The sequence below is a fragment of the Gymnoscopelus braueri genome (genome assembly GCF_963280865.1).
Source record: "Gymnoscopelus braueri genome assembly, chromosome: 4".
NCBI classification, from domain to species: domain Eukaryota; kingdom Metazoa; phylum Chordata; class Actinopteri; order Myctophiformes; family Myctophidae; genus Gymnoscopelus; species Gymnoscopelus braueri.
The window spans coordinates 55,080,691-55,224,869 of record NC_137605.1 but is presented as its reverse complement, the minus strand read 5'-3'; the positions used below and the strand labels follow the sequence as shown (position 1 = coordinate 55,224,869).

At 42.0% G+C, this 144,179-nt stretch overlaps 7 protein-coding genes across 7 annotated transcripts; 4 read left to right on the top strand and 3 right to left on the bottom strand.

The window, feature by feature from the left end:
* Nucleotides 1–45,717: 45,717 nt before the first annotated feature.
* On the bottom strand, nt 45,718–59,898 carry LOC308083677 (extracellular calcium-sensing receptor-like; the record flags this gene model as incomplete). Its single annotated transcript, XM_080425992.1, has 10 exons — nt 59,804–59,898; nt 55,342–55,478; nt 54,845–55,001; nt 53,725–53,811; nt 53,037–53,306; nt 50,660–50,866; nt 50,184–50,459; nt 46,950–47,177; nt 46,722–46,845; nt 45,718–46,631 (listed from the first exon to the last, which is right to left on the bottom strand). The coding sequence occupies exons 1-10, from the start codon at nt 59,810–59,812 to the stop codon at nt 45,718–45,720; spliced, it is 2,409 nt and encodes an 802-aa protein (XP_080282118.1). The 5' UTR covers nt 59,813–59,898.
* Nucleotides 59,899–71,971: 12,073 nt separating this feature from the next.
* Nucleotides 71,972–74,093, bottom strand: LOC308083351 (methanethiol oxidase-like). The gene is made up of 2 exons (XM_080425645.1): nt 73,953–74,093; nt 71,972–72,230 (listed from the first exon to the last, which is right to left on the bottom strand). Exons 1-2 carry the CDS (start codon nt 74,042–74,044, stop codon nt 72,068–72,070), a joined length of 255 nt encoding a protein of 84 aa, XP_080281771.1. The 5' UTR covers nt 74,045–74,093; the 3' UTR covers nt 71,972–72,067.
* Nucleotides 74,094–79,449: 5,356 nt separating this feature from the next.
* On the bottom strand, nt 79,450–107,317 carry LOC308083348 (methanethiol oxidase-like). Its single transcript, XM_080425643.1, has 12 exons — nt 107,264–107,317; nt 102,932–102,985; nt 101,234–101,346; nt 98,564–98,749; nt 94,686–94,806; nt 94,383–94,565; nt 91,079–91,260; nt 90,257–90,335; nt 88,945–89,066; nt 88,043–88,135; nt 81,732–81,850; nt 79,450–79,998 (listed from the first exon to the last, which is right to left on the bottom strand). The coding sequence occupies exons 1-12, from the start codon at nt 107,265–107,267 to the stop codon at nt 79,836–79,838; spliced, it is 1,419 nt and encodes a 472-aa protein (XP_080281769.1). The 5' UTR covers nt 107,268–107,317; the 3' UTR covers nt 79,450–79,835.
* A 9,119-nt stretch (nt 107,318–116,436) lies between these two features.
* Nucleotides 116,437–118,729, top strand: LOC308083676 (nuclear factor 7, ovary-like; the record flags this gene model as incomplete). Its single annotated transcript, XM_080425991.1, has 2 exons — nt 116,437–116,443; nt 117,639–118,729. 2 exons carry the CDS (start codon nt 116,437–116,439, stop codon nt 118,727–118,729), a joined length of 1,098 nt encoding a protein of 365 aa, XP_080282117.1.
* A 3,384-nt stretch (nt 118,730–122,113) lies between these two features.
* Nucleotides 122,114–123,070, top strand: LOC308083675 (E3 ubiquitin-protein ligase TRIM35-like; the record flags this gene model as incomplete). The annotated part of the gene is made up of 2 exons (XM_080425990.1): nt 122,114–122,223; nt 122,335–123,070. 2 exons carry the CDS (start codon nt 122,114–122,116, stop codon nt 123,068–123,070), a joined length of 846 nt encoding a protein of 281 aa, XP_080282116.1.
* A 2,445-nt stretch (nt 123,071–125,515) lies between these two features.
* Nucleotides 125,516–128,287, top strand: LOC308083674 (E3 ubiquitin-protein ligase TRIM35-like; the record flags this gene model as incomplete). The annotated part of the gene is made up of 2 exons (XM_080425989.1): nt 125,516–125,843; nt 126,834–128,287. The coding sequence occupies 2 exons, from the start codon at nt 125,516–125,518 to the stop codon at nt 128,285–128,287; spliced, it is 1,782 nt and encodes a 593-aa protein (XP_080282115.1).
* Nucleotides 128,288–132,168: 3,881 nt separating this feature from the next.
* Nucleotides 132,169–139,710, top strand: LOC308083673 (zinc-binding protein A33-like; the record flags this gene model as incomplete). Its single annotated transcript, XM_080425988.1, has 4 exons — nt 132,169–133,587; nt 135,740–136,077; nt 138,625–138,770; nt 139,013–139,710. 4 exons carry the CDS (start codon nt 132,169–132,171, stop codon nt 139,708–139,710), a joined length of 2,601 nt encoding a protein of 866 aa, XP_080282114.1.
* Nucleotides 139,711–144,179: the final 4,469 nt, after the last annotated feature.

The window sequence follows — 144,179 nt, the reverse complement described above, 5'->3', positions numbered from 1 at the left end:
CGCCGATCTGCTGTGTGGCTGGTCTTGTCTGGTCGTCATGCTGCTGGTTCTCCTGGGTGGTTCCAACTGCCTGGACGTCCTCCAGACCTGCCCCACCCTTTGGTTCTACCGGGTGCCACATGCACTGTCCCAGTCCAGCCACCAGGCCTTCCGCCTGCGGTCCTTGTCCCCAGACCCCTTTTCTCTGGTCCTTTGCCCCAGTCTCCCTCCTCTAGACTCCCCCCACCCACCCCGCTCAGCGTTCCAGGTCTAAGTGGTGGGACGTCTGGAATCCGTCCCTTGATGGGGAGGTACTGTCACGGTCCGCTCCTCAGCCCTTGGACTTTGTCTGTGTTTATCACTTTTGGACTTTTACTTTGTATTCCTGTTCTGTTTTGGTCTTTTAGTTCTGTGTAGGTTGTTGCCTTGGTGTTCTGTGTTTTATTGTGTAGTATTGTTCCTAGTGTTTCCTGTCTGCTTGGTTATCCGTACCTGTCTTGTCTAACCAGTCCTGTGATTCCCAGTGTTTCCACCTGCGTCCCCTTAGTCCCCTAGCCTATCCCAATGTTGATTGTCTGTTGTGTTCATCTGTGTCTAGTTAGTCCTTGTCTATATGTATGCCCCTGTGTGTTTGGTCCCTTGTCAGTTCGTCGTCGTATTTGATGTGGTTACTTCTGTCCCAGTGTGTTTTCCAAGTCTTTTTTAATTCTAGTTTATACTAAGTCCTAGTATTCTAGTGTAAGTCCATGAGTCCTGTTGTTTTCCCACTGTGGAGTTTTTGTTAACCTGTATCTGTCGTTCTGCATTTGAGTCCTACACCTCCTGAACCTCATCGTGACAGTTGTTGCAAATATCAAGTGTTTATTAATGATTAATAATGAAATTGTGCCTATCTGAGGGGGAGGGGTTTCAGGAGAAGCAGCATTGATTGATTTACGATAGCTCTCTTGTTCCATTCGGGTTGAGGTTGAAATTATTCTTATAATAACCCCATTGTGGCACATGCAGGGCCGTATTAATATAGTTCCCAGGGCTAGGTCACATCACAGGTTACAGGTGGCAATGGTCACATACTCAATCAAAGCCATGCCCATGGTAAGAAATAATGATATTCCCTGCCCGGACCACATCGGCGACTGCTTACATACACAGGCCATCTGAGTGATTGATTGAATATTTTATTGAGACATTTGTTAAAGTACAAAAGACACCAAATGGATAAGACGCAAATATGCCAACGGCTTGTTTCCATTGTGGTCCATTACACATTCAACACTCAAAAACTGGACAATACAAAAGACAACGATACAAAATAAAAATGTCAAAATATACATTTAGATCTGAATGTTCTGCAGGTTAGACTTGCATGACATTCAATGAATGGTAGGTTCTATTTGTCATATTTCTATTAGAGCAGCAAAGTACGGCTAGGAGTTTCAAACAGGTGTTGTGAAAGGGTACGTTTGACAATTTTAACCCTATATATAATTGCCCATTATTCCAAAGCCCCAATAGTCAAACAAATGTTAGGTTAGTGTGAGTTTAGGTTCAGGGTTGATTTAAGTACACTGTCAGATCAACTGTGCTTCGAAATAAAGAGCCATCGGACCAATGCCATGGCACCGTATCATTTTCCTCTTACATACCTGTAGTACTTTGGTGCTATTTTTTAGATCTATGTATATGTCTGAAATCACCAAACTTAAGGGAGTATGATCCACTTTTCCACCAACTTTTTTTTATGATAGATAATACATGTTTGTGTCTCTGACTGTATTATACATTTTCAGTTTAATCTGGTAGACATAAGATTATACTATTTATAAACAATCAAATATATGTTTATAAACAAATATATGTTTATAAAATACACACAGATTTGTGATTGAATTTCTCCTTCTATGTCTTGTTGGTGCCTCGACCCATGATAGACTTCTTATTGTTTCTCTCAGGTTTCAAAAGCATTGTATAACACTTTGGTCCAAACAATGCCACCAACACACCAGAACTAGATGCTAAAATAGCAAATACCTCCACTACATCTGCATATTTGCCTGGAGAGCTGATATATGCTGGGATGAAGGCTATCCACACGGCACAGAAGATCAACATGCTGAAAGTGATTAACTTGGCTTCATTGAAGTTGTCTGGAAGATTCCTTGCCATGAATGCTAGGAGGAAGCTGAGAAGTGCCAGTAAACCAATATAACCTAACAACACTCCAAAACCAACTGTTGATCCCACAGCACACTCATAGACTATCTTATCAATGTGGTATTGTGTGTTTTTATAAGGAGCAGGTGAGGCAGACACAAGCCAGGCTGTGCAGATAGATGCCTGGATTAAAGTAAGAACCAGAACTGTTCCTCTCTGCTGCATGGCACCGAACCACTTCATAATGTCTGCACCCCCAGGCTTGGAGGCCTTGAACACAGCCAACACCACCATAGTCTTTACCAGGATACATGAGACACACAGCACAAAGCTGATCCCAAATGCTGCATGCCTCATTTGGCAAGTCCAGAGCCTGGGACGGCCAATGAACAGAAGTGAGCACAAGAAACAGAGTTTGAGAGACAGCAAAAGTTGGTAGCTGAGTTCTGAGTTGTTGGCTCGTACCATGGGTGTGTTTCGGTAATAGATGAAGACCCCCAGGACAGTGGCACAGGTAAGTGTGCCTAGCAGTGAGATAGTTGTTAAAGCAATACCCAGGGCCTCATTGTAGGAGAGGAACTCCACGCTCTTAGGGATACAGTGGTCACGCTGGGGACTGGACCAGAAGTCCTCTGGACAACTGGTGCACTCTGTAGAGTCTAACAAAGAGGGCAAGATTAAAGGGACAGATAAGTAGCGGATCATTCTAAAGATAATCTACTGTACATTGCTACATAATGTAAACCCACCAGTCTCATTGCTGATCTCCCCCTCAGAGCAAGCAATGCAGTCAAAGCAGCAGACAGGTTCCCCTTTCCTTCTGGCCACACGGGTTCCAGGGGAACAGCTCTCACTGCACACTGACCGAGGCGCCTACAGAGGAAAGTAACAATGAATGATCAATTTCAGTCCAAACTAAATTACATTCATAATTATCATTAACTCGACATTAATTATTTTAGAAAGCCAAAGTGACCTTTGTGAATTCAAAGTTCCAGAAGATTCTCTCTTCATCAAGGATGAGTTCTTCACCTGCGGAGGTAGATTTCTTGACCACACCCACATTGTGAACCTTTGTGCTTCCATCAGGGAGCCACACCCAGTTCATGATATCCCAGATTGGTAAAACATCCCCATTCTCATCAAATGATACATCATCACCAAATGATGTGGTGAAGTTGACCTTTTCCAAGTAATACAAAAGCTAGAAATGGTGAGTACAATTATGAAGATGAAGATACTTGAGGGGAAAAAAACTACTTCATGCAATATGCACAATAGTCACATTGAGATGGACTGCTGTTGTATTAACTACATCCTTGCATTATTTATAACACAATCCCAGCCATCTGTTCCTGAGGGAAGGGGGTGGGGGGTACTTGAGCTCAATTTAGATTGAGCTCAAGGATGGGTCTTAGCAGCGTCATCCCAAAACCTATACCACTTGTGCAATGATGCGCTGTGATTGCCCAATACGCTTGTGCAAGGATGCACTGTGATTGGCCAGTAGCCACTTTGAGTGGCAGTTGGGGCAAACGCTCTCACCAAAACATGATTTACTATTCTGTCCCTAACTCGAACGGTGCTGAGTCGGCCTGAAAAACTTAGAGGTCAAGAGGAGTGCCCGAAGGGATAAGAGAGCCTTTGTGGAGAACCTGGCAAGCAAAGCAGAGACGGCTGCAGCTAAAGTACAACTCAGTATAGTGTATAGGATCACCAAACAGCTAAGCGGTCCAAGGAACACCTACAATAAACTAGTTAAAGGGATTTTTCACTTTCAAATAAAATAAACATTAAAAAAAAAAAATTAAAAAAAATGAAAGAAGTTATGGCAAAATCACGGCCCCCTCACACATTAGTAGGACACTCTAATGCGTGAGGGGGCCGTGATTTTTCCATTACTTTTTTCATTTATTTTTTATATATTTTTTAAATGTTTATTTTATTTGAAAGTGGAGTATCCCTTTAAGGATAAACGAGGTAAACTGATAACAACTGAAAGGGAACAAGCTGAAAGATGGGCTCAACACTTTGAAGAAGTGCTCAATGGACCAGAACCTGAAGAGCCTGCAGATCCAGAACCTTTGGATGACGTTACTATTAACACCGATCGTCCCTCCCAAGCTGAAGTACAAACGGCAATCAAGGATATGAAGCGGGGAAAAGCCCCTGGAATCGACCAACTGCAGAAATGTTGATGGCAGATATCACCACAGCCTCCAGGGTGCTGACCGACCTCTTCGCCGAGATATGGGAGCACAATGCCATACCAAGGGAATGGAGCAAGGGCCTCATATGCAAGCTTCCTAAGAAAGGTGACCTGAAAAACTGTGACAACTGGCGAGGCATAACACTTCTGTCCGTCCCTAGTAAAGTCTTTTGCAGAATCCTTCTTAAGAGATTTGATAGTGCCATAGATGTCAAGCTTAGAGAGGAACAGGCAGGATTTCGCAAAGGTTGAGGTTGTATCGATCAGATCTTTACCTTACGCAACATCATCGAACAGTGTATTGAGTGGAACTCAATATATATATATATATTTATATATATTTATATATATATTTATTAACTTTATTGATTTTAAGAAGGCATTTGACAGTATTCATCGTGAGAGCCTATGGAAGACCCTAAGGGCATATGGAATACCATCCAAAATGGTCAACATCATTGGAAAATTCTATGAACACTTTGAATGCAATGTCATCCTTGATAACACCTTGACAGAGTCATTTCCCATTAAATCTGGAGTAAGACAAGGCTGCATCCTCTCCCCTATTCTGTTCCTGATTACCATCGACTGGGTTATGCGTCAAACTACATCAGACCGCCCCCGTGGAATCCAATGGACCCTGTTCTCCTTTATGGAAGACCTTGACTTTGCAGACGATCTGGCAGTCATGTCATCCACTCGTAGCCACCTCCAAGAGAAGTCTGACCGGCTAAGCAATTATGCAAAGCGAACTGGTCTGTACATCAACCAGAAAAAGACCCAGGTGATGTGCATCAATGCCCCAACAGCACCTCCAATCACCATCGATGGAGAGGCGTTGGAATGTGTAGAAGACTTTACATACCTCGGAAGCCTCATAAGCAGTGAAAGTGGAACTCAAAAAGACATCAAGATGCGTCTCAACAAAGCAAGAGGTGCTTTCAGCCAACTTCGCAACATCTGGAAGTCTAAACAATATAGCCTTAAAACCAAACTCAGGCTCTACAACAGCAATGTTAAGTCTGTCCTGCTATATGGCTCTGAGTGCTGGAGAGTAACAAAACAGGATATGAGAAAGGTTGAAGTCTTCCACAATAGCTGCTTACGTAGGATCTGCAACATCTTTTGGCCAAATAGAATCTCAAATGAGGAACTTTATAAAAAGACAGGCAGCTTGCATATGTCCCTTGAGATAAGGAGACGGAGTTGGGAAGAGAAAGAGGGGTAGACCAAAGATCACCTGGCGAAGGACAGTGATGATGGAGCTGAAGGACATGGGTCTTTCCTGGGACGAAGCGCAGGCCAAAGCACGAGACAGGATTCAGTGGCAGTGTATGATTGCGGCCTTATGCCCCAACCGGGATGAAGAGGATAAGTAAGTAAGTAAGTAAGCTGAGTCGGCCCAAGCGAACTTCGCAACGTTCGACACGGCAACTCGCCAAACGTTGCGAAGTTTAGCTCGCTTGCTTTAGCTCGCTTTAGCTTCGCAACGTTCGGCACGGCAACTCGCTTGCTTTAGCTTGCTTGCTTTAGCTCGCTTTAGCTTCGCAACGTTCGGCACGGCAACTCGCTTGCTTTAGCTCACTCGGTGGTGCCTCGCATGGCTCAAGTTCGCTTGAGACGGCGTGTCTCTGTCGCGGTCAAAAACTATATGTGCAAAAAAAGAAAACAATGCCACCAACACACCAGAACTAGATGCTAAAATAGCAAATACCTCCATTACATCTGCATATTTCCCTGGAGAACTGATATATGCTGGGATGAAGGCTATCCATGAAGGCTATCCATTCATTGGGGAAAAAAATGCCCGCAGTTGTTGTAGGCAGAGGCACTTCCGCGTTGGCCACAGAAGGGGGGCGTGGTTATAGCACAAGTTGTATAGGCTTTAGTAGGTCGCGTCTTCTTGGCATGATTTATTTTCTTTTTACAGTCAATGAACAGGGGCTGCAACTACTCCTCACTTTCTCTCTAGTCCTCACTTAAGTGTTTCCCCCCAAGGACTTCTTTGTAACTGTGTTTTTGCTCCAAACACTGATAAAAATGTACTAACACTATTAAAAAAAAGCGTATTCTTTTCATCCTACCTTGTTCATTTTCATGTAATGTAAAAAATGTACCAGTCACGTTTAAATATTTATTATTATTCTAAATTAGAATACAACTAGATACGTTAAGAGACTAAACTGAATATTCATATCACACCTGCCATGGCTGTATTGTCTGCAAAGTGGCACAGCTGTGCCCATTGAAAGGCCCTCTTCCTGGCACACACTGCAACATGTCATGGAGGGCATGGGCCAGAGCATACACAGCCTTGTAAATATTATACTCTGGCCTGAGTTCAGACACATCCAAAAGGGTAGTTTCTGATGTCCCTAGGTCCTCTTGTCCAGTACACACCTCTCCACCAGCATCCACCCACTCTGACGGAACGGGTGCAAATTTACACTGAAATGTGTGCTCCCAAAACTGCCTCACCTGAAGAAACACAATGAAGACTTAAAGGGCTATTCTCTTTCAAACACTTCTGCAGTCAGGGGTGCACACAAAAGCCACTGTAGACGATAACATTTGAATTACCCCATAAAAGTGTGTTTGTTTTATGCCTTTCAGCATAAATAAAACAACTCGTGAATATTTATGAACAAATGTAATTTAGAAATTGCAGTTTAAATACTAAATTAAACAAAAGACTCACTATGGAGTGTTCATGTGTGTTGTCAGGATCATTGTGAGGATGTATTTTTAACATGAAGTCCTTGAATCCTGGTATCTCTCCACGATGGATGGCAACCCCTAGGGTGCTTAACAGGTACGGCATGTAGCGAGGAGTGTGGAAATGAGTATATGTCGTCCAACCCGCAGCCGATAACCACTGCAGACCTGTCACTTTCTGTCTTACCACCTGTTGATTGTGTGGAAATACACACTCTCACTCACACACACACACACACACACACACACACACACACACACACACACACACACACACATACACACACACACACACACACACACACACACACACACACACACACACACACACACACACACACACACACACACACACACACACACTCGCGCGTATTATATCGTCTCTGTTGGGCAGAAACCATGCAGATATCTACATTTTCCAACTTAAAAAAATATATTTTAAATAAATCATTGCTATTGAACACCCTCTACGTCTGTGTGTGAGTTTTACAAATATTGAACCAATGAAAAGTATTAAAAAAACACCTCCTAACTCCTAAAAACTGTCGGTCAAACCACCTAACTCCAAGTCAGACGGGAAAAAATCTCCACATTAATGGTCAAAAACCTCCTAACTCCACTTGAGCTGTATCTGGGTAAAGTGATGATAATATAAGGACACATTCAAGTATCTGACAATGTATAAAGTCACCGTACTGACTTTGATGAGGCAGTATTATGTTTTTTTTATAACATGTTTTTTTAAAGTATGATATATGAGGGGATGTATTTCCTTCAATGTAACTTATTTCAGATTCTATTTCAGATTGAACTATTTCATATATAATAATTATTAGCATAAGAGGTGACTCTCGTAAAGGTTACATACATTTCAAATCCCATATAAAACAAACCTCCTCCATGATGTTAATCATATAGGTTCCATATGCAAATGCAATGACCACACAGGCTGTGGATTGCTTCATCACAGTGACGATCCTGTCCAGTTTGTCCAGGTCATTGTCCCCGGGCAGGGCCTCTGAATAAGCCACACAACCCAAACCAGACCGGGCCAGGTCGGACAGGAAGGTTCGGCCAGCATTGCGGCCATAAGCATCGTCACTAAACAGCAATCCTACCCAGGTCCATCCAAACCGCATCATAAGCTGCAGCATAGCTCGCACCTAAAGAACCACAATCTGATCAGAAAATAATCTTACTCTATCTATATGTTCCCTATTCTCACAACAAAATGGAGCGTGCCCCCCGAAAAATGAAAGAAATCGCCCACTTCTATACATGTAAACCTGTTATGAGACAATAAAAGTGCTTCTGATTCAGATATTATTTTTTTGTTTTTGTTCGGTGGAAAGTAACTAAATACACTTGCTAAATACATTTCAGTACATTTTGAAGTACTGTTACTTTTTTTCCTCCATCATTTATACAAGTTACTGTGCAGATTCATATCATTATTACACACCACACATTACTCTCTTAACCCTCGTGGGGTCTTCGTGTTTTAGTCCCTGTTTTATACTAGAGCTGCAATTTTTTTAAACGTTTGACAAAATATAAAACATAAAACAGTGAGCCATTCATAATGAGTGTGGAACATGTACGACTGTTTACCTGAAAGTCATTATTTGGGATTGTTCTAAAGAAGGACGGGAACTGATTCAGGTCACTCAGAGTGGAGGAAGCAGCAAAGTGACTTATCTGAAGAAAAAAGGCACAAAACATTCTGTTCTGGGATATACTATTAGTATTTTTGATCATTTCACCTGCAAGCAGCGCATTGAGCTGAGGGGGAGGAAGAAAAAAAGAAAAGTAAAGAATAATGATGCTGCATTGTCTTTTGTTAAACCAATTGTTTTTTTATAAACCAATTGGAGCACAATCCCTACCCATAATCACAATAGAATCCTAAGCATCCTTAAGCACCATGGACAGAGACACTGTCAAGGATTCCTACTCTCAGGTCTGGACAAAGAGTCAGATTCATTGTGATCCGACCTTTTGAAAGCCTACTTCACACTCCATTCAAAATCTACCCTCTCTGCTCACATGCTCTCCCTGCAAGTAAATACGTTCTGTGTCTTTCAAGCTGTAAAAAAAACCCAATACATTATTTATCACATTTTACATTTGTAAATAACAAAATAATCAAAATTAAGCATAATATTAACCCATTAAGAGCGAGGACGCATCTGTGTAACCACTTTAACCATTATTTTATACTTTGGCAATTTTTTTTGTAATCGTCAAAATACGAGCAAATCTTTGAATATATATATATTTTAAAGTGATTTTCTTTTTTACTCAAATCTTTGCTTCTGGGGGATCCCTGGAACAACGTATTTTGAGATGGGGGTCCGCGGCCAAATACATATCATTTTGGGTGGTCCTTGACATGAAAAAAATTGAGCACCACTGATTATAGCAACAAAAGACTGTTAGGCTTTAGAAGACATTTGTAGAATCTGCAAAAGTAAAGATTTGAGTTCCAAATGTTTGCTTATAAAATACATAAATATTCAAAGATTTGCATACATTTTGCATAATGTTTTTTAAAAATAGCAGATATCTGATATTTTTGAATAGGTGGTTTTAGGTCATGGTAAAAGGGCATTCAAGTAGGAAACTTACCATGGGTACTCTGTATAAACCTAATATTCTAGAGAGAGCAATAGCACTTGATGAGGTACCAGGGCCCACAATTCCCAGCACTGGAGGAGACCCAACACAGCCCTCATCCAATTGAAAGTGCTCCTCTCTCCCACTGACCAATGACATGGCTCCGCGGAATTCAAGTTCAGCCGTCATACAGTTATCATAGGCATCATAACCCAGAGTCACATCGGGCAGTAAGCTGGGGTTTCTGTTGATTTCAGTTATGGCATAAGCCATGGCCTGGGCATGCCTGAACCCTCGAATGAAAATGCTATACACACACAAAATCACACTGTAACCTTGCATATATACTTTGTAGAAATATACAACATTAACTAATCCTTTGTTATTATCTATTAATCTATCAGTTTAACAAACTTTAATCCTATTCTTAATCAGCTATTCAAAAATTGCCGATCTACAACTTGTAAATCAGACCCAAAAATTGAATATCTAGATAGATTGGGGGGATATTTTTTTTTTTTTGAAACAAAATGACAAAAATTGTCTCTCATGGTGGTCCCTGGCACAAAATCTTTTCAGATGGGATTCCACGGCCAAACGCAATTTGAGAATCACTGTGACTGGGCTATTGTATTTGTGCTACTCACCTAGAGCAAGTGAACTCGTGTGGCTTGGAGGTGAAAGACAGCTCAGGGAAGACAGAGGAGAAATGGATCCCAAACAAACCACCCAGAATGACGTCCCCAGCCTTGTACATTCTGTTCAGCTTAAACTGTGCCTGTATCTGACATGAAGAGGAAGGTGAGGAAGACAAAGGAGAGAATAAAGAGAACAACATCAAGTACATGAAAAGCAGGTGTGTGTCTAGACAAGCCCTCATGACTGTCCTTCCCGTCTAACCCCCTCTCCCAAATCCTTTGTCCAATTGCTACATTTTATACACAGTGCTATGCCATCCATTCTGCTACCTTATGCCATTACGTAATCTGTCACAACGCCCATCTGGGCAGAGGCACAAGGGGCAGGGCTTTTGAACCTTTTGAATTTCAAAAGCCCCCTAACCCTGACCCTGATGCATTAGGCCACAGACCCCCATTTGATACAATTTTTCATCAATCTACAATGGATAACCTGCTTTTCTTTTAGTTTCTAGTTTTTTGTACTGTTGCTACCAAAAAAAGTACCCCCCCCCAGACATTATCAAAAATAGTGATAATAGCAGGCTCACAATGCATCAATTTAGTATTAGTCTCTCAAGCCAAACAACTCTTCTATAATCTATGAATGCTACAGAGTCTGTAACTACGCCTCCTGAAAACTGCAAACAGTTATTTTTCAAATGTAATCTTGAATGTCCATTTCTGATAAGCAGCAAGCTTGATAGGCTTCAACTAATTAGTTTTACAGTAAGAATTAGTTATGCCACTACAGACGAAACAGAAGTGGGGGGAGGCCAGACATTGCATTCATAGCAAACTAGAAGTTCGGGCCGCGAACGTCTAGCGTGACGCGCCGTCCACTTTGCATCGCAGATCCACCTTACAGCCACCTCACAGTGTGAGAGAGAGTATTGTGTGAAAGTAGGGCAAAGTCGCTTAGGATTTTCAGACATGGCAACGCTGTGGTGAAAAGTAAGGCAAATGCGCGTATAATCAGAGGACATGGCAACGCTGAGTGTCCTGTGCTCCCCTCTTTCCGTGGACCCCTTGGAGTCTTGGGACACCTGCAAAACATTGTGGAGCCCTTCGGACCCCCGCGAAACATAGCGGAGCCCGCGAGACCCTTGGGGGTTCCCTGGAGACCCTTGGGGGTCCCTGGAGACCTAAAGACACGGCGAAGGGAAATGGAAAACTGTAAAGCCACAGCCACGCATGCAAGAGGTTGCACATGAACTCTTCAGCCGCACTGAGGCGCTCCGACACAAACACTCTGACGCTCCCCTAAATCCACAGCAGGGTTTGAAAATACCCACTTAACGAACGGGTGACGTGCATCACCGTTCCAATGACCAAAACTCCACTTCGGGATTTCGCAAAGACCCACAAAAGCGTTCAGTAGTCGTGTGTGTGTGTGTGTGTGTGTGTGTGTGTGTGTGTGTGTGTGTGTGTGTGTGTGTGTGTGTGTGTGTGTGTGTGTGAGAATGGAGCACAGCGTTGGCTCGCGGTGTTTCGGTTTCGCTCGGCGGTGGTCGGTGCTGACGCTAGGGAACAACATGGTCGACCCGTAATGTTGTGAGTTTGTGCTGGCCGCGATTAATTATGCTCCGAGGAGGCAAATGTGTGGTGAGCAATGAAAAGTAGCCTACGCCACCCTTAAATTAATTGCGCGCGTTGTGGCTTGAGTTGTTAGTGACATGTGATATGTTGTTGTTGTGTTTAGTGCGAAACAATGAGATGGGAAAATGATGACGGGACTTCTCTCCAATGTAATATAGGATGGCAGAAGCATTTGAAAATAATCTGAGCCAAAAGTCTGTCTCTCTCGACTAATTCAGGATAAGGCCCATCTATCCAGGAAAATTGAGGTGCACCCAATAGAGGTAGCAGAGAGAGTCTACATGAAAGCTATGGCCAGGGGCCTCCTCACCCATTAATCCACCCCTGTGTACAAGACTGTGTACGCATATGATCTGGTCCATGACCTGCATGACATGTTGCAACGTGTGCCAGGAAGAGGGCCTTTCATTGGGCACAGCTGTGTCAGTTTGCAGACAATGCAGCCATGGTAGGTGGCATATGAATTTATTGTTTAAGTAACCAAACACTAATTTATGAAGCGCTTTTCTAAGTACACAAAGAACCTTTGCATGGGGGGGAGGAGAAAACAACAAAGAAAAACTACTTTATTAGGGATAGAAACATTAAGAAAAGGCTTAGACTAAGGAATAAAATCAATCAAAACAGTGGAGTGATGAGAAAGGGGGGTGTGGAGTTAGCAGGGGAAAGCCATATTGAAGAGGTGGGTTTTGAGGGTGGGGGTTTCTCTGAGAGTATTGGGGAGTGCATTCCACAGGGTTTGGGGCAGCAAAAGCAAAAGCTCTATCGCCGCAGGTACGGTACGTGGTCCCATGGGGACCTAAAGGAGGTTTGTGTCACCAGACCTGACGTCTGTGTTGCCTCCATAAGTCCCCCTGATCGATGACATCGTTTTCTCATGGATAAAACATGGATAAGCAGTGCTTATCCATGTTGACCATTGACCATGACCATTATGGACTCAGCAGAACGACAGCTTTTTCAGCAGAAGGTACAGGAGTTCGACTCTGCTGTGAATAGCCTCATCTCTTCACTTCCCAGCCAGCATGCTGAGCTGCTGGGGAGGATTTCAATCCTGCAGCAATGGTTCGGTGAGAGGCCATGGGTGAGCCACTTCATTCCTCACCTCGATGTGGTCCGGAAGAGGCTGGATGGCTTTCGGCTGTCCAGTTCTAGTCCCACTGCTTCCCAGCCTGCCAGTGACCAGCCCATGCCCCAGTCGGTTAGACTCGGGTTTGTGGGCCTCCAGCCTTCATCTGCCTGCTCTGATCCCGACCAGCTGAAGCCCCCGATGGTGAGCCTGATGGCCTACTTCTGTAGCAGGGCCCAAATCCCGGTCTATGCTCCTGAGCCAGCCCTAGATCCTTACCTGGGCACCCGCTTGGCTCGGGGAGGACCTCGTAGTGCCACCAGACGGGGAAACCTCTCCGTGGGTCACCAGGTTACCATACCCATCCGGTCCAGGCCTACAACCAACTCCAGTCCGCCACCTGTGCCTGCTCCACGGTTCCCAGCGCAGCCCAGCACGCCGCAGCCCAGCTCGCCGCAGTCCTGCTCGCCGCTGCCCTGCTCGCCGCTGCCCTGCTCGCCGCTGCCCGGCTCTCCGCCGCCCGGCACCCTGCTGCCCGGCTCTCTGCCGCCCGGCACCCTGCCGCCCGGCTCTCTGCTGCCCGGCACCCTGCTGCCCGGCCGTCCGCCGCCCGGCACCCTGCTGCCCGGCCCTCCGCCGCCCAGCACCTTGCCGCCCGGCACCCTGCTGCCCGGCACCCTGCTGCCCGGCACCCTGCTGCCCGGCCCTCCGCCGCCCGGCCCCCCGCCGGCCGGCACCCTGCTGCCCGGCACCCCACTGATCGGCACTTTGCTGCTCAGCACCCTGCTGACCGTCATCCAGGTCCCCTCGCTGTCTTGCGACCCCGGGACACCAGATGACCTGCCTTCTCCTGTGGTTTTACCCCCTGTGTGGCCCAGCCAGTGTTGTCCTCCAGAGGGGTTCCACCTGCACGGCTGTCCTCCAGACCCTCCTAAGCGGCCGTGCCGACTTCACCGTTTGCCTGGGTGGCTCCGCCCATCTGGTCGTCCTCCAGACCCTCCTCCCAAGCAGTGGTACCGACCTCGCCGATCTGCTGTGTGGCTGGTCTTGTCTGGTCGTCATGCTGCTGGTTCTCCTGGGTGGTTCCAACTGCCTGGACGTCCTCCAGACCTGCCCCACCCTTTGGTTCTACCGGGTGCCACATGCACTGTCCCAGTCCAGCCACCAGGCCTTCCGCCTGCGGTCCTTGTCCCCAGACCCCTTTTCTCTGGTCCTTTGCCCCAGTCTCCCTCCTCTAGACTCCCCCCACCCACCCCGCTCAGCGTTCCAGGTCTAAGTGGTGGGACGTCTGGAATCCGTCCCTTGATGGGGAGGTACTGTCACGGTCCGCTCCTCAGCCCTTGGACTTTGTCTGTGTTTATCACTTTTGGACTTTTACTTTGTATTCCTGTTCTGTTTTGGTCTTTTAGTTCTGTGTAGGTTGTTGCCTTGGTGTTCTGTGTTTTATTGTGTAGTATTGTTCCTAGTGTTTCCTGTCTGCTTGGTTATCCGTACCTGTCTTGTCTAACCAGTCCTGTGATTCCCAGTGTTTCCACCTGCGTCCCCTTAGTCCCCTAGCCTATCCCAATGTTGATTGTCTGTTGTGTTCATCTGTGTCTAGTTAGTCCTTGTCTATATGTATGCCCCTGTGTGTTTGGTCCCTTGTCAGTTCGTCGTCGTATTTGATGTGGTTACTTCTGTCCCAGTGTGTTTTCCAAGTCTTTTTTAATTCTAGTTTATACTAAGTCCTAGTATTCTAGTGTAAGTCCATGAGTCCTGTTGTTTTCCCACTGTGGAGTTTTTGTTAACCTGTATCTGTCGTTCTGCATTTGAGTCCTACACCTCCTGAACCTCATCGTGACAGTTGTTGCAAATATCAAGTGTTTATTAATGATTAATAATGAAATTGTGCCTATCTGAGGGGGAGGGGTTTCAGGAGAAGCAGCATTGATTGATTTACGATAGCTCTCTTGTTCCATTCGGGTTGAGGTTGAAATTATTCTTATAATAACCCCATTGTGGCACATGCAGGGCCGTATTAATATAGTTCCCAGGGCTAGGTCACATCACAGGTTACAGGTGGCAATGGTCACATACTCAATCAAAGCCATGCCCATGGTAAGAAATAATGATATTCCCTGCCCGGACCACATCGGCGACTGCTTACATACACAGGCCATCTGAGTGATTGATTGAATATTTTATTGAGACATTTGTTAAAGTACAAAAGACACCAAATGGATAAGACGCAAATATGCCAACGGCTTGTTTCCATTGTGGTCCATTACACATTCAACACTCAAAAACTGGACAATACAAAAGACAACGATACAAAATAAAAATGTCAAAATATACATTTAGATCTGAATGTTCTGCAGGTTAGACTTGCATGACATTCAATGAATGGTAGGTTCTATTTGTCATATTTCTATTAGAGCAGCAAAGTACGGCTAGGAGTTTCAAACAGGTGTTGTGAAAGGGTACGTTTGACAATTTTAACCCTATATATAATTGCCCATTATTCCAAAGCCCCAATAGTCAAACAAATGTTAGGTTAGTGTGAGTTTAGGTTCAGGGTTGATTTAAGTACACTGTCAGATCAACTGTGCTTCGAAATAAAGAGCCATCGGACCAATGCCATGGCACCGTATCATTTTCCTCTTACATACCTGTAGTACTTTGGTGCTATTTTTTAGATCTATGTATATGTCTGAAATCACCAAACTTAAGGGAGTATGATCCACTTTTCCACCAACTTTTTTTTATGATAGATAATACATGTTTGTGTCTCTGACTGTATTATACATTTTCAGTTTAATCTGGTAGACATAAGATTATACTATTTATAAACAATCAAATATATGTTTATAAACAAATATATGTTTATAAAATACACACAGATTTGTGATTGAATTTCTCCTTCTATGTCTTGTTGGTGCCTCGACCCATGATAGACTTCTTAGTGTTTCTCTCAGGTTTCAAAAGCATTGTATAACACTTTGGTCCAAACAATGCCACCAACACACCAGAACTAGATGCTAAAATAGCAAATACCTCCACTACATCTGCATATTTGCCTGGAGAGCTGATATATGTTGGGATGAAGGCTATCCACACGGCACAGAAGATCAACATGCTGAAAGTGATTAACTTGGCTTCATTGAAGTTGTCTGGAAGATTCCTTGCCATGAATGCTAGGAGGAAGCTGAGAAGTGCCAGTAAACCAATATAACCTAACAACACTCCAAAACCAACTGTTGATCCCACAGCACACTCATAGACTATCTTATCAATGTGGTATTGTGTGTTTTTATAAGGAGCAGGTGAGGCAGACACAAGCCAGGCTGTGCAGATAGATGCCTGGATTAAAGTAAGAACCAGAACTGTTCCTCTCTGCTGCATGGCACCGAACCACTTCATAATGTCTGCACCCCCAGGCTTGGAGGCCTTGAACACAGCCAACACCACCATAGTCTTTACCAGGATACATGAGACACACAGCACAAAGCTGATCCCAAATGCTGCATGCCTCATTTGGCAAGTCCAGAGCCTGGGACGGCCAATGAACAGAAGTGAGCACAAGAAACAGAGTTTGAGAGACAGCAAAAGTTGGTAGCTGAGTTCTGAGTTGTTGGCTCGTACCATGGGTGTGTTTCGGTAATAGATGAAGACCCCCAGGACAGTGGCACAGGTAAGTGTGCCTAGCAGTGAGATAGTTGTTAAAGCAATACCCAGGGCCTCATTGTAGGAGAGGAACTCCACGCTCTTAGGGATACAGTGGTCACGCTGGGGACTGGACCAGAAGTCCTCTGGACAACTGGTGCACTCTGTAGAGTCTAACAAAGAGGGCAAGATTAAAGGGACAGATAAGTAGCGGATCATTCTAAAGATAATCTACTGTACATTGCTACATAATGTAAACCCACCAGTCTCATTGCTGATCTCCCCCTCAGAGCAAGCAATGCAGTCAAAGCAGCAGACAGGTTCCCCTTTCCTTCTGGCCACACGGGTTCCAGGGGAACAGCTCTCACTGCACACTGACCGAGGCGCCTACAGAGGAAAGTAACAATGAATGATCAATTTCAGTCCAAACTAAATTACATTCATAATTATCATTAACTCGACATTAATTATTTTAGAAAGCCAAAGTGACCTTTGTGAATTCAAAGTTCCAGAAGATTCTCTCTTCATCAAGGATGAGTTCTTCACCTGCGGAGGTAGATTTCTTGACCACACCCACATTGTGAACCTTTGTGCTTCCATCAGGGAGCCACACCCAGTTCATGATATCCCAGATTGGTAAAACATCCCCATTCTCATCAAATGATACATCATCACCAAATGATGTGGTGAAGTTGACCTTTTCCAAGTAATACAAAAGCTAGAAATGGTGAGTACAATTATGAAGATGAAGATACTTGAGGGGAAAAAAACTACTTCATGCAATATGCACAATAGTCACATTGAGATGGACTGCTGTTGTATTAACTACATCCTTGCATTATTTATAACACAATCCCAGCCATCTGTTCCTGAGGGAAGGGGGTGGGGGGTACTTGAGCTCAATTTAGATTGAGCTCAAGGATGGGTCTTAGCAGCGTCATCCCAAAACCTATACCACTTGTGCAATGATGCGCTGTGATTGCCCAATACGCTTGTGCAAGGATGCACTGTGATTGGCCAGTAGCCACTTTGAGTGGCAGTTGGGGCAAACGCTCTCACCAAAACATGATTTACTATTCTGTCCCTAACTCGAACGGTGCTGAGTCGGCCTGAAAAACTTAGAGGTCAAGAGGAGTGCCCGAAGGGATAAGAGAGCCTTTGTGGAGAACCTGGCAAGCAAAGCAGAGACGGCTGCAGCTAAAGTACAACTCAGTATAGTGTATAGGATCACCAAACAGCTAAGCGGTCCAAGGAACACCTACAATAAACTAGTTAAAGGGATATTTCACTTTCAAATAAAATAAACATTAAAAAAAAATATTTAAAAAAAATGAAAGAAGTTATGGCAAAATCACGGCCCCCTCACACATTAGTAGGACACTCTAATGCGTGAGGGGGCCGTGATTTTTCCATTACTTTTTTCATTTATTTTTTATATATTTTTTAAATGTTTATTTTATTTGAAAGTGGAGTATCCCTTTAAGGATAAACGAGGTAAACTGATAACAACTGAAAGGGAACAAGCTGAAAGATGGGCTCAACACTTTGAAGAAGTGCTCAATGGACCAGAACCTGAAGAGCCTGCAGATCCAGAACCTTTGGATGACGTTACTATTAACACCGATCGTCCCTCCCAAGCTGAAGTACAAACGGCAATCAAGGATATGAAGCGGGGAAAAGCCCCTGGAATCGACCAACTGCAGAAATGTTGATGGCAGATATCACCACAGCCTCCAGGGTGCTGACCGACCTCTTCGCCAAGATATGGGAGCACAATGCCATACCAAGGGAATGGAGCAAGGGCCTCATATGCAAGCTTCCTAAGAAAGGTGACCTGAAAAACTGTGACAACTGGCGAGGCATAACACTTCTGTCCGTCCCTAGTAAAGTCTTTTGCAGAATCCTTCTTAAGAGATTTGATAGTGCCATAGATGTCAAGCTTAGAGAGGAACAGGCAGGATTTCGCAAAGGTTGAGGTTGTATCGATCAGATCTTTACCTTACGCAACATCATCGAACAGTGTATTGAGTGGAACTCAATATATATATATATATTTATATATATTTATATATATATTTATTAACTTTATTGATTTTAAGAAGGCATTTGACAGTATTCATCGTGAGAGCCTATGGAAGACCCTAAGGGCATATGGAATACCATCCAAAATGGTCAACATCATTGGAAAATTCTATGAACACTTTGAATGCAATGTCATCCTTGATAACACCTTGACAGAGTCATTTCCCATTAAATCTGGAGTAAGACAAGGCTGCATCCTCTCCCCTATTCTGTTCCTGATTACCATCGACTGGGTTACGCGTCAAACTACATCAGACCGCCCCCGTGGAATCCAATGGACCCTGTTCTCCTTTATGGAAGACCTTGACTTTGCAGACGATCTGGCAGTCATGTCATCCACTCGTAGCCACCTCCAAGAGAAGTCTGACCGGCTAAGCAATTATGCAAAGCGAACTGGTCTGTACATCAACCAGAAAAAGACCCAGGTGATGTGCATCAATGCCCCAACAGCACCTCCAATCACCATTGATGGAGAGGCGTTGGAATGTGTAGAAGACTTTACATACCTCGGAAGCCTCATAAGCAGTGAAAGTGGAACTCAAAAAGACATCAAGATGCGTCTCAACAAAGCAAGAGGTGCTTTCAGCCAACTTCGCAACATCTGGAAGTCTAAACAATATAGCCTTAAAACCAAACTCAGGCTCTACAACAGCAATGTTAAGTCTGTCCTTCTATATGGCTCTGAGTGCTGGAGAGTAACAAAACAGGATATGAGAAAGGTTGAAGTCTTCCACAATAGCTGCTTACGTAGGATCTGCAACATCTTTTGGCCAAATAGAATCTCAAATGAGGAACTTTATAAAAAGACAGGCAGCTTGCATATGTCCCTTGAGATAAGGAGACGGATTTGGGAAGAGAAAGAGGGGTAGACCAAAGATCACCTGGCGAAGGACAGTGATGATGGAGCTGAAGGACATGGGTCTTTCCTGGGACGAAGCGCAGGCCAAAGCACGAGACAGGATTCAGTGGCAGTGTATGATTGCGGCCTTATGCCCCAACCGGGATGAAGAGGATAAGTAAGTAAGTAAGTAAGCTGAGTCGGCCCAAGCGAACTTCGCAACGTTCGACACGGCAACTCGCCAAACGTTGCGAAGTTTAGCTCGCTTGCTTTAGCTCGCTTTAGCTTCGCAACGTTCGGCACGGCAACTCGCTTGCTTTAGCTTGCTTGCTTTAGCTCGCTTTAGCTTCGCAACGTTCGGCACGGCAACTCGCTTGCTTTAGCTCACTCGGTGGTGCCTCGCATGGCTCAAGTTCGCTTGAGACGGCGTGTCTCTGTCGCGGTCAAAAACTATATGTGCAAAAAAAGAAAACAATGCCACCAACACACCAGAACTAGATGCTAAAATAGCAAATACCTCCATTACATCTGCATATTTCCCTGGAGAACTGATATATGCTGGGATGAAGGCTATCCATGAAGGCTATCCATTCATTGGGGAAAAAAATGCCCGCAGTTGTTGTAGGCAGAGGCACTTCCGCGTTGGCCACAGAAGGGGGGCGTGGTTATAGCACAAGTTGTATAGGCTTTAGTAGGTCGCGTCTTCTTGGCATGATTTATTTTCTTTTTACAGTCAATGAACAGGGGCTGCAACTACTCCTCACTTTCTCTCTAGTCCTCACTTAAGTGTTTCCCCCCAAGGACTTCTTTGTAACTGTGTTTTTGCTCCAAACACTGATAAAAATGTACTAACACTATTAAAAAAAAGCGTATTCTTTTCATCCTACCTTGTTCATTTTCATGTAATGTAAAAAATGTACCAGTCACGTTTAAATATTTATTATTATTCTAAATTAGAATACAACTAGATACGTTAAGAGACTAAACTGAATATTCATATCACACCTGCCATGGCTGTATTGTCTGCAAAGTGGCACAGCTGTGCCCATTGAAAGGCCCTCTTCCTGGCACACACTGCAACATGTCATGGAGGGCATGGGCCAGAGCATACACAGCCTTGTAAATATTATACTCTGGCCTGAGTTCAGACACATCCAAAAGGGTAGTTTCTGATGTCCCTAGGTCCTCTTGTCCAGTACACACCTCTCCACCAGCATCCACCCACTCTGACGGAACGGGTGCAAATTTACACTGAAATGTGTGCTCCCAAAACTGCCTCACCTGAAGAAACACAATGAAGACTTAAAGGGCTATTCTCTTTCAAACACTTCTGCAGTCAGGGGTGCACACAAAAGCCACTGTAGACGATAACATTTGAATTACCCCATAAAAGTGTGTTTGTTTTATGCCTTTCAGCATAAATAAAACAACTCGTGAATATTTATGAACAAATGTAATTTAGAAATTGCAGTTTAAATACTAAATTAAACAAAAGACTCACTATGGAGTGTTCATGTGTGTTGTCAGGATCATTGTGAGGATGTATTTTTAACATGAAGTCCTTGAATCCTGGTATCTCTCCACGATGGATGGCAACCCCTAGGGTGCTTAACAGGTACGGCATGTAGCGAGGAGTGTGGAAATGAGTATATGTCGTCCAACCCGCAGCCGATAACCACTGCAGACCTGTCACTTTCTGTCTTACCACCTGTTGATTGTGTGGAAATACACACTCTCACTCACACACACACACACACACACACACACACACACACACACACACACACTCGCGCGTATTATATCGTCTCTGTTGGGCAGAAACCATGCAGATATCTACATTTTCCAACTTAAAAAAATATATTTTAAATAAATCATTGCTATTGAACACCCTCTACGTCTGTGTGTGAGTTTTACAAATATTGAACCAATGAAAAGTATTAAAAAAACACCTCCTAACTCCTAAAAACTGTCGGTCAAACCACCTAACTCCAAGTCAGACGGGAAAAAATCTCCACATTAATGGTCAAAAACCTCCTAACTCCACTTGAGCTGTATCTGGGTAAAGTGATGATAATATAAGGACACATTCAAGTATCTGACAATGTATAAAGTCACCGTACTGACTTTGATGAGGCAGTATTATGTTTTTTTTATAACATGTTTTTTTAAAGTATGATATATGAGGGGATGTATTTCCTTCAATGTAACTTATTTCAGATTCTATTTCAGATTGAACTATTTCATATATAATAATTATTAGCATAAGAGGTGACTCTCGTAAAGGTTACATACATTTCAAATCCCATATAAAACAAACCTCCTCCATGATGTTAATCATATAGGTTCCATATGCAAATGCAATGACCACACAGGCTGTGGATTGCTTCATCACAGTGACGATCCTGTCCAGTTTGTCCAGGTCATTGTCCCCGGGCAGGGCCTCTGAATAAGCCACACAACCCAAACCAGACCGGGCCAGGTCGGACAGGAAGGTTCGGCCAGCATTGCGGCCATAAGCATCGTCACTAAACAGCAATCCTACCCAGGTCCATCCAAACCGCATCATAAGCTGCAGCATAGCTCGCACCTAAAGAACCACAATCTGATCAGAAAATAATCTTACTCTATCTATATGTTCCCTATTCTCACAACAAAATGGAGCGTGCCCCCCGAAAAATGAAAGAAATCGCCCACTTCTATACATGTAAACCTGTTATGAGACAATAAAAGTGCTTCTGATTCAGATATTATTTTTTTGTTTTTGTTCGGTGGAAAGTAACTAAATACACTTGCTAAATACATTTCAGTACATTTTGAAGTACTGTTACTTTTTTTCCTCCATCATTTATACAAGTTACTGTGCAGATTCATATCATTATTACACACCACACATTACTCTCTTAACCCTCGTGGGGTCTTCGTGTTTTAGTCCCTGTTTTATACTAGAGCTGCAATTTTTTTAAACGTTTGACAAAATATAAAACATAAAACAGTGAGCCATTCATAATGAGTGTGGAACATGTACGACTGTTTACCTGAAAGTCATTATTTGGGATTGTTCTAAATAATAATAATAATAATAATAATAAACTTTATTTGTATAGCACCTTTCATGACATGAAATGCAGCTCAAAGTGCTTTACAGAGCAATAATACAATTACAGTTAGAACCAATTTAACAATAAAGCAAACAAAGATAAAATAAAATAAAATAAAAGCAAGCAAAAGCAAAGGCATAAAACAACATTAAAATAGGGAATACAGTGAGGAATTAAAAATCAACCAAAGAATCAGCTAAAAGCAAGAGTGAAGTAATAGGTCTTCCACACTGTCGGTCCGTAAAAGCAGAATGCTGCTTCACCGTATTTTTTATATGTCATTGTAGGCACCTCGAGCAGGTCAGCACTTGAAGACCTGAGGGCCCGGTTTGGAACATATCTCTCTAGGCAGTCAGAGAGGTAGGTAGGTGCCAGACCATTTAGAGCTTTATAAACTATTAAAAGAATTTTAAAATCAATCCTAAAAACAACCGGGAGCCAGTGTAGTGAAGCAAGAACTGGAGTGATATGTTCTCTCATCCTGGTTTTAGTTAAAATTCTGGCTGCCGCATTTTGAACAAGTTGTAATCTGTCAGTTGTTTTCTTTGGCAGGCCAGAGTAGAGTGCGTTGCAGTAATCAAGCCGAGAGAAAACAAAAGCGTGGATCAGCGTCTTTGCATCGTCTAACGACAGATAGTCTCTAATTCGCGCAATATTTCTAAGATGAAAGAAAGCAATCTTGGTGACATGATTAATGTGTGTATTGAAATTCAATTCAGAATCGATAATCACCCCCAGGTTCTTTACTGTGGTGTTACTTTCTACAGCCAGGTTACCAAGTCTACTTGTTATTGATTCTCTCTGCTCACTGGAGCCAATTATGAGAACTTCTGTTTTATCCTCATTTAGCTTAAGAAAGTTCTCACTCATCCAGCATTTTATACTGGACAGACAGGTCAACAATGGGTCTAGAGCGCAGGGGTCGTCTGGAGCTACTGAAAGATACAGCTGGGTATCATCAGCATAGAAATGGAAGTTCACTCCGTGATCGGCGATGAGTTCTCCCAGCGGTAGTATATACAGGGAGAACAATAAGGGACCCAGAATTGAGCCCTGTGGAATACCAGAACAGATGTTGTGTTTGTCTGAGTCAAAGTTAGCTAGACTGACAAAATAGCTTCTGCCTGTTAGGTAAGAGTGAAACCAAGACAAGGCTGTGCCTGACAAACCAATCCAGTACTCCAAACGTTGTAGTAGAATTGTGTGATCAATCGTATCAAAAGCAGCAACTTCTTAAAGATCTCTAGGTGGACAGTGAGTTTGTTTTTTCTCCAAATTCGCTCAGCTTTACGACATTCTTTCTTGAGTGAGCGCATGTGCGTGTCGATCCAGGGTGTTACTCTAGAGTTAAGTTTCTTTTTAGTTTTCATAGGAGCCACTATGTCGAGAGCTGACTCTAATTTGAGATTAAAATGTTGAACCATATCATTCACTGAGGGAGCATCAAGTAGGGGGGGCACCTGCACACACGCCAGATGACGAGGAAACTCGTTTGCTGCAGATGAGCTAAAAAAACGTTTTTTTATAGTATATTCTGTATTGTTTTTCCCTAGATCAGAGACAGTCATATTAAAACACAATAAATAGTGGTCTGTTAGTTCGGGCTTATCAATAATACTGTCAACAGTGATATTCAAACCTTTAGTGATCACCAAGTCCAGGGTATGGCCATGTTTATGTGTTGGCCCAACAACATGTTGAATAAAGTCAAAGTTGTGCAGTAACTGTAGGAAACCCATAGCCACAACATCCGAAACAATGTCAACATGTAGATTAGCATCTCCAGTAATCAGAGTTCTGTCATAATTAGTGGAACAGATAGATAAAAGTTCTGATATTTCTGTTAGAAATAAGGCTTTGCTGCACTTTGGAGGTCGATACATACTAATCATAAGCACAGAGGATTGACTCTCCAATATGGTGGCCTGGTATTCAAATGATTTAAAACTGCCGAGGTTTGGCAGAGGTTTGAATTTTAAAGTGTCAGAAAAGATATTCGCCAGACCACCTCCTCTTTTTCCCTCACGTCCTGAGTGAATGAAACTGTACTTTGGTGGGCATGCTGCAGCTAGGGGCACCGCTCCATCAGATCCAAGCCAAGTTTCTGTTAAAAAGATAATATCTAGTTTCTCTTTACAGATGATATCATTTACAGAGGAAGACTTGTCATTAAGTGACCTGATGTTAAATAGGGCCAGGTTTAGCTTCAGGCATTCAACTATCTGGCTGTTGCCTCTACAGGGAATGCGTGTTAAATTTGCTATATTTGCAGAGAAGGACGGGAACTGATTCAGGTCACTCAGAGTGGAGGAAGCAGCAAAGTGACTTATCTGAAGAAAAAAGGCACAAAACATTCTGTTCTGGGATATACTATTAGTATTTTTGATCATTTCACCTGCAAGCAGCGCATTGAGCTGAGGGGGAGGAAGAAAAAAAGAAAAGTAAAGAATAATGATGCTGCATTGTCTTTTGTTAAACCAATTGTTTTTTTATAAACCAATTGGAGCACAATCCCTACCCATAATCACAATAGAATCCTAAGCATCCTTAAGCACCATGGACAGAGACACTGTCAAGGATTCCTACTCTCAGGTCTGGACAAAGAGTCAGATTCATTGTGATCCGACCTTTTGAAAGCCTACTTCACACTCCATTCAAAATCTACCCTCTCTGCTCACATGCTCTCCCTGCAAGTAAATACGTTCTGTGTCTTTCAAGCTGTAAAAAAAAACCAATACATTATTTATCACATTTTACATTTGTAAATAACAAAATAATCAAAATTAAGCATAATATTAACCCATTAAGAGCGAGGACGCATCTGTGTAACCACTTTAACCATTATTTTATACTTTGGCAATTTTTTTTGTAATCGTCAAAATACGAGCAAATCTTTGAATATATATATATTTTAAAGTGATTTTCTTTTTTACTCAAATCTTTGCTTCTGGGGGATCCCTGGAACAACGTATTTTGAGATGGGGGTCCGCGGCCAAATACATATCATTTTGGGTGGTCCTTGACATGAAAAAATTTGAGCACCACTGATTATAGCAACAAAAGACTGTTAGGCTTTAGAAGACATTTGTAGAATCTGCAAAAGTAAAGATTTGAGTTCCAAATGTTTGCTTATAAAATACATAAATATTCAAAGATTTGCATACATTTTGCATAATGTTTTTTAAAAATAGCAGATATCTGATATTTTTTAATAGGTGGTTTTAGGTCATGGTAAAAGGGCATTCAAGTAGGAAACTTACCATGGGTACTCTGTATAAACCTAATATTCTAGAGAGAGCAATAGCACTTGATGAGGTACCAGGGCCCACAATTCCCAGCACTGGAGGAGACCCAACACAGCCCTCATCCAATTGAAAGTGCTCCTCTCTCCCACTGACCAATGACATGGCTCCGCGGAATTCAAGTTCAGCCGTCATACAGTTATCATAGGCATCATAACCCAGAGTCACATCGGGCAGTAAGCTGGGGTTTCTGTTGATTTCAGTTATGGCATAAGCCATGGCCTGGGCATGCCTGAACCCTCGAATGAAAATGCTATACACACACAAAATCACACTGTAACCTTGCATATATACTTTGTAGAAATATACAACATTAACTAATCCTTTGTTATTATCTATTAATCTATCAGTTTAACAAACTTTAATCCTATTCTTAATCAGCTATTCAAAAATTGCCGATCTACAACTTGTAAATCAGACCCAAAAATTGAATATCTAGATAGATTGGGGGGATATTTTTTTTTTTTTGAAACAAAATGACAAAAATTGTCTCTCATGGTGGTCCCTGGCACAAAATCTTTTCAGATGGGATTCCACGGCCAAACGCAATTTGAGAATCACTGTGACTGGGCTATTGTATTTGTGCTACTCACCTAGAGCAAGTGAACTCGTGTGGCTTGGAGGTGAAAGACAGCTCAGGGAAGACAGAGGAGAAATGGATCCCAAACAAACCACCCAGAATGACGTCCCCAGCCTTGTACATTCTGTTCAGCTTAAACTGTGCCTGTATCTGACATGAAGAGGAAGGTGAGGAAGACAAAGGAGAGAATAAAGAGAACAACATCAAGTACATGAAAAGCAGGTGTGTGTCTAGACAAGCCCTCATGACTGTCCTTCCCGTCTAACCCCCTCTCCCAAATCCTTTGTCCAATTGCTACATTTTATACACAGTGCTATGCCATCCATTCTGCTACCTTATGCCATTACGTAATCTGTCACAACGCCCATCTGGGCAGAGGCACAAGGGGCAGGGCTTTTGAACCTTTTGAATTTCAAAAGCCCCCTAACCCTGACCCTGATGCATTAGGCCACAGACCCCCATTTGATACAATTTTTCATCAATCTACAATGGATAACCTGCTTTTCTTTTAGTTTCTAGTTTTTTGTACTGTTGCTACCAAAAAAAGTACCCCCCCCCAGACATTATCAAAAATAGTGATAATAGCAGGCTCACAATGCATCAATTTAGTATTAGTCTCTCAAGCCAAACAACTCTTCTATAATCTATGAATGCTACAGAGTCTGTAACTACGCCTCCTGAAAACTGCAAACAGTTATTTTTCAAATGTAATCTTGAATGTCCATTTCTGATAAGCAGCAAGCTTGATAGGCTTCAACTAATTAGTTTTACAGTAAGAATTAGTTATGCCACTACAGACGAAACAGAAGTGGGGGGAGGCCAGACATTGCATTCATAGCAAACTAGAAGTTCGGGCCGCGAACGTCTAGCGTGACGCGCCGTCCACTTTGCATCGCAGATCCACCTTACAGCCACCTCACAGTGTGAGAGAGAGTATTGTGTGAAAGTAGGGCAAAGTCGCTTAGGATTTTCAGACATGGCAACGCTGTGGTGAAAAGTAAGGCAAATGCGCGTATAATCAGAGGACATGGCAACGCTGAGTGTCCTGTGCTCCCCTCTTTCCGTGGACCCCTTGGAGTCTTGGGACACCTGCAAAACATTGTGGAGCCCTTCGGACCCCCGCGAAACATAGCGGAGCCCGCGAGACCCTTGGGGGTTCCCTGGAGACCCTTGGGGGTCCCTGGAGACCTAAAGACACGGCGAAGGGAAATGGAAAACTGTAAAGCCACAGCCACGCATGCAAGAGGTTGCACATGAACTCTTCAGCCGCACTGAGGCGCTCCGACACAAACACTCTGACGCTCCCCTAAATCCACAGCAGGGTTTGAAAATACCCACTTAACGAACGGGTGACGTGCATCACCGTTCCAATGACCAAAACTCCACTTCGGGATTTCGCAAAGACCCACAAAAGCGTTCAGTAGTCGTGTGTGTGTGTGTGTGTGTGTGTGTGTGTGTGTGTGTGTGTGTGTGTGTGTGTGTGTGTGAGAATGGAGCACAGCGTTGGCTCGCGGTGTTTCGGTTTCGCTCGGCGGTGGTCGGTGCTGACGCTAGGGAACAACATGGTCGACCCGTAATGTTGTGAGTTTGTGCTGGCCGCGATTAATTATGCTCCGAGGAGGCAAATGTGTGGTGAGCAATGAAAAGTAGCCTACGCCACCCTTAAATTAATTGCGCGCGTTGTGGCTTGAGTTGTTAGTGACATGTGATATGTTGTTGTTGTGTTTAGTGCGAAACAATGAGATGGGAAAATGATGACGGGACTTCTCTCCAATGTAATATAGGATGGCAGAAGCATTTGAAAATAATCTGAGCCAAAAGTCTGTCTCTCTCGACTAATTCAGGATAAGGCCCATCTATCCAGGAAAATTGAGGTGCACCCAATAGAGGTAGCAGAGAGAGTCTACATGAAAGCTATGGCCAGGGGCCTCCTCACCCATTAATCCACCCCTGTGTACAAGACTGTGTACGCATATGATCTGGTCCATGACCTGCATGACATGTTGCAACGTGTGCCAGGAAGAGGGCCTTTCATTGGGCACAGCTGTGTCAGTTTGCAGACAATGCAGCCATGGTAGGTGGCATATGAATTTATTGTTTAAGTAACCAAACACTAATTTATGAAGCGCTTTTCTAAGTACACAAAGAACCTTTGCATGGGGGGGAGGAGAAAACAACAAAGAAAAACTACTTTATTAGGGATAGAAACATTAAGAAAAGGCTTAGACTAAGGAATAAAATCAATCAAAACAGTGGAGTGATGAGAAAGGGGGGTGTGGAGTTAGCAGGGGAAAGCCATATTGAAGAGGTGGGTTTTGAGGGTGGGGGTTTCTCTGAGAGTATTGGGGAGTGCATTCCACAGGGTTTGGGGCAGCAAAAGCAAAAGCTCTATCGCCGCAGGTACGGTACGTGGTCCCATGGGGACCTAAAGGAGGTTTGTGTCACCAGACCTGACGTCTGTGTTGCCTCCATAAGTCCCCCTGATCGATGACATCGTTTTCTCATGGATAAAACATGGATAAGCAGTGCTTATCCATGTTGACCATTGACCATGACCATTATGGACTCAGCAGAACGACAGCTTTTTCAGCAGAAGGTACAGGAGTTCGACTCTGCTGTGAATAGCCTCATCTCTTCACTTCCCAGCCAGCATGCTGAGCTGCTGGGGAGGATTTCAATCCTGCAGCAATGGTTCGGTGAGAGGCCATGGGTGAGCCACTTCATTCCTCACCTCGATGTGGTCCGGAAGAGGCTGGATGGCTTTCGGCTGTCCAGTTCTAGTCCCACTGCTTCCCAGCCTGCCAGTGACCAGCCCATGCCCCAGTCGGTTAGACTCGGGTTTGTGGGCCTCCAGCCTTCATCTGCCTGCTCTGATCCCGACCAGCTGAAGCCCCCGATGGTGAGCCTGATGGCCTACTTCTGTAGCAGGGCCCAAATCCCGGTCTATGCTCCTGAGCCAGCCCTAGATCCTTACCTGGGCACCCGCTTGGCTCGGGGAGGACCTCGTAGTGCCACCAGACGGGGAAACCTCTCCGTGGGTCACCAGGTTACCATACCCATCCGGTCCAGGCCTACAACCAACTCCAGTCCGCCACCTGTGCCTGCTCCACGGTTCCCAGCGCAGCCCAGCACGCCGCAGCCCAGCTCGCCGCAGTCCTGCTCGCCGCTGCCCTGCTCGCCGCTGCCCTGCTCGCCGCTGCCCTGCTCGCCGCTGCCCGGCTCTCCGCCGCCCGGCACCCTGCTGCCCGGCTCTCTGCCGCCCGGCTCTCTGCTGCCCGGCACCCTGCTGCCCGGCCGTCCGCCGCCCGGCACCCTGCTGCCCGGCCCTCCGCCGCCCAGCACCTTGCCGCCCGGCACCCTGCTGCCCGGCACCCTGCTGCCCGGCACCCTGCTGCCCGGCCCTCCGCCGCCCGGCCCCCCGCCGGCCGGCACCCTGCTGCCCGGCACCCCACTGATCGGCACTTTGCTGCTCAGCACCCTGCTGACCGTCATCCAGGTCCCCTCGCTGTCTTGCGACCCCGGGACACCAGATGACCTGCCTTCTCCTGTGGTTTTACCCCCTGTGTGGCCCAGCCAGTGTTGTCCTCCAGAGGGGTTCCACCTGCACGGCTGTCCTCCAGACCCTCCTAAGCGGCCGTGCCGACTTCACCGTTTGCCTGGGTGGCTCCGCCCATCTGGTCGTCCTCCAGACCCTCCTCCCAAGCAGTGGTACCGACCTCGCCGATCTGCTGTGTGGCTGGTCTTGTCTGGTCGTCATGCTGCTGGTTCTCCTGGGTGGTTCCAACTGCCTGGACGTCCTCCAGACCTGCCCCACCCTTTGGTTCTACCGGGTGCCACATGCACTGTCCCAGTCCAGCCACCAGGCCTTCCGCCTGCGGTCCTTGTCCCCAGACCCCTTTTCTCTGGTCCTTTGCCCCAGTCTCCCTCCTCTAGACTCCCCCCACCCACCCCGCTCAGCGTTCCAGGTCTAAGTGGTGGGACGTCTGGAATCCGTCCCTTGATGGGGAGGTACTGTCACGGTCCGCTCCTCAGCCCTTGGACTTTGTCTGTGTTTATCACTTTTGGACTTTTACTTTGTATTCCTGTTCTGTTTTGGTCTTTTAGTTCTGTGTAGGTTGTTGCCTTGGTGTTCTGTGTTTTATTGTGTAGTATTGTTCCTAGTGTTTCCTGTCTGCTTGGTTATCCGTACCTGTCTTGTCTAACCAGTCCTGTGATTCCCAGTGTTTCCACCTGCGTCCCCTTAGTCCCCTAGCCTATCCCAATGTTGATTGTCTGTTGTGTTCATCTGTGTCTAGTTAGTCCTTGTCTATATGTATGCCCCTGTGTGTTTGGTCCCTTGTCAGTTCGTCGTCGTATTTGATGTGGTTACTTCTGTCCCAGTGTGTTTTCCAAGTCTTTTTTAATTCTAGTTTATACTAAGTCCTAGTATTCTAGTGTAAGTCCATGAGTCCTGTTGTTTTCCCACTGTGGAGTTTTTGTTAACCTGTATCTGTCGTTCTGCATTTGAGTCCTACACCTCCTGAACCTCATCGTGACAGTTGTTGCAAATATCAAGTGTTTATTAATGATTAATAATGAAATTGTGCCTATCTGAGGGGGAGGGGTTTCAGGAGAAGCAGCATTGATTGATTTACGATAGCTCTCTTGTTCCATTCGGGTTGAGGTTGAAATTATTCTTATAATAACCCCATTGTGGCACATGCAGGGCCGTATTAATATAGTTCCCAGGGCTAGGTCACATCACAGGTTACAGGTGGCAATGGTCACATACTCAATCAAAGCCATGCCCATGGTAAGAAATAATGATATTCCCTGCCCGGACCACATCGGCGACTGCTTACATACACAGGCCATCTGAGTGATTGATTGAATATTTTATTGAGACATTTGTTAAAGTACAAAAGACACCAAATGGATAAGACGCAAATATGCCAACGGCTTGTTTCCATTGTGGTCCATTACACATTCAACACTCAAAAACTGGACAATACAAAAGACAACGATACAAAATAAAAATGTCAAAATATACATTTAGATCTGAATGTTCTGCAGGTTAGACTTGCATGACATTCAATGAATGGTAGGTTCTATTTGTCATATTTCTATTAGAGCAGCAAAGTACGGCTAGGAGTTTCAAACAGGTGTTGTGAAAGGGTACGTTTGACAATTTTAACCCTATATATAATTGCCCATTATTCCAAAGCCCCAATAGTCAAACAAATGTTAGGTTAGTGTGAGTTTAGGTTCAGGGTTGATTTAAGTACACTGTCAGATCAACTGTGCTTCGAAATAAAGAGCCATCGGACCAATGCCATGGCACCGTATCATTTTCCTCTTACATACCTGTAGTACTTTGGTGCTATTTTTTAGATCTATGTATATGTCTGAAATCACCAAACTTAAGGGAGTATGATCCACTTTTCCACCAACTTTTTTTTATGATAGATAATACATGTTTGTGTCTCTGACTGTATTATACATTTTCAGTTTAATCTGGTAGACATAAGATTATACTATTTATAAACAATCAAATATATGTTTATAAACAAATATATGTTTATAAAATACACACAGATTTGTGATTGAATTTCTCCTTCTATGTCTTGTTGGTGCCTCGACCCATGATAGACTTCTTAGTGTTTCTCTCAGGTTTCAAAAGCATTGTATAACACTTTGGTCCAAACAATGCCACCAACACACCAGAACTAGATGCTAAAATAGCAAATACCTCCACTACATCTGCATATTTGCCTGGAGAGCTGATATATGCTGGGATGAAGGCTATCCACACGGCACAGAAGATCAACATGCTGAAAGTGATTAACTTGGCTTCATTGAAGTTGTCTGGAAGATTCCTTGCCATGAATGCTAGGAGGAAGCTGAGAAGTGCCAGTAAACCAATATAACCTAACAACACTCCAAAACCAACTGTTGATCCCACAGCACACTCATAGACTATCTTATCAATGTGGTATTGTGTGTTTTTATAAGGAGCAGGTGAGGCAGACACAAGCCAGGCTGTGCAGATAGATGCCTGGATTAAAGTAAGAACCAGAACTGTTCCTCTCTGCTGCATGGCACCGAACCACTTCATAATGTCTGCACCCCCAGGCTTGGAGGCCTTGAACACAGCCAACACCACCATAGTCTTTACCAGGATACATGAGACACACAGCACAAAGCTGATCCCAAATGCTGCATGCCTCATTTGGCAAGTCCAGAGCCTGGGACGGCCAATGAACAGAAGTGAGCACAAGAAACAGAGTTTGAGAGACAGCAAAAGTTGGTAGCTGAGTTCTGAGTTGTTGGCTCGTACCATGGGTGTGTTTCGGTAATAGATGAAGACCCCCAGGACAGTGGCACAGGTAAGTGTGCCTAGCAGTGAGATAGTTGTTAAAGCAATACCCAGGGCCTCATTGTAGGAGAGGAACTCCACGCTCTTAGGGATACAGTGGTCACGCTGGGGACTGGACCAGAAGTCCTCTGGACAACTGGTGCACTCTGTAGAGTCTAACAAAGAGGGCAAGATTAAAGGGACAGATAAGTAGCGGATCATTCTAAAGATAATCTACTGTACATTGCTACATAATGTAAACCCACCAGTCTCATTGCTGATCTCCCCCTCAGAGCAAGCAATGCAGTCAAAGCAGCAGACAGGTTCCCCTTTCCTTCTGGCCACACGGGTTCCAGGGGAACAGCTCTCACTGCACACTGACCGAGGCGCCTACAGAGGAAAGTAACAATGAATGATCAATTTCAGTCCAAACTAAATTACATTCATAATTATCATTAACTCGACATTAATTATTTTAGAAAGCCAAAGTGACCTTTGTGAATTCAAAGTTCCAGAAGATTCTCTCTTCATCAAGGATGAGTTCTTCACCTGCGGAGGTAGATTTCTTGACCACACCCACATTGTGAACCTTTGTGCTTCCATCAGGGAGCCACACCCAGTTCATGATATCCCAGATTGGTAAAACATCCCCATTCTCATCAAATGATACATCATCACCAAATGATGTGGTGAAGTTGACCTTTTCCAAGTAATACAAAAGCTAGAAATGGTGAGTACAATTATGAAGATGAAGATACTTGAGGGGAAAAAAACTACTTCATGCAATATGCACAATAGTCACATTGAGATGGACTGCTGTTGTATTAACTACATCCTTGCATTATTTATAACACAATCCCAGCCATCTGTTCCTGAGGGAAGGGGGTGGGGGGTACTTGAGCTCAATTTAGATTGAGCTCAAGGATGGGTCTTAGCAGCGTCATCCCAAAACCTATACCACTTGTGCAATGATGCGCTGTGATTGCCCAATACGCTTGTGCAAGGATGCACTGTGATTGGCCAGTAGCCACTTTGAGTGGCAGTTGGGGCAAACGCTCTCACATGATTTACTATTCTGTCCCTAACTCGAACGGTGCTGAGTCGGCCTGAAAGACTTAGAGGTCAAGAGGAGTGCCCGAAGGGATAAGAGAGCCTTTGTGGAGAACCTGCGGCAAGCAAAGCAGAGACGGCTGCAGCTAAAGTACAACTCAGTATAGTGTATAGGATCACCAAACAGCTAAGCGGTCCAAGGAACACCTACACTAAACTAGTTAAGGATAAACAAGGTAAACTGATAACAACTGAAAGGGAACAAGCTGAAAGATGGGCTCAACACTTTGAAGAAGTGCTCAATGGACCAGAACCTGAAGAGCCTGCAGATCCAGAACCTTTGGATGACATTACTTTTAACACCGATCGTCCCTCCCAAGCTGAAGTACAAACGGCAATCAAGGATATGAAGCGGGGAAAAGCCCCTGGAATCGACCAACTGCAGAAATGTTGATGGCAGATATCACCACAGCCTCCAGGGTGCTGACCGACCTCTTCGCCAAGATATAGGAGCACAATGCCATACCAAGGGAATGGAGCAAGGGCCTCATATGCAAGCTTCCTAAGAAAGGTGACCTGAAAAACTGTGACAACTGGCGAGGCATAACACTTCTGTCCGTCCCTAGTAAAGTCTTTGGCAGAATCCTTCTTAAGAGATTTCATAGTGCCATAGATGTCAAGCTTAGAGAGGAACAGGCAGGATTTCGCAAAGGTTGAGGTTGTATCGATCAGATCTTTACCTTACGCAACATCATCGAACAGTGTATTGAGTGGAACTCAATATATATATATATTTATCTATATTTATATATATATTTATTAACTTTATTGATTTTAAGAAGGCAATTGACAGTATTCATCGCGAGAACCATCCAAAATGGTCAACATCATTGGAAAATTCTATGAACACTTTGAATGCAATGTCATCCTTGATAACACCTTGACAGAGTCATTTCCCATTAAATCTGGAGTAAGACAAGGCTGCATCCTCTCCCCTATTCTGTTCCTGATTACCATCGACTGGGTTATGCGTCAAACTACATCAGACCATCCCCGTGGAATCCAATGGACCTTGTTCTCCTTTATGGAAGACCTTGACTTTGCAGACGATCTGGCAGTCATGTCATCCACTCGTAGCCACCTCCAAGAGAAGTCTGACCGGCTAAGCAATTATGCAAAGCGAACTGGTCTGTACATCAACCAGAAAAAGACCCAGGTGATGTGCATCAATGCCCCAACAGCACCTCCAATCACCATCGATGGAGAGGCGTTGGAATGTGTAGAAGACTTTACATACCTCGGAAGCCTCATAAGCAGTGAAAGTGGAACTCAAAAAGACATCAAGATGCGTCTCAACAAAGCAAGAGGTGCTTTCAGCCAACTTCGCAACATCTGGAAGTCTAAACAATATAGCCTTAAAACCAAACTCAGGCTCTACAACAGCAATGTTAAGTCTGTCCTGCTATATGGCTCTGAGTGCTGGAGAGTAACAAAACAGGATATGAGAAAGGTTGAAGTCTTCCACAATAGCTGCTTACGTAGGATCTGCAACATCTTTTGGCCAAATAGAATCTCAAATGAGGAACTTTATAAAAAGACAGGCAGCTTGCATATGTCCCTTGAGATAAGGAGACGGAGTTGGGAAGAGAAAGAGGGGTAGACCAAAGATCACCTGGCGAAGGACAGTGATGATGGAGCTGAAGGAGATGGGTCTTTCCTGGGACGAAGCGCAGGCCAAAGCACGAGACAGGATTCAGTGGCAGTGTATGATTGCGACCTTATGCCCCAACCGGGATGAAGAGGATAAGTAAGTAAGTAAGCTGAGTCGGCCCAAGCGAACTTCGCAACGTTCGACACGGCAACTCGCCAAACGTTGCGAAGTTTAGCTCGCTTGCTTTAGCTCGCTTTAGCTTCGCAACGTTCGGCACGGCAACTCGCTTGCTTTAGCTCGCTTGCTTTAGCTCGCTTTAGCTTCGCAACGTTCGGCACGGCAACTCGCTTGCTTTAGCTCACTCGGTGGTGCCTCGCATGGCTCAAGTTCGCTTGAGACGGCGTGTCTCCGTCGCGGTCAAAAACTATATGTGCAAAAAAAGAAAACAATGCCACCAACACACCAGAACTAGATGCTAAAATAGCAAATACCTCCATCACATCTGCATATTTCCCTGGAGAACTGATATATGCTGGGATGAAGGCTATCCATGAAGGCTATCCATTCATTGGAAAAAAAAAATGCCCGCAGTTGTTGTAGGCAGAGGCACTTCCGCGTTGGCCACAGAAAGGGGGCGTGGTTATAGCACAAGTTGTATAGGCTTTAGTATGTCGCGTCTTCTTGGCATGATTTATTTTCTTTTTACAGTCAATGAACAGGGGCTGCAACTACTCCTCACTTTCTCTCTAGTCCTCACTTAAGTGTTTCCCCCCAAGGACTTCTTTGTAACTGTGTTTTTGCTCCAAACACTGATAAAAATGTACTAACACTATTAAAAAAAAGCGTATTCTTTTCATCCTACCTTGTTCATTTTCATGTAATGTAAAAAATGTACCAGTCACGTTTAAATATTTATTATTATTCTAAATTAGAATACAACTAGATACGTTAAGAGACTAAACTGAATATTCATATCACACCTGCCATGGCTGTATTGTCTGCAAAGTGGCACAGCTGTGCCCAATGAAAGGCCCTCTTCCTGGCACACACTGCAACATGTCATGGAGGGCATGGGCCAGAGCATACACAGCCTTGTAAATATTATACTCTGGCCTGAGTTCAGACACATCCAAAAGGGTAGTTTCTGATGTCCCTAGGTCCTCTTGTCCAGTACACACCTCTCCACCAACATCCACCCACTCTGACGGAACGGGTACAAATTTACACTGAAATGTGTGCTCCCAAAACTGCCTCACCTGAAGAAACACAATGAAGACTTAAAGGGCTATTCTCTTTCAAACACTTCTGCAGTCAGGGGTGCACACAAAAGCCACTGTAGATGATAACATTTGAATTACCCCATAAAAGTGTGTTTGTTTTATGCCTTTCAGCATAAATAAAACAACTCGTGAATATTTATGAACAAATGTAATTTAGAAATTGCAGTTTAAATACTAAATTAAACAAAAGACTCACTATGGAGTGTTCATGTGTGTTGTCAGGATCATTGTGAGGATGTATTTTTAACATGAAGTCCTTGAATCCTGGTATCTCTCCACGATGGATGGCAACCCCTAGGGTGCTTAACAGGTACGGCATATAGCGAGGAGTGTGGAAATGAGTATATGTCGTCCAACCCGCAGCCGCTAACCACTGCAGACCTATCACTTTCTGTCTTACCACCTGTTGATTGTGTGGAAATACACACTCTCACTCACACACACACACACACACACACGCACACACACACACACACACACACACACACACACACACACACACACACACACACACACACACACACACACACACACTCGCGCGTATTATATCGTCACTGTCGGGCAGAAACCATGCAGATATCTACATTTTCCAACTTAAAAAATATATTTTAAATAAATCATTGCTATTGAACACCCTCTACGTCTGTGTGTGAGTTTTACAAATATTGAACCAATGAAAAGTATTAAAAAAACACCTCCTAACTCCTAAACTCCTAAACTTTTTTTTTTTTTTTTAGTTTTTTATTATCTCAGGTACTTTGTAAATATGTAGATAACTTGTCTGGCCTTCTGTTGCTCTCTTGTTTTGATCTCCTTCCCACTTGCCCCCCACCCCCTCTTCTTCTCCCCCCCTCTTCTTTCTATGGAAACTAACGTTGCGATGGGAACGATGTACAAAAACGAATTTCACCCACTTTTTTACCTTGTAAACCTGTGATGTGACAATAAAACTGATTCTGATTCTGATTCTAAAAACTGTCGGTCAAACCACCTAACTCCAAGTCAGACGGGAAAAAAATCTCCACATTAATGGTCAAAAACCTCCTAACTCCACTTGAGCTGTATCTGGGTAAAGTGATGATAATATAAGGACACATTCAAGTATCTGACAATGTATAAAGTCACCGTACTGACTTTGATGAGGCAGTATTATGTTTTTTTATAACATGTTTTTTTAAAGTATATGTATGATATATGAGGGGATGTATTTCCTTCAATGTAACTTATTTCAGATTCTATTTCAGATTGAACTATTTCATATATAATAATTATTAGCATAAGAGGTGACTCTCATAAAGGTTACATACATTTCAAATCCCATATAAAACAAACCTCCTCCATGATGTTAATCATATAGGTTCCATATGCAAATGCAATGACCACACAGGCTGTGGATTGCTTCATCACAGTGACAATCCTGTCCAGTTTGTCCAGGTCATTGTCCCCGGGCAGGGCCTCTGAATAAGCCACACAACCCAAACCAGACCGGGCCAGGTCGGACAGGAAGGTTCGGCCAGCATTGCGGCCATAAGCATCGTCACTAAACAGCAATCCTACCCAGGTCCATCCAAACCGCATCATAAGCTGCAGCATAGCTCGCACCTAAAGAACCACAATCTGATCAGAAAATAATCTTACTCTATCTATATGTTCCCTATTCTCACAACAAAATGGAGCGTGCCCCCCGAAAAAATGTTTTTGTTCACATACAGTGGTGGAAAGTAACTAAATACAGTTGCTAAATACATTTCAGTACATTTTGAAGTACTGTTACTTTTTTTCCTCCATCATTTATACAAGTTACTGTGCAGATTCATATCATTATTACACACCACACATTACTCACTTAACCCTCGTGGGGTCTTCGTGTTTTAGTCACACCCAGGGCCTTCGGGTCACTTTGACCCGAAGGCCCTGGGTGAAAATTTTCATTTTCATGAAAATGAAAATTTTCATTTTCATATCACATGTTTAGTACAGTAAATAAGGCAAATATAAGAAGTTTCATAGAGAACAATTTTTTTTTTACATACTTTTAATTCATGTTGAAAATGTTAAACCGGGTTAAAAGGACCCGAGGACCCTACGAGGATTAAGCCCCGTTTTATACTAGAGCTGCAATTTTTGAAAACGTTTGACTAAATGTAAAACATAAAACAGTGAGCCATTCATAATGAGTGTGGAACATGTACGACTGTTTACCTGAAAGTCATTATTTGGGATTGTTCTAAAGAAGGACGGGAACTGATTCAGGTCACTCAGAGTGGAGGAAGCAGCAAAGTGACTTATCTGAAGAAAAAAAGGCACAAAACATTCTGTTCTGGGATATACTATTAGTATTTTTGATCATTTCCCCTGCAAGCAGCGCATTGAGCTGAGGGGGAGGAAGAAAAAAAGAAAAGTAAAGAATAATGATGCTGCATTGTCTTTTGTTAAACCAATTGGTTTTTTATAAACCAATTGGAGCACAATCCCTACCCATAATCACAATAGAATCCTAAGCATCCTTCAGCACCATGGACAGAGACACTGTCAAGGATTCCTACTCTCAGGTCTGGACAAAGAGTCAGATTCATTGTGATCCGACCTTTTGAAAGCTTACTTCACACTCCATTCAAAATCTACCCTCTCTGCTCACATGCTCTCCCTGCAAGTAAATACGTTCTGTGTCTTTCAAGCTGTAAAAAATAAACCAATACATTATTTATCACATTTTACATTTGTAAATAACAAAATAATCAAAATTAAGCATAATATTAACCCATTAAGAGCGGGGACGCATCTGTGTAACCACTTTAACCATTATTTTATACTTTGGCAATTTTTTGTAATCGTCAAAATACGAGCAAATCTTTGAATATATATATATTTTAAAGTGATTTTATTTTTTACTCAAATCTTTGCTTCTGGGGGATCCCTGGAACAACGTATTTTGAGATGGGGGTCCGCGGCCAAATACATATCATTTTGGGTGGTCCTTGACATGAAAAAGTTTGAGCACCACTGATTATAGCAACAAAAGACTGTTAGGCTTTAGAAGACATTAAGTAGAATCTGCAAAAGTAAAGATTTGAGTTACAAATGTTTGCTTATAAAATACATAAATATTCAAAGATTTGCATACATTTTGCATAATGTTTTTAAAAATAGCAGATATCTGATATTTTTTAATAGGTGGTTTTAGGTCATGGTAAAAGGGCATTCAAGTAGGAAACTTACCATGGGTACTCTGTATAAACCTAATATTCTAGAGAGAGCAATAGCACTTGATGAGGTACCAGGACCCACAATTCCCAGCACTGGAGGAGACCCAACACAGCCCTCATCCAATTGAAAGTGCTCCTCTCTCCCACTGACCAATGACATGGCTCCGCGGAATTCAAGTTCAGCCGTCATACAGTTATCATAGGCATCATAACCCAGAGTCACATCGGGCAGTAAGCTGGGGTTTCTGTTGATTTCAGTTATGGCATAAGCCATGGCCTGGGCATGCCTGAACCCTCGAATGGAAATGCTATACACACACAAAATCACACTGTAACCTTGCATATATACTTTGTAGAAATATACAACATTAACTAATCCTTTGTTATTATCTATTAATCTATCAGTTTGACAAACTTTAATCCTATTCTTGATCAGCTATTCAAAAATAGCCGATCTACAACTTGTAAATCGGACACAAAAATTGAATATCTAGATAGATTGGAGGGATTTTTTTTAAATTTTGAAACAAAATGACAAAAATGGTCTCTCATGGTGGTCCCTGGCACAAAATCTTTTCAGATGGGATTCCACGGCCAAACGCAATTTGAGGATCACTGTGACTGGGCTATTGTATTTGTGCTACTCACCTAGAGCAAGTGAACTCGTGTGGCTTGGAGGTGAAAGACAGCTCAGGGAAGACAGAGGAGAAATGGATCCCAAACAAACCACCCAGAATGACGTCCCCAGCCTTGTACATTCTGTTCAGCTTAAACTGTGCCTGTATCTGACATGAAGAGGAAGGTGAGGAAGACAAAGGAGAGAATAAAGAGAACAACATCAAGTACATGAAAAGCAGGTGTGTGTCTAGACAAGCCCTCATGACTGTCCTCCCCGTCTAACCCCCTCTCCCAAATCCTTTGTCCAATTGCTACATTTTATACACAGTGCTATGCCATCCATTCTGCCACCTTATGCCATTACGTAATCTGTCACACCGCCCATCTGGGCAGAGGCACAAGGGGCAGGGCTTTTGAACCTTTTGAATTTCAAAAGCCCCCTAACCCTGACCCTGATGCATTAGGCCACAGACCCCCACTTGATACCATTGTTCATCAATCTACAATGGATAACCTGCTTTTCTTTTAGTTTCTAGTTTTTTTTACTGTTGCTACCAAAAAAAGTACCCCCCCCAGACATTATCAAAAATAGTGATAATAGCAGGCTCACAATGCATCAATTTAGTATTAGTCTCTCAAGCCAAACAACTCTTCTATAATCTATGAATGCTACAGAGTCTGTAACTACGCCTCCTGAAAACTGCAAACAGTTATTTTTCAAATGTAATCTTGAATGTCCATTTCTGATAAGCAGCAAGCTTGATAGGCTTCAACTAATTAGTTTTACAGTAAGAATTTGTTATGCCACTACAGACGAAACAGAAGTGGGGGGAGGCCAGACATTGCATTCATAGCAAACTAGAAGTTCGGGCCGCGAACGTCTAGCGTGATGCGTCGTCCACTTCGCCTCGCAGATCCACCTTACAGCCACCTCACAGTGTGAGAGAGAGTATTGTGTGAAAGTAGGGCAAAGTCGCTTAGGATTTTCAGACATGGCAACGCTGTGGTGAAAAGTAAGGCAAATGCGCGTATAATCAGAGGACATGGCAACGCTGAGTGTCCTGTGCTCCCCTCTTTCCGTGGACCCCTTGGAGTCTTGGGACACCTGCAAAACATCGTGGAGCCCTTCGGACCCTCGCGAAACATAGCGGAGCCCTTGGGGGTCCCGCGAGACCCTTGGGGGTTCCCTGGAGACCCTTGGGGGTCCCTGGAGACCTAAAGACACGGCGAAGGGAAATGGAAAACTGTAAAGCCACAGCCACGCATGCAAGAGGTTGCACATGAACTCTTCAGCCACACTGAGGCGCTCCGACACAAACACTCTGACGCTCCCCTAAATCCACAGCAGGGTTTGAAAATACCCACTTAACGAACGGGTGACGTGCATCACCGTTCCAATGACCAAAACTCCACTTCGGGATTTCGCAAAGACCCACAAAAGCGTTCAGTAGTCGCGTGTGTGTGTGTGTGTGTGTGTATGTGTGTGTGTGTGTGTGTGTGTGTGTGTGTGTGTGTGTGTGTGTGTGTGTGTGTGTGTGTGTGTGTGTGTGTGTGTGTGTTTGTGTTTGTGTGTGTGTGTGAGCGTGTGTGTGTGTGTGTGTGTGTGTGTGTGTGTGTGTGTGTGTGTGTGTGTGTGTGTGTGTGTGTGTGTGTGTGTGAGAATGGAGCACAGCGTTGGCTCGCGGTGTTTCGGTTTCAGTTTCGCTCGCCGGTGGTCGGTGCTGACGCTAGGGAACAACATGGTCGACCCGTAATGTTGTGAGTTTGTGCTGGCCGCAATTAATTATGCTCCGAGGAGGCAAATGTGTGGTGAGCAATGAAAAGTAGCCTACGCCACCCGTGAATTAATTGCGCGCGTTGTGGCTTGAGTTGTTAGTGACATGTGATATGTTGTTGTTGTGTTTAGTGCGAAACAATGAGATGGGAAAATGATGACGGGACTTCTCTCCAATGTATATAGGATGGCAGAAGCATTTGAAAATAATCTGAGCCAAAAGTCTTTCTCTCTCGACTAATTCAGGATAAGGCCCATCTATCCAGGAAAATTGAGGTGCACCCAATAGAGGTAGCAGAGAGGTCTACATGAAAGCTATGGCCAGGGGCCTCCTCACCCATTAATCCACCCCTGTGTACAAGACTGTGTACGCATATGATCTGGTCCATGACCTGCATGACATGTTGCAACGTGTGCCAGGAAGAGGGCCTTTCATTGGGCACAGCTGTGTCAGTTTGCAGACAATGCAGCCATGGTAGGTGGCATATGAATTTATTGTTTAAGTAACCAAACACTAATTTATAAAGCGCTTTTCTAAGTACACAAAGAACCTTTGCATGGGGGGGAGGAGAAAACAACAAAGAAAAACTACTTTATTAGGGATAGAAACATTAAGAAAAGGCTTAGACTAAGGAATAAAATCAATCAAAACAGTGGAGTGATGAGAAAGGGGGGTGTGGAGTTAGCAGGGGAAAGCCATATTGATGTGGGTTTTGAGGGTGGGGGTTTCTCTGAGAGTATTGAGGAGTGCATTCCACAGGGTTTGGGGCAGCAAAAGCAAAAGCTCTATCGCCCCAGGTACGGTACGTGGTCCCATGGGGACCTAAAGGAGGTTTGTGTCACCAGACCTGACGTCTGATGATGAAGAACTTGAACTTCAACATGAATACATGTTGCCTCCATAAGTCCCCCTGATCGATGACATCGTCATTCTCTGCATCATGGGTACAACATGGATAAGCAGTGCTTATCCATGTTGACCATTGACCATGACCATTATGGACTCAGCAGAACGACAGCTTTTTCAGCAGAAGGTACAGGAGTTCGAATCTGCTGTGAATAGCCTCATCTCTTCACTTCCCAGCCAGCATGCTGAGCTGCTGGGGAGGATTTCAATCCTGCAGCAATGGTTCGGTGAGAGGCCATGGGTGAGCCACTTCATTCCTCACCTCGATGTGGTCCGGAAGAGGCTGGATGGCTTTCGGCTGTCGAGTTCTAGTCCCACTGCTTCCCAGCCTGCCAGTGACCAGCCCAAGCCCCAGACGGTTAGACTCGGGTTTGTGGGCCTCCAGCCTGCATCTGCCGACTTCACCGTTTGCCTGGGTGGCTCCGCCCATCTGGTCGTCCTCCAGACCCTCCTCCCAAGCAGTGGTACCGACCTCGCCGATATGCTGTGTGGCTGGTCTTGTCTGGTCGTCATGCTGCTGGTTCTCCTGGGTGGTTCCAACTGCCTGGACGTCCCCAGACCTGCCCCACTCTTTGGTTCTACCGGGTGCCACATGCACTGTCCCAGTCCAGCCACCAGGCCTTCCGCCTGCGGTCCTTGTCCCCAGACCCCTTTTCTGTGGTCCTTTGCCCCAGTCTCCCCCCACCCACCCCGCTCAGCGTTCCAGGTCTAAGTGGTGGGACGTCTGGAATCCGTCCCTTGAGGGGGAGGTACTGTCACGGTCCGCTCCTCAGCCCTTGGACTTTGTCTGTGTTTATCACTTTTGGACTTTTACTTTGTATTCCTGTTCTGTTTTGGTCTTTTAGTTCTGTGTAGGTTGTTGCCTTGGTGTTCTGTGTTTTATTGTGTAGTATTGTTCCTAGTGTTTCCTGTCTGCTTGGTTATCCGTACCTGTCTTGTCTAACCAGTCCTGTGATTCCCAGTGTTTCCACCTGCGTCCCCTTAGTCCCCTAGCCTATCCCAATGTTGATTGTCTGTTGTGTTCAACTGTGTCTAGTTAGTCCTTGTCTATATGTATGCCCCTGTGTGTTTGGTCCCTTGTCAGTTCGTCGTCGTATTTGATGTGGTTACTTCTGTCCCAGTGTGTTTTCCAAGTCTTTGTTAATTCTAGTTTATACTAAGTCCTAGTATTCTAGTGTAAGTCCATGAGTCCTGTTGTTTTCCCATTGTGGAGTTTTTGTTAACCTGTATCTGTCGTTCTGCATTTGAGTCCTACACCTCCTGAACCTTATCGTGACAGTTGTTGCAAATATCAAGTGTTTATTAATGATTAATAATGAAATTGTGCCTATCTGAGGGGGAGGGGTTTCAGGAGAAGCAGCATTGATTGATTTACGATAGCTCTCTTGTTCCATTCGGGTTGAGGTTGAAATTATTCTTATAATAACCCCATTGTGGCACATGCAGGGCCGTATTAATATAGTTCCCAGGGCTAGGTCACATCACAGGTTACAGGTGGCAATGGTCACATACTCAATCAAAGCCATGCCCATGGTAAGAAATAATGATATTCCCTGCCCGGACCACATCGGCGGCTGCTTACATACACAGGCCATCTGAGTGATTGATTGAATATTTTATTGAGACATTTGTTAAAGTACAAAAGACACCAAATGGATAAGACGCAAATATGCCAACGGCTTGTTTCCATTGTGGTCCATTACACATTCAACACTCAAAAACTGGACAATACAAAAGACAACGATACAAAATAAAAATGTCAAAATATACATTTAGATCTGAATGTTCTGCAGGTTAGACTTGCATGACATTCAATGAATGGTAGGTTCTATTTGTCATATTTCTATTAGAGCAGCAAAGTACGGCTAGGAGTTTCAAACAGGTGTTGTGAAAGGGTACGTTTGACAATTGTAACCCTATATATAATTACCCATTATTCCAAAGCCCCAATAGTCAAACAAATGTTAGGTTAGTGTGAGTTTAGGTTCAGGGTTGATTTAAGTACACTGTCAGATCAACTGTGCTTCGAAATAAAGAGCCATCGGACCAATGCCATGGCACCGTATCATTTTCCTCTTACATACCTGTAGTACTTTGGTGCTATTTTTTAGATCTATGTATAGGTCTGAAATCACCAAACTTAAGGGAGTATGATCCACTTTTCCACCAACTTTTTTTAATGATAGATAATACATGTTTGTGTCTCTGACTGTATTATACATTTTCAGTTTAATCTGGTAGACATAAGATTATACTATTTATAAACAATCAAATATATGTTTATAAACAAATATATGTTTATAAAATACACACAGATTTGTGATTGAATTTCTCCTTCTATGTCTTGTTGGTGCCTCGACCCATGATAGACTTCTTAGTGTTTCTCTCAGGTTTCAAAAGGATGATATAACACTTTGGTCCAAACAATGCCACCAACACACCAGAACTAGATGCTAAAATAGCAAATACCTCCACTACATCTGCATATTTGCCTGGAGAGCTGATATATGCTGGGATGAAGGCTATCCACACGGCACAGAAGATCAACATGCTGAAAGTGATTAACTTGGCTTCATTGAAATTGTCTGGAAGATTCCTTGCCATGAATGCTAGGAGGAAGCTGAGAAGTGCCAGTAAACCAATATAACCTAACAACACTCCAAAACCAACTGTTGATCCCACAGCACACTCATAGACTATCTTATCACTGTGGTATTGTGTGTTTTTATAAGGAGCAGGTGAGGCAGACACAAGCCAGGCTGTGCAGATAGATGCCTGGATTAAAGTAAGAACCAGAACTGTTCCTCTCTGCTGCATGGCACCGAACCACTTCATAATGTCTCCACCCCCAGGCTTGGAGGCCTTGAACACAGCCAACACCACCATAGTCTTTACCAGGATACATGAGACACACAGCACAAAGCTGATCCCAAATGCTGCATGCCTCATTTGGCAAGTCCAGATCCTGGGACGGCCAATGAACAGAAGTGAACACAAGAAACAGAGTTTGAGAGACATCAAAAGTTGGAAGCTGAGTTCTGAGTTGTTGGCTCGTACCATGGGTGTGTTTCGGTAATAGATGAAGACCCCCAGGACAGTGGCACAGATAAGTGTGCCTAGCAGTGAGATAGTTGTCAAAGAAATACCCAGGGCCTCATTGTAGGAGAGGAACTCCACGCTCTTAGGGATACAGTGGTCACGCTGGGGACTGGACCAGAAGTCCTCTGGACAACTGGTGCACTCTGTAGAGTCTAACAAAGAGGGCAAGATTAAAGGGACAGATAAGTAGCGGATCATTCTAAAGATAATCTACTGTACATTGCTACATAATGTAAACCCACCAGTCTCATTGGTGATCTCTCCCTCAGAGCAAGCAATGCAGTCAAAGCAGCAGACTGGTTCCCCTTTCCTTCTGGCCACACGGGTTCCAGGGGAACAGCTCTCACTGCACACTGACCGAGGAGGCTACAGAGGAAAGTAAAAATGAATGATCAATTTCAGTCCAAACTAAATTACATTCATAATTATCATTAACTCGACATTAATTATTTTAGAAATTCCAAAGTGACCTTTGTGAATTCAAAGTTCCAGAAGATTCTGTCTTCATCAAGGATGAGTTCTTCACCTGCGGAGGTAGATTTCTTGACCACACCGACATTGTGAACCTTTGTGCTTCCATCAGGGAGCCACACCCAGTTCATGATATCCCAGATTGGTAAAACATCCCCATTCTCATCAAATGATACATTATCACCAAATGATGTGGTGAAGTTGACCTTTTCCAAGTAATACAAAAGCTAGAAATGGTGAGTACAATTATGAAGATGAAGATACTTGAGGAGAAAAAAACTACTTTATGCAATATGCACAATAGTCACATTGAGGTGGACTGTTGTTGTATTAACTACATCCTTGCATTATTTATAACACAATCCCAGCCATCTGTTCCTGAGGGAAGGGGGTGGGGGGTACTTGAGCTCAATTTAGATTGAGCTCAAGGATGGGTCTTAGCAGTGTCATCTCAAAACCTATACCACTTGTGCAATGATGCGCTGTGATTGCCCAATACGCTTGTGCAAGGATGCACTGTGATTGGCCAGTAGCCACTTTGAGTGGCAGTTGGGGCAAACGCTCTCACCAAAACATGACTTACTATTCTGTCCCTAACTCGAACGGTGCTGAGTCGGCCTGAAAAACTTAAAGGTCAAGAGGAGTGCCCGAAGGGATAAGAAAGCCTTTGTGGAGAACCTGGCGAGTGAAGAAGAGACGGCTGCAGCTAAAGTACAACTCAGTATAGTGTATAGGATCACCAAACAGCTAAGCGGTCCAAGGAACACCTACACTAAACTAGTTAAGGATAAACAAGGTAAACTGATAACAACTGAAAGGGAACAAGCTGAAAGATGGGCTCAACACTTTGAATAAGTGCTCAATGGACCAGAACCTGAAGAGCCTGCAGATCCAGAACCTTTGGATGACATTACTATTAACACCGATCGTCCCTCCCAAGCTAAGGATATGAAGCGGGGAAAAGCCCCTGGAATCGACCAACTGCAGAAATGTTGATGGCAGATATCACCACAGCCTCCAGGGTGCTGACCGACCTCTTCGCCAAGATATGGGAGCACAATGCCATACCAAGGGAATGGAGCAAGGGCCTCATATGCAAGCTTCCTAAGAAAGGTGACCTGAAAAACTGTGACAACTGGCGAGGCATAACACTTCTGTCCGTCCCTAGTAAAGTCTTTTGCAGAATCCTTCTTAAGAGATTTGATAGTGCCATAGATGTCAAGCTTAGAGAGGAACAGGCAGGATTTCGCAAAGGTTGAGGTTGTATCGATCAGATCTTTACCTTACGCAACATCATCGAACAGTGTATTGAGTGGAACGCCCCCTTGTATATTAACTTTATTGATTTTAAGAAGGCATTTGACAGTATTCATCGCGAGAGCCTATGGAAGACCCTAAGGGCATATGGAATACCATCCAAAATGGTCAACATCATTGGAAAATTCTATGAACACTTTGAATGCAATGTCATCCTTGATAACACCTTGACAGAGTCATTTCCCATTAAATCTGGAGTAAGACAAGGCTGCATCCTCTCCCCTATTCTGTTCCTGATTACCATCGACTGGGTTATGCGTCAAACTACATCAGACCGTCCCCGTGGAATCCAATGGACCCTGTTCTCCTTTATGGAAGACCTTGACTTTGCAGACGATCTGGCAGTCATGTCATGCACTCGTAGCCACCTCCAAGAGAAGTCTGACCGGCTAAGCAATTATGCAAAGCGAACTGGTCTGTACATCAACCAGAAAAAGACCCAGGTGATGTGCATCAATGCCCCAACAGCACCTCCAATCACCATCGATGGAGAGGTGTTGGAATGTGTAGAAGACTTTACATACCTCGGAAGCCTCATAAGCAGTGAAAGTGGAACTCAAAAAGACATCAAGATGCGTCTCAACAAAGCAAGAGGTGCTTTCAGCCAACTTCGCAACATCTGGAAGTCTAAACAATATAGCCTTAAAACCAAACTCAGGCTCTACAACAGCAATGTTAAGTTTGTCCTGCTATATGGCTCTGAGTGCTGGAGAGTAACAAAACAGGATATGAGAAAGGTTGAAGTCTTCCACAATAGCTGCTTACGTAGGATCTGCAACATCTTTTGGCCAAATAGAATCTCGAATGAGGAACTTTATAAAAAGACAGGCAGCTTGCATATGTCCCTTGAGATAAGGAGACGGAGTTGGGAAGAGAAAGAGGGGTAGACCAAAGATCACCTGGCGAAGGACAGTGATGATGGAGCTGAAGGAGATGGGTCTTTCCTGGGACGAAGCGCAGGCCAAAGCACGAGACAGGATTCAGTGTTAGTGTATGATTGCGGCCTTATGCCCCAACCCGGGATGAAGAGGATAAGTAAGTAAGTAAGCTGAGTCGGCCCAAGCGAACTTCGCAACGTTCGACGTGAGTTGCCGTGCCAAACGTTGCGAAGTTTAGCTTGCTTGCTTTAGCTCGCTTTAGCTTCGCAACGTTCGGCATGGCAACTCGCTTGCTTTAGCTCGCTTGCTTTAGCTCGCTTGCTTTAGCTCGCTTTAGCTTCGCAACGTTCGGCACGGCAACTCGCTTGCTTTAGCTCACTCGGTGGTGCCTCGCATGGCTCAAGTTCGCTTGAGACGGCGTGTCTCCGTCGCGGTCAAAAACGATATGTGCAAAAAAAGAAAACAATGCCACCAACACACCAGAACTAGATGCTAAAATAGTAAATACCTCCATTACATCTGCATATTTCCCTGGAGAACTGATATATGCTGGGATAAAGGCTATCCATGAAGGCTATCCACACGGCACAGAAGATATACATGCTGAAAGTGATTAACTTGGCTTCATTGGGAAAAAAAATGCCCGCAGTTGTTGTAGGCAGAGGCACTTCCGCGTTGGCCACAGAAGGGGGGCGTGGTTATAGCACAAGTTGTATAGGCTTTAGTATGTCGCGTCTTCTTGGCATGATTTATTTTCTTTTTACAGTCAATGAACAGGGGCTGCAACTACTCCTCACTTTCTCTCTAGTCCTACACTTAAGTGTTTACCCCCAAGGACTTCTTTCTAACTGTGTTTTTGCTCCAAACACTGATAAAAATGTACTAACACTATTAAAAAAAGCTTATTCTTTTCATCCTACCTTGTTCATTTTCATGTAATGTAAAAAATGTACCAGTCACGTTTAAATATTTATTATTATTCTAAATTAGAATACAACTAGATACGTTAAGAGACTAAACTGAATATTCATATCACACCTGCCATGGCTGTATTGTCTGCAAAGTGGCACAGCTGTGCCCAATGAAAGGCCCTCTTCCTGGCACACACTGCAACATGTCATGGAGGGCATGGGCCAGAGCATACACAGCCTTGTAAATATTATACTCTGGCCTGAGTTCAGACACATCCAAAAGGGTAGTTTCTGATGTCCCTAGGTCCTCTTGTCCAGTACACACCTCTCCACCAGCATCCACCCACTCTGACGGAACGGGTACAAATTTACACTGAAATGTGTGCTCCCAAAACTGCCTCACCTGAAGAAACACAATGAAGACTTAAAGGGCTATTCTCTTTCAAACACTTCTGCAGTCAGGGGTGCACACAAAAGCCACTGTAGACGATAACATTTGAATTACCCCATAAAAGTGTGTTTGTTTTATGCCTTTCAGCATAAATAAAACAACTCGTAATTTAGAAATTGCAGTTTAAATACTAAATTAAACAAAAGACTCACTATGGAGTGTTCATGTGTGTTGTCAGGATCATTGTGAGGATGTATTTTTAACATGAAGTCCTTGAATCCTGGTATCTCTCCACGATGGATGGCGACCCCTAGGGTGCTTAACAGGTACGGCATGTAGCGAGGAGTGTGGAAATGAGTATATGTCGTCCAACCCGCAGCCGCTAACCACTGCAGACCTGTCACTTTCTGTCTTACCACCTGTTGATTGTGTGGAAATACACACTCTCACTCACACACACACACACACACACACACACACACACACACACACACACACACACACACACACACGCGCGTATTATATCGTCACTGTCGCAGATATCTGCATTTTCCAACTAAAAAAAAATATATTTTAAATAAATCATTGCTATTGAACACCCTCTACGTCTGTGTGTGAGTTTTACAAATATTGAACCAATGAAAAGTATTAAAAAAACACCTCCTAACTCCTAAAAACTGTCGGTCAAACCACCTAACTCCAAGTCAGACGGGAAAAAAATCTCCACATTAATGGTCAAAAACCTCCTAACTCCACTTGAGCTGTATCTGGGTAAAGTGATGATAATATAAGGACACATTCAAGTATCTGACAATGTATAAAGTCACCGTACTGACTTTGATGAGGCAGTATTATGTTTTTTTTATAACATGTTTTTTTAAAGTATATGTATGATATATGAGGGGACTTTTAATCATAGCCTGCCGTCCTTTCTACCTACCACGCGACTTCAGCATTGTGATTGTAGCCGTTGTTTACATTCATCCTGGAGCTAATAAGGACACAGCTATGAGGGAATTACACCAGGCGATTAGTGCACAAGAAAATCGCCACCCGGACTGCGCAGTCATCTGCCTAGGCGACTTCAACCGGACAGACTTAAAAAAGGTCTTTCCCAAATTCCACCAGCATGTCGCCTGCAGCACCCGTCAACAACGACGAGTCTGACTACAGAGAGGAGATCAAATCACTGGCACACTGGTGCCGGGAGAACAACCTCTCTCTTAACGTCGACAAGACCAAAGAACTGATCGTGGACTTCAGGAGGCCGCGGAGAGACCATGCGCCCATCCTCATCGACGGTGCTGCAGTGGAAAGGGTCAGCGAGTTCAAGTTCCTCGGAGTACACATCGAGGAGGACCTCAAATGGGAGACGCACTCCACACACGTGAGGAAAAAGGCTCAGCAGCGACTGTACTGGCTCCGCCGCCTGAAGAAGCTCGGAGTAGGACGTCGCATCCTCAGGCTGTACTGCAACAGTTCTGTTGAAGGCATCCTAACAGGCTGTGTCACGGCCTGGTACGGGAACTGCACTGCCCGAGAAAAGATCAGCCTACAACGAGTAGTGCGATCGGCAGAGCGGATAATGGGAATCGAGCTCCCAGCGCTCCAGGAACTGTACAAAAAGCGGTGCGTGGTCAAAGCCAAGCGCATCATCAAGGACAAGCACCACCCAAGTCACAGACTGTTCAACCCCCTACAACGACCGCGACCGGGCAAGGGGCTCTACCGCAGTATCAAGAGTTCCACCACCAGGTTCTGGTGTAGTTTCAATCCGGCTGCTGTCAGAATGCTGAATGGGGCATAAGACTGAATGAGGCATAGGCCTTGTTCAGCAGCCTGACAACAGGCGGCGCAGACTTTTCTGGCTCTTCCTGAACACACCTGTGGATTATACCAGGGACAATGACTTGGACTTTAGCCCCCCCTCGGACACACCTGTGGACTACACCAGGTACAAATGACTTTTTGTTGCACTCCCTCATGGAGCTACTTGCGGATTATACTAGGGTCAGTCCACTCTAGGTGGACACGCACTGACCTTTTGCACCTTAATCCCTTGTATAACGCACTGACTTTTCTTGGTCTTTTTTTATTGTGCTCCTTTTCCTCTAAGCACCTTAACGTCCATTGTCTATCATGCACAGTATAAGTATAACATGCACAGTATACAATACATTGCTGCTATGCTCAGGCACCTTAGTTTAGTTTTTTTTTAGTTTTTTAGTTTTTTATTATCAGGTAATTTGTAAATATGTAGATAACTTGTCTGGCCTTCTGTTGCTCTCTTGTTTTGATCTCCTTCCCACTTGCCCCCCACCCTCTTCTTCTCCCCCCCCCTCTTCTTTCTATGGAAACTAACGTTGCGATGGGAACGATGTACAAAAAAGAATTTCACCCACTTTTTTACCTTGTAAACCTGTGATGTGACAATAAAACTGATTCTGATTCTGATTCTGATGTATTTCCTTCAATGTAACTTATTTCAGATTCTATTTCAGATTGAACTATTTCATATATAATAATTATTAGCATAAGAGGTGACTCTCATAAAGGTTACATACATTTCAAATCCCATATAAAACAAACCTCCTCCATGATGTTAATCATATAGGTTCCATATGCAAATGCAATGACCACACGAGCTGTGGATTGCTTCATCACAGTGACGATCCTGTCCAGTTTGTCCAGGTCATTGTCCCAGGGCAGGGCCTCTGAATAAGCCACACAACCCAAACCAGACCGGGCCAGGTCGGACAGGAAGGTTCGGCCAGCATTGCGGCCATAAGCATCGTCACTAAACAGCAGTCCTACCCAGGTCCATCCAAACCGCATCATGAGCTGCAGCATAGCTCGCACCTAAAGAACCACAATCTGATCAGAAAATAATCTTACTCTATCTAGTTCCCTATTCTCACAACAAAATGGAGCGTGTCCCCCGAAAAAATGAAAGAAATCGCCCACTTCTATACTTGTAAACCTGTTATGAGACAATAAAAGTGCTTCTGATTCAGATATATTTTTTTTGTTTTTGTTCACATACAGTGGTGGAAAGTAACTAAATACACTTGCTAAATACATTTCAGTACTGTTACTTTTTTTCCTCCATCATTTATACAAGTTACTGTGCAGATTCATATCATTATGACCCACCACACATTACTCACTTAAGCCCTGTTTTATACTAGAGCTGCAATTTTTGAAAACGTTTGACAAAATGTAAAACATAAAACAGTGAGCCATTCATAATGAGTTTGGAACATGTACGACTGTTTACCTGAAAGTCATTATTTGGGATTGTTCTAAAGAAGGACGGGAACTGATTCAGGTCACTCAGAGTGGAGGAAGCAGCATAGTGACTTATCTGAAGAAAAAAAGGCACAAAACATTCTGTTCTGGGATATACTATTAGTATTTTTGATCATTTCCCCTGCAAGCAGCGCATTGAGCTGAGGGGGAGGAAGTAAAAAAGAAAAGTAAAGAATAATGATGCTGCATTGTCTTTTGTTAAACCAATTGGTTTTTTATAAACCAATTGGAGCACAATCCCTACCCATAATCACAATAGAATCCTAAGCATCCTTAAGCACCATGGACAGAGACACTGTCAAGGATTCCTACTCTCAGGTCTGGACAAAGAGTCAGATTCATTGTGATCCGACCTTTTGAAAGCCTACTTCACACTCCATTCAAAATCTACCCTCTCTGCTCATATGCTCTCCCTGCAAGTAAATACGTTCTGTGTCTTTCAAGCTGTAAAAAAAAAAACAATACATTATTTATCACATTTTACATTTGTAAATAACAAAATAATCAAAATTAAGCATAATATTAACCCATTAAGAGCGGGGACGCATCTGTGTAACCACTTTAACCATTATTTTATACTTTGGCAATTTTTTTTGTAATCGTCAAAATACGAGCAAATCTTTGAATATATATATATTTTAAAGTCATTTTATTTTTTACTCAAATCTTTGCTTCTGGGGGATCCCTGGAACAACGTATTTTGAGATGGGGGTGAGATGAAAAGTTTGAGCACCACTGATTATAGCAACAAAAGACTGTTAGGATTTAGAAGACATTTGTAGAATCTGCAAAAGTAAAGATTTGAGTTACAAATGTTTGCTTATAAAATGCATAAATATTCAAAGATTTGCATACATTTTGCATAATGTTTTTAAAAATAGCAGATATCTGATATTTTTGAATAGGTGGTTTTAGGTCATGGTAAAAGGGCATTCAAGTAGGAAACTTACCATGGGTACTCTGTATAAACCTAATATTCTAGAGAGAGCAATAGCACTTGATGAGGTACCAGGACCCACAATTCCCAGCACTGGAGGAGACCCAACACAGCCCTCATCCAATTGAAAGTGCTCCTCTCTCCCACTGACCAATGACATGGCTCCGCGGAATTCAACCTCAGCCGTCATACAGTTATCATAGGCATCATAACCCAGAGTCACATCGGGCAGTAAGCTGGGGTTTCTGTTGATTTCAGTTATGGCATAAGCCATGGCCTGGGCATGCCTGAACCCTCGAATGAAAATGCTATACACACACAAAATCACACTGTAACCTTGCATATATACTTTGTAGAAATATACAACATTAACTAATCCTTTGTTATTATCTATTAATCTATCAGTTTAACAAACTTTAATCCTATTCTTAATCAGCTATTCAAAAATAGCCGATCTACAACTTGTAAATCTGACCCAAAAATTGAATATCTAGATAGATTGGGGGGATTTTTTTTAAATTTTGAAACAAAATGACAAAAATGGTCTCTCATGGTGGTCCCTGGCACAAAATCTTTTCAGATGGGATTCCACGGCCAAACGCAATTTGAGGATCACTGTGACTGGGCTATTGTATTTGTGCTACTCACCTAGAGCAAGTGAACTCGTGTGGCTTGGAGGTGAAAGACAGCTCAGGGAAGACAGAGGAGAAATGGATCTCAAACAAACCACCCAGAATGACGTCCCCAGCCTTGTACATTCTGTTCAGCTTAAACTGTGCCTGTATCTGACATGAAGAGGAAGGTGAGGAAGACAAAGGAGAGAATAAAGAAAACAACATCAAGTACATGAAAAGCAGGTGTGTGTCTAGACAAGCCCTCATGACTGTCCTTCCCGTCTAACCCCCTCTCCCAAATCCTTTGTCCAATTGCTACATTTTATACACAGTGCTATGCCATCCATTCTGCCACCTTATGCCATTACGTAATCTGTCACACCGCCCATCTGGGCAGAGGCACAAGGGGCAGGGCTTTTGAACCTTTTGAATTTCAAAAGCCCCCTAACCCTGACCCCCAGTTTGATATGCATTAGGCCACAGACCCCCATTTGATACCATTTAGCATCAATCTACAATGGATAACCTGCTTTTCTTTTAGGTTTTCGTTTTTTTTACTGTTGCTACCAAAAAAAGTACCCCCACCCCAGACATTTTCAAAAATAGTGATAATAGCAGGCTCACAATGCATCCATTTAGTATTAGTCTCTCAAGCCAAACAACTCTTCTATAATCTATGAATGCTACAGAGTCTGTAACTACGCCTCCTGAAAACTGCAAACTGTTATCTTTAAAATGTATTCTTGAATGTCCATTTATGATAAGCAGCAAGCTTGATAGGCTTCAACTAATTAGTTTTACAGTAAGAATTAGTTATGCCACTATACAGACGAAACAGAAGTGGAGGGAGGCCAGACATTGCATTCGTAGAAAATGGCAGAAGCATTTGAAAATAGTCAGCGCCAACAGTCTGTCTCTCTCGACTAATTCAGGATAAGGCCCATCCATCCAGGAAAATTTAGGTGCACCCAATGGAGGTAGCAGAGAGGTCTACATGAAAGCTATGGCCAGGGGCCTCCTCACCCATTAATCCACCCCTGTGTACAAGGCTGTGTACGTACTGTATGTGATCTGGTCCATGACCTGCATGACATTTTGCAACGTGCCAGGAAGAGGACCTTTCATTGGGCACAGCTGTGTCAGTTGGCAGACAATGCAGCCATAGGTGTCATATGAATTTATTGTTTAAGTAACCAAACACTAATTTATATAGCGCTTTTCTAAGTACACAAAGAAGCTTTGCATGGGGGGAGGAGAAAACAACAAAGAAAACCTACTTTATTAGGGATAGAAACATTAAGAAAAGGCTTCGACTAAGGAATAAAATCAATCAAAACAGTGGAGTGATGAGAAAGGGGGGTGTGGAGTTAGCAGGGGAAAGCCATATTGAAGAGGTGGGTTTTAAGGGTGGGGGTTTCTCTGAGAGTATTGGGGAGTGCATAGTCCATAGTCACACAGCGACCATTTTGGAATTTAACATTGCGTTGCTATGGTAACTGGGGTGGCAACTGGGGTGGCATTTCATTGACTTAATGGCAATATGGCCGCCGTGTGAATATGGTCTATTCCACAGGGTTGGGGCAGCAAAAGCAAAAGCTCTATCGTCCCAGGTACGGTACGTGGTCCCATGGGGACCTAAAGGAGGTTTGCGTCACCAGACCTGAGGTCTGATGATGAAGAACTTGAACTTCAACTCGAATACATGTTGCCTCCATAAGTCCCCCTGATCGATGACATCGTCATTCTCTGCATCATGGGTACAACATGGATAAGCAGTGGTGTAAAGTAATTAAGTACATTTACTCAAGTACTGTACTTAAAATGTTCAATACTTTTACTTTTACTCCACTGCATCTCAGAGACAAATGTTATACTCCACTACAAGGATTTGAAAACTTTATTATCACAGCTTCACATAATGATCAGAATTGATAATGAAATTGTGCCTATCTGAGGGGGAGGGGTTTCAGGAGAAGCAGCATTGATTGATTTACGATAGCTCTTTTGTTCCATTCGGGTTGAGGTTGAAATTATACTTATAATAACCCCATTGTGGCACATGCAGGGTCGTATTAATATAGTTCCCAGGGCTAGGTCACATCACAGGTTACAGGTGGCAATGGTCACATACTCAATGCCCGGACCACATCAGCGACTGATTACATACACAGGCCATCTGAGTGATTGATTGAATATTGTATTGAATTTTTTTTTTAAAGTACAGCAGAAAACATGAGTTAAAAAGACACCAAATGGATGAGACACCAATATGCCAACGGCTTGTTTCCATTGTGGTCCATTACACATTCAACACTCAAACAACTGGACAATACAAGAGTGCAGATGTGGCAAGGTGGAAATAACAATTATGATCACCATTAATTGCTCCACTGATCCGCCCTTGTTGCCATGGGAACTGTTCTTGGGGCAGTAACAGAGTACAGATTGCGACTCAAACATATACACTCAATGTATAAAATAAATGATAACACACAGATGCACGCAACTTATAAAATAAATGATAGACATGTAGTTACAAAACTGACCCCATCACACAGACAACGATACAAAATAAAAATGTCAAAATATACGTTTAGATCTGAATGTTGTGCAGGTTAGACTTGCATGACATTCAATGAATGGTAGGTTCTATTTGTCATATTTCTATTAGAGCAGCTGAGTTCGGCTAGGAGTTTCAAACAGGATTTTTCTTTAACAAAACAAAACCATTGATGGCTAGCACGTGCATATAATGGTTGGTGGTGTTGTGAAAGGGTACGTTTGACAATTTTAACCCTATATATAATTGCCCATTATTCCAAAGCCCCAATAGTCAAACAAATGTTAGGTTAATAATAATAATAATAATAATAAACTTTATTTGTATAGCACCTTTCATGACATGAAATGCAGCTCAAAGTGCTTTACAGAGCAAGAATACAATTACAGTTAGAACCAATTTAACAATAAAGCAAACAAAAATAAAATAAAATAAAATAAAAGCAAAGGCAAAAGCAAAGGCATAAAACAACATTAAAATAGGGAATACAGTGAGGAATTAAAAATCAATGATTTATCGTGCGTTGGGAAATACAGCACTGAGCGTACTGGCCAATACAAATTAATAGGCGCGTGCGCTCCGATGCGCAATTTCCGAACGCACCCTCTTAAGCGCACTGTCAGATCAACTGTGCGTCGAAATAAAGAGCCATCGGATCAATGCCATGGCACCGTATGATTTTCCTCTTACATACCTGTAGTACTTTACTTTTAGATCTATGTATAGGTCTGAAAATCACCAAACTTAAGGGAGTACTTTCCACCAACTTTTCTTTATGACAGATAATACATGTTTGTGTCTCTGACTGGATTATACATTTTCAGTTTAATCTAGTAGACATAAGATTCTACTATTTATAAACAATCAAATATATGTTTATAAACTTATTGTGATAAAATACACACAGATTTGTCATTGAATTTCTGCTTCTATGTCTTGGTGGTGCCTCGACCCATGATAGACTTCTTAGTGTTTCTCTCTGGTTTCAAAAGGATGATATAACACTTTGGTCCAAACAATGCCACCAACACACCAGAACTAGATGCTAAAATAGCAAATACCTCCACTACATCTGCATATTTGCCTGGAGAACTGATATATGCTGGGATGAAGGCTATCCACACGGCACAGAAGATCAACATGCTGAAAGTGATTAACTTGGCTTCATTGAAGTTGTCTGGAAGATTCCTTGCCATGAATGCTAGGAGGAAGCTGAGGAGGGCCAGTAAACCAATATAACCTAACAACACTCCAAAACCAACTATTGATCCCACATCACACTCATAGACTATCTTATCACTGTGGTATCGTGTGTTTTTATAAGGAGCAGGTGAGGCAGACACAAGCCAGGCTGTGCAGATAGATGCCTGGATTAAAGTAAGAACCAGAACTGTTCCTCTCTGCTGCATGGCACCGAACCACTTCATAATATCTGCACCCCCAGGCTTGGAGGCCTTGAACACAGCCAACACCACCATAGTCTTTACCAGGATACATGAGACACACAGCACAAAGCTGATTCCAAATGCTGCATGCCTCATTTGGCAAGTCCAGAGTCTGGGACGGCCAATGAACAGAAGTGAGCACAAGAAACAGAGTTTGAGTGACATCAAAAGTTGGTAGCTGAGTTCTGAGTTGTTGGCCCGTACCATGGGTGTGTTTCGATAATAGATGAAGACCCCCAGGACAATGGCACAGGTAAGTGTGCCTAGCAGTGAGATAGTTGTCAAAGAAATACCCAGGGCCTCATTATAGGAGAGGAACTCCACGCTCTTAGGGATACAGTGGTCACGCTGGGGACTGGACCAGAAGTCCTCTGGACAACTGGTGCACACGGTAGAGTCTAACAAAGAGGGCAAGATTAATAAAGGGACAGATAAGTAGCGGATCATTCTAAAGATAATCTACTGTACATTGCTACATAATGTAAACCCACCAGTCTCATTGCTGATCTCTCCCTCAGAGCAAGCAATGCAGTCAAAGCAGCAGACTGGTTCCCCTTTCCTTCTGGCCACACGGGTTCCAGGGGAACAGCTCTCACTGCACACTGACCGAGGAGGCTACATAGGAAAGTAACAATGAATGATCAATTTCAGTCCAAACTAAATTACATTCATAATTATCATTAACTCGACATTAACTATTTTAGAAAGCCAAAGTGACCTTTGTGAATTCAAAGTTCCAGAAGATTCTGTCTTCATCAAGGATGAGTTCTTCACCTGCGGAGGTAGATTTCTTGACCACACCCACATTGTGAACCTTTGTGCTTCCATCAGGGAGCCACACCCAGTTCATGATATCCCAGATTGGTAAAACATCCCCATTCTCATCAAATGATACATCATCACCAAATGATGTGGTGAAGTTGACCTTTTCCAAGTAATACAAAAGCTAGAAATGGTGAGTACAATTATGAAGATGAAGATACTTGAGGGAAGAAAACGACTTTATGCAATATGCACAATAGTCACATTGAGATGGACTGTTATTGTAATAACTACACCCTTGCATTATTTATAACACAATCCCAGCCATCTGTTCCTGAGAGAAGGGGGTGGGGGTACTTGAGCTCAATTTAGATTGAGCTCAAGATGGGTCTTAGCAGCGTCATCCCAAAACCTATACCACTTGTGCAATGATGCGCTGTGATTGCCCAATACGCTTGTGCAAGGACGCGCTGTGATTGGCCAGTAGCCACTTTGAGTGGCAGTTGGGGCAAACGCTCTCACCAAAACATGATTTACTTCTCTGTCCCTATCGGTACATAACTCGAACGGTGCTGAGTCGGCCCAAGCGAACTTCGCAACGTTCGGCACGGCAACTCGCTCGCTTTAGCTTGCTTTAGCTTCGCAACGTTAGGCATGGCAACTCGTTTGCTTTAGCTCACTCGATGGTGCCCCACGCGGCTGAAGTTAGCTTGAGACGGCGTGTCTCCGTCGCGATAAAAAACTATATGGGCAAAAAAAAATGCCCGCAGTTGTTGTAGGCAGAGGGAGGCACTTCCGCGCTGGCCACAGAAGGGGGGCGTGGTTATAGCACAAGTTGTATAGGCTTTAGTATGTTGCGTGTTCTTGGCATGATTTATTTTCTTTTTACAGTCAATGAACAGGGGCTGCAACTAGTCCTCACTTTCTCTCTAGTCCTCAAGGCCAGCCAATGAGGGCTTGCCAATGGCTTCCCATGCCCTCTCAGAATATGGGATCTATACAACCGATGTGCTTTGCTGTGTGTACGTCCACTGTGCATCCCTCTTTTTTCTTGTACAGGTCTCGTTCTCACCCTCCCCCTGCCCACTCGCGGCCCAAACACAAACATCTAACACACACACACACAGACACATTTTCATATTGCTTAATTATAGAGCTTCAGCTGATAGTAAGTAAATGTAACTGAATACATTGTGAAAACAATAATAATCATAATGTGGCAACCTGTAGTGACATTTTGTGTCAGATCTTGTTTTCTTAAGATTCATGAAAGGTCAATCTTGAATCTTTTTTTGCTTCAAAAAGGGACTTCAGAATTGAATGCACTGGAAAACTGCAATGACTGACAAATGTCTATGGGGTATTAAACCATCTGCTGTGCACAAAGATGCTACGCACACCAGGTCCTTGTAGTGGTGCCGGCTCACGGCAGAATAATCTCAAAGTAAATTGTCAAAGTATTAAACCATCTGGCCATTAGAAAAAAGGGGTTATTACATTTTGTCAGCATGAAAAACATGTTATTCTGTGTTCCAGCATGCATGTACCTCAACATATTAAGTCCCCCCCCCCCCAAGGGCTTCTTTGTAACTGTGTTTCTGCTCCAACCACTGATAAACATTTACTAACACTATAAAAAACAGCTTTGTTCATTTTCATTTACCAGTCACATTTAAATATGTATTATTATTCAAAATTAGAATACAACTAGACTAGTTGTATATACTAGAGACTAAACTGAATATTCATATCACACCTGCCATGGCTGTATTGTCTGCAAACTGGCACAGCTGTGCCCAATGAAAGGCCCTCTTCCTGGCACACACTGCAGCATGTCATGGAGGGCATGGGCCAGAGCATACACAGCCTTGTAAATATTATACTCTGGCCTGAGGTCAGACACATCCAAAAGAGTTGTTTCTGATGTCCCTAGGTCCTCTTGTCCAGTACACACCTCTCCACCAGCATCCACCCACTCTGACGGAACGGGTGCAAATTTACACTGAAATGTGTGCTCCCAAAACTGCCTCACCTAAAGAAACACAATGAAGACTTAAAGGGCTATTCTCTTTCAAACACTTCTGCAGTCATTTTAACATCTACGCTGGATGTTGTGTGCATCCCTGACTGTTTTTAAGTTGCTTGATTCAATATTTTGTTCGTATTTTCTTCTTTTTCAAATACATTACAAAATAAAATGTAAAAGGTGTAAAAAAATGTAAAAAAAACACAGCCCCCTCGTGCATTATATGGACAATATCAATCATCACCAGTAGGCTACCAGGGACATGTGTTTTCAATGAGTCCTAAGGCCAGACCGCACCAATGCAACTAGTCGCAACTCCTTCTAACAAAACAGTTCTAAGGCCAGTCCACACCATTGCAACTCCTTGCAACTGCCATTGGGGATAATGGTTGCAAGCAGTTGCAAGTAGCTGCATGTTGCAAGGAGTTGCATTGGTGTGGACTGACCTGAACATGGTTAAGATGAGGTGTGTCTGATCAAATGAATGTCAAACATCTAAATATTGAATCAAACAGCTTAAAAAACTGTCCGTGGTGCACACAAGAGCCACTGTAGACGATAAAATTTGAATTACACCATAAAAGTTTGTTTGTTTTATGCCTTTAAGCATAAATAAAACAACTCGTGAATATTTAGAAATTGCTGTTCAAATACTAAATTAAACAAAAAACTCACTATGGAGTGTTCATGTGTGTTGTCAGGATCATTGTGAGGATGTATTTTTAACATGAAGTCCTTGAATCCTGGTATCTCTCCACGATGGATGGCAACCCCTAGGGTGCTTAACAGGTACGGCATGTAGCGAGGAGTGTGGAAATGAGTATATGTCGTCCAACCCGCAGCCGCTAACCACTGCAGACCTATCACTTTCTGTCTTACCACCTGTTGATTGTGTGGTACAAAGTGCTTTGAATGTATGTTACATTCACTCATTCACACACACACACACACACACACACACACACACACACACACACACACACACACACACACACACACACACACACACACACACACACACACACACACACACACACACACACACACACACACCCCAATGAAAAGTATTACAAAAGCGCGTCTGACTAAACCTCCTAACTGCATTGGATCATCAAAACTGTCGGTCAAACCACCTAACTCCAATAGTTTTTTTTCCATCGTTGATTATAGAATGATGAAGTCAGACGGAAAAAAAACATCCACCCCCACATTAATGGTCAAAAACCCATTCACATTCAAGTATCTGACAATGTATAAAGTCACCATACCAACTTTGATGAGGCAGTATTTTTTTTTTTTTTTTTTTCCTGAAAAGTTTATATTTGGACATAGCTGGTAGCTGCCCGACAGCAGAGCTATGTATGTATGATATATGAAGCGATGCATTTCCTTCAATGTAACTTATTTCAGATTCCTTATAACTATTTCATATATAATACTTATTAGCAAAAGAAGTTTCACATGTCAACGTGACTCTCCTGGTTAAATGAAGGCTACATACATTTCAAATCTCATATAAAACAAACTTCATCCATGATGTTAATCATATAGGTTCCATATGCAAATGCAATGACCACACAGGCTGTGGATTGCTTCATCACAGTGACGATCCTGTCCAGTTTGTCCAGGTCATTGTCCCAGGGCAGGGCCTCTGAATAAGACACACAACCCAAACCAGACCGGGCCAGGTCGGACAGGAAGGTTCGGCCAGCATTGCGGCCATAAGCATCGTCACTAAACAGCAATCCTACCCAGGTCCATCCAAACCGCATCATGAGCTGCAGCATAGCTCGCACCTAAAGAACCACAATCTGATCAGAAAATAATCTTACTCTATCTGTATATTCCCTATTCTCACAACAAAATGGAGCGTGCCCAAAACGTTTTAAAGAAATCGCCCACTTCTTTACGCAAACCTGTGATGAGACAATAAAAGCGCTTCTGATTCAGATTATTTATTTATTTTCTTTCACAAACAGTGGTGGAAGAAAGTAACATTTGCTCAAGTACTGTAATCAAGTACATTTGAGTACATTTTGAGGTACTGTTACCTTTTTTCTCCATCATTTATACAAGTTACTGTGCAGATTCATATTATTATTACAAACCAGAAACCACACATTAACCACTTAAACCCTGTTTTATACTTCAGATATTCAAAAAAACATAAAACAGCGAGCCATTCATAATGAGTGTGGAACATGTACTGCTGTTTACCTGAAAGTCATTATTTGGGATTGTTCTAAAGAAGGACGGGAACTGATTCAGGTCACTCAGAGTGGAGGAAGCAGCATAGTGACTTATCTGAAAAAAAGCCACAAAACATCTGTTCTGGGATATACAATTAGTATGTTTTTATAATTTCCCCTGCAAGCAGCGCATTGAGCTGAGGGGGGAGGAAGAAAAAAATTAAAAATAAAAGTAAAGAATAATGAGGCTGCATTGTCTTTTATCTTCAAACAAGGAGGGCAGGCATTGCCATTTTGAATCACATTTCAGAAACCACTTGGAGCACATTCTTTTAACACAATCCCTACACCATAATCACAATAGAATCCTAAGCATCCTTAAGCACCATGGACAGAGACACTGTCAAGGATTCCTACTCTCAGGTCTGGACAAAGAGTCATACTTGATTCATTGTGATCCGACCTTTTGAAAGCCTACTTCACACTCCATTCAAAATCTACCCTCTCTGCTCACATGCTCTGCCTGCAAGTAAATACGTTCTGTGTCTTTCAAGCTGTAAAAAAAAAACTCATTACATTATTTATCATATTTTACATTTGTAAATAACAAAATAATAAAAAATTAAGCATATAAAATAGGTCATGGTAAAAGGGCATTCAAGTAGGAAACTTACCATGGGTACTCTGTATAAACCTAATATTCTAGAGAGAGCAATAGCACTTGATGAGGTTCCAGGACCCACAATTCCCAGCACTGGAGGAGACCCAACACAGCCCTCATCCAATTGAAAGTGCTCCTCTCTCCCACTGACCAATGACATGGCTCCGCGGAATTCAACTTCAGCCGTCAAACAGGTATCATAGAGAATATATCCCAGAGTCACATCGGGCAGTAAGCTGGGGTTTCTGTTGATTTCAGTTATGGCATAAGCCTGGGCCTGGGCCTGCCTGAACCCTCGAATGTAAACGCTACACACACAAAATCACACTGTAACCCTGCATATTTATCTTTGTAGAAATATACAACATTAACTAATCCTTTGTTATTATCTATCAATGCAAGTTACCCATTCTCTAAATTTGCTAATATAGCATCAACATCAGTTTAACAAACTTTAATCCTATTCTTGATCAGCTATTCAAAAATAGCCGATCTACAACTTGTAAATCGGACACAAAAATTGAATATCTAGATAGATTGGGGAAAAAATGTATAATTTTTAAACAAAATGACAAAAATGGTCTCTCATGGTGGTCCCTGGCACAAAATGTTTTCAGATGGGATTCCACGGCCAAACGCAATTTGAGAATCACTGTGACTGGGCTATTGTATTTGTGCTACTCACCTAGAGCAAGTGAACTCGTCTGGCTTGGAGGTGAAAGACAGCTCAGGGAAGACAGAGGAGAAATGGATCTCAAACAAACCACCCAGAATGACGTCCCCAGACTTGTACATTCTGTTCAGCTTAAACTGTGCCTGTATCTGACATGAAGAGGAAGGTGAGGAAGACAGAGGAGAGAAAGAAGAGAACAACATCAAGTACAAGTACAGATATGAAAGCAGGTGTGTGTCTAGACAAGCCCTCATGACTGTCCTCCCCGTCTAACCCCCTCTCCCACATTCTTTGTGCAGTTCTTACATTTTATACACAGTGCTAAGCCATCCATTCTGCCACCATATGCCATTACGTAATCTGTCACACCGCCCATCTGGGCAGAGAGGCACAAGTAGGGGCAGGGCTTTTGAACCTTTTGAATTTCAAAAGCCCCCTAACCCTGACCCCCAGTTTCATAATGCATTTGGCCACAGACCCCTATTTGATAACATTTTTGGGACCCCCAATGTACAATTTAGTACACGAATGGAACCAAATGGATAACCTGTTTTTTTTTTTTTTTTTTTTTGACTGTTGCTACAATTTCTTTTTCCCACATATATTCCAAAAAAGTATCCCCCCCCCAGACATTTTCAAAAATAGTGATAATAGCAGGCTCACAATGCATCCATTTAGTATTAGTCTCTCAAGACCAAACAACTCTTCTATAATCTATGAATGCTACAGAGTCTGTTACTACGCCCCCTGAAAATTGCAAACAGATGTCTTTAAAATGCATTCTTGAACGTCCATTTCTGATAAGCAGCAAGTTTGATAGGCTTCAACTAATTAGTATTACAGTAAGAATTATTTATGCCACTATACAGACGAAACAGAAGTGGGGGGAGGCCAGATATTCGCTTTACTTTCTTTGCATTCGTAGCAAATGGCAGAAGCATTTGAAAATAGTCTGAGCCAACAGTCTGTCTCTCTCGACTAATTCAGGATAATGCCCATCTATCCAGGAAAATGTTGGTGCGCGAGGCCTCCTCACCCATTAATCCACCCCTGTGTACAAGGCTGTGTACGTACTGTATATGATCTGGTCCATGACCTTTCATTGGGCACAGCTGTGTCAGTTTGCAGACAATACAGCCATGGTAGGTGGCATATGAATTTATTGTTTAAGTAACCAAACACTAATTTATATAGCGCTTTTCTAAGTACACAAAGAAGCTTTGCATGGGGGGGAGGAGAAAACAACAAAGAAAAACTACTTTATTAGGGATAGAAACATTAAGAAAAGGCTTAGACTAAGGAATAAAATCAATAAAAACAGTGGAGTGATGAGAAAGGGGGGTGTGGAGTTAGCAGGGGAAAGACATATTGAAGAGGTGGGTTTTAAGGGTGGGGGTTTCTCTGAGAGTATTGGGGACAATGGGGAGTGCATTCCACAGGGTTGGGGCAGCAAAAGCAAAAGCTCTATCATCCCAGGTACGGTACTTGGTCCCATGGGGACCTAAGGGGAGGTTTGCGTCAACCAGACCTGACGTCTGATGATGAAGAACTTGAACTTCAACATGAATACATGTTGCCTCCATAAGTCTCCCTGATCGATGACATCGTCATTCTCTGCATCAAGGGTACAACATGGATAAGCAGTGGTGTAAAGTAACTAAGTACATTTACTCAAGTACTGTACTTAAGTACAATTTTGAGGTACTTTAATTTACTGGAGTATTTCCAATTTTCAATACTTTTACTTTTACTCCACTGCATCTCAGAGGCAAATGTTATACTTTTACTAAACTACAATGATTTAAAAACTTTAGTTACTAATGACTTACATTATAAACATACAATAACCACTTAAGCCAATACAGTTGGTCTGAAACACCAGACCCTATAGCCATTTTACCTATTGATTAATTATTAGGAATAGTGGCCTCTGATTGGAAGGGTACAGTACAAGTTGTACTGTACCCTATACAACACACATACGTACATATATATTATATATATATATATTACTATACAATATACTAGTTAAAGTCATAGTTTGAAAGTAGTTCACGTAAATGTGTTTTTGACAACCCCTCTAAACATTATTAAAGTTCTGACTAACGCCAGGAGCTACCTGTAGGTGGCGCCAGCGCCAAAAAAAGACTGAAACTAGAAAAAGTGCTCCTCGGAGCACAGGTCTCCGCCAGGTCAGGTAGGTTATTGTGGCCTCCTGGTGGCGCTATAATAGGCCAATGTTTAAAGGGTGCCATTTGTTCTTAGGCCTTGCACGGCAATCGGACATGCATTCATGGTTTGAGGCATTTTGTGCAATTTTTTTTTTTTGCTAAATTAGACCTGCTGGTGGCGCTATAACAGGCCAATGTTAAAAGGGTGGCATTTGTTCCTCAACATAGTGTGAATGTGCGTGCAAAGTTTGACCGCAATCGGACGGTGCGTTCATGATTTGTAGAATTTTGTTCAAAACAAGCCACTACTGCAAACTTTAGATGTCAATCTTAGCCAATGAGGATGGAATATGACAAATCAAACACATCCGTCTTGATCACATGACTATGGAGATCATGTGTACCGATTTGCGTGAAATTTGGATAACATCGGAAGGAGTAATATAAAAAAAATTGTTTTACATAAGTCGGCCTCCTGGTGGCGCTATAAAAGGCAAATGTAAAAAATGCAGGGCAAAGGTTTTTCCTTGACCTCTAGGGAGTGCGCATACAAAGTTTTACACAGATCGGTGCAGTGATAGGTAAAAATATGAATCGGCCTGTTATAGCGCCACCATGAGGCTGATTTGAACATTTTCAAGTGGCATTTCTTCATCGGCATAGTGGAAAAATGCGTGCAAAATTTCACGGAAATTACATGCTGTGTTCATGATTTGAGGCATTTTGTTGAAAACAAAGCACTCCTGCAAACTTTGGAAGCCATTTTTAGCCAATCAGGATGGAATATGAAAAATCTGAAAAACATGTTTCGTTTAATGACTATAGAGATACTGTGTACCGATTTGCGAGATTTTTGAACAAAATCTGTAGGAGTACTGTTAAAAAATATGTTTTGCACAAATTGGCCTCCTGGTGGCGCTATAAAAGGCCCATGTGAAAAATCTGAGTCAGAAGTTCGGAATTGGCATCCAGGGAGTGTGTGCGCACAGTTTCGCTGCGATCAAGCCAACGGTGCCAGAGATTAGCTGGTCACAGACGGACACACACACACACGGACGGACGGACGGACAGACAAACGGACGGAGGGTAAAACATGCTCTCTCGCCATGCCTTTCGGCCTGGCGGAGACAATGAATGCTAATAGTAGCCTTTCTGCCTATTCAGACTTGCCTTGTGTTTGAGCACCTGCCTTGTAATTTACCTCTTTTGCATTACTAATAGTAATTGTACACTTTTGAATGCCTGATTTTGAAATGTTTCTCATGTTAATCTACTCCAATCCGATTGTGGTAGTAAGAAAAAACAAAAACAAACATACAATGTCATCCCTTGTGAAAAAAAAAAATGCCTCAAATCATGAACACAGCATGTAATTTCCGTGAAATTTTGCACGCATTTTTCCACTATGCCGATGAAGAAATGCCACTTGAAAATGTTCAAATCAGCCTCATGGTGGCGCTATAACAGGCCGATTCATATTTTTACCTATCACTGCACCGATCTGTGTAAAAGAAATTTTTCCCTTGAGGAACAGGTTGTTTGTGACCTGGAAATCTACCAGTGAGTCTCTAAAATGCTTCACTCAACTAGACAATGATGCAATCTCTCAGGTTTCATTGCTCTAACTGGGTTGGAACAATTAGAGAGTTAAACAAATAAAAATGCATAGCAGAACCAATCCAAAGGGTTTTAGGGTGATCCTTCATATTGGGGGGGGTGAGATGATTGGTTTCTAAATCAGTGGGCGTAGCTTTGTGTGCCGGTGTTCTTGCAACTATATACTGTACCTTGCATTCAGAAGTGTCCGGGGAACCCCAGGTGTCCTTGAGGGGGTTCCAGGAGCTCAATTATTGATAGATAAGAGCCAAATTGCATTTAACAGATCTGTAACTCTGAGAGTGTGCAAATGGTTTGTATAGAGTAATGGGGGTCGGTGACCTTAATATCAAACTGGAGTTCCTTGAAATTAGACTATACCCACGTGGGTTCAAATTAAACATGAGCTGGGCAAGCAAAGGCAGGTGTGTGTTTCTTGGTGATGACATCTGGCCCAGTGGTGATGAAATAGTGGCTCAACAGCAGGTGCACTGTTGGAAAATAATAAATTTCCAGGTCCAGTGAGACGATTGAGTCACCAGAGATTGTTTCAAAAACATGCTAACATTAATTAACAAGGACACGAGGGTGCCATATGTACTACTGTAGCTACAGTAGGTCTATTGTACAGCGTCATAACACAGACGGGGATTGAGCAACACATTCACACTCCCAACCCGGCCGTTTTCATTGGACATTACAATTATATGGATTCGTTTCGGGCCTTTTGTTAACATTTCTAGCAAGAAATGTGCCTTGTAATTTCATAATCTAATACAATATACTACAGCACAAAGGCAAATATGTTAACACACAGCAGCCGGAACTTTACTACCACACTTCTCTCACCTTCCAGTAAACCCTCGATCTTACCCCATTAAAACCGGGAAAGCATGTGTCATTTTAGATTTGAACCACATAAACTATCATTTTATACTTTGGCTATTCAAAAATAGCAGATATACAAGCTCATGAGCTTGTAGATCTGCTATTTTTGAAAAATCGTGAAAATGCGTCCTTGACAGGAAAAGGTTTGGTCCAACATCATCCAAACCATGACTCAGTATATAGTCAATGGAAAATGTTCCAAGCAGCTATCCCCAGTACTGAATGAGGCCTCTTGTTGAGAATGGTTTCAAGCAGAGGTCAAAGTCAGAGGAGCATCAAAGTTGACAATTGTCAAAAGTTGAGGATTGTCGGATACTGCCCCCTTGTGTCTAAAACGTTCAACACACATAAGGTGGAATTTTTGCAGTTCAGTAAAGGCAATCAAATATGTCTGCAACTTCCTCAAGTACATAAACAAAGGTTCTGACATGGTGGAAAGTGTACTTAGAGGCCAACAGAGACATTAGCCTGGAAACCAGACAAATCTTCCAAAGTGAAATCATTTGCTCGTCTGTGTTTTAGTCTGACCATACCAGGCCAGTACCAGGCTACCGAGTTGTATCCAAGAAGGATGAAATCTCCTTCTACCAAATAGGCAGTACCAAATAGGGTTAGGGTTAGTTCAAAATTAAGACGTTTGGCGGACCCTACATTTAATGTGTGTGTGTGTGTGTGTGTGTGTGTGTGTGTGTGTGTGTGTGTGTGTGTGTGTGTGTGTGTGTGTGTGTGTGTGGGGGTGTGTGTGTGTGTGTGTGTGCACGTGTGAATGAGTGAATGTAACGCACATTCAAAGCACTTTGTATAAGGGCGTTATAGAAATGCAGACCATTTATTGCATATTGTGTGCGTTACAGAATTATAGGAAACATGTTTGAATTCAGGCTCTGATAATTGAACAAAATTTCAAAAAAACTAAACTTCAAAATACAATTCATCAAATAAACCACAACCCAAATCTTGGTGTACAGTCATCATGGACTCACACCTGAATTTCAGCAGTGACATTAAGACAATTACAACGTCAGCCTTAAGAACACATCAAGGATTAAAGGATTTACTGAATGTCTCAGCTGGATTTGGAAAAACGTGTCCATGCATGTGTCTTGAGTTGACTTGACTACCTGTCTTCACAGGTCTCCCCAAACAGTCAATCAGATCAGTGGTTCTCAACCTTTTTCAGGCCACGATCTTATTTGAACTGGGGATCCCCCACCCTAATAAGCTGGAATGTAGGAGTTGAGGCATTCAATTGAGTTTGACTCGGTTCCACAGATCAATATTGTGAAAATAGACGATCTACAAGCTCACAACGCCTCGCAATTTTTTTCCTCTTTCTTTTATTATGTTTGACCAGTTTTTTTAGTTTAGTTTGTTGATTACATTTGATGCCGTAATGGTATTTTTTTCCCTTCTTTTTTTTGGCATTAAAAGGGTCTCACTGTCATCAAGGGACCCCACCAAAGTAATTTGGGGACCCCCCTGGGGCTCCCGACCCACAGGTTGAGAACTCCTGAATCAGACGACTGTGGTTTATTCAGAATGCACTTTGAATTCCCTTTTTGTTTAAATGTGCTATACAAATAAACTTGCCTAAAGGAATGTATTGCATCATACTCACTCACTTACAACTTATGCTAATATTTCCAGTAATTACAGGATATCATTCTTCATATAAAAATAGAAGTTAAAGATAGAAGTTCAGTATTATTTAATGGTTGAAGCATTTAGCATCGTTATAGTCAGGGTTGTAGTCGAGTGCTCCCAGCAGCAGGGGGCGGTATGGAGCTGATCAGATCCAGATGTCAGAGGTGCAGTCTCCTCCTGGGTAACGGAGCTCGTGGGCCAAAGCCGGACCGTCTGGTTCCTTACCGAAATCGATCAAGAAGTTCTCATTGACCTTCAGACCTCCATTAACCGAGTCTACGTCTATCTGCATCATCACCGAGCCCTCTCTGGAGACAGAGAGACAGAGACAGAGACAGAGAGAGAGAGAGAGACAGAGAGAGAGACAGAGACAGAGACAGAGACAGAGAGAGGTCTTATCTCCTTGGCATACTGGCAGTGTGCAGAAGACAAGTGCCACTTATTGGTCCAGTGGTTTGCATGATTAGCCATGGACAGACAGACAGACAGACAGACAGACAGACACTGTATCAGTGTATTACGGAACAACACATGTATTTATACTCGTATGACAAAGTATACATCATGCTTTATAATTGTAGTCCTGTTACAGTTTCTTTTTTTCTTAAAAATTTTTATCCCGCGATTTTTGTAACCCATTTTTTTCACCCGGTGCCAATTTCCTAAGTGATCCTGGGCGCTACACCAGCCCTACACCAGCACTACACCAGTCCCCCACAGTAGGGAGGCCAGGGCCGAGCTCATGCTTCCTTCAGGCATGAGAGCCAACTGACCTTCTTGTCACCTGACAGGGGGGAGTTTCCCTGGTTGGACGTAGCGCGTGGAAGGAACACGTTATTCCAACCAGTTCCCTTCCCCTCCATCAGGCGCCCCGGCTGTCATGGGGGAGGCGGTATAGCGACCAGGATTACTACATGTTTTTGTGAGGGTATTAACTACCCTAGGAGACACGGGGAGAACATGCAAACTCCACACAGAGTAGGCCCTTTCGCCAACCCCACCTAGGGTATGGGCGCTGATGACGCGGAGGAGAAGACAAGTCCCCAGCGCCCACAGCGTCCCCCGGCGGGAATCGAACCCAGGACCTTCTAGCTGTGAGGCGACAGCGCTACCGACTGCGCCACCGTGCCTCCTCCTGTTACAGTTTCTATGGCGTTTTTGAGTTCAGAACGAAGTCTTCTGGTCAAGAGTTAAAAACCTTTTATCCTTATCCGAGTGGATCAGGTTTGGATTTTGGGTGTTAATAGATATTATTTGATTAATCAAACGTATTAAACCTAGAGAACATTATATTATTATGAGAACATTCTATTATCAAAGATCAGATATCAAAGTGATCCCAATGCTGTTTTTTAACAACCCAAAATCCAAATCTGATCTGCTCGGATAGGGATTACAAGTTTTGAACTCTTACAGAAACTGTTCCCGAGACTGCTGGACCGAGACCGGATGCTCTGGTGCCATTTACTACAAGGGTTCCCAAACCTTTCAGGCCGCGACCCCCCAAAATCATATTTGAACTGGGGACCCCCCCCCCCCACCCTGACAAGCAACTTGGAATTGTAGGCATTACATTTAGTTTGACTCAGTTCCACAGATAAATATTGTGAAAATAGCCGAACTACAACTACCAACACCTCGCACTGCGAGGCGTTGTGAGCTTGTAGAGCGGCTATTTTCACAATGTTTGCCTATTTCTTATGTAATATTTGACAATTTGGCCAATTTGGTATTTAAAAGGTCTTAAAAGTCATTAAATTGTCACTTTAGAAATGTGCAGATACCCTGTATACACTTATACTGCATGTTGGTATGTTTACTGTTAAGCGAGATAACACTAAACCACACTAAACCAGTGGTTGTAAACCACTGGTTTACAACATGGTAACAGAGTGAACTCAATGGGTGTCAGTCAGTCACTCTGTTAGTCAGTCTGTGTCATTTTGTCTGTCAGTCTGTGTCTGTCGGTGTCAGTAGCACACATGCAGCATGTTACATGTAGTGTGTTAGAAGTGTGTGAGTTGCAGTACTTGATCATGTCGGGGTAGAACTGTTTGTCCCAGGCGCTGTAGAGAGACGTCGTTACGTACAGCCTCTTCCCGTCCAAACTGAGCTGCAACATCTGAGGACTGCCCGGAATGCGCTTCCCCTACACACGCGCATGTGCACGCACGCACACACACACACAGACACATAAACACAGACAGCCAAGACAAATCAGTTATGAGACAACGCCAAGACAAATCAGCTATGAACAGTGTAAATACACTGTTCAACATACAGTTCTATTGCTACAATGATTACTTGAGTACAATTTTGAGGTACATATTTTGAATACTTTATACTTCCACTCCAATACATCTCAGAGACAAATATGGGACTTTATACTTCAGTAGAATTATTTGACAGCTTTAGTTACTATAGTTACTTTGCTGATTTAGATTACATCTAAAGTTTTGGAAGCGTCCACTGTTCCCAGAGTTAAAATAAAACATGGTGAAACAGAGTTTACTTATTATGTCACATAGTTGGAACAAACGCACACAGAATCTGAGCTCTGTGCCAACAATGACTACTTTTAAATGCTCTCTCCTCTGCCTTTTATGAAAGGTTTTCAGCTTACCACTTTTTTCTTGTATTTTTAACGCATATATACAGTATACAGTATATTGTTATTATTACATGTTTCTATTGTATAATGCTTATATAAATGAATTGGGTTTGTGTATGAAACACTTGCCTTGCCTATATAGTTTTCATTCTGTTGAATATGAATGAAGCACATGAGTTAAAATGTACTTAAAATGCTTTGATAATTTTCGCTATGTATTGTTTGTTCTCTTAAATTAGCAGATATGGCTCATTGAAATATATGTTCAGTATTAACCACATGAACCCTATAGTCTCTATTCTGTCATCTATTATGTCAAAATAGGCAAATATATGACAATACAGATCTTCAAGCTCAAAACGTGTCACAGCGCATTGTTTTTTAACTTAATATTGTATTTTTGTAAATTTGGATCCCGGGGGATTTACTGGAGTATTTCCAATTTTCAATACTTTTACTTTTAGTCCACTGCATCTCAGAGGCAAATGTTATACTTTTACTAAACTACAATGATTTAAAAACTTTAGTTACTAATGACTTACATTATAAACATACAATAACCACTTAAGCCAATACAGTTGGTCTGAAACACCAGACCCTATAGCCATTTTACCTATTGATTAATTATTAGGAATAGTGGCCTCTGATTGGAAGGGTACAGTACAAGTTGTACTGTACCCTATACAACACACATACGTACATATATATTATATATATATATATTACTATACAATATACTAGTTAAAGTCATAGTTTGAAAGTAGTTCACGTAAATGTGTTTTTGACAACCCCTCTAAACATTATTAAAGTTCTGACTAACGCCAGGAGCTACCTGTAGGTGGCGCCAGCGCCAAAAAAAGACTGAAACTAGAAAAAGTGCTCCTCGGAGCACAGGTCTCCGCCAGGTCAGGTAGGTTATTGTGGCCTCCTGGTGGCGCTATAATAGGCCAATGTTTAAAGGGTGCCATTTGTTCTTAGGCCTTGCACGGCAATCGGACATGCATTCATGGTTTGAGGCATTTTGTGCAAAATTTTTTTTTTTGCTAAATTAGACCTGCTGGTGGCGCTATAACAGGCCAATGTTAAAAGGGTGGCATTTGTTCCTCAACATAGTGTGAATGTGCGTGCAAAGTTTGACCGCAATCGGACGGTGCGTTCATGATTTGTAGAATTTTGTTCAAAACAAGCCACTACTGCAAACTTTAGATGTCAATCTTAGCCAATGAGGATGGAATATGACAAATCAAACACATCCGTCTTGATCACATGACTATGGAGATCATGTGTACCGATTTGCGTGAAATTTGGATAACATCGGAAGGAGTAATATAAAAAAATTTGTTTTACATAAGTCGGCCTCCTGGTGGCGCTATAAAAGGCAAATGTAAAAAATGCAGGGCAAAGGTTTTTCCTTGACCTCTAGGGAGTGCGCATACAAAGTTTTACACAGATCGGTGCAGTGATAGGTAAAAATATGAATCGGCCTGTTATAGCGCCACCATGAGGCTGATTTGAACATTTTCAAGTGGCATTTCTTCATCGGCATAGTGGAAAAATGCGTGCAAAATTTCACGGAAATTACATGCTGTGTTCATGATTTGAGGCATTTTGTTGAAAACAAAGCACTCCTGCAAACTTTGGAAGCCATTTTTAGCCAATCAGGATGGAATATGAAAAATCTGAAAAACATGTTTCGTTTAATGACTATAGAGATACTGTGTACCGATTTGCGAGATTTTTGAACAAAATCTGTAGGAGTACTGTTAAAAAATATGTTTTGCACAAATTGGCCTCCTGGTGGCGCTATAAAAGGCCCATGTGAAAAATCTGAGTCAGAAGTTCGGAATTGGCATCCAGGGAGTGTGTGCGCACAGTTTCGCTGCGATCAAGCCAACGGTGCCAGAGATTAGCTGGTCACAGACGGACACACACACACACGGACGGACGGACGGACAGACAAACGGACGGAGGGTAAAACATGCTCTCTCGCCATGCCTTTCGGCCTGGCGGAGACAATGAATGCTAATAGTAGCCTTTCTGCCTATTCAGACTTGCCTTGTGTTTGAGCACCTGCCTTGTAATTTACCTCTTTTGCATTACTAATAGTAATTGTACACTTTTGAATGCCTGATTTTGAAATGTTTCTCATGTTAATCTACTCCAATCCGATTGTGGTAGTAAGAAAAAACAAAAACAAACATACAATGTCATCCCTTGTGTCCCTTGAGGAACAGGTTGTTTGTGACCTGGAAATCTACCAGTGAGTCTCTAAAATGCTTCACTCAACTAGACAATGATGCAATCTCTCAGGTTTCATTGCTCTAACTGGGTTGGAACAATTAGAGAGTTAAACAAATAAAAATGCATAGCAGAACCAATCCAAAGGGTTTTAGGGTGATCCTTCATATTGGGGGGGGTGAGATGATTGGTTTCTAAATCAGTGGGCGTAGCTTTGTGTGCCGGTGTTCTTGCAACTATATACTGTACCTTGCATTCAGAAGTGTCCGGGGAACCCCAGGTGTCCTTGAGGGGGTTCCAGGAGCTCAATTATTGATAGATAAGAGCCAAATCGACTTTAACAGATCTGTAACTCTGAGAGTGTGCAAATGGTTTGTATAGAGTAATGGGGGTCGGTGACCTTAATATCAAACTGGAGTTCCTTGAAATTAGACTATACCCACGTGGGTTCAAATTAAACATGAGCTGGGCAAGCAAAGGCAGGTGTGTGTTTCTTGGTGATGACATCTGGCCCAGTGGTGATGAAATAGTGGCTCAACAGCAGGTGCACTGTTGGAAAATAATTAATTTCCAGGTCCAGTGAGACGATTGAGTCACCAGAGATTGTTTCAAAAACATGCTAACATTAATTAACAAGGACACGAGGGTGCCATATGTACTACTGTAGCTACAGTAGGTCTATTGTACAGCGTCATAACACAGACGGGGATTGAGCAACACATTCACACTCCCAACCCGGCCGTTTTCATTGGACATTACAATTATATGGATTCGTTTCGGGCCTTTTGTTAACATTTCTAGCAAGAAATGTGCCTTGTAATTTCATAATCTAATACAATATACTACAGCACAAAGGCAAATATGTTAACACACAGCAGCCGGAACTTTACTACCACACTTCTCTCACCTTCCAGTAAACCCTCGATCTTACCCCATTAAAACCGGGAAAGCATGTGTCATTTTAGATTTGAACCACATAAACTATCATTTTATACTTTGGCTATTCAAAAATAGCAGATATACAAGCTCATGAGCTTGTAGATCTGCTATTTTTGAAAAATCGTGAAAATGCGTCCTTGACAGGAAAAGGTTTGGTCCAACATCATCCAAACCATGACTCAGTATATAGTCAATGGAAAATGTTCCAAGCAGCTATCCCCAGTACTGAATGAGGCCTCTTGTTGAGAATGGTTTCAAGCAGAGGTCAAAGTCAGAGGAGCATCAAAGTTGACAATTGTCAAAAGTTGAGGATTGTCGGATACTGCCCCCTTGTGTCTAAAACGTTCAACACACATAAGGTGGAATTTTTGCAGTTCAGTAAAGGCAATCAAATATGTCTGCAACTTCCTCAAGTACATAAACAAAGGTTCTGACATGGTGGAAAGTGTACTTAGAGGCCAACAGAGACATTAGCCTGGAAACCAGACAAATCTTCCAAAGTGAAATCATTTGCTCGTCTGTGTTTTAGTCTGACCATACCAGGCCAGTACCAGGCTACCGAGTTGTATCCAAGAAGGATGAAATCTCCTTCTACCAAATAGGCAGTACCAAATAGGGTTAGGGTTAGGGTTAGTTCAAAATTAAGACGTTTGGCGGACCCTACATTTAATGTGTGTGTGTGTGTGTGTGTGTGTGTGTGTGTGTGTGTGTGTGTGTGTGTGTGTGTGTGTGTGGGGGTGTGTGTGTGTGTGTGCACGTGTGAATGAGTGAATGTAACGCACATTCAAAGCACTTTGTATAAGGGCGTTATAGAAATGCAGACCATTTATTGCATATTGTGTGCGTTACAGAATTATAGGAAACATGTTTGAATTCAGGCTCTGATAATTGAACAAAATTTCAAAAAAACTAAACTTCAAAATACAATTCATCAAATAAACCACAACCCAAATCTTGGTGTACAGTCATCATGGACTCACACCTGAATTTCAGCAGTGACATTAAGACAATTACAACGTCAGCCTTAAGAACACATCAAGGATTAAAGGATTTACTGAATGTCTCAGCTGGATTTGGAAAAACGTGTCCATGCATGTGTCTTGAGTTGACTTGACTACCTGTCTTCACAGGTCTCCCCAAACAGTCAATCAGATCAGTGGTTCTCAACCTTTTTCAGGCCACGATCTTATTTGAACTGGGGATCCCCCACCCTAATAAGCTGGAATGTAGGAGTTGAGGCATTCAATTGAGTTTGACTCGGTTCCACAGATCAATATTGTGAAAATAGACGATCTACAAGCTCACAACGCCTCGCAATTTTTTTCCTCTTTCTTTTATTATGTTTGACCAGTTTTTTTAGTTTAGTTTGTTGATTACATTTGATGCCGTAATGGTATTTTTTTCCCTTCTTTTTTTTGGCATTAAAAGGGTCTCACTGTCATCAAGGGACCCCACCAAAGTAATTTGGGGACCCCCCTGGGGCTCCCGACCCACAGGTTGAGAACTCCTGAATCAGACGACTGTGGTTTATTCAGAATGCACTTTGAATTCCCTTTTTGTTTAAATGTGCTATACAAATAAACTTGCCTAAAGGAATGTATTGCATCATACTCACTCACTTACAACTTATGCTAATATTTCCAGTAATTACAGGATATCATTCTTCATATAAAAATCACACCCTGTGTGAAGTGGGCTTGCTAGCTAATCACAATACTGAATGGAGTCGATCAATCATGTACAAAGGATAAATACATTTATTGAAACACTCTTTATGATGGACAAAACCATAACTTGAAAAAAACAAATTTTTGGTTTTTTTCAAGTTATGGTTGCTTATATAGGGCTATGCACATGTGTCATGTGACACTGGCCAATCACAGTCCTGAATAGGCTGTGATTGGCCAATCACAGCGCAGGATAATTCTACAAATTTCCTGGGCCCAGATCACAGCGCAGGAAAATGTACATTTTTCCAAATCTCACTTATAGGGGCGGTTTCACCGCCCAAAAATAGAAGTTAAAGATAGAAGTTCAGTATTATTTAATGGTTGAAGCATTTAGCATCGTTATAGTCAGGGTTGTAGTCGAGTGCTCCCAGCAGCAGGGGGCGGTATGGAGCTGATCAGATCCAGATGTCAGAGGTGCAGTCTCCTCCTGGGTAACGGAGCTCGTGGGCCAAAGCCGGACCGTCTGGTTCCTTACCGAAATCGATCAAGAAGTTCTCATTGACCTTCAGACCTCCATTAACCGAGTCTACGTCTATCTGCATCATCACCGAGCCCTCTCTGGAGACAGAGAGACAGAGACAGAGACAGAGAGAGAGAGAGAGAGAGAGAGAGACAGAGAGAGAGACAGAGACAGAGACAGAGACAGAGAGAGGTCTTATCTCCTTGGCATACTGGCAGTGTGCAGAAGACAAGTGCCACTTATTGGTCCAGTGGTTTGCATGATTAGCCATGGACAGACAGACAGACAGACAGACAGACAGACACTGTATCAGTGTATTACGGAACAACACATGTATTTATACTCGTATGACAAAGTATACATCATGCTTTATAATTGTAGTCCTGTTACAGTTTCTTTTTTTCTTAAAAATTTTTATCCCGCGATTTTTGTAACCCATTTTTTTCACCCGGTGCCAATTTCCTAAGTGATCCTGGGCGCTACACCAGCCCTACACCAGCACTACACCAGTCCCCCACAGTAGGGAGGCCAGGGCCGAGCTCATGCTTCCTTCAGGCATGAGAGCCAACTGACCTTCTTGTCACCTGACAGGGGGGAGTTTCCCTGGTTGGACGTAGCGCGTGGAAGGAACACGTTATTCCAACCAGTTCCCTTCCCCTCCATCAGGCGCCCCGGCTGTCATGGGGGAGGCGGTATAGCGACCAGGATTACTACATGTTTTTGTGAGGGTATTAACTACCCTAGGAGACACGGGGAGAACATGCAAACTCCACACAGAGTAGGCCCTTTCGCCAACCCCACCTAGGGTATGGGCGCTGATGACGCGGAGGAGAAGACAAGCCCCCAGCGCCCACAGCGTCCCCCGGTGGGAATCGAACCCAGGACCTTCTAGCTGTGAGGCGACAGCGCTACCGACTGCGCCACCGTGCCTCCTCCTGTTACAGTTTCTATGGCGTTTTTGAGTTCAGAACGAAGTCTTCTGGTCAAGAGTTAAAAACCTTTTATCCTTATCCGAGTGGATCAGGTTTGGATTTTGGGTGTTAATAGATATTATTTGATTAATCAAACGTATTAAACCTAGAGAACATTATATTATTATGAGAAAATTCTATTATCAAAGATCAGATATCAAAGTGATCCCAATGCTGTTTTTTAACAACCCAAAATCCAAATCTGATCTGCTCGGATAGGGATTACAAGTTTTGAACTCTTACAGAAACTGTTCCCGAGACTGCTGGACCGAGACCGGATGCTCTGGTGCCATTTACTACAAGGGTTCCCAAACCTTTCAGGCCGCGACCCCCCAAAATCATATTTGAACTGGGGACCCCCCCCCCCCCACCCTGACAAGCAACTTGGAATTGTAGGCATTACATTTAGTTTGACTCAGTTCCACAGATAAATATTGTGAAAATAGCCGAACTACAACTACCAACACCTCGCACTGCGAGGCGTTGTGAGCTTGTAGAGCGGCTATTTTCACAATGTTTGCCTATTTCTTATGTAATATTTGACAATTTGGCCAATTTGGTATTTAAAAGGTCTTAAAAGTCATTAAATTGTCACTTTAGAAATGTGCAGATACCCTGTATACACTTATACTGCATGTTGGTATGTTTACTGTTAAGCGAGATAACACTAAACCACACTAAACCAGTGGTTGTAAACCACTGGTTTACAACATGGTAACAGAGTGAACTCAATGGGTGTCAGTCAGTCACTCTGTTAGTCAGTCTGTGTCATTTTGTCTGTCAGTCTGTGTCTGTCGGTGTCAGTAGCACACATGCAGCATGTTACATGTAGTGTGTTAGAAGTGTGTGAGTTGCAGTACTTGATCATGTCGGGGTAGAACTGTTTGTCCCAGGCGCTGTAGAGAGACGTCGTTACGTACAGCCTCTTCCCGTCCAAACTGAGCTGCAACATCTGAGGACTGCCCGGAATGCGCTTCCCCTACACACGCGCATGTGCACGCACGCACACACACACAGACACATAAACACAGACAGCCAAGACAAATCAGTTATGAGACAACGCCAAGACAAATCAGCTATGAACAGTGTAAATACACTGTTCAACATACAGTTCTATTGCTACAATGATTACTTGAGTACAATTTTGAGGTACATATTTTGAATACTTTATACTTCCACTCCAATACATCTCAGAGACAAATATGGGACTTTATACTTCAGTAGAATTATTTGACAGCTTTAGTTACTATAGTTACTTTGCTGATTTAGATTACATCTAAAGTTTTGGAAGCGTCCACTGTTCCCAGAGTTAAAATAAAACATGGTGAAACAGAGTTTACTTATTATGTCACATAGTTGGAACAAACGCACACAGAATCTGAGCTCTGTGCCAACAATGACTACTTTTAAATGCTCTCTCCTCTGCCTTTTATGAAAGGTTTTCAGCTTACCACTTTTTTCTTGTATTTTTAACGCATATATACAGTATACAGTATATTGTTATTATTACATGTTTCTATTGTATAATGCTTATATAAATGAATTGGGTTTGTGTATGAAACACTTGCCTTGCCTATATAGTTTTCATTCTGTTGAATATGAATGAAGCACATGAGTTAAAATGTACTTAAAATGCTTTGATAATTTTCGCTATGTATTGTTTGTTCTCTTAAATTAGCAGATATGGCTCATTGAAATATATGTTCAGTATTAACCACATGAACCCTATAGTCTCTATTCTGTCATCTATTATGTCAAAATAGGCAAATATATGACAATACAGATCTTCAAGCTCAAAACGTGTCACAGCGCATTGTTTTTTAACTTAATATTGTATTTTTGTAAATTTGGATCCCGGGGAGACACCATAATTCTCTTTTGGGTCTCTAGTTGAAAGATTTTAGGAAGCCCTGCTGTACAGGAATCTTCTTATCGTTGTCGTCGGGCAGAAAACTCTTATCTCCATATTTCTTCGTAAATGAATGCCCTACTTGACCATACTAGAGCGTCACACAAATTCAAATAAAAACAGATTCAAATAAAAACAGTTTCAAAAGTAGCAGATCTACAAGCTCAAGCTCGAGCTTGTAGTTCTGCTACTTTTGAAACTGTTTTTATTTGAATCCTGAAAAGTAACAGTTATGGACATATGAGGTTTCCACTCAGACAGAGACGTTATACTATTTAGAGAATCTTTTCCAGGAACCACACAGAGTAAGAGGCGGCCATAGCTGAGTGGTTAGTGAGCCCGCCTAGGGAGCCAGAGGCCCTGGTTGCCCCAGGTACGATTCCAGGCCAGGCCAGCAAATGTTTCGATGAAATGAAATTTGTCTCTGAGCAAGACTCTTAACCCCTAATTGCTCACAGACCCTCATTGGAAACAAGACCGCAAGGACTTTAATGAACGGACCTGTTCAAAGGAATTATCCTTATCCTTATCCTAGTAAAAGTGTTGGTTTGTGGCTTTCCTCTACCTATAATCAGCTGATAAACATTCTGATAACTGATAAGTCAATACGACCCCCGATAATATCTGACCTTCACCAAGTTGGAAAAACAACAGGGACATTCTCCTGACAGAGCACGATAAATAGAGCATGTTAAATATTTACATTACATTCAATCCAGAGAGACCATGTACACTATACTATTTATACAATATAATCTACAGTTAGTTACTATATATAGACTATAGGCCTACGGCACGTACTGTATATAATAAAGTTTGTGTGTGTGTGTGTGTGTGTGTGTGTGTGTGTGTCCACATCCCGGGGTCAGATTGGGCTGAAACTTCCACTAGTGTGTTATGATCCGGGGAAGGTCATGGGCAGGTCAGACGTTTTATACTTTTCTAAATATTTAACTTACCTGTAAAACCGGAGAGGAAAATAAGGAGCCGTGCAGACAGGCTCATAGGCTGCGTGTGGAAATGGAATGGGGAGGTGGAGTCACATACCACCTGAGCAGCGTATGTGTTAATGTGAGACTGGTGTACAAAACCAACAGCATATACTGGCCTACTGGTGTGTCCCCTCACCAGTGGTGGAAAAAGTAATCAAATGTTTCACTTAAGTAAAAGTATCAATACTGCAATGTAGAAGTAGTCTGTTACAAGTAAAAGTCCGGAATTCAAAATTTACTTGAGTAAAAGTACAAAAGTATTGGTATCAATAGATCTACAAGCTCGCGTTGTGCAGCTTGTAGATCTGCTGTTTTCAAATAGCCTAAGTATAAAATAGGGCTACAGTATAAAATAGGGCTACAGTGGTTAATGTAGGTTTTATAATGTAATAATTTATATCTGCAAAGTAACTAGTAACTAAAGTTTTCAAATAATTGTAGTGGAGTAAAAGTACAATATTTGCCTCTGAGATGAAGTGGAGTAGAAGTAAAAGTAGCCTGTAGACAATTGGAAATACTCTAGTGAAGTAAAAAATACCTCAAAATTGTACTTAAGTACAGTACTTGGGTACATGTACTTAGTTACTTTACACCACTGCCCCTCACACAAGACATCAGAGGGAAATAAGGGAACATCCGTTTTCTGATCTGAGCTCTCTCTTTGTGTAACTTTGTGTATGCTACATAGTGAGGGCTGTTAACAAAAAAATGTGGACACGGCTCACAAAAGCGCCACATTTTTTCTACATGCTCTCCATCACCATAGGTTTCATTTTGGAAGGGTAGCCACGTCATCAAGATGGCAGAAGGCGGCCATCTTGGATTGCAAAGATGGCCACCATGTAATATCTATAATTGCCAATATCTCGGCTTCCAAGCCACTTAGAAGGTCAATCTTGGTGTCTAAATATACATTTTCTGGGACAAGGAATGCAATAAAACTATAGGGAATGTCAATAAGTGACTAATTCTGCCAATATTAGATAATTTGGTTGATTCTGCCTATGTATGTACATCATTTTCAGACACATTGAAAAATGGAGCATGAAGAGAATTGAAGATTATTAGCTTCACTTTCAAGGATAACAACATTCAAATTATTTGTCACATTGACAACTGCAAAGATCTGTGCAATTCCAGTGTGCCTTCTTGCATGAGCACCTTGCACCACAACCTCTTTTACAACCGCACTTGACCAGTTCACTGCAGGCTTTTGACGCCATCGGTAGAATACTCCACACAGGAAGCCAGACCTGGTTGTTGTCATCTAATGTCCATCCCCATCCTTCTGGACTGGGTGTCGGCTGCTGGGCCAGTTCAGATGTGGCCGAGATCCCAGACTGGTAGGCAACTCGCTTCACGTGCTGCAGCAGCTAATCTTGCGTTGGTGGAATGTGTTCCATCGTTTTGTTCTTCTGGCAGAACAACTCTCGTCGTGCTTCATTGACAGATTCCAAATCACTTGTCTTATCATACATGATGACTGTGAAACGCTCAAGAAGCTGAAAGTGTTGGGCATCTATCGTCACAGAAGTGTATGGATTTTCTGCCATGTAGTTGAAGGCCTGGGTGACCTCAGGGTAGGAATTCCAAGCCACCCATGCTGACTTCTTCCCTTTCCCGCAGAATGCTGATGTTGTGTCACAGCCTGTGTAACAGTGGAAGATGGGAAGTGCCAAAGTGTCTTTGCCCAGAGCATGGCAGATCGTGTTTATATGAACATAGGTGTAGTTCTTGCCAGTGCCAAAAGCAACCCAGATGTCTGCAGCTGGATACTTGGCGAGCAGGGCATGGAACTTGCCGATGAGGATAACGACAACATCCGTATCCACAGTGCGTATCAAGCAGGTAGAACAGCCATGTTCCAGGGCATCAAGCAGGTGAATCACTATCCTGGTGTTGGCCTCTTCATGGTTACATGGCAGCATCGAGTGGCTGGTATCTGTGCCGACCACTGTGATGCCATATGTGATGAAGACCAGCTTGCCCTCTGGCCAGGCAGTGGGTGCAATCTTCCCAGAGAGAAAGGCAAAGAGTTCCTGCTTGTTTATAGGATCACGCAGGAAATCTGACCAATTCCCCGGCAGCTTGTTCTGACCAGCCACCTTCCGTCGTATCCCTTTGCCTCGCTTCTACCTTGTTGACTCTTTTATGCTGCTGGTGATGTAAGTATCCCAGACCACATCAACTCTTTTGGAGATCTCCAGGTGTTTCATGATGTGGGGAACAAAGACACAACTGGCATATTCGTCAAATGTGGTAATGTTGGTAGTGGACAGGAAGTGCACCACAGCAGCTCCATCGAGTACTTTGACATCAAACGTAGCTGGAGGTTCTTCTTGTGTCTTCTGTGTCAGAATATTTAGCAGATCTGACTTCTTTCCCAGCCGTAGTTTCCCTCTGTCAGATAGAGAGGGAGGGTATGGATGGTTTTCATGTTTAAAGAAGGTGCTCATGTTCCCCTCTCTGTGTTGCGTGGTTATATATAACCGGGAGAAGAGTGCCACATCATCCTTCAACATTGAGATCTGCCCTGCCTGCTTGGTCTTGATCTTGAGTGTTGGGCATCTGAAGAGAGGCAGTGAGTTCTTTTTGATGGGCCCATGAATGGAGTGTGTGCGGTCCATGATCACTGTCTTATGGTACTTGTCGTACTGTTCTCTGCCCACTGATTCCACAGTGCGGACTGTGTTAACCACTGACTCGTCAATCACATTTCGTGTGTCCAACATTAGAAGCTTGTGGCTATCATCTAGGAACGGATTGCCCATCCCACTGATGGTGTGCACAAGTGCTAGTGTTTGCTCTTTGAACGTCTTTTGTGTAGCCATTCCTTCTTCATGGTGGTGTTGTTTATTTCCTTTTTCTAAAACATACTCCTGCTCAAACTCTTTTAGGAGTCGTGCTTGTTCAGGCCCTGCGATCATCCACCTCGGTGAGTCCGACTGCACCTCCAGAACCCTTTACTAGATCATTATTCTGCTCATGAGCCTGGTCTATTGGTATGCTTGAGAAAATACTCGAATAAAGTACAAATTCCTCCGTTTTCAAATTCCAGTACGGTACTTAAGTAAATGTACTTAGTTACTTTCCACCATTGATAACAACAGTCAGATCTGTCAAAGTTTGATAAAAACTCATACCAATATGTTGTGCATAATCTAGCCGACACATACATTTTAATACAATTGTGTTCATATATGGCCAGAATCAACCAAATTATCTAATATTGGCAGAATTAGTCACTTATTGATATTCCCTATAGTTTTATTGCATTCCTTGTCCCAGAAAATTTATATTTAGACACCAAGATTGACATTCTAAGTGGCTTGGATATTGGCACTTATAGATATTACATGGTGGCCATCTTTGCAATCCAAGATGGCCACCTTCTGCCATCTTGATGACGTGGCTACCCTTCCAAAATGAAACTTATGGTGATGGAGAGCATGTAGAAAAAAATTTGCGCTTTTGTGAGCCGTGTCCACATTTTTCAAAAATATGGTCTTAAGCATCCTCACTAACATGCCTGCCTGTCACTTTTAGAGCAACAGAAAGCTCCTTGATGTATGAGAAAAGGGTTTCTGTGTTGTGTATTGTATATTTTAATGTATTGTACCTTTTTAACGTTTTTATTCATGGGTTTTGGACTATTGTTTGGACCTAATGTTTTATACAATTGTGTCAATAAAGTAACTAACTAGACCACTGTATTTGGATTATGTGATTTCAGTAATGACATATATTACATTATGCCTATTTATTACTATACTCCTACCATGTTTGAGCACGCCAAGTCTCATGGTCAGATACACAGTAAAATCATGTTCCCAGTCACCTAAGATCCCACGTTTAACTATATATATATTATATATTAACTGATTTCTGTCATCCAAATTTCTCTGTGATCCCCATAAGTCTGGTGGAACCATAGCATCCCTATTCTGGGAGCAAACATTCTGCAAAAATAGCTGATGAGGTTGTAGAGGTTATAGTGCAGTGGTTCTCAAACTTTTTCATGTCAAGGACCCCCAAAGTGATGTATTTGGCCACGGATCCCCATCTCAAAATATTGTTCCAGGGACCCCCCAGAAGCAAAGATTTGAGTTACAAATGTTCGCTTAACGCGCCGCGTTTCGAGCTTGTTGTAGATCTGCTACTTTTGATACTTTTGTATGACGCTCTAGTATAAATATAAAATATATATATACCCCCCCCCCAGGGGGACCCCACTTTGAGAACCAATGGGTTGGTGGACATGAAGACGTACCTTGATGATGCGTGGAGGGGGCTGGGCCTGGTCCTCTGGATCATCCATGACTTTGACCTGTCCATCATTAACCATACTACCTCCTAGAAATATCTGAAACACAGTATATATATTCAAATTAACCACACTACCTCCTAAAACACCTGGAAAAAAAGTACATTCAAGTGTATTAATGCAGCGATTCTCAGGTTTTTGGGCGGATTATTTTTGTTTATTTTCGGTTTTTGGTTACTTTATTTTGGTTTTAGGGTTAGGGTTAGGGTTATGTAAAAATAATAATTTTTTTTTTTTTTTTTTTAAATCTTATTTTTGCCTGATTTTACTGATTTATTATCAAAACATTAACTAAATAATGCTGCGCACATATATTATATATAATTTGCACAATTCCCAGAATTTCCCAGCATAACATTTGGGAAGGCTTAGCCTTTACCCTAGCCTTCATTACCCGCCGCCTATGCAAGTGGGCCCCCAAATAAATAGCAAAACACTAAGAATGTATTGATTGAATACAACAAAGATGAATGTACCTTGAAAGATGAGTTTTCAATGTGACAAACAGGAACTTAAAAGCATATTGATCCAGGCCGGACACAATCGATTCATCGATCATTAAAATAACATGAACAATGAATGTGAAAATGCATGCTCAGATGAGTCGGCCGCAAACGCTTTTGCGATTTTCAAGTGAGCCCTGATCTAGAAAAGGTTGATAACCCTGTTCTAATATATTACTAACATTTACCTACAATACAACACATTCTATTCATATGTTACAGTAATATTACTAATAACATCACAAAACATTATATTCACATATTGCCAATATATTACCAAACCCAATCTAAGATTATGTATAAGAGAAAATCCAGTAGCTTTTATTTTATTGGAGAGACTCAGACCTGGCCGACCAATCGCGGCGCCTTTCTGTCGCTGATGTCATACTGTCTGATGTCACCATGCAGCCAATTACTGAAGTACAGGAAACGATCATCAAGAGAGATCAGGATGTCTGTGATCAGACCTGTCAAGAAAACAGTGAAAATAAATTACATATATGTCAATAAAACAGGAAATATATGACTCAATAAAACTCAGTAAAACAGTAAATACCTCAGTAAAATAGTATATAAATACTTCAGTAAAACATGGTAGGCCTATACCTTTTCATTTTCTCCCCAATTGAATCTTTGCCAATTCCCCCATTTTTCTATAGGCCCTGTCACTGGTTGGTCTTCAGGAGAGTGTAGAAAACCTTTTAGCTCGAGACCCAAGGTCTCCCCAGGACTCAAACTAGTCAAAATAGTCGACCTACCCTCTCTCTCTCTCTCTCTCTCTCTCTCTCCAAGCTCACAAGCTTGTAGAATGGCTAATTTCACTATTTATATTCTTACTTTTATTTTATTTATGGATTATTATTTTTTTTAGTTTGGCTATTTAGTCTTTTGAAATAATAATTAGGAAACAAAATTAGGAAACAAACAAACAAAAAAGGGATAAAAATGGGTCTGCGACCCAAAACTGGGTCCCTATCCACTGTTTGGGAAACTGTTTGGGTTTTCTCTGATACACAATCACCAGCTGCTTCTTTTCACTTGGCAGTGAGTACATTCACTGGAAGGACATAACACCAGTGTTGCCATGTCTGCTTATTATAAGCAACTTTGGGCTTGTTTTTTTTTTTTCAAAGTCGCTTGTAAATATTGTTGCGTTTTTTTGGGCTTATTTTTAATGTGTAGTTGCTTATTTGGGCTTGCTTCCAATTTGTTTTTTTATTATTGTTTAAACCAGTGGTTCTTACACATTTTCATGTCAAGGACCCCCAAAATAAAAGGTATTTGTCCACAGACCCCCATCTGAAAATATGTTGTGCCAGGTTTGTGTTCAAATGTCTCTAAAATATATTTTTTAAATGCGCTTGTAGATCGGCTATTTTAGCCAAAGTATAGGCTACACACTTCTTCTTCTTTAGCTTTTTTTTGGCTAAAAATACCTGGTTGCTTGTTTCTCTCGCAAAATCTGGCAACAATGCATAACACCCCTCCCCTGCTGAACAGGACCTCTGACCAACCTGTTAGGGTCCGTGTCCACCAAGACGTTTAAAAAAGAAATGTGCATGGGAATTCCCTTACGTGTTTTGTTTGAATGAAGTTTGTTTGAAGTTAGAATAATATTTCTAATAGTAATAGAAGATGTGATAATACTGTAACTTACCGGGCATCTCGGGAAGCAACCAGCCCTCCACCTTCTTAACGGGAACCTCAATGACTTTATCTGCAACCCACTCTCCTGTCTGGTATTACAATAAACACACACCTATATTACACACACATTACGCTCTCCTGTCAGTTATTACAACACACACATAAAACTTCTGCAATACATGACCTGGTTATTATAACACACAACACAATGTTCTAAACATCATGTACATACCTATACATGCTATCTATATATCTTTGAATATTTGACCTGTTTGTATCCTGTGTTCTTCTCTTTTCTTCTTACCTACCCTACCCTACCTCTCTCCTCAAGAAAACTACAAATGAAAAAAATAAAATAATCTTCACCCACTTCTTTACACTTGTAAACCTGTGATGTAAATCTGTAATGTGACAATAAAGATGATTCTGAACACAACTATTGTAACACACATATTTGTGTATAATGTGTGTGTGTGTGTGCGCGCGCGTGCGTGCGTGCGTGCGTGCGTGCGTGCGTGCGTGCGTGCGTGCGTGCGTGCGTGCGTGCGTGCGTGCGTGCGTGCGTGCGTGCGTGCGTGCGTGCGTGCGTACACTACAGTCGTTTTTATATCTTTATTAAAGACTAATTTCTTCTCCCTGGCCTTTAGCGATAGCTGATGACACCCTACGTTTTCCCTTACTGTGGCTAACGTTTTGTTTGCGATTATTGTCATTGTATGCTAATGTCCGTTTATATTGCGTTGTTTTGTTTTAACCTCTACTGCACTTTGGTTGACCTGGTCATGTTAAACGTGCTCTATAAATAAAATGTTGTTGTGTGTGTGACAGCTACCGTTTTCTTGTAGAAGTGGAAGATAGCTCCAGGCAGAGCACAGCCCACGTAGCCTTCAGCAGCTGAAGGCTCATGCAGGAAGCGGACCTCCAGAGGAATCCTGCCCATCTCTCCCAGCTCCAACGTCTGGATGCGCTGGTGGGTCTCCCAGTCCCACACATGCACCGCACTGCCATACAAACCTGGAGAATGCACGATTATCCTATTATACACCTAAATAACATGATATACACCTGAAGAACATAAGCTAACTGTTATACTCTAGAACCCAAATAAAAGAAAACTATGATATAATAAAAACTGTGAGATTATGGACCAGAATTTATAAAGCAAGTTTAATTAAAACAAACTGTGGCCGACCAAAGTGCTGTACAGGTCAATGATCGAAACAAAAATGAAAGTGTAATTAGCAAACGAGAGAAACTAAAACACATTACACACGTTAAAAAGGTTACCACAACAATACTCAGCCAAAGCCAGGGAGTAAAGCTCAACTTGAACTGAAGGCCTGGGTAAAAAAAAATTGTCTTTTAAAACCTCTAGGGTCTGGGCAGATGGAATGTGGAGGAGGGGGCAAGCTGGAGCCTTAGGGGCAGCCGCTGCAAAGGCTTGGTCACCTCTTGTTTTTAGCCTCGTTCTAGGCACAACCAGCTAGAACTGGTCAGCCAACCTCAGAGCGTGTGTGTTACAGTAGGAGTTCAGCGAGGTACAGAGGAGCCAGCCTGTTTAGAGCTTTAAAAACAAACACTAAAAGCTTAAAATCAATTCTAAAACGGACAGGGAGCCAGTGGAGTGAGTGAGGCCAGGACTGAAGTAGTGTGGTCACACCTTTTACTATCTTTTTTTTTTTTAAACCAGTGTGGTGGCGGGCGGCTGCATTTTGAACGAGCTGCATAGCTCCTAAGAGATGACTCGTCAATGCCCACATACAGGGAGTTGCATTAATCCTTCCTGAGGAAATTAAAGGGATAGTTCACCCCCAAAATGACTTTTTTTCTATCGATTAGTCACCCCATGGAGACTTGAATTCATGGATGTTTTTTAGTTTTTTGTCGCATTCCTAAGCCAATCATTTGATGACCGGCAGCGGTCCGGTAGGAGACACAAAGAGTCTCCTTTGTGTCTCCTACCGGAGAGTACTAAAGAATAACCATAATTGTTTGGGTGAACTATACCAGTTTAAAGCATGTGTCACAGTCTGTGGCTCTATGTGTGGGTGTAGGCTCGTCTCCCAGCTTCCTGCTTTGGCACACCTGTCTGTCTATGGTCACCTCATCTCCCTCAGTTGACGCACTTGCCGGCCATCAACTCATCAACCCTCACAGTATTTGAACCCTGGTCTCCTGGACTCATCGCCAGATCATTGCACAACCTCCCATGGTAGTATAGCACGACTCTTGCCAGTTGTATTTTCTAGTGAAGTTACGAGTCTGTTAATTCAAGATTTCCCTAAAACTGCTCCTAGTATTCCTAGTGTTGTGCTCCTGTGTTACTGCAACTCAGTAACTTCTTCTCCTCTGCCAGGGAGGCCTGCCTACTACCAGGCCTCCCTGCCTGCCTGCCAGTGTTGATTTCGTCAGCATGCAACCAAGTGTAAAATCTACCATTACGACGCCATCAAGGGACCGCCAAAATACATTTTAGTCGACTAAATCAATTGTAGATTTAGTCGACTATAATCTTATGATATTCAGTCGACTATAATCTTATGATATTTAGTCGACTATAATCTTATGATATTTAGTCGACTAAAACTAGACTAACAGTACAAATAAATGGAATTTGATTCAAAAGACTATGACTAAAACTGAAGCAAAATTTGCTGTCAAAATCAACACTACTGCCCTGCCTGCCTGCTCACTTCCATCATGCCACCAACCCCTACTTCCTGAATAAATAACCTTTAACTCTCTCAGTGCCACGCCCCGACATATCCCGAGTTTTTCCCGAGTACCCTCAGTGCCAGCACGAGAAATCCCGAGTTTTTACTTTTGACTGTGGTCGCGTTATTCTGTTTATTTTTCATGATCACTTTCGCTTCCTGACTCCTTCAGACTCACCCGGAACTGGATGTAAAAAAAAAAAAAAAAATTCCGGGTCACGTTGTTTTTCTCCGGTGATTTTCGGCCAGAATAGGGAAAGTCACGGTTTTTCACACGGTATAAAAAGCGAACGGAGAGGTCCACGTCTACTCTCTTTGGTCTGGGTGACGATCAGTCATCGTAGTCGTGTATCGCAATTTAGCGCGATCAACGATTGTCGAAAATGTCAACATCCGGTTCTGACCGGATATGACGTGAGCCTGTTTGGGAGGGGGCGAGTGAGCCAGCGAGATCATCAATGTGTCGATTTGTTGCTCTCTACTGGTAGAACTGTATTATGGGTTTAAAACCCCAATCAGATCATTTATTTGAATGAAAAATTACAAAATTACAAAATAAAAAAAAACGCAAATTCCTGGCAGTTTGGGAGTACTTTATGAAAATACTCTTGGCACTGAAAGAGTTAACTTGCTCCCTGTGTTTGGCTCTGCTTTTGGGTTCTACAGTTTGCAAACCGTGACAGCATGAGTTACCCTATTTAGGTCTTTCAGGGAAGGAAAGGTCTTAATCTTGGCTAAACGTCTTATCTGAAAAAAGCAGTGGTGTAAAGTAACTAAGTACATTTACTTAAGTACTGTACTTAAGTACAATTTTGAGGTACTTTTACTTTACTGGATTATTTCCAATTGTCAATACTTTTACTTCTACTCCACTACATCTCAGAGGCAAATATTGTACTTTTACTCCACTACAATTATTTGAAAACTTTAGTTACTAGTTACTTTGCAAATGATTACATTATAAAACATACATTAATCACTTTAGCCCTATTTTATACCTAGGCTATTTGAAAATAGCCGATCTACAAGCTCACAACGCATCGCGCCGCGTTGTGAGCTTGTAGATCTGCTATTTTCCAACATTTTAGTACTTTTACTTTTGGCACTTTAAGTACATTTTGATACCAATACTTTTGTACTTTTACTGAAGTACATATTTAATTCCGTACTTTTACTTGTAACAGAGTACTTCTACATTGCAGTATTGATACTTTTACTTAAGTAAAACATTTGAGTACTTTTTCCACCACTGGAAAAAAAGCAGGTTTTGACAATAGAGCAAAACTAAATAATAATAACACTATGATATTATAGTCCTGAAGAACATATTTCTTCGATATTATAGACTTAAAGAACTACGACAAAGCAGCATAAACCATATGAAGAAGCATAAATCCGGCCTAAGCTGAAGCCATAACGTACCGTCTTTAACGTGTTGCGGGTTGAAGCCGTCGGCCAGGGCTTTGGGGGCGCCCCACTCCGTGCTTATCATCACGTTGTGGCGAGGCTGGTACCAGAAGTCGTAGCCGAACGGCGCCGCGTCCCCTTCGTGTTCCCAGTTCCCGATCACCTCAAACGTCTCACCGTCCAACAGCACGAAACCACCTGGAGGTCAAAAACCATATTGGATCCCTCTGTTAATTGCTAATGGCTCATTTATGATCCGCTGAGCGACACCATCATGCGACCAAGTATGATTCGGGCTTCAGTCCGCCCCCTGCTTACCCTTGCCATTGCCAGAAGGGTCTCCCATGCAGCTGATCATGATGTGACCGGAACCCAGGCAGTGGGAGGTGTGTGGGTTGGCCAGGCCACACTTCCAGTACAGGTCAGTGGGCTCCACGATCTACACAAACAGCACAACTCAAGAGATTACTTGACTGCACCCCTACACATTCCTAGTGGTGCTAGTAGATAGATTCTTCTTTTGTTTTTCACTTCTGTTATTATGAGTGTTCTTTAGTACTGTAGTACCACCTGGTATGGATGTCTGTCTGTAGCCTTAAAGTCACAACTGCTGCAGCAACGAACATTTGTTCAAAGATTGTTGGACAACCACTTCAGAGGCTCTATACATCTACGTATAATAACAGTATGCTAAGGTTGGCAAGGAATATCACTTCAAACACTAGCCATGCTTTGTATGGAGAATATAGGTTGCTGCCTTCAGGAAGGAGATACAGTGTTCCAACATACAATAAGGTCAAACTGAAGAGGTCCTTTGTCCATCAGACGACATTGAGGCTTACATTTTTGAAAAACATAAAAGGTATTGACATCTGATCCCTGCAGTGGCAGGGCTTTCCAAACATACTAGTTATTCATAAAAGAATATGTCTAATCTTACATTGAAATCTGATCTTACCCAAAAGGGCAACTCACTTAACTTCCCTCACACGTACAGTGTCACTCTTTGATTAAATTCAATAATTGTTTTATCCACCTCGTGATGGGTACGGACATGGAGTTTAAAGGCAGGACCAAATGTAACACCAAGCAGGTTGTGCATTTACTAAAACGTCCCTGCAACCTGCTTCATGAGGGCACCACGAAACGGGAATTGAAAACTAGAATTGTCAACTCATGATGACAGTGTTGAACAAAGTGATGAATTGCATCTGAGTGGAGATTCAAAGAGAAGAAGAGGAAGAAGGGTAGCTGTCCCTCTGTCTTGCTCTTAGCCTTGCCTACTTGTTGTCAATTATTTGTACGAGCTCTTGTTTTATTGGTTCTTGTTTATTTGATTCACTTATTTGTTTTAGCTCTTGCTCATTTGATTTTCCTATTAGTCTCATCTGTTTAAGAAAGTAGGTAGCTGATATTGCACTTTTACCTTTGCGCTAGGTACACTCTTAGTTGCTTGTTTTAGAAGAGAATGCACTTAAGACTTCTGGTGATTAGTAGTTTTCTTGCCTACCTATGTTGAATGCACTTGTTGTAAGTCGCTTTGGATAAAAGCATCTGCTAAATGTCCCAAAACGATTGTGCTTTAATAATAGCATTGGATTGCTGCTCAGGCTTTTATTATAATCTCCCTCTGTTGTCACCAAGGAAGTTTAACCTGTCCCCCACTCTCTGCTCTCTCTCTCGCCAACAGTCCATTTGATATGTTCATGCGTTTTATTTGTAATGATTGACGCACAGGTTGTGTAAGCCACGGCGATGACAGTGCAGAAACAGTCACCTCACTTATCTAACATTTTGACCATAGGTAACCTTTTGACAGCTTACCTTCTTTTTGCTAAAACAGACGTCTGTTGTTCACCTGTCCTTGGAGTTTGATAATTACTACATTAACAGTGTAGGAGAGACAGACAGTGTAGGAGAGACTGACAATATGAAAGCTGAGAGGGAGACAGACAGTGTAGGAGAGACAGACAGTAGGACAGCTGAGAGCTAGACAGTGTAGGAGAGACAGACAGTCGGACAGCTGAGAGGGAGACAGCATAGGAGAGGCAGACAGTAGGACAGCTGACAGGGAGACAGTGTCGGCGAGACAGGCAGTAGGACAGCTGAGAGGGAGACAGCGTAGGTGAGGCAGACGGTAGGACAGCTGAGAGAGAGACAGTGTAGGAGAGGCAGACGGTAAGACAGCTGAGAGAGAGACAGTGTAGGAGAGGCAGACGGTAAGACAGCTGAGAGAGAGACAGACAGTAGGACAGCTGAGAGAGAGACAGTATAGGGGAGGTAGTAGAGAAAGCTATGGTGTGCTCTGATCCCAGACCAGCTGTGGGGTCAGGATCTGTATTGATCAAGCACCTCAGAATCACTCTGTGTTGGGGAAGCTATGCTGAAAGCGTAGCTCGTAAAGCTACAACTACTTCACCATGGCAGTAGTTCGAACAAACTACATTTCTACCCCTGGGAGAAATGTAGTTTGTAAAAAAAGAATTACAGCTACGTACATAGTAAAAGTAATTCAATACAATGTACAAGTGGGGTATATGGAATACAATATAATAATAATAGTCTATTAAAAAAGTCACTTGCCAGCAAAAATCTGTCTCTCAATTGACACTTTTTTGCAATAAAACGATCTGTGTCCTTCTGGATTTTTAAATGAAAGATTAGACGCTGGAAATATATATATATTTTTAAGGGACATCATAAATGTACTCATATATGACCATGGTTGGGGTGGTGCATCGCTATCGGGAGTGGCAGGAGGATTGTCCATACATAGTGACATTTGTTTGTGTGTTTATATGGATCCCACTGCCTTCTTTGCAGCAAGACCCGCCCTCCCTGCGAAGCATTCAAGTGCATACCAGGGCAAGCCAATCAGAGGCAGACAGCATAGGCCTGTCATGTCAGTCATGCCTTCAAAGCAATCAGGATGGAAGAAGGACAGTCCTGTCTTTCAAAGGGGGTTCTTGTAATGTACAAGAACACAGTAATGGTAAAGTAAACTGAATATTCATTTCAAGTTATTGCTCAAATTGTGGTTTGTTGCTTGAGTACTTAAACTACAAAAAAAAATACAAAAAGAGTAGTTGAACTACTTGACGCGCCACACAAATATGAATGTAGTTGAACTACCTGCAAGTTACAGCAAAACGTAGTTAAACTATGTAGTTAACACTCACTCCTATTAATGATTCTTAACCACAGACCCTTGGGACACAATTTTTTCACTCTACACCAAATGTCTTCGCCAAATCTCTTCGCCAAAAGTAGCCGATCTACAAGCTGCTGTTGTGAGCTTGTAGATCTGCTATTTTGGCAAACTTTCCCCCCAGAATAGGGATGCTGCATCATTGTTTCACCTGGCTTTAAAGCTAAATAAAGGCAGGAACACCAAACATTTGTCAGTATTAGTAGGAGTAATGTTTTGTGCTGGAGAAGGGGGAACAAGGCTGAAAACATAGTGTAACAGTGTACACTAACCACGTTCAACGTGGTGTCCCTATTTTGGGCATGCCAGGCAAACCTTTCACAAAATGTCAAAAACTGTCAAAAACCTTAAACAACTTCTACTATTTTTGAAAACTTTGAAAATGTTTGACATTATAATCTTTTTAAACGTTTTTAATTTTTAAACCTTTTTTTACTGTCTTCAGCGAATCATCGGCCTCCATCTCACCCTGTCCTCTGCCTCCTCTTCTCTCACACCATTCTTGCTGCTGCTCTCCTATCACACTTTTCTCGCCCCGTTCCAACCTGCTTGCACACGTTTCTTCCCCTCTTTTCCACACTCCCCATTGCTCTGGAATGTTGACCCCAAATACTTAAAATCACACTGTTCCACTTGGGTTCCTCTCATTCACACACACACACACACACACACATGTGTTACTGTCTTACTGCGGCTATAACCTTCATTCCTCTCCTTTCCAAGGCATATCTCCACCTCTCTCGATTTTCCTCTACCTGCTCCCTGCTCGCACTACAGATCACAATGTCATCTGCATACATCATGGTCCATGGGGATTCCTGTCTATAATCTCATCTCACCATAGCGAACAAGAAGGGTCTAGTGCTGATCCTTGAAGACCCACTTCCACCTTTTTTTCTGTCATACCCAAAATATGAACGCCAGGTTGAAAATGTCTAGTAAAGAAGGTTTGAGAACCAGTGCGCTAGACGATGTGTTGACCTTTCACCTTGTGCATGCGGGGCGCGCGGGGGTCGGTTCCCACGTCCACCACGTAGACGCGCGAGGAGATGAGCGACGGCAGGATGAGACGGTTGCGTCGCCTGGAGCTGTCGTCATAGCAACTGCTGCACGCGTTCCATCCCGAGTGGTGCAGCTCGTCTTTCAGGTTGGGCATGGGCAGCCTGTGGATCACCTGCAGGGGTCAAAGGTCAAACCATGACATGGTGTGTAGCTGACTATTACTCCATTAGTTGCTTGTTTTAATTGCTTGTATTATTGTTATTGCTTCATTATAGTTTTGCTATTGTTGTTGAAAATGTTGTATCTCTCTCTCCCCATCTCTCCCTTCCTCTCTCTGTCTCTCCTTCTCTCTCCTCTCTCTTTTCCCCAGACACGGTCGAGTCAGATGGCTGCCCACACTGGAGACTGATTCTGCCTGATGTTTCTTCTAGTTAACCCATTAAAACCGGGAAAGCGTCTGTGTCATTTTATACTTTGGCTATTCAAAAATAGCAGATATACAAGCTTATAGATCTGCTATTTTAGAAAAAACGTGACATTTTGTGCAAATCTTTGAATGTATACATTTTTTAAGTAAATGTTTATTTAAATATTTTCTTCTGGGGGGTCCCTGGAACAAAATATTTTGAGATCGGGGTCTGCGGCCAAATACATAGTTTTTTACATGAAAAAAGTTTGAGCACCACTGATAATGCAACATAGGTTTTTCAGAAAACTTTTTCATTGCCACCGTCGTAAAAATGCTTGCTCAGGGTGGGACAATGTCGGGTCTCTGCTCTATATGCACCATTTATATGTTAAGTGTCTTGAGATAGATTTGTATTTCTATAGCTCCAGTCATACATCAGATGCAACTACTCTTATTAACAATGAAAAATGTTTGTTATTAATAGGGGTGTGCCGATATATGTATCGTGTTGGAAAAAAAGAATATCGTTTTGAAAAAAATATATAATAATAATAATAATATATATATATTTTTTTTTAAATAATAATAATGCAAAAACAGAAGTATTTGTTTGCATTTGCAAACAAATACTGGAAATACTGGAATACTGGAATACTGGAAAATATACTGGAATACTGGAAAAAAAGCTTGGAAGCTTGGAAGAAATACTGGAATACTGGAATACTGGAAAATATACTGGAATACTGGAAAAAAAAGCTTATGAAAATATATGGGGGGGGGGGCCCCCATATATTTTCATACGCTTTTTTTCCCCCCCATATATTTTCATAATAAAAAAAATGCCATATATCGTATCGAGAAATTCGGCACACCCCTAGTTATTAATAATGTCTATGTCATTCGCATCGTTTCTCAACGTCGGGTCCCGGGGACCACCAGGGGTCCAAATATACCCCGATACATTGGTCAGGCTCTAGTCTAGTGGACATGCTTGTCCACTTATTTCTCCCTTCTGCTGTGTTGATCATCTCAGTAGCCCTGTAGCCCAAAGCCAGAGGATGTGTTGCAGATGTACAATTGTGCAACAATTGACAATCCATAACTTTCCCTCTCTCCTATATGGTTAATATCCTGCAGCTGACTCTCAGGACCCCGTCTGGGAATGGAATCCCTTCCTGGCCCAAGTTCAGGTCTCTCTGTTTTTCTTTCTTGCATTATTAACACAGCCTTAGGTCAGCTGGGCTGGGTGTGATATGATGATTTCAGTGTCTTTAAAACTTGAATTAAAAATGTGAAGTTTAGGCTGGGATCAGATAAGGACTATTCACAACAAAATAGAACTAGAAACAATAACCTCTTACAGGCACACGAAAGAAAACAAAATACAACTGCTGACCTCCTTATCGGAAAAACAAAACTCAAACAATACAATCAAAACAGTCCCCCACCCCTTTCTTAGCAGAGAACAATAGAACACGTAATCGGCACAGGGCCGAGCTAGGATCGAACTGTAAGCATCTAGATCTACATGTTAGATCAAGTGTTTGCAGAGATCGGATACTGCATGTCTGTTCGGCTTCACATGCACAATGGCTACAGATCACAGATGAATGACGGACAGGTTCAATCAGTTGAATCCCCGGGTACCGCTGGCTTCCTGTCAAACTGTCCATGAGCAAGACACTGAACCCCAACTGCTCCAGATGAGCAGGTTAGTGCCTTGCATGGTTTCTTTTGCTATGTGTATGTGAATGAGTGAATGTAATGCATTGATCATTTAACTTTTTAGTTTAGTTTCATCTAACTAAAACCAATGTTTCCCTCTAAGTTTTTGGTATAGTCTTAGTTTTAGGAAACTACTTCCAACACGTCTACAGTATGGAGAAGTTTGGGGAGTATAATGACAGGTCAAGAAGAGGAGGGTTTCCTGTCAGACCCAATATCCATGGTAGTACTATAGTAGTCTACAAACAGTCCACACTCAAACATTTCTTTTTTTTGTTGTTATTTTTTTGTGTTATTTACCAGCAGCTGCAGTCTGGCAAACGGACCGTTTTGACTGAGGAACCGAAACGCGTCCGTTTGTCAGACTGCTTCTGCTGTAAATAAAAGTGCTGACTGTTTCTTAAAACTGCCGCCGTCATTAGTTGAATTGTTGTCAGTATAGAACGCTTGGCTCAGGACTCCAGACCTTTAGTATTTGTAGTACTGCAGCAGTACCCAGCAGTAGTATAATTGTAGCAGTACCTGGCAGAATGTAGGAGACTTGGGGTCCACATCCACAGTGGCCAGGTAGTCAGGTTTCTGGATGTCTGTGTTGCGGTAAATACACGGCAGGTAGACGATCTCCTCACGAGGACCTGCGAGGCAAAAGGGTCCCTATTAGCATCCCTAGTGAACATTCCTCAAAAATAGCAGCTTGTAGATCTGCTATTTTCGGCCAAGATATTGAGTGAAAACAGGGCGGCCTAGTATACACGAATCCACAGAGCGCTTCCCTGTAGGTATGGCTCCGCCCCCTTTAGGTAGCGCCGCCATTACTGCGGTGTCAATATCAGTCAGCTGCTACTACGCTGAGTGCGGTGATATTGACACCGCAGAAATGGCGGCGCTACCTAAAGGGGGCGGAGCCATACCTACAGGGAAGCGCTCTGTGGATTCGTGTATAGAGCCCTGGGGGACTCGGGCCAAGTATGTTGGCTTTTTTTAACGTGTCGCGGTGCGACGCGTTTTGAGCTTGTAGATCTGATATTTTTGAAGTGGAATCCTGATTTTTTTTTTCCTTTTTTTTTTTTTTTATCCTGAAAAGTAACATTTTTTTTTAATTTCAAATGCATTTAGTTAATCTGTAGTTTATGTACATTTTATGAACTTAAAGGTAGGGTAAGTGATTTTCTTTGGTTAAAATAACTGTTAAATAGCTCTATATTCTGATAGTACTCATTGCTATAGACTGTTTGTTCAGTAAAAGGAGTCTCCTTTTCTCTCCAGCTCTTTATAAAACAGAAAATGCATTTTTCGTTTCATTTCCAATTTTATCCAACCAGGACAGAGAACTCAATCAGGATATAGATTAAACAAGTGAAATTGGAAGTGATGACACTAAGAAATGAGCAGGCAAAATTGGAACTGGAACACTATAAAAATGAAGCTTACAAATGGGTACTTTCTCCTGATTGGCTGAGATTTTGACACCTACCGGAAAATGTATTTTCTATTTATTAAAGAGCTGGAGAGACGGGGAGACTCCTGTTACTGAACAAACACTCTATAGCCACCGGCTTTCAGGTGCTATAGCAATGATTACTATCAGAATATAGTGCTTTTAACCTTTTAACAAAATACTTTTTGTTTTAACCAAAACATATCACTTACCCTACCTTTAAATACATAGGACATAAAAAAGACAATAGAATTTTAATACTGGTCATTAAAGCTACTATAATATAGACTGAAGTAATTAAAGCGGGTCATGTTTGCATGTTTGGAATTGTAACAGCTAAAATCAATAATATATCAGTGTTCCGACATTAACCTGCGGGCCGCATTAACTCATTCACTGCCACAATTATTGCTGGCCGCGTTTGCCCACTGCCAGAGATTTTTCATTTAAAAAAAAAAGTACTCAGGAGCCGAGATACAGAATTTTTAAGTTTTAAGTTAACAAGGAAGTGGATGGGAGTGTAGATCTTTAAACAATCATATCTCCTTGGTCTTTGGGTCAAATTTGAAAAAAAAACTAAAAAAAAAAAAAAAAAAAAAAAATTAATTTTTTTCAAAAAAAAAAAATTACGTTTTTTACGTCAGTGGCAGGATTGGTAAACGGGACAAATTACGTTTTTTACGTCAGTGGCAGTTAAGTGAAGGTGGATGCCGCATGTGGCCCCCGGGCCGCCAGTTGCCCATGTATGACCTATAAGGACATGAAATAAGACAGTCACTCACCCTTCATGGCGTCCAGTGGGGTCTTGTACCCGGGTCCGCAGCCAGAACAACTCGCTGCGGAGGAACAGATAAACAGGCTGTAAACCAACAAACACTAAACACTAAACTCTAAACGATGACTGGAAACTAATGTTGAGGTCAAAGCATTGTTGTGTAACTCTTGTGTTTTCTGAACAGGAGAACATCCTCATAAACATCTGGGTCCAAATCTCACTTATCACCTCCGGTAAATCCTTCCTGTCTCTCTCCATGTCCTGTATCTCTATCTTGTCTCGCTCTGTCTTGTCTCTCTCTCTATCTTCTCTGTCTGTCCTGTCTCTCTTTATCCTTTCCAGTGGTGTAAACTAACTAAGTACATTTACTCAAGTACTGTACTTAAGTACAATTTTGAGGTATTTTTTACTTTACTGGGTTATTTTAAAATGTCTGTACTTTTACTTCTACTCCACTACATCTCAGAGGCAAATATTATACTTTTACTCCACTACAATTATTTGAAAACTTTAGTTACTAGTTACTTTGCAGATATAAATTATTACATAATAAAAACATACATTAACCACTTTAGCCCTATTTTAAACGTGGCTATTTGAAAATAGCACATCTACAAGCTGCGACGCGTTGTGAGCTTGTAGATCAGCTATTTTCAAACATTTTAGTACTTTTACTTTTGGCACTTTAAGTACATTTTGATACCAATACTTTTGTACTTTTACTCAAGTACATTTTGAATTCCGGACTTTTACTTGTAACAGAGTACTTCTACATTGCAGTATTGATACTTTTACTTAAGTAAAACATTGGAGTACTTTTTCCACCACTGGGTAAATCCTTCCTGTCTCTCTCTATCCTGTTTCTCTCTCTGCGTCCTGTCTCTCTCTATCTTGTCCCGCTCTGTCTTGTCTCTCGCTCTATCCTCTCTGTCTGTCCTGTCTCTCATTATCCTTTCTATATGCTGTCTCTATATCCTGTCTCTCTCTCTCTCTCTCTCTCTCTCTCTCTCTCTCTGCCTTGTCTCTTTGTCTTTATCCTGTCTCTCTCTCTGTCTGTCCAGCTCTTGCACAGATGTTTACATCTGGACTGAAAGGGAACCCTGGTTCCACAGCTGACTATAGAATGAAGACGATGGTCCTCAACTCTGCATGTTGACCTTCTAGCTGTTGAAATGGAGGAATGAGGAGTCTATTCATGTATTCACTATATTTACGCACTTGCATTTATTCCCTAACTAATTGTAATCATCCTATCCACTCATTGTAAGCAATACGTGTGTAGTCCCTTTAGTAAGCAGCTTTATATGTACTATTGCTGCACTGCAAACTAACAGGTACCAGACAGGTACTAAATGATATCCTTTAGATTTGGTATTAGAGATGCACAATATTGAAACTTTGGCCGATATCCGATAAATAGCATGGTCATAACGATCTATAACATTGCTATACAAGGTTCCAGTAGAGTTTACCTTACACCCAGTGGTGGAAAAAGCACTCAAATGTTTTACTTAGGTAAAAGTATCAATACTGCAATGTAGAAGTACTCTGTTACAAGTGAAAGTCCGGAATTCAAAAGTACAAGAGTATTGGTATCAAAATGTACTTAAAGTACCAAAAATAAATACTAACATGTTTGAAAATAGCGACGCGTTGTGAGCTTGTAGATCGGCTATTTTCAAATAGCCTGTATAAAATAGGTCTTATAGTTTTATAATGTAATAATTGATATCTGCAAAGTAAATAGTAACTAAAGTTTTCAAATAATTGTAGTGGAGTAAATGTACTTAGTTACTTTACACCACTGCTTACACCTGCTATACATTAACCCCTCATGCCCCATTTTATACTTTGGCTATTTTTGAAAAATCTAAATAGTAAAAAAAAGAAACCTCTAATACAGGCTGTGGACTGTGAAACAGTCTATAATTGTGTCATTTCCCTCTGGGTGGTGTGTCTGAGTCACAGTCTGACCTGTGGCACAGTTGACAGGGAGGGACATTAATGAAGGTGAGACAATAGGACAGACATGATGGGATACACATATGTCCCTACGCAGAGAGGGGTTGGGGAGGGGACTGTCCTATACAACAACAGTGGGCTGTTATTTGGATAACCCTAAATTTAATTTGCTGAACATGTAATTTACGATAACGTCTAGAAAACAGATAAAGATAACAATCTAAATAAACATGGCAATTTGGGAGGGGGAGAGCGAGAGAGAGAGAGAGAGAGAGAGAGAGAGACCGCAAAAAGATTGGCATGTATGATAACTTCTGTGTGGAACTGTTACGAAAAAGTTAAATGAAAACAAGGCCAAATGCAAGCTGTATTACACCAAGTTGTTCTACCACATGTCAACAAGAATGCACCCGCATTTGAAGATGAAACATCACAATAGCTGTCACTGTCAGATAGATAGACATATTAAAATAACACAAAATATCCCTCCAAGGTACTTCTTGAACAGATAAATAAGTTGTGATTAATTTGCCATTAATCATGATTAACTATGGGAAATCATGTGATTAATTAAAAAAACGATTTAAAAAAAGTTAGTCGATATGAACTTGTTGATCCACTATATTAGCTATTTTTGTAAGTTAAGACTATAAGTATAACTTGTGGTTAATAAGTGTGGACACAACACTAAAATGTCAGCCTTCTCTCTCTCTCTCTCTCTCTCTCTCTCCCTCTCTCTCTAAGACAAAGAGAGCGAGGGAGAGAAAGAGTCTCTTTCAAAGAGATAGTGTAGTGAGAAAGAGCCAGAGGGGAAACGTGAACTTGAATGTATGCAGGTTTTTGTTCAGGTTGAACAATACTTTGACAGTGAAGAGATTAAGTCAAAGTTACTGCTAAACTTCTCAGAGGAGCATCCGAGGTCAGGAGAGAATAAGATAACACACACACACACACACACACACACACACACACACACACACACACACACACACACACACACACACACACACACACACACACACACACACACACACACACACACACACACACACACACACACACACACACACACACACACTAATGAGGGCCAAGGGAGTAGTTACATAAACACTTGGCAGGCAGACTGGATACTTTTCAACCCAACTTTTCCTGTAGTAGTGCTACTTGAAGTAACAGGCAGCAGAAAGCAGGGGAAGTGACTTCATTTTAATACAAATAGCCTAGAGAAATATTTAATTACAATCTACTATAAAACAAGACACCAGCTAGGAGATCACGAGGGGTTCAGCCATCTAATAAGATATATAGGTTACAATGGCAACCTTTGTCCTAATAAAATGTGCGCAGTAGCCAGCCATGTCCAGTAGTGGATAGTAACTAAGTACATTTACTTAAGTACTGCCTACTTCAGAACAATTTGGAGGTATATTTTTTTACTTTACGGGGAGTATTTCCAATATTCAATACTTTTACTTCTACTCCACTACATCTCAAGAGGCAAATATTGTACTTTTACTCCACTACAATTATTAGAAAACTTAAGTTACTAGTTACTTTGTAGATTTAGATTATTAGTACAAAACGTACATTAACCACTTTCAGCCCTATCTAATTCGGCTATTTGAAAATAGCAGATCTACAAGCTCACAATGCATCACTGTTGTGAGCTTGTAGATCTGCTATTTTCAAAAGATTTTCATTCATTCTGCAAACTTGAAATGGGCCATTTTGCAATGTACTTTTTTTTTTGATATTTTTACTCAAGTAAAACATGCGAGTACTTTTTCCACCACTGGCTATGTCAATAAAAAAATAGAGCCTTCAACCACTTTGTCGTACAGCGGTGTCGCACGAAAATAGCCAATCGTTGCACATCGGCTGATTGGGTTATTTTTTGGAAAAAGTTTTGAAAGATTTGCGCAAACTTCAGCACAATGTTATGCAGGAAAATATGGAACGTCAGCATGAAAGTGATTAATAAATGAATAAATAAACATTATTTAAAGCTTTACAGCAGGTCATCTGCTTTTCTTATGAATATAAACTGTTAGATCTTGTCCTCTTATCAAAATGGGTGGAAAAAACTAAGTTGAACACTTTTTTTTCACAATGATCAATATATCCTACAGCTTCACAATCATAAACCAGTTCCTACACCCTTATGTTTTCATGTCATTACAATAACAGTTGGCGAAAATAATCAATAAACAACTAACCAGATCATGTCAGGCCATGCATGTTGCAAAAGTTCAGCCATGATGATCACTGCTTTCTTTCAGTTTTTTAAAAGATGTTTAGTAGACCTATACAGTCAGTAGATGAGTAAACATATGGGCTGTAACACACTGTAATAATACATAGTGAGTTGTGTTCTTACCCATGGTGCAGGTTAGTGTCGGTGCTGCTGCTGAACTGGAGCTGAACTTGGCGTTTGTAGCGTGTGTGTGTGTGTGTGTGTGTGTGTGTGCGTATGGGGGGCGCGGCCTATAGGCCACGCCCCCATCCATACACCCCCCCCACACACACACACACACACACACACACACACACACACACACACACACACACACACACACACACACACACACACACACACACAAACGCACACACAAACGCACACACACACACACACACACACACACACACACACACACACACACACACACACACACACACACACACAATCTTTGACCCCCTTTCAAACACTGAATGTTTAACTTGAACTAGGAGGGAGGCCCTACACTAAACTTCAACTGAAGAGACCCACTGTGGAGAAAATAATGAGCCAAAGACTTGAGCTCTGCTATTGTAGAAGCTTGTTGACCTGCTATTTTTATTTTTATTTATTTAAAAAATGTTTTTGTCTAAAAAAAGGGTTAACATAGAGTTTTACATTATTTAAATTGTTACATTGTGATATGTTATGAAACATAAATATCATATATCATATATCACATATATCATATATATAACATATATCAGACCAAAAGGAAATGCTTGTAGCCATTTAATTCAGTCTGAGCAGATGCTTACAGAAGTCACATTTCAGGATTCAAATAAAAAAATAGCAGATGTACAAACTCACAACGATCGGCTATTCTTGTTACTTTTGTGTGACACTGTAGTATATGACGAAGTAGGGCATTAATGTACACACAAAAAATTAAAACGTTATTCGTAGAATATGGAGATATGAGGTTTCTGCCCGACAGCATCCACACCGACCATGAAAATGATTTCCTCCTATCCCTTGCTAATCCAAGTAACCCTGGTATATCTGATCCAACACATCAAGTACATTTACTTGAGTACAGTAGGCTACTGAAGTAAAAAAGATATATATATCCGTACTTTACCTGAGTAGGCTATTGATATTTTTTTGAAAGACTATACTTTTCCCTCCACAATGCAAAAACAAATATTTCAAAAACAAAGCTTGTAGCTCGGCTATTTTCCCCATTGGATATTTTTTTCTGGAAAATTGTCGATTTATTTTTTTAAATGTCAAAGTTTCAATACAGCAATGCATTGATATTCAAAAGAAAATGGACTTTGTAATTTGTATTGTTTTTTTTTTATAGCAAGCACTCCTGTACTTTATCTCAAATACAAATTTGACAGAGCAACTTTGACTTGTAGTGGAGAAGTAATGGGGTTGAGTTGAGTACTTTGTCCACCACTGGCCACACACACACACACACACACACACACAGCCTGGGCCTGAGGACAAGGCCCCAACTGTGTCCAAACACAGCCATACTGAATTATATTAACTACTTAAACCGTGGCCTAGTTGATGGGGCCCCTCCTTTTTACCCCTTGAGAACAATCAAAGCAGATCTACAAGCCTCTACACCAGTTTGTAGCTGCAATGTTTACCAAATATTCACCCGTTTTCACCAAATGTTTGCCTTCACTACATACACGGAATAGGGATATACAGTATGCTACATGTGGTTACATTTAAATATAAAGCTAAATTAATATAGTCTGACACACAGTCAACCCTGTGACTATTTTAAATAGTATTTACCCCCAAAAAAGTGATTTGAGTTAACAGCCAGTGAGGGAGCAAGGAGCTAGAGACAGAGGGGTAGCACCCCCCTATTTAACCCCCCAACGCTAGGCCTGCACACACACACACACACACACGCGCGCGCGCGCGCACGCACGCACGCACGCACGCACGCACGCACGCACGCACGCACGCACGCACGCACGCACGCACGCACGCACGCACGCACACACACACACACACACACACACACACACACACACACACACACACACACACACACACACACACACACACACACACACACACACACACACACACACACACACACACACACATTCCTTACTTTGCTGTGCATCGATTTCGATGATGACGTTGCTCTTCTGGAAATGGGTTATTGTGGGGGGTTGCGTTTGTGCCATTGCATGTGACTGTGCAGTCCAATGCGCGACCCGCATGGTTTGTCACATGAGGGGCCGATTGAGAGTTGGGCCCCTGCAGAAAGCTGATGTATGTGTGTGTGTGTGTGTGTGTGTGTGTGTGTGTGTGTGTGTGTGTGTGTGTGTGTGTGTGTGTGTGTGTGTGTGTATGGTTTAAAAGTAAGGGCTCAGTAAAGGTCAAATGTTATGTCAATGGGGTCTTTCTGAATAACCTGACAGAGGGCTTTTCAGTGCGTAGCAAAAAATCCCGAAGGGGGCGTCAACAAGTGTAATTTGGAGCGGCAGACATCTTGGTGGGGGATAAACAGGTTGACTTAACATTGACCCCCACCAGTATAGAGACACAAGGGGACTACAAATTTCACGCCCACTTTTGAGACAGCGCCGCTACTCGAGGTCCGTTAGAACGATGAACTGCAGCTGCCAATGCATTCCCTATGAGAGGATATGAAAGTTAGCCTACTTTTAAAATTATCCTGCATTAACTGAAGACGATATTGATTTAAATAAAAATATGTTTCCAAATGTATGGAGTGTCTTTGTCAACATATCTTCTTGTTTTCTTAATAGTTGATGTGTTTCACATTTAATTTGCCACTTTAACGAGTTACCCATAATGCTAACACAGCAGAGGGTAGACAGCAGACGGGCATTTCAGTGACATCACTGTCTTTACGAGTGCCGAGCGCCGACCAGTGGCGTACGCACTGTAGAGGCAGGAGAGGCGGTCGCCTGCCCAACTAAGATCTCGCCTCCCCTAAAAAAAAAAAAAAAAACCGAAAATGTGTCATTGCGTGCTTAATGTCCTCAAAGTCACGCATCCAACAAGCTTTGAACTGAGCAGATTGGACCTTCTGTTCCAGAGATAATGACCAAAACCTATTGAAAACGGCCACTTTCGCCAGTTTTCTGGGTATTGAAAACCTCAAGGGATGCGTCCGTGACGTATATACCATGCGATATAGATCTCCGATGCTAGCGGTTTTGACATACTGATGGAGTATATTATAGTATATTGTGGGTAGTATATCGAGATGAAAGATATGGGACATTAAAAAGGACAAATTAAACAAATGGGACAGATTATTAGAACACAAAAAAAATCGCTACAGCCTCAGTAGTTAACCAGTGAAATGACGGTATTTTACAATGCCTCTCATAGAGATTGCATTGAGAGCTGCAGTTCATCGTTGAAACGGACCCCGAGTGTCAAAAGTGGGCGTGGATTTGTAGGCCTTCCACTTCCGGCCGTGTGTCTCTATAGAGCATCGCAGTTCCCGCCCACTTCCTGGTTCCACTTCGAAATACTCAATGCATTTTTCCCATTGACATTTCCAAAAATATTTATATCAATTAATTTAAGCCTAGAATCAAGCCATCCAGGGTCCTGGTGAATCATGACCATAAAACATTTTTTTCTGTGATTTTTTTTATTTTATATTTAATTATATGATATACTATATTTAATAAATACCCTTTGTTTTGCCGCTTTCAAAAAAGTTTTTTCACAGAATCAAACGTTTTATGGTCATGATTCATCAGGACCCATATGGCTTGATTCTAGGCTTAAATTAATTGATATAAATATTTTTGGAAATGTCAATGGGAAAAATGCATTGAGTTTTTCCTTCCGGCACCAGGAAAAACCAGGAAGTGGGCGGGAACTGCGATGCTCTATATGGTCAGATTGACTTCTGGTTGAAAGCTGGTAGCGCACTTAATGTGTGAGCTCCTATTGGACTATTACTGACCCCTAAATGTCACCAGGTTGACAATGTTTAGTCAACAGACATACGTCTGTTGACATGTTTAGTGACAGACATACCAAACACAAGTTTCTGAACTTTTTTGTTTCATTTGTTACACCTCACTCACTCAGATATTCGGCTCCACAGCTCCACCATGTGGAGGGAAATGGGACTAATTTTTTCATAGTTTGGAAGTTAACAAGATGCTTGCACATCAAAACCGCATTGGGACAATGAAACTCCCTGCAGGGACACTAGATATTCATAGAACTAGAAGGAAATTTATGAACTACCTCTGTAGCTTAGAATGTTTTTATTTCAATCAAATTACTTAAAAAAAACAGGTTCACAGTAAAATAAAATCCAGCGTTAATTTATCCATAAATCAAATAGACGTAGGGGCCCAGACATGGCCAAAATAGACAATCTGCAAGCTAATGAAAGTAAGTAGAAAAATAGCTCCACCGTCCAACTAAAATACAAAATAAACATATGTACACCTTGCACCTTGTTGTGGAGATAATTACCAATACGGACCCCCAACACAACAATTGGGCGCATTTACAATAGATCCCATGTAGTAGTAATGCTAATCTTAATTTATGCTCCTATCATTTTGATACACTTTTTGTTTAAACACTCAAAATGTTGAAAATGATTGTAAGTCACTATGTATGAAATTATGTTTTCAAATACAAAATAACATACCAGTTTTAGTCAAACGTTACATTCCAACACATTACAATAAAACTAGGCTAGAATCATGAAAATCCACTACCTCTAGTACCTCACAATAAAACAATGATGGCTTTAGATAATGTTTCTAGTCTAATGATCAATCATCATGATCATAATCATTGTTTCTGACATCTTCATGGTTGTGCTAATGAATGGAAAGAGAGTCTCAGTGAAAGTGTGTGTGAAGGTGTGTATGTGTGTGTTAGTATCAGGATCAGAGAATGACAGTTTTCCTCTGTTCCAGTCCAGCTGGACTCTGATCCTACGAGGAATCTGCTTCCATAAGAGATCAGTGTTTGACTCTGGTGAGGAGGCCATCGAGTATGCACCAGAGTTTATTCTCCAGTATGGACCCCCACTAATTCCCTTCCTCTGAAAAGACTCTGCTAACACACCCAGTGACCAGTATTTACTGTCTCCCACATCAACATCCCAGCTGTGAGCCCCTGAGTTAAAGCCCTCAGAACCCAGGATAATGTCCAAGCAGTCAAACCTGTCTGGATTGTTGGGAACCTCAAAGCCATAGATGCCAGACCTCTCTGAGTTGTCAGGAATCCACCGCATTTCAGGTCTCACACAGCTGGTCAGATCATCAGACAGGACGTGTCCTGGTTTGGCAGTGTTGGGGTCCAGAATGACAGGAGTGTAGGAGACAATGTCCTTCATCTTGTCCCAGACTCCGAAGGTCAGGTTGCCCAGGTGTTTGGCCACGTCTATCAGTGCCCCCGAGAGACGTTGCTCCCAGCGCTGGTGGTCCTGCGGTGTAGACTGGATTCTTTCCATTGTGTCCTTGTAGTTCTGTAGGAATGGGCTGTGTTCAGCTCTCAGCTCCTCCTCTATGGCTGTGATTGTTCCTGAAAGGATTGATATATCTCATCTACAATCATGTTCTTTATGGACTCACACTTCTGCTCCTCTTCCTCTCTCAGGTCAGTGATTCTAGCCTCCTCTTCCTCTTGTAGAAACTGATGGAGCTTTTTAAATTGTTCTTTAACCTTACTCTCGGTGTACTGGGCCTGGGGCTTAATGTATACTACTGTCTGTGCATATTTACCGCTAACATCATTAAGTACCTTCAGTGTCTCCTGTAAAGGCTTCAGTGATGCCTGGACTCTCCACTTATGGTCCAGTGCAGCTTCATCGATGGGTGTGACTTCCCAACTGTAGTCGCCCCAGTCGTGGTTGTGCTTTCCTGAATGAAGACACACACCACACACTAGCAGTTCACATTTCGCACAGAAGAACTTGAGTTTCTTCTCGTGCAAACTGCAGAGAACCTCAGACCCTGGTGAAGTTCTCTGGCGTTTTGAAGCTCTCTGATCTCTGTCCTGTTTGAAGGCCTCACACAAGTTCTTCAGAGCCAGGTTACAGGGTGGATGATCCATTGAAGAGATTTTCTTACAATCTGGACATTCCTTTATTTGCTTCTCTCTCCACCATGTGTGCAGACAGGCTTCACAGAAGCTGTGGCTGCATAACAGGACAACAGGATCTGTAAAGATGTCACGACACACATAACAGGAAAAATCCTCCTCTGAAAGAGACGTCTGTGAAGCCATTACGTCTCTCAGTGAAGCTACAATTACTCTGATATACTCTGCTGTCTGCTCCAGATGCAATGCTCCCTGAAGTTGATTTCACAGTGAATCCTGGTTCTTGTTAAAGTCCATTCATCTGATATAGCAGCAGCAGTCCCAGTCCCTCACTGGAAGTTGTGTGTTTTGGTCTGAAGTTCTGAACTGAACTCAACTGTAGAGGTGAATCTCAGATGAGTCTGGTAAGGGGTGGTAGCCTGGTAAAGCCCCTCCCTCCAGAAAATCTCATTACCATTTGAATGACAAATGAGATTTCCGGAGGGAGGGTTTACCAGGCTAAAGGGGTGGAGCTTTGACATGCAAATCACACACACACACACACACACACACACACACACACACACACACACACACACACACACACACACACACACACACACACACACACACACACACAATTCAATTCAATTCAAAGGGCTTTATTGGCATGAGAAAACATACGTTTACATTGCCAAAGCAGAAAGCACAATACAACAATACAGAAATACAATCAAAACAAAAAATATGTACATTTGAAAGTCAGAATCTTCAATAGATCAATTTCTATGTACCAAGATCACTGGGTGCAGGTATAGTGCAGGAATATACACAATGATTAGTCTTTAGGGTGGTTGTGTTCCGTTTGATATCCTTCTCCTATCACAGCAACTCACGAATCTTGCTGCTGTGTTTGCACATTGTTGTACTTCGCCTAGCAGATATGGGAGTTTTTTGTCATTGGTCATGTTTTCAAAATCTCCGTGTGTGGTTGTAATCTGTGGGAAGTATGTGTCTCTGATGTCTTGGTACAATGGACAGACGGTTAGGAAGTGTAGCTCGGTTTCCACTTCATTTTGTGTGCAGTGGGTGCATAGTCTGTCTTCTCTCGGGATACAGGTCTGCCTGTGACGACCTTTCTCGATCGCAAGACTGTGCTCACTGAGTCTGTACCTGGTTAAGATTTTTCTTTGGGTCGGTCACGGTGCTCAGGTATTCTGCCACTGCGTATTCTCTGTTTAGGGCCAGATAGCATTCTAGTTTACTCTGCTTTTGTGTTGCTTCTTTCCAGTGTGTCAGGTAGTTTTCCTTTTGCTGTTTTATAATTTGGTTTAGTCCAATGGGTTTTCTATCACGTGGCTCTGTTTGTGTTTGTGCCCGGAGTTCCAGGGCCAGCTGGCTGAGGGGGCATCTCTCTAGAGTTTCACTGTGTGTGAGTGCCTTGTTATGGAGTGTACACACACACACACACACACACACACACACACACACACACACACACACACACACACACACACACACACACACACACACACACACACACACACACACACACACACACACACACACACACACACACGCGCACACACACACACGCAGCATAAGCAAGTGAAATTGGAAGTTATGAAACAAAAACATGAGGAGACAAACTTGGGGCTGAAACACTGAATTGAAGTTGATACATTATCTTTGTGGTATTCTCTCTCCTGATTGGATCAAATCGGTCTCACAACCAGCAAATGTATTGCATTTTCTATTTACTAAAGAGCTGCAGAGACAGGGAGACCCCTGCTGCTGAAATAAACAAGAGCTTTGACCTTTCAAAGTTTAGATGTTTTCTTCTTCTTTTTTTTTACCACAAAATTACACTTTCTTTTAATGACTTTCAGCAGTAGGCGTAAGTTGAATTCAGCCAGCTGGGTATATAAGAAAAGAAATGTAATGGTTCTCAAGCGTTTGTCAATATTAATCAATAAATAATCTACAAGCTAAATAATCTACAAACTCACAACGTGTCGCGATGTGAGCTTGTAGATCTGCTATTTTCAAATAGCCTAGGTATAAAATAGGGCTAAAGTGGTTGATGTATGTTTTATAATGTAATAATTTACTAATAATCTACAAAGTAACTAATAACTAAAGTTTTCAAATAATTGTAGTGGAGTAAAAGTACAATATTTGCCTCTGAGATGTAGTGGTGTAGAAGTAAAAGCCTTGTAAATTGGAAATACTCCAGTAAAGTAAAAAATACTTCAAAATTGTACTTAAGTACAGTACTTGAGTACATGTACTTAGTTACTTTACACCACTGGGCACATAATTATTCTGCCTGTGAAGTGGGACAGCACTCAGTGCGCCCCTGTGACGTCAATGCACTTCAAATCCACACTTCGCAGGGCCCAACCCCCGAATTGAGACACAGAAAATGTTCCATTGTGTTGAAGTCAACAAGATGGTTCTTCACACCAACACCACAATGAGACAATAGGACTCCCTGCTGGGACAATAGATATAGAGCTGGAAGTAAAGCAATCATTTTGGTTCCAAAGGTTCAGAAGCACTGCTTTAATGTGTTATCCTCAGGAAATACACGGTTCTATGTAGTTTACAGGTTGTCTCTACTGGTTCTTTAGTTTAGTTTAGTTTAGTTTAGTTGGGGAAATAATATAAAAGAATACAGGGGATGACCAGGTTCTTTGTATGACAGTGGTGCTAGCACCTCAACCAGCCCAACGATCCACTGAAGAACCACAATTTATTTGTGTGTAGCCTGATGTAGGGGCCCAAAAATTGTGAAATTAATAGAACATACAAGCGCACAATTGTAAACTTGTACATCTGCTTCTTTCTTTCCTTTTTTTCTACTGTAGAAGCTGAAGGTAAATAACAGTTGAGCACCTGTACCTTTTACAACATGTCTGTTAACATTCTGTTAAGACAGGGGTCTTCAACGTTTTCAGGCCAAGAACCCCCTAGCTGAGAGAGATGAAGCAGGGACCCCCTCTATATTGTATAAAATTGTGTTTCAGACTTTTGCTGCTCTTTTTTCCCTATACACCTATAACTCTTTGCCAAAAATAGACGATCTACAGTGAGCTTGTAGATCTGCTATTTTTGGCTAAAGTTCTCCTAAGAAAAGGGATGCTAGGTTCAAGTGGTTAATGTAAAAAAAAAACATAGATTTGGCAGACCTTCTGTATTAACTCTGAGGACCCCCTAGGGGTCCCGGACCCCCTGTTGAAGACCCCTGTGTTAAGATGTCCAGTTGGCTGGGTCCAACCTACACACCTACTTCTGATAATCATTAAAGGTGGCATTAGTAATATTTTGTGGTTTTGGAAAAAACATTTGTTGTTGAAAGGTCAAATCTCTTGTTTGTTCACTAACAGGGTTCTCTCCAGCTCTTAAGCAAAGTGAAAATACATTTTCAGGTCAGGATTGATCCAATCAGGAGCGAGTTGGTACCTTGGTATCCACACACACATGCTAGATTGTGTGTGTGTGTGTGTGTGTGTGTGTGTGTGTGTGTGTGTGTGTGTGTGTGTGTGTGTGTGTGTGTGTGTGTGTGTGTGTGTGTGTGTGTGTGTGTGTGTGTGTTTTATTTTTTCACTTGTCAGAATTAGATACATTTTCATGAGAGAAAATAAATAAATAATATAAACCCTTGATATTTTTATGTGGGGATCAATACCCAAACAGAAAAGACAAATAAATACAATGACACAGCCCTAATTAGTATGTGTGTGTGTGTGTGTGTGTGTGTGTGTGTGTGTGTGTGTGTGTGTGTGTGTGTGTGTGTGTGTGTGTGTGTGTGTGTGAGTGAGTGTGAGTGTGAGTGTGTGTGTGTGTGTGTGTGTGTGTGTGTGTGAGAGAGAGATTTGCATGTCAAAGCTCCACCCCTTACCAGACTCATCTGAGACAATAAAAGCTTCACCTTCAGTTCAGACTCAGACCAAACACACAACTTCCAGTGAGGGAGGACAGACTGTCTTTCCGCAGCTACAGGACAGGAGGGAAAGGAATACTGACCCAGACTGCTGCTGATTTCCTGTCTTGATCAGAGTGATTGCAGCTTCTCTGAGAGACATGATGGCTTCGCAGTTGTCTCTTTCAGAAGAGGATTTTTCCTGTCCTGTGTGCCGTGACATCTTCAGAGATCCTGTTGTCCTGTTGTGCAGCCACAGCTTCTGTGAATCCTGTCTGCACACATGGTGGAGAGAGAAGCAAATACAGGAATGTCCAGTTTGTAAGAGGATATCTTCAATGGATCATCCACCCTGTAACCTGGCTCTGAAGAACTTGTGTGAGGCCTTCAAACAGCAGATACATGATCAGAGAGCTTCAAAACGCCGGAGAACTTCATCAGAGTCTGAGGATCTCTGCAATCAGCATGCTGAGAAACTCAAGTTCTTCTGCATGGAATGTCAGCAGCCAGTGTGTGTTGTGTGTCTTCATTCAGAAAAACACAACAACCACACTTTCAGCCCCATTGATGAAGCTGCACTGAACCACAAGAAGGAAGTCAAGGAATCACTGAATCACTTGCAGAAGACACTGAAGGCAATTAAGGATGATAGCAGTAAATATAGGCAAACAGTAGCATACATTAAGCGCCAGGCCCGGTACACAGAAAGTAAGATTAAAGAACAATTTAAAAAGCTCCATCAGTTTCTACAAGAGGAAGAAGAGGATAGAATCACTGCACTGAGAGAGGAAGAGAAGCAGAAGAGTGAGTCCATGAAGTGGTTGAATTTCGATCTGAGATATGACATATCAGTCCTTTCAGAAGAAATCGCAGCCATAGAGCTCGAGCTGAGAGCTGAACACAGATCATTCCTACAGAACTACAAGACAACAATGGAAAGAATAGAGTCAGCATCGCACCTCCAGCTGTGGGCGCCCCACTCAAGAGCACTGATAGACGTGGCCAAACACCTGGGCAACCTGACCTTCGGAGTCTGGGACAAGATGAAGGACATTGTCGCCTACACTCCTGTCATTCTGGACCCCAACACTGCCAAACCAGGACACGTCCTGTCTGATGATCTGACCAGTCTGAGAGCTGACAACTCAGAGAGGTCTGGCATCTATGGCTTTGAGGTTCCCGACAATCCAGAAAGGTTTGACTCCTTGGACATTGTCCTGGGTTCAGAGGGCTTTAACTCAGGGACTCACAGCTGGGATGTTGAGGTTGGAGACAGTAAATACTGGTCACTGGGTGTGTTAGCAGAGTCTTTTCAGAGGAAGGGAATTGGAGGGGGTCCATTCTGGAGAATAAGCACAGGTTCAAACTCGATGGCCTCCTCACCAGGGTCAAAAACTAATCTCTTATGGAAGCAGATTCCTCGTAGGATCAGAGTCCAGCTGGACTGGAACAGAGGAAAACTGTCATTCTCTGATCCTGATACTAACACACACATACACACCTTCACACACACTTTCACTGAGACTCTCTTTCCATTCATTAGCGCTACTTCTACTATGAAGATGTTACCAGGGAAGGTCAATGTCAGAAACATTGATGCTGATGATCATGATGACGATGACTAGATAATATGAAAATGATATGAAGCAATCATTGTTTTATGGTGAGGTTGTGGATTTTCATGATTCCAGCCTAGTTTTATTGTAGTGTGGCATGTATCACTTGACTAAAACGGTTGTGTAGTTATCTTGTATTTGAACAAAATATGAATTCATGCATAGTGACTTCTGATAATCATTTTCAACATTTTGAGGCTTTATTTTTTGTAGCGCATCAAAATGATGAGAGCATAAAGCCTGTATTTTATAGCTCTATTGTAAAGACACCCAATTAAGTCTAATGGTCTCCTAAGATAGAATCACTGTTACCATTTTGCATGAATCTCAAAATGTTTTCTTGAGCCATTTAATCTATTAACTTTTGAATTATCTTGTCATGTTACAAAACTGTATGGAATGATACATTAAAATAAACGTCTAAAAAAAAGAAACGTCTAAATCTTGTGTGGTTTGAGTTCAGTATTTCAGTTCTGTTTCTGTTAAAGCACACTATTTGTTTTTAACTCATGCAGTCAGTCTCCAAATTGTGACTCTATAGAAAGCTTATATGAAGCTGTGGCTTCATAGCATGGTAGTGGGTTTTCTCGATTCTAGGCTAGTCTTATTGCAGAGAGTGTTAATTGAGAGTGTCAATCTTTCACTAAAACTGGTGTGTAGCTATTTTGTATTTGAAAAAATATATATACAATTTATATTAAGTATAAGTAGAAGCATCATCACCATCTTGCATGAGTCTCAACAGGTTTTACTGAACCATTTCATCTATTAACTTTTTTCAAAAATAATTAAGCTATAATGATTGATAAATAAATAAATCATAGATCTGTAAAGAAAACTGCATGAATGATTTGTTTCATCCAAATAAACTTCTGCCACACATCTCTCATGTCATTTGAGTTCAGTTCTGTTGTAACCAACATTATGGTTCAAATCAGAGGCAGCGGTTTAGAAAATGTGTATTTAGCAGAACATTTTTTGTTTAATATTGAAGTTTGCTTTTTACCTCATCCAGTCAGTCTCCAAATGAACAAGAATCACCGTTTCTTTTGCCAGTGGCGGACCACTGGCGGCCAGTGATGGACCAGAGAATGAAAAAGAGAGTGAAAACGACATGCATACAAACTATAGAGAGAAGTGGTTTGCCAGCCTTTTGTTTGTATGGCCCTGTATTCACAGTTCACACAGTGTTTGTGTGAATGCAAATCATTCTCACAAAAAACATGACTTTGCTTCAAATGGTAAGGAAGGTCATTAACAAATGAAATGTCTGGGTGGGGGTGTATTGGGGGTCTTTAAGTGTTGGTAGTAATTATCTCCACAACAAGCTGCAATGTGTATTTTTATTTAGTTTTTTGACAGAGGGCTGTTTTTCTGCTCAGTCTTCTTAACCCTGACAAATAATAATAATACAACAATACAAAAATAACATGAACCAAGACCACCAAACCAATTTCAATGTGAGATCCTTAGTTTCACATCACTCGATCATACATTCAGTTTCAATTCAATTGGGTTTTATTGGGATGAGAAAACATTGCCAAAGCAAATATGAAACAACAAGTGAATGAAAACTAAGTATGCACAATCAGTATGGCCAGATAATTAATGTAATTGTACAACAATTTTGCCCTCTGTACGTTGAATAATGCCAAAAATGCCCAAATGTGCGATCATTTTGCCATATCACAAAAAGGTGCTGCAGGGTTACTAAATTCCCAGGCTGCTGATTCAGGATCCGGTTTGGCTTTTAAATAAGTCAGTAAATCTGACACAGATCTGTACTGGGAGGCATTAAAAACAATGGTTGCATCTTACCAGTAGCCTACCAGGCTTTTATTTGAGTAAGGTCCAGGAGGTTGCCTGCTTGTGTTTTTCTCTCATAGACGTGTCAAACAAGGTTATTTCTTACCATAAATACGTTATTTTTGTGAAATTACATATTTACACCTGTGATGTATTCTTTTTGGCTGTGTACGATAGTTTGCTTTACAATACTATAAATTGAAGCCTCCATGAGTATATTTTCACCGACATTTCCTATCTGCCAACACTGTGCATAATTAAAAGGGAATAAAGAGATGTGTAAACAGAGCATTGTCACATTGCAACTTAGAAAAACTAGCTTTTAAAACCATAAGAATAGTGCAATTGCTGTTAGAAGTAGTTATAAGTAAGCTTTTGAAACAAATAGCAATTTCGTATATCAATATTGGTATTGGTATAAACCTTTGAGACAAATGGAAGCAACTTTTTCAAATGTATATAAAATAATTAATAGCTAAATTTAAAGGCACTCTTTTTTATTTGAATAATGATGAGTGGGTATCATCCTAATTCTGCAGTCTGGATTTGGTATATTTGGTGTTTATCCCATTGGTGGAAAGATTCCAGTTCACAGCTCAGGACCAACGGCGAGTCTCAGGAACACTGATAGACGTGGCCAAACACGTGGGCAACCTGACCTTCAGAGTGTGGGCCAGATGAAGGACATCGTCTCCTACAGTGCTGTTATTCTGGACCCCAACACTGCGGCAGTGCCGGGCTTCCTGTCAGACGATCTGACGGCTGTGAACGAGTCATCTGATTGGCTATTCATGCAGATTCCTGAGAACCCAGAGAGGATGAGCGAGTTTGACTCGGTACTGGGTTCTGAGGGCTTTAACTCAGGGTATCACAGCTGGGATGTTGATGTTGGAGAAGATGGAGACTGGGGCTGGGCACTGGGTGTGTTAGAGTCTTTTCAGGGGCAGAGACGGGGAGACGGTACATTTTGGGGAATATGCTCAGGGCTACGTTCATACTTATTGGCCAGATACACACAGGGGTCAACCACTGATCTCAGATGGAAGCATATTCCCCGGACGATCAGAGTCCAGCTGGACTGTAACATGGGAAAGCTGTCATTCTCTGATCTTGATACTAACACATACATAGACACTTACACACACAATTTCACTGAGACACTCTTTCCATTAATTTACGTTGAATATACTCTGAGGATGTTACCAGGGAAGGCCCATGTAACTCTGGAAAAGTGATGTTTATTTTGCATGTCATAGCTCCACCCCTTACCAGACTCATCTGAGACAATAAAAGATTCCAGTGAGGGAGGACAGACTGTCTTTCCACAGCTACAGGACAGGAGGGAATACTGACCCAGACTGCTGCTGATTTCCTGTCTTGATCAGAGTAATTGTAGCTTCTCTGAGAGACGTAATGGCTTCACAAACGTCTCTTTCAGAAGAGGATTTTTCCTGTCCTGTGTGCCGTGACATCTTTAAAGATCCTGTTGTCCTGTTATGCAGCCACAGTTTCTGTGAAGCCTGTCTGCACACATGGTGGAGAGAGAAGCAAGTAAAGGAATGTCCAGTTTGTAAGAGGATATCTTCAATGGATCATCCACCCTGTAACCTGGCTCTGAAGAACTTGTGTGAGGCCTTCAAACAGCAGATACATGATCAGAGAGCTTCAAAACGCCGGAGAACTTCATCAGAGTCTGGGTATCTCTGCAATCTGCACGCTGAGAAACTTGAGCTCTTCTGTATGGAATGTCAGCAGCCAGTGTGTGTTGTGTGTCTTGATTCAAACAAACACACAAACCACACTTTAAGCCCCATTGATGAAGCTGCACTGAACCACAAGAAGGAAGTCCAGGAATCACTGAAGTCTTTACAGGAGACACTGAAGGCAATTAAGGATGATAGCAGTAAACATGCATACAAAGCATACATCAAGCTCCAGGCCCGGTACACAGAGAGTAAGATTAAAGAACAATTTAAAAAGCTCCATCAGTTTCTACAAGAGGAAGAAGAGGCTAGAATCACTGCACTGAGAGAGGAAAAGGAGTGGAAGAGTGAATCCCTGAAGTGTTACATTAACTATGACATTGACTATGACATCCATGTCCTTTCAGAACAAATCGCAGCCATAGAGATTGAGCTGAGAGCTGAACACAGATCATTCCTACAGAACTACAAGACAACAATGGAAAGAATAGATTACGTATCGGACCTCCACCTGCGCAAGCCCAGCTCAGGAGCACTGATAGACGTGGCCAAACACCTGGGCAACCTGACCTTCGGAATCTGGGACAAGATGAAGGACATTGTCTCCTACACTCCTGTCATTCTGGACCCCAACACTGCCAAACCAGGACTCGTCCTGTCTGATGATCTGACCAGTGTGAGCATTGAAATGCGGTGGCTTCCTGACAACTCAGAGAGGTCTGGCATCTATGGCTTTGAGGTTCCCGACAATCCAGAAAGGTTTGATTGCTTGGACATGGGTTCTGAGGGCTTTAACTCAGGGACTCACAGCTGGGATGTTGAGGTTGGAGACAGTAAATAGTGGTCACTGGGTGTGTTAGCAGAGTCTTTTCAGAGGAAGGGAATTGGAGGGGGTCCATTCTGGAGAATAAACTCTGGTGCATACTCGATGGCCTCCTCACCAGGGTCAAAAACGAATCTCTTATGGAAGCAGATTCCTCGTAGGATCAGAGTCCAGCTGGACTGGAACAGAGGAAAACTGTCATTCTCTGATCCTGATACTAACACACACATACACACCTTCACACATACTTTCACTGAGACTCTCTTTCCATTCATCAGCACTACTTCTACTATGAAGATGTTACCAGGGAAGGTCAAAGTCAGAAACATTGATGCTGATCATGATGATGATGATGACTAGACAATGAAAAAATTATATGAAGCCATCAAGTTTCATTGTAGTGTGGCATGTAACATTTGACTAAAACGGGTGTGTAGTTATTTTGTATTTGAAAAAAAATTGAATTCATGCACAGTGACTTCTGATAATCATTTTCAACATTTTGAGGCTTTATTTTTTGTAGCGCATCAAAATGATGAGAGCATAAAGCCTGTATTGTATGGGCTCTATTGTAAAGACACCCAATTAAGTCTAATGGTCTCCTAAGATAGAATCACTGTTACCATTTTGCATGAATCTCAAAATGTTTTCTTGAGCCATTTAATCTATTAACTTTTGAATTATCTTGCCATGTTACAAAACTGTATGGAATGATACATGTTTAATTAAAATAAACGTCTAAATCTTGTGTGATTTGGGTTCAGTATTTCATTTCTGTTTCTGTTAAAGCACACTATTTTTTTTAACTCATGCAGTCAGTCTCCAAATTGTGACTCTATAGAAAGCTTATATGAAGCTGTGGCTTCATAGCATGGTAGTGGGTTTTCTGGATTCTAGGCTAGTCTTATAGCAGAGAGTGTTAATTGGCAAACAATCTTTCACTAAAACTGGTGTGTAGCTATTTTGTATTTGAAAGTATTCAGTCTTAACAGGTTTTACTGAACCATTTAATCTATTAACTAATGAAATATCCTGTCATGCAACAAAATATTTAAGCAATATTATGATTGATTGATTTTTTTCTGAGTTCTAAATAAATCATAGATCTGTAAAGAAAACGGCATGAATGATTTGTTTCATCCAAATAAACGTCTGCCACACATCTCTCATGTCATTTGAGTTCAGTTCTGTTGTAACCAACATTATGGTTTAAAATAGTTCCAATAAATCAGAGGCAGTGGTTAGTAGAAAATGTGTATTTAGATAAAGCAGAACATTATTTAGTTTAGTTTAATATTGATGCTTTTTAAAAACTCATCCAGTCAGTCTCCAACAAATGAACAAAAAACACCTTTTTTGCCAGTGTGGCAGTGATGGACCAGAGAGTGAAAAAGAGAGTGAACAGCATGCAGACAAACTATAGAGAGAAGTGGTTTGCCAGCCTTTTGTTTGTATGGCCCTGTATGCACAGTTCACACAGTGTTAGTGTGAATGCAAATCATTCTCACAAATGACTTTGCTTCAAATGGTAAGGAACGTCATTAACAAATGAAATGTCTGGGTGGGGGTGTATTGGGGGTCTTTAAGTGTTGTTAATTATCTCCACAACAAGCTGCAATGTGTATTTTTATTTTGTTTATTGACAGAGGGCTGTTTTTCTGCTCAGTCTTCTTAATTCTGACAAATAATAATGACAGCAAACTCTAAAATAACATGAACCAAGACCACCAAACCAATTTCAATGTGAGATCCTTAGTTTCACATCACTCACTCACTCATACATTCAGTTTTAATTCAATTGGGCTTTATTGGGATGAGAAACATTGCCAAAGCAAATATTAAACAAGTGAATCAAAACTAAGTATGCAGGCTACTATCAGTATTGCCAGATGTACAATAGGCCTAATTAGTGTATTTGTACGGCAATTCTGCCCTCCAGGAGTATATTTTAACTGACATTTCCTATCTGCCAACACTGTGCACAATTAAAAGGGAATAAAGACATGTGTAAAGACATGTGTAAACAGAGTGTAAACAGAGCATTGTCACATTGCAACTTAGAAAAACTACTTTCAAAACCATAAGCATAGTGCAATTGCTGTTATAAGTAGTTATAAGTAAGGATAACTTGTTATGAAGCTTTTGAAACAAATAGCAATATTGGTATAGCAATATTGGTATTGGTATAAACCTTTGAGACAAATGGCAGCAACTTTTTCAAATGTGTTTAAAATAATTAATAGCTAAATTTAAACACACTCTTTTTTATTTGAATAATGATGAGTGGGTATCATCCTAATTCTTCTCTGCATGTATTATTTGGTGTTGTCTGTTGGATGCAGAGAATGGATTTAAAGAGTTCTGCTGAGTCTGGATTTGGTACATTTGGTGTTTATCCCATTGGTGGAAAGATTCCAGTTCACAGCTCAGGACCAACTGCGAGTCTCAGGAACACTGATAGACATGGCCAAACACCTGGGCAACCTGACCTTCAGAGTGTGGGCCAAGATGAAGGACATCGTCTCCTACAGTGCTGTTATTCTGGACCCCAACACTGCGGCAGTGCCGGGCTTCCTGTCAGATGATCTGACGGCTGTGAACGAGTCGTCTGATTGGCCATTCATGCAGATTCCTGAGAACCCAGAGAGGATGAGCGAGTTTGACTCAGTACTGCGTTCTGAGGGCTTTAACTCAGGGTATCACAGCTGGGATGTTGATGTTGGAGAAGATGGAGACTGGGGCTGGGCACTGGGTGTGTTAGAGTCTTTTCAAGGGCAGAGACGTGGAGACGGTACATTTTGGGGAATATGCTCAGGGCTAGGTTCATACTTATTGGCCAGATACACACAGGGGTCAACCACTGCTCTCAGATGGAAGCATATTCCCCGAACGATCAGAGTCCAGCTGGACTGGAACAGAGGAAAGCTGTCATTCTCTGATCTTGATACTAACACATACATACACACTTACACACACACTTTCACTGAGACACTCTTTCCATTAATTTACGCTGAAAATACTCTGAGGATGTTACCAGGGAAGGCCCATGTAACTCTGGAAAAGTGATGTTTATGATGATCATGATGAAGCCATCTTTGTTTTATAGCATGGTAGTTGGTTTTCACAATTCTAGCCAAGTCGTATAGTAGAGTTTGTTGGCATACAATCTTTGACAAAAACTGGTGTCTAGCTATTTTGTATTTGAGAAAGTAATTCCAAAAATAATGAAAAACATTCAATTTCAAAATTTTGAGTGATTTTTTTGTTTTTAGAGCATCAAATGATGAGAGCATAAAAGGAACATTAGCATGTATTTTGTAAAGATGCCCAATTAAGTCTAATTGGTCATCTACTCTAATTCTACACAGCTGCTTCATAAAGTATAGAATCGCTGTGTGTGGGTGTGTGTGTGTGTGTGTGTGTGTGTGTGTGTGTGTGTGTGTGTGTGGGTGGGTGGGTGGGTGGGTGTGTGTGTGTGTGTGTGTGTGTGTGTGTGTGTGTGTGTGTGTGTGTGCGTGCGTGCGTGTGCGTGTGCGTGTGTGAGAGAGATTTGCATGTCAAAGCTCCACCCCTTACCAGACTCATCTGAGACAATAAAAGATTCACCTTCAGTTCAGACTCAGACCAAACACACAACTTCCAGTGAGGGAGGACAGACTGTCTTTCCACAGCTACAGGACAGGAGGGAATACTGACCCAGACTGCTGCTGATTTCCTGTCTTGATCAGAGTAATTGTAGCTTCTCTGAGAGACGTAATGGCTTCACAAACGTCTCTTTCAGAAGAGGATTTTTCCTGTCCTGTGTGCCGTGACATCTTCAGAGATCCTGTTGTCCTGTTATGCAGCCACAGCTTCTGTGAAGCCTGTCTGCACACATGGTGGAGAGAGAAGCAAATAAAGGAATGTCCAGTTTGTAAGAGGATATCTTCAATGGATCATCCACCCTGTAACCTGGCTCTGAAGAACTTGTGTGAGGCCTTCAAACAGGAGATACATGATCAGAGAGCTTCAAAACGCCAGAGAACTTCATCAGAGTCTGGGGATCTTTGCAATCTGCACGCTGAGAAACTTGAGCTCTTCTGTATGGAATGTCAGCAGCCAGTGTGTGTTGTGTGTCTTGATTCAAACAAACACACAAACCACACTTTCAGCCCCATTGATGAAGCTGCACTGAACCACAAGAAGGAAGTCCAGGAATCACTGAAGTCTTTACAGGAGACACTGAAGGCAATGAAGGATGATAGCAGTAAACATGCATACATAGCATACATTAAGCGCCAGGCCCGGTACACAGAGAGTAAGATTAAAGAACAATTTAAAAAGCTCCATCAGTTTCTACAAGAGGAAGAAGAGGCTAGAATCACTGCACTGAGAGAGGAAGAGGAGTGGAAGAGTGAATCCCTGAAGTGTTACATTAACTATGACATTGACTATGACATTTCAGTCCTTTCAGAAGAAATCGCAGCCATAGAGCATGAGCTGAGAGCTGAACACAGATCATTCCTACAGAACTACAAGGACACAATGGAAAGAATAGATTGCGTATCGGACCTCGACCCGCGCAAGCCCAGCTCAGGAGCACTGATAGACGTGGCCAAACACCTGGGCAACCTGACCTTCGGAGTCTGGGATAAGATGAAGGACATTGTCTCCTACACTCCTGTCATTCTGGACCCCAACACTGCCAAACCAGGACACGTCCTGTCTGATGATCTGACCAGTGTGAGCATTGAAATGCAGTGGCTTCCAGACAACTCAGAGAGGTCTGGCATCTATGGCTTTGAGGTTCCTGACAATCCAGAAAGGTTTGACTGCTTGGACATTGTCCTGGGTTCTGAGGGCTTTAACTCAGGGACTCACAGCTGGGATGTTGATGTGGGAGACAGTAAATACTGGTCACTGGGTGTGTTAGCAGAGTCTTTTCAGAGGAAGGGAATTGGAGGGGGTCCATTCTGGAGAATAAACTCTGGTGCATACTCAATGGCCTCCTCACCAGGGTCAAAAACTAATCTCTTATGGAAGCAGATTCCTCGTAGGATCAGAGTCCAGCTGGACTGGAACAGAGGAAAACTGTCATTCTCTGATCCTGATACTAACACACACATACACACCTTCACACACACTTTCACTGAGACTCTCTTTCCATTCATCAGCACTACTTCTACTATGAAGATGTTACCAGGGAAGGTCAATGTCACAAACATTGATGCTGATCATGATGATGATGATGACTAGTGTAGTTATTTTGTATTTGAACACAATTTAAATTCATGCACAGTGATTTCTGATAATCATTTTCAACAATTTAAGTGTTTATTTTTTGTAATGCATCAAAATGATGAGAGCATAATGGAAGATTAGCCTGTATTTTATGGGCTCTATTGTAAAGACACCCAATTAAGTCTAATGGTCTCCTAAGATAGAATCACTGTATACCATTTTGCATGAATTTCATGTTTTCTTAAACCATTTAATTAACTTTTGAATTATCTTGTCATGTTACAAAACTGTAAGGAATGATTATGATTTATTCAAATAAACGTCTATCTTGTGTGATTTGAGTTCAGTTCTGTTTTTGTTAAAGCACACTATTTGTTTTTAACTTTGTTTTAATGCAGTCTGTCACCAAATGGTGACTATATACTAGAGAAAGCTTATATTATATGAAGCCATAGCTTCATAGCATGGTAGTGGGTTTTCTCGATTCTAGGCTAGTCATATTGCTGAGTGTGTTAATTGGCATACAATCTTTCACTAAAACTGGTGTGTAGCTATTTTGTATTTGAAAAATATATATAAAAAATATATTAAGTATAAGTAGAATCACTGTACCATTTTGGATCTTGAGTCTTGAGTCTCAACAGGTTTTACTGAACCATTTCATTAACTAAAGAAATATCCTGTCATGCAACAAAATAATTAAGCAAGCAAACGTCTGCCACACATCTCTCATGTAATTTGAGTTCAGTCGTTCAGTTCTGTTGTAACCAACATTATGGTTTAAAATAGTTAAAATAGTCAGTGATTGGTAGAAAAGGTGTATTTAGAGGAAGCAGAACACGTTTTATTTTTTTACTCATCCAAATGAACAAAAATCTATTTTTTGCCAGTGGCAGTGATGGACCAGAGAGTGAAAAAGAGAGTGAACAGCATACAGACAAACCATAGAGAGAAGTGTTTTTTCAGCCCTTTGTTTGTATGGCCCTGTATTCACAGTTCACACAGTGTTTGTGTGAATGCAAATCATTCTCACAAACAACATGAATTTGCTTCAAATGGTAAGGAAGGCCATTAACAAATGAAATGTCTGGGTGGGGGTGTATTGGGGGTCTTTAAGTGTTGGTAATTATCTCCACAACAAGCTGCCTGCAATGTGTATTTTGATGTTGTATTTTGACAGAGGGCTGTTTTACTGCTCAGTCTTAAGACCTCTACACACTGCCCGACATTTGAAATGGTCGGCGAGTGAACAGATCGTTAAGCATTTCACGAGTTTCTCTCTTGAAATCGGGCTAAATATATCGTTGTGATTCTCGCATGATTGATTGCTCGGCGACAGGGGTTCACTGATTGCAAGATATTTAACCATGATGTGATCCCGACCCAATACATACATTTGTTTTTATTCCAAACGTCTCACGAAAACGTGAAAGGCTCCCGTGATATATGCGCGAGACCGACCGAGACAGGACGCTATAGATTGTCATTGACATTAAATAATTCTCAATTTCTCTGTATTTCTCTCTCTCCCTCTCTGAAACAAATGTTTCAAAAGTCAACCAATGTCGCCGTGTCCGCTTATTATAAGCGAGTTTCTTGTAAAAAATATTGGTGGTTGCGTTTCTTTTTAGCTTATTTCCAAAGTGTAGTTGCTTATTTGGCTTTCGGGAACCCCTCGCCGACCGTTCTTTATCGGGGTGTTTCTTCTCGGAGTACCTTACACACTGCGCGATCAACACCTCGCTGAGGAACGCCCGATCTGGACTGAGATCGGTGGTTTTCTCGGCGATCATCCAAAAATATCCCCGAGAGCCATATCGGGTCAAATATCGTACAGTGTACTCACTATTAACCCTGACAACCAATAATAACAAAATCTAAAATAACTTGAACCAAGACCACCAAACCAATTTCAATGTGAGATCATTAGTTTCACATCACTCACTCATACATTCAGTTTCAATTCAATTGGGCTTTATTGGGATGAGAAAACATTTAAGGATTTATCCTTTTTGGCTGTGTATGACAGTTTTCTTTAAAATATGATCAATTTTAATGCTCCAGTAATAAAATTTAACATTTCCTATCTGCCATTACTGTGTACAATTAAAAGGGAATAATGAGATGTGTAAACAGAGCAGCGTCACATTGCAACTTAGAAAAACTAGCTTTCAAACCATAAGAATAGTGCAGTTATAGTATAGTATTTATAGTAGTTATAAGTAAGGACAACTTAGTATGAAGCTTTTGAAACAAATGGCAATATTTCAAGATTCTGCAGTCACTTAATTGGTATAAAACCTTTGAGACAAATAGCAGCAATATTTTCAAATGTATTTAAAATAGTAAATAGCTGCCGTTTCTCAAATAAAGGTTCATATGCACCTGAGATCAACTTGGTGCAGATAGTGCAGGAGTGCACCGTCGATAGTAGACCTTAAGGTGGTTGTATTACAATGGACATCCTTCTCCTGTCATAGCAGCTCACAGCTGCTGTGTTTGCACATTGTTGTACTTTACCCAGCAGATATGGGAGTTTTTTTGGTCATTAGTCATGTTTTCAAACTGTCTTTGGGTGATTTTAATCTGTGGTAAGCATGAATCTCTGATGTCTTGGTATACGGCGGGCAGGTCGGTGGTTAGAATCAGTTTCCAACTCGTTTTGTGTGACAGCTGTCTTCTCTCGTGGGCCGAGTCTGCCCGTGGCGGCCTTTCTCTCATGAGACTCACTGATTATAATAAGGCTTACTAATAGGTTTGGATCAGCAGTGCTCAGGTATTCTGCCGCTATGTGTATTCTCTATATTTTGAAAGGGATGCTGCATTGAATACACAATGGAAACGAGCCCTCTGGGCTTTTGGGTCATCATTTTAACATTATTGTATAACTGTATACCTCTGTACCTTTTGGAGCGGCAATGGTTCAGGGGTAGAGTGGCCGGTAGAGCGGCCGGATGGGAATCGTGAGGTTCCCAGTTCGATCCCAGGCTCCCCCAGAGTTAATGTCGAAGTGTCCTTGAGCAACACGCGGAACCCCTAATTGCTCCCGATGAGCAGGTTGGTGCCTTTCATGGTGTTCTCCGCCGTATGAATGTGTGTACAATCTATGTAAAGCGCTTTGGATAAAAGCGCTATATAAATGCACCATTTATTTAAATGCACCATTTACCTTTTGCAAACTGTTGATAAAGTCGTTTTCTGTTTGTCACTGCTTGTGATTTTGAACGAAGTCCCAGAACTAGACAGGCTGAGGGGGCAACTCTGTAGGCGAGGGCTTTGTTATGGAGCGTATGTGGGTCACTTTCTTTTAGGTGATTATAACATTTAAATGCACTCTTTTTCATTTGAATAATGAGTGGTTCCAAATTATTTTGGATGATAACTCCAAATTCAGGTCAGGATTGATCCAATCAGGAGAGAGAACCCAACAAAGCTCATTTACGTATCATTTTCAGTTTTATAGTGTTCAGTTCCAAGTTTGTTTGGTAATTTTTTTGTTTAATCAATTCCACTTTCACTTGTTTATCATGTATCCAAGTTGGTACCTTGGTATCCACACACATGTGCTAGATTGTGTGATTGTGTGTGTGTGTGTGTGTGTGTGTGTGTGTGTGTGTGTGTGTGTGTGTGTGTGTGTGTGTGTGTGTGTGTGTGTGTGTGTGTGTGTGTGTGTGTGTGTGTGTGTGAGATTTGCATGTCAAAGCTCCACCCCTTACCAGACTCATCTGAGACAATAAAAGATTCACCTTCAGTTCAGACTCAGACCAAACACACAACTTCCAGTGAGGGAGGACAGACTGCCTTTCCACAGCTACAGGACAGGAGGGAATACTGACCCAGACTGCTGCTGATTTCCTGTCTTGATCAGAGTGATTGTAGCTTCTCTGAGAGACATAATGGCTTCACAAACGTCTCTTTCAGAAGAGGATTTTTCCTGTCCTGTGTGCCGTGACATCTTTAGAGATCCTGTTGTCCTGTTATGCAGCCACAGCTTCTGTGAATCCTGTCTGCACACATGGTGGAGAGCGAAGCAAGTAAAGGAATGTCCAGTTTGTAAGAGGATATCTTCAATGGATCATCCACCCTGTAACCTGGCTCTGAAGAACTTGTGTGAGGCCTTCAAACAGCAGATACATGATCAGAGAGCTTCAAAACGCCGGAGAACTTCATCAGAGTATGAGGATCTCTGCAATCTGCACACTGAGAAACTCAAGTTCTTCTGTATGGAATGTCAGCAGCCAGTGTGTGTTGTGTGTCTTCATTCAGAAAAGCACACCAACCACACTTTCAGCCCCATTGATGAAGCTGCACTGAATCACAAGAAGGAAGTCCAGGAATCACTGAATCACTTACAGAAGACACTGAAGGCAATTAAGGATGATAGCAGTAAATATGCACAGACAGTAGCATACATTAAGCTCCAGGCCCAGCACACAGAAAGTAAGATTAAAGAACAATTTAAAAAGCTCCATCAGTTTCTACAAGAGGAAGAAGAGGCTAGAATCTCTGCACTGAGAGAGGAAGAGGAGCAGAAGAGTGAATCCATAAAGTGGTTGATTTTCGATCTGAGATATGACATATCAGTCCTTTCAGAAGAAATCGCAGCCATAGAGCTCGAGCTGAGAGCTGAACACAGATCATTCCTACAGAACTACAAGACAACACTGGAAAGAATAGAGTCCGCATCGCACCTCCAGCTGTGGGCGCCCCACTCAAGAGCACTGATAGCCGTGGCCAAACACCTGGGCAATCTGACCTTCGGAGTCTGGGACAAGATGAAGGACATTGTCTCCTACACTCCTGTCATTCTGGACCCCAACACTGCCAAGCCAGGACACGTCCTGTCTGATGATCTGACCAGTGTGAGAGCTGACAACTCAGAGAGGTCTGGCATCCATGGCTTTGAGGTTCCCGACAATCCAGAAAGGTTTGACTGCTTGGACACTGTCCTGGGTTCTGAGGGCTTTAACTCAGGGGCTCACAGCTGGGATGTTGAGGTTGGAGACAGTAAATACTGGTCACTGGGTGTGTTAGCAGAGTCTTTTCAGAGGAAGGGAATTGGAGGGGGTCCATTCTGGAGAATAAGCACAGGTTCATCCTCGATGGCCTCCTCACCATGGTCAAAAACGAATTTCTTATGGAAGCAGATTCCTCGTAGGATCAGAGTCCAGCTGGACTGGAACAGAGGAAAACTGTCATTATCTGATCCTGATACTAACACACACATACACACCTTCACACACACTTTCACTGAGACTCTCTTTCCATTCATTAGCGCTACTTCTACTATGAAGATGTTACCAGGGAAGGTCAAAGTCAGAAACATTGATGCTGATCATGATGATGATGATGACTAGACAATGAAAAAATTATATGAAGCCATCAAGTTTCATTGTAGTGTGGCATGTAACATTTGACTAAAACGGTAGTGTAGTTATTTTGTATTTGAACAAAATTTTAATTCATGCACAGTGACTTCTGATAATCATTTTCAACATTTTGAGGCTTTATTTTTTGTAGCGCATCAAAATGATGAGAGCATAAAGCCTGTATTTTATGGCCTCTATTGTAAAGACACCAAATTAAGTCTAATGGTCTCCTAAGATAGAATCACTGTTACCATTTTGCATGAATCTCAAAATGTTTTCTTGAGCCATTTAATCTATTAACTTTTGAATTATCTTGCCATGTTACAAAACTGTATGGAATGATACATGTTTAATTAAAATAAACGTCTAAATCTTGTGTGATTTGGGTTCAGTATTTCATTTCTGTTTCAAGCACACTATTTGTTTTTAACTCATGCAGTCCAAATTGTGACTCTATAGAAAGCTTATATGAAGCTGTGGCTTCATAGCATGGTAGTGGGTTTTCTGGATTCTAGGCTAGTCTTATAGCAGAGAGTGTTAATTGGCAAACAATCTTTCACTAAAACTGGTGTGTAGCTATTTTGTATTTGAAAAAAATATGTAAAATGTATACTTAAGTGTAGAATCACTGTACCATTTTGGATCTTGAGTCTTCAGTCTTAACAGGTTTTACTGAACCATTTAATCTATTAACTAATGAAATATCCTGTCATGCAACAAAATAATTAAGCAATATTATGATTGATTGATTTTTTTTCTGAGTTCTAAATAAATCATAGATCTGTAAAGAAAACGGCATGAATGATTTGTTTCATCCAAATAAACGTCTGCCACACATCTCTCATGTCATTTGAGTTCAGTTCTGTTGTAACCAACATTATGGTTTAAAATAGTTTGAATAAATCAGAGGCAGTGGTTAGTAGAAAATGTGTATTTAGATAAAGCAGAACATTATTTAGTTTAGTTTAATATTGATGCTTTTTAAAAACTCATCCAGTCAGTCTCCAACAAATGAACAAAAAACACCTTTTTTGCCAGTGTGGCAGTGATGGACCAGAGAGTGAAAAAGAGAGTGAACAGCATGCAGACAAACTATAGAGAGAAGTGGTTTGCCAGCCTTTTGTTTGTATGGCCCTGTATGCACAGTTCACACAGTGTTAGTGTGAATGCAAATCATTCTCACAAATGACTTTGCTTCAAATGGTAAGGAACGTCATTAACAAATGAAATGTCTGGGCGGGGGTGTATTGGAGGTCTTTAAGTGTTGTTAATTATCTCCACAACAAGCTGCAATGTGTATTTTTATTTTGTTTATTGACAGAGGGCTGTTTTTCTGCTCAGTCTTCTTAATTCTGACAAATAATAATGACAGCAAACTCTAAAATAACATGAACCAAGACCACCAAACCAATTTCAATGTGAGATCCTTAGTTTCACATCACTCACTCACTCACTCATACATTCAGTTTTAATTCAATTGGGCTTTATTGGGATGAGAAACATTGCCAAAGCAAACATGAAACAAGTGAATCAAAACTAAGTATGTAGGCTACTATCAGTATTGCCAGATGTACAATAGGCCTAATTAGTGTATTTGTACGGCAATTCTGCCCTCCAGGAGTATATTTTAACTGACATTTCCTATCTGCCAACACTGTGCACAATTAAAAGGGAATAAAGACATGTGTAAAGACATGTGTAAACAGAGTGTAAACAGAGCATTGTCACATTGCAACTTAGAAAAACTACTTTCAAAACCATAAGAATAGTGCAATTGCTGTTAGAAGTAGTTATAAGTAAGGATAACTTGTTATGAAGCTTTTGAAACAAAAAGCAATATTGGTATAGCAATATTGGTATTGGTATAAACCTTTGAGACAAATGGCAGCAACTTTTTCAAATGTGTTTAAAATAATTAATAGCTAAATTTAAACACACTCTTTTTTTATTTGAATAATGATGAGTGGGTATCATCCTAATTCTTCTCTGCATGTATTATTTGGTGTTGTCTGTTGGATGCAGAGAATGGATTTAAAGAGTTCTGCAGAGTCTGGATTTGGTACATTTGGTGTTTATCCCATTGGTGGAAAGATTCCAGTTCACAGCTCAGGACCAACAGCGAGTCTCAGGAACACTGATAGACATGGCCAAACACCTGGGCAACCTGACCTTCAGAGTGTGGGCCAAGATGAAGGACATCGTCTCCTACAGTGCTGTTATTCTGGACCCCAACACTGCGGCAGTGCCGGGCTTCCTGTCAGATGATCTGACGGCTGTGAACGAAACGTCTGATTGGCCATTCATGCAGATTCCTGAGAACCCAGAGAGGATGAGCGAGTTTGACTCAGTACCGCGTTCTGAGGGCTTTAACTCAGGGTATCACAGCTGGGATGTTGATGTTGGAGAAGATGGAGACTGGGGCTGGGCACTGGGTGTGTTAGAGTCTTTTCAAGGGCAGAGACGTGGAGACGGTACATTTTGGGGAATATGCTCAGGGCTAGGTTCATACTTATTGGCCAGATACACACAGGGGTCAACCACTGCTCTCAGATGGAAGCATATTCCCCGGACGATCAGAGTCCAGCTGGACTGTAACATGGGAAAGCTGTCATTCTCTGATCTTGATACTAACACATACATAGACACTTACACACACTTTCACTGAGACACTCTTTCCATTAATTTACGCTGAAAATACTCTGAGGATGTTACCAGGGAAGGCCCATGTAACTCTGGAAAAGTGATGTTTATGATGATCATGATGAAGCCATCTTTGTTTTATAGCATGGTAGTTGGTTTTCACAATTCTAGCCAAGTCGTATTGTAGAGTGTGTTGGCATACAATCTTTGACAAAAACTGGTGTCTAGCTATTTTGTATTTGAGAAAGTAATTCCAAAAATAATGAAAAACATTCAATTTCAGAATTTTGAGTGATTTTTTTGTTTTTAGTTCATCAAATGATGAGAGCGTAAAAGGAACATTAGCATGTATTTTGTAAAGATGCCCAATTAAGTCTAATTGGTCATCTACTCTAATTCTACACAGCTGCTTCTTAAAGTATAGAATCAGTGGCCCTCATTTATCAACGCAGCGTATAAACCGGCTTATATTTTTCCATATATTCGGCCGTACACCAACGTCCAAGTCACATTTATCAACGAATCCTACACAGCTGATCCGAGCCTACATTTGGTCCCAGGCTTGATAAATGTCACGGCTGAAACCTAGCGTCATTTAAATAACACGCCCTTAAATATTCTCAAAACGCCCCGATTTTACGACATGAAGAAGGACCAGAATACGACCAAAGACATCAAAAGCCAATGAGAAAGAGTTTCCCCCGCCTGCCTCGCCACACACGCACACGCACACGCCCCCTCTCTCTCTCTCTCTCTCTCTCTCTCTCTCTCTCTCTCTCTCTCTCTCTCTCTCTCTCTCACACACACACACACACACACACACACACACACACACACACACGCCCGCCCAGCTGTGTTTTTCATGTATTGTAATACGTACCGTAGCGGTACAATCTTTGTCACGTAGGCTTGTAGTCTACATGAATGACATATTATGATACCAATCACATCGCCATGAATGGAATACGTTTGTATATTAATTTATGTAACCCATACCGAGCAGTGCACAAGCAGTCATGTAGATATTCCCCGTGAGACTCGGACGGGCGACAGTGGTTTCGGTCCGCCACGTTAATAAGAGATTGGAGCGTCGGGTTTATATCCTTAACCCAACCAGGTTGTAGCCTTCAAAACTCTCTATGACATAACTCCATACCATAGGACAAGCTACTGTAAGTTTGTACACCTCACTGTCCATGAAAAGATCGTCGGCAGTCCCGACCGCGGGACTCCCGAGTCCCGACGCAAAAGCGCTTGTATATTTTGAAAATAGCAGATCTACAAGCTCACAACGCGTCGCGATGCGACCCGTTTTTGAGCTTGCAGATCTGCTATTTTAAAATAGCCAATGCAACTGAATGACTGTTAAAGCAGTTTGTTTAAATTACTTTATAAAATGTTATATTTTCACAGGGATTAATTATTAGTGTGTAGATATACATTTAGGAGTGGATTATGTGTCCAGATGCCTGTCAGACAGTCAGACAATGCTGCTCCGCAGGTCTAGAATGGAATAAACGGGCGCAGCCAACGTCAACAACTGGTCTCGACCAGACGTGAGATCTCAGCGTATGGTAGGATGAAGCCCACGTCAGGATATATTGATAAATGCCGAAAGGTGCGGTGATCTCGCCCTACGCCCATTATTTGGGCTGCACCGCGTTGATAAATGAGGGCCACTGTGTGTGTGTGTGTGTGTGTGTGTGTGTGTGTGTGTGCGTTTGCGCGCGTGTGTGTGTGAGAGAGATTTGCATGTCAAAGCTCCACCCCTTACCAGACTCATCTGAGACAATAAAAGATTCACCTTCAGTTCAGACTCAGACCAAACACACAACTTCCAGTGAGGGAGGACAGACTGTCTTTCCACAGCTACAGGACAGGAGGGAATACTGACCCAGACTGCTGATTTCCTGTCTTGATCAGAGTGATTGTAGCTTCTCTGAGAGACGTAATGGCTTCGCAGACGTCTCTTTCAGAAGAGGATTTTTCCTGTCCTGTGTGCCGTGACATCTTCAGAGATCCTGTTGTCCTGTTATGCAGCCACAGCTCCTGTGAAGCCTGTCTGCACACATGGTGGAGAGAGAAGCAAATAAAGGAATGTCCAGTTTGTAAGAGGATATCTTCAATGGATCATCCCTGTAACCTGACTCTGAAGAACTTGTGTGAGGCCTTCAAACAGGAGATACATGATCACAGAGCTTCAAAACACCAGAGAACTTCATCAGAGTCTGGGGATCTTTGCAATCTGCACGCTGAGAAACTTGAGCTCTTCTGTATGGAATGTCAGCAGCCAGTGTGTGTTGTGTGTCTTGATTCAAACAAACACACAAACCACACTTTCAGCCCCATTGATGAAGCTGCACTGAACCACAAGAAGGAAGTCCAGGAATCACTGAAGTCTTTACAGGAGAAACTGAAGGCAATGAAGGATGATAGCAGTAAAAATGCATACAAAGCATACATTAAGCGCCAGGCCCGGTACACAGAGAGTAAGATTAAAGAACAATTTAAAAAGCTCCATCAGTTTCTACAAGAGGAAGAAGAGGCTAGAATCACTGCACTGAGAGAGGAAGAGGAGTGGAAGAGTGAATCCCTGAAGTGTTACATTAACTATGACATTGACTATGACATATCAGTCCTTTCAGAAGAAATCGCAAACATAGAGCATGAGCTGAGAGCTGAACACAGATCATTCCTACAGAACTACAAGGACACAATGCGTCTATAATAGATTACGTATCGGACCTCGACCCGCGCAAGCCCAGCTCAGGAGCACTGATAGACGTGGCCAAACACCTGGGCAACCTGACCTTCGGAGTCTGGGATAAGATGAAGGACATTGTCTCCTACACTCCTGTCATTCTGGACCCCAACACTGCCAAACCAGGACACGTCCTGTCTGATGATCTGACCAGTGTGAGCATTGAAATGCAGTGGCTTCCAGACAACTCAGAGAGGTCTGGCATCTATGGCTTTGAGGTTCCTGACAATCCAGAAAGGTTTGACTGCTTGGACATTGTCCTGGGTTCTGAGGGCTTTAACTCAGGGACTCACAGCTGGGATGTTGATGTGGGAGACAGTAAATACTGGGCACTGGGTGTGTTAGCAGAGTCTTTTCAGAGGAAGGGAATTGGAGGGGGTGCATTCTGGAGAATAAACTCTGGTGCATACTCAATGGCCTCCTCACCAGGGTCAAAAACGAATCTCTTATGGAAGCAGATTCCTTGTAGGATCAGAGTCCAGCTGGACTGGAACAGAGGAAAACTGTCATTCTCTGATCCTGATACTAACACACACATACACACCTTCACACACACTTTCACTGAGACTCTCTTTCCATTCATCAGCACTACTTCTACTATGAAGATGTTACCAGGGAAGGTCAATGTCACAAACATTGATGCTGATCATGATGATGATGATGACTAGACAATGAAAAAATTATATGAAGCCATCAAGTTTCATTGTAGTGTGGCATGTAACATTTGACTAAAACGGGTGTGTAGTTATTTTGTATTTGAACACAATTTAAATTCTCATGCACAGTGATTTCTGATAATCATTTTCAACAATTTAAGTGTTTATTTTTTGTAGTGCATCAAAAATGATGAGAGCATAATGGAAGATTAGCCTGTATTTTATGGGCTCTATTGTAAAGACACCCAATTAAGTCTAATGGTCTCCTAAGATAGAATCACTGTATACCATTTTGCATGAATCTCAAAATGTTAATTTAATTAACTTTTGAATTATCTTGTCATGTTACAAAACTGTAAGGAATGATTATGATTATTCAAAAACGTGTGATCTTGTGTGATTTGAGTTCAGTTCTGTTTTTGTTAAAGCACACTATTTGTTTTTAACTTTGTTTTAATGCAGTCTGTCACCAAATGGTGACTATATACTAGAGAAAGCTTATATTATATGAAGCCATAGCTTCATAGCATGGTAGTGGGTTTTCTCGATTCTAGGCTAGTCATATTGCTGAGTGTGTTAATTGGCATACAATCTTTCACTAAAACTGGTGTGTAGCTATTTTGTATTTGAAATATATATATAAAAAATATATTAAGTATAAGTAGAATCACTGCACCATTTTGGATCTTGAGTCTTGAGTCTCAACAGGTTTTACTGAACCATTTCATTAACTAATGAAATATCCTGTCATGCAACAAAATAATTAAGCAAGCAAACGTCTGCCACACATCTCTCATGTAATTTGAGTTCAGTCGTTCAGTTCTGTTGTAACCAACATTATGGTTTAAAATAGTTAAAATAAATCAGAGGCAGTGATTGGTAGAAAAGGTGTATTTAGAGGAAGCAGAACATGTTTTATTTTTTTGCTCATCCAAATGAACAAAAATCACTTTTTTGCCAGTGGCAGTGATGGACCAGAGAGTGAAAAAGAGAGTGAACAGCATACAGACAAACCATAGAGAGAAGTGTTTTTTCAGCTCTTTGTTTGTATGGCCCTGTATTCACTGTTCACACAGTGTTTGTGTGAATGCAAATCATTCTCACAAACAACATGACTTTGCTTCAAATGGTAAGGAGGGTCATTAACAAATGAAATGTCTGGGTGGGGGTGTATTGGGGGTCTTTAAGTGTTGGTAATTATCTCCACAACAAGCTGCAATGTGTATTCTTATTTTGTATTTTGACAGAGGGCTGTTTTACTGCTCAGTCTTCTTAACCCTGACAAACAATAATAACAAAATCTAAAATAACTTGAACCAAGACCACCAAACCAATTTCAATGTGAGATCATTAGTTTCACATCATACATTCAGTTTCAATTCAATTCAATTGGGCTTTATTGGGATGACATTGCCAAAGCAATAAGTTGCCAAGCAACTAAGTAGGCTACAATCAGTATTGCCAGATGTACAATAATTAATGTATTTGAACGTCAATTTTGCCCTCTGTACGATGAATAATGCCAAAAATGCCAAAATGTGCGATTATTTTACCATATCACAAAAAGGAGCACACATTTACTAAATTCCCTGGCTGCTGATTCGGGATCCGGTTTGGCTTTTAAATAAGTCAGTAAATCTGAACCAGATCTGTACTGGGAGGCATTAAAAACAATGGTTGCATCTTACCAGTAGCCTACCAGGCTTTTATTTGAGTAAGGTCCAGGAGGTTGTCTGCTTCCACACAGAGTATGTATGTGTGTTTTTCTCTCGTAGGCGTGTCAAACAAGGTTATTTATTACAATAAATACGTATTTTTTTGTGAAATTACATATTTACACCCATGATTTATCATTTTTGTCTGGTATGACAGTTTTCTTTAAAATATGATAAATTTAAGGCTTCAGTAATATAATTTAACATTTCCTATCTGCCATTACTGTGTACAATTAAAAGGGAATAATGAGATGTGTAAACAGAGCAGCATCACATTGCAACTTAGAAAAACTAGCTTTCAAACCATAAGAATAGTGCAGTTATAGTATAGTATTTATAGTAGTTATAAGTAAGGACAACTTAGTATGAAGCTTTTGAAACAAATGGCAATATTTCAAGATTCTGCAGTCACGTAATTGGTATAAAACCTTTGAGACAAATAACAGCAACATTTTCAAATGTATTTAAAATAGTAAATAGCTGCCGTTTCTCAAATAAAGGTTCATATGCACCTGAGATCAACTTGGTGCAGATAGTGCAGGAGTGCACCGTTGATAGTAGACCTTAAGGTGGTTGTATTACAATGGACATCCTTTTCCTGTCATAGCAGCTCACAGCTGCTGTGTTTGCACATTGTTGTACTTTACCCAGCAGATATGGGAGTTTTTTTGGTCATTGTCTCCGCCAGGCCGAAAGGCATGGCGAGAGAGTATGTTTTCGCCCCTGTCCGTCCGTCCGTCCGTCCTGTCTGTGTGTTAGCAGCTAATCTCTGGCACCGTTGGCCCGGTCGCTCCGAAACTGTGCACACACACTCCCTGGATGCCAATTCAGAACCTCTGCCTCAAATTTTTCACATGGGCCTGTTATAGCGCCACCTGGAGGCCGATTTGTGCAAAACCCATTTCTTTATATTACTCCTACAGATTTTATCCAAACGTCATGCAAATCGGTACACAGTATCTCTATAGTCATCTGATCAACGCGGATCTGTCCGATTTCCCAAATTCCATCCTCATTGGCTAAGGTTGGCTTCCAAAATTTGCAGGATTGGTCCGTTTTGAACAAAATGCCTCAAATCATGAACGCAGCGTCCGATTGAGGTGACACTTTGCATGCACATTCGCACTATGTTGAAGAACAAATGCCACCCTTTAACATTGCCCTATTATAGCGCCACCAGGAGGCCGATTTTTTCAACACTTTTCTTTTTTGTATTACTCCTACAAATGTTGTCCAATCATCATGCAAATCGGTACCCATTATCTCTATAGTCAAGTGATCAAGATGGTTTTGTCCGATTTTTCATATTCCATCCTGATTGGCGAATTCCGAACATTGTTGGCCCACAATAACCTACCTGACCTGGCGGAGACCTGTGCTCCGAGGAGCACTTTTTCTAGTTAGTCATATTTTCAAACTGTCTTTGGGTGATTTTAATCTGTGGTAAGCATGAATCTCTGATGTCTGGTATACGGCGGGCAGGTCGGTGGTTAGAATCAGTTTCCAACTCGTTTTGTGTGACAGCTGTCTTCTCTCGTGGGCCGAGTCTACCCGTGGCGGCCTTTCTCTCATGAGACTCACTGATTATAATAAGGCTTACTAATAGGTTTGGATCAGCAGTGCTCAGGTATTCTGCCGCTATGTGTATTCTCTATATTTTGAAAGGGATGCTGAATTGAATACACAGGACCACAATGGTAACAAGCCCTCTGGGCTTTTGGGGTCATCATTTTAGCATTATTGTATAACTGTATACCTCTGTACCTTTTGGGGCGGCAATGGTTCAGGGGTAGAGTGGCCGGATGGGAATCCTGAGGTTCCCAGTTCGATCCCGGGCTCCCCCAGAGTTAATGTCGAAGTGTCCTTGAGCAACACGCTGAACCCCTAATTGCTCCCGATGAGCAGGTTGGTGCCTTGCATGGTTTCCTCCGCCGTATGAATGTGTGTACAATCTATGTAAAGCGCTTTGGATAAAAGCGCTATATAAATGCACCATTTATTTAAATGCACCATTTACCTTTTGCAAACTGTTGATAAAGTCGTTTTCTGTTTGTCACTGCTTGTGATTTTGAACAAAGTCCCAGAACTAGACAGGCTGAGGGGGCATCTCTGTAGGTGAGGGCTTTGTTATGGAGCGTATGTGGGTCACTTTCTTTTAGGTGATTATAACATTTAAATGCACTCTTTTTCATTTTAATAATGAGTGGTTATCATCCAAATTATTTTGGATGATAACTCCAAATTCAAGAGTTGATCTCCAAATTCAAGAGTTCTGCATGCAGAGTGTAGATTTGGTATATTTGGTGTTTATCCCATTTTTCAAGTTCTTTGTTGTCAAGTCGACCCCAGAAAATTGGCTCTATAATGGCGTATCCATTTTTTTGCCAGGTTTTGATTGGGAGGTCTAGCTGGTTGTTTCCTTTGATGGAATAGAAGGCCCTTCTTGCCTTGTTTCTCAGGTCGTTCACAGCTTTGTTGCTGATGTTCCATTGTGTTGAAGTCAATGAAGGTGCTTCTTCACATCAAAACCACAAGTTTCTACTGCTACATACAAGCAGTGGGTCTACTGCTTGTATGTTATCCTCAGGATAGACACTGTATTTTAATGTTTTTTTCTTCTTCTTTTTGTCTTAACTAAACTGCACTAAGCTGACAAACCAGTATATGACCTCTAGTCTAAAGAACCATACAGGGGATCAACAGATTCTTTGTATGACAGTGGTGCTATATAACACCTCAACCACCACAAAGAACCACCATTTATTT

Bases quoted from the DNA above. Each gene is read 5' to 3' on its own strand.
- LOC308083351 (XM_080425645.1), bottom strand. From the start codon at position 74,044: ATGTTGCAGCTCAGTTTGGACGGGAAGAGGCTGTACGTAACGACGTCT. The intron at 72,231-73,952 runs GTACTGCAACTC...CTCTGTCTCCAG, and splicing joins TTCTACCCCGACATGATCAA to AGAGGGCTCGGTGATGATGC.
- LOC308083348 (XM_080425643.1), bottom strand. The intron at 98,750-101,233 runs GTACTGCTACAA...TGACCCCTGCAG, and splicing joins AGTCTCCTACATTCTGCCAG to GTGATCCACAGGCTGCCCAT. The intron at 88,136-88,944 runs GTCTGAGTCTCT...ACTGTGTTTCAG, and splicing joins CGCCGCGATTGGTCGGCCAG to ATATTTCTAGGAGGTAGTAT.